The 114,134-nt window shown below is 36.4% G+C and overlaps 2 protein-coding genes and 1 pseudogene across 3 annotated transcripts; 1 reads left to right on the top strand and 2 right to left on the bottom strand.

The window, feature by feature from the left end:
• Positions 1-12,225: 12,225 nt before the first annotated feature.
• On the bottom strand, positions 12,226-13,236 carry LOC148108669 (cyclin-G2 pseudogene; annotated as a pseudogene).
• A 10,208-nt stretch (positions 13,237-23,444) lies between these two features.
• Positions 23,445-69,314, bottom strand: CAPS2 (calcyphosine 2). Its single transcript, XM_087868921.1, has 18 exons — positions 69,219-69,314; positions 65,437-65,539; positions 63,107-63,156; positions 60,988-61,033; positions 60,774-60,899; positions 58,668-58,841; positions 54,356-54,478; positions 51,245-51,312; positions 48,358-48,477; positions 44,695-44,769; positions 43,739-43,834; positions 43,559-43,652; positions 40,240-40,358; positions 38,611-38,684; positions 36,950-37,104; positions 33,390-33,509; positions 30,847-30,943; positions 23,445-25,508 (listed from the first exon to the last, which is right to left on the bottom strand). Exons 2-18 carry the CDS (start codon positions 65,515-65,517, stop codon positions 25,333-25,335), a joined length of 1,794 nt encoding a protein of 597 aa, XP_087725047.1. The 5' UTR covers positions 65,518-65,539; positions 69,219-69,314; the 3' UTR covers positions 23,445-25,332.
• A 6,227-nt stretch (positions 69,315-75,541) lies between these two features.
• Positions 75,542-110,939, top strand: GLIPR1L1 (GLIPR1 like 1). Of its 2 annotated transcripts, XM_087869111.1 has the most exons (6): positions 75,542-75,718; positions 93,973-94,218; positions 97,389-97,489; positions 106,546-106,634; positions 110,733-110,759; positions 110,848-110,939. In XM_087869111.1, exons 1-6 carry the CDS (start codon positions 75,542-75,544, stop codon positions 110,937-110,939), a joined length of 732 nt encoding a protein of 243 aa, XP_087725237.1. The 2 variants fall into 2 exon arrangements, with proteins under 2 accessions (XP_087725237.1, XP_045667094.1); XM_045811138.1 differs by lacking the exon at positions 110,733-110,759.
• The last annotated feature ends 3,195 nt before the right edge of the window (positions 110,940-114,134 follow it).

Here is a 114,134-nt window from a genome sequence, read left to right as displayed (position 1 = left end):
ATTTTGCATTTGTATTCTCCTGCAAGGTGAATTACTATAGAGTAAGCACACAGAAAAGAGGGAGTGGAAAGCCAGAGCAGAAGATATTTAAAGAGACACAGTTAACATCTCAAAATAAGGCCAGTTCTCTTAGACCAGGTGAATTATCCCAAGAATGGTAAAATAACTTGTCAATGAGTTTGCTGAAGATATATGATGGATGCTAATCTTCGAGAAATTTTAGTGAATACATGAGCTACTACAAGCCTGTAGAGAAACTAAGATCTCTAATATTCAAAAAGGCAGGGAAAAAAGTGAAAAATCCTAAAGACGGTCTTATCTGAACACTTCTACAAAAGATTGTAATGGTATAATTTTTGAACTTTATGAAATGAAGTTTTAAGAGACTTAATCCCAGTATATTTTTCCTTCTCTCCTTGCTGTCTGTGCTCCAACCACAGAGGGCTCCCTTTCATCCAAAAACCTGGCACATAATAGAAATCCAGCTTTTGTTGAACGAATAACCCAATTCTCATCTACTGATGTCTCTCATATGATAGCATCCGATGGATTTTCCCACACAGGGCTATTGTACATGCTATTCCTTCTGCCTGTAAGCCTCTCCTTCTCTTGATTGACACTTAAACTCCGCACTCCACAGCTTTAATCCAGCTAACTCAATTCATCCTTCATGTCTCAGATTCAATACCATTTCATTATGGGATCCTGTCCTGACACCCCTCCACACAGAAACACAAACATTGGACAGATTGTTCTGTCATATCCTTAGTCTTTCACAGCACTTACCACCTTTACAATTGATTAGTTGTCTGGATAATTATGTATTTAATATTTCTCTTTCTCACCAGACTGTAACTTCTATCAGGATGAGGAACATGTCTGTTTTGTTTATCTCTATACTCCAAACATTCAGGTCAGGGAAATTTACTGGTCATAAATTCTTTGTAAGACAGTTTGTGGGTATAGGCAAGGTCTTTTATAAACACCTCTAAGAAAAGATGGAGAAATATGAGCTGGTCATGGTTCAGTTAGATTGAACAGCAACCTTGGATTAAATGACTATTTCCCAGGGATGGAGATTAAAGAGAGTCTAGAGAGACAGTATATATTATGTGCCCAGTAGCACAGCACATGATAAAACAGTGATTCATTATCTTTAGTGTGAATAAGAATTACCTTTGTACTTGCCAAAAAGGATAAACTCAGAGCCCCACTCCCAGCTTTTTGGGTTCATGAGGTTCTCTATGCTCTCCCTATAGGAAATTTTTCCAAGGATTTTGTGATTTTCTGCGGGGTCTCTGACTGTAATATCACAAGGACATTCTTTCTCCCATTGATCTTTCCCTCTTGGGCATATTCAGTTACGAACTACATTAGTAAGAGTCTATCTTGGTGTTTTTTCTATTTTAGGCTACTATATAAATGACATGTAGGATAGAATTAAAAATCAAAGAAAACATTTTGCTGTGGGAGAAGAAAAGGAAAAAAATTACTCTGGGAACAGATTTTTTAAATAAACATTTAGTTTAGAATAGTTTTGGATATATAGAAAAATTGAAAGGTAGTAAGGAGAGTTTCCACATACCCATACCCATCTTCCATTATTAATAACATCATACATTATTATGGTAAATTTGTCACAATTAGTGAAGCAGTATTGATCATTGGGGTTTGGAGGTTTGTTTTGTTTTGCTTGCCTTTGAACACTTTGCTTTCTTACTTTTGTAGGACTTTCTAGTACTATAACATACTCCAAGCTCGGGGCACCTGGGTGGCGCAGTCGTTAAGCGTCTGCCTTCGGCTCAAGACGTGATCCCAGCATTCTGGGATCGAGTCCCACATCGGGCTCCTCTGCTGGGAGCCTGCTTCTTCTTCTCCCACTCCCCCTGCTTGTGTTCCCTCTCTCGTTGGCTGTCTCTATCTCTGTCAAATGAATAAATAGAAATCTTTAAAAAAAAAAAAAAGATACTCCAAGCTCATTTTTAATATTCCCTGACCTAATCCTGGAATCAGTCATTTCCTCCAAGAAGGCCTGGTTTCTTTTAATGGAGAATGGTATTTGAAACCAAGATCGAGGTGTGTTCATTGCCACTTGGGTGTCACGGCTTCTAAGCTCTCTCAGCTGACAGGAAAAGGAAATAGATGTATTAACCCATATATATGCACATATCTATAAACATTTCTATATGTAACCATCTGTACTATATTAAGCTAGATATGAGTTCACACTGAGGTCTCCGAGTCTAATCCATTACCATATGAATTATTTTAACCTTGATTATCTGAAACTTCCCAAACCATCAGTGAGAGACCTGGCTCCCACTATCCATCATTTATTTACTGAATTGTTCAACCCAGTATGCAGGTATAGTGGTTTCGGAACTGTTAACTCATACATGAGGGAAACAATGTTACCACTGGAGCAAATCACAATGCTTACCTAAAGGTTGCTTTGCCTTTAGTCCTTTAAATTCCACTCATTTACTTAGCTCAACAGGTTTACCCCCACCCTCTTTAGTGAGATTATTTCATACACTGGCAGCATACACAGATCTTTTGTGACATTCTGCATTCCATTCTAGGATCCCTCCATCTCTTGGCCTAAAAAGTTTCTGCAGAGAAATCACTGATAGCTTCCTGCCAGTTCCCTTGTATATGATGGCTCTTTTTCTTGACCCCCCAGTCTTGAATATTCTGGTCTCTTTTTGTCTTTCTTTTTCTGTGCATTTCAGTTTGGGAAGTTTCAATGTACCTATGATCACTAACATTATCTTAAAACATCACACTGCAGCAGACACATAGAAAAGAATTGGCAGTATAAATTTAGTCATCTGTGTTCTCATGTAATTTCATTGTCCCAATTATCATTACATTCTTTTCTGTTTAATTTGGGAAGATAAAAGTACTAACTCACTTTTCAGTATTCTGTACAATCCAATCAGTATTCTGTACTATTCAGTATTCTCTACAATTTTCCTTAACTCCATTTTCAAAATCCAGCAGTCATAATTTTAATCTCTAAGTATCTTTCTTGGATCTTTAATGACTCTCTATTCTGATTTTCTTGAACTTTAACACATTTACATTTAAAGTTTTTCTACTGTTTTGTAATAAGTTTATTTTACAGGTGGGCATTTGTTTTAATCCCTCAGAGTAGTCTCATTTAAAAGTATACCGTTTTCATACATTGGTCAACTTTTTGGTTTACTTATCCTTAGAGAGGAAAGCTTATATTTGAACAGTAGTGGGGTTAAGGCTTATTGTAAGAAATAGAATGAGGCCTGTGTAAGACACAAAAGCAAGACGAGAATTATGATTTTACTTTGGAAAGTTAATGGTCAAGGACACCGCACTTGAATGAAATCAAGGCATGGGTTTTCTCTTCTTTACTGAAGATTTTCTGGTCTGTAATTATGGAGTAGTCCCAATGCTTTCTACAAAATTATTCTCATTGGCTTGACAGCTCTCACCAGGAACTACCCTCAGCTGTCTCCCTGATTTAGCTAAATGTGTAATATGAGAATAATCTGTACAGCGGGCTCCCTCCACTGCATTAACCCTGGCATCCAGGAAATTTCTGGTGGTAAGACTTAATTACCAAATGCTGTGCAACCCACACTTTTATCCAGCTCTTGCCATTCAAAATTAGGGGCAATAATAGTTTTTTCCATTCTTTCTGACTTAGGCTAGTTTTATATGCAGTGAGTTAAAGGATAACATGGTTCCCCCAATATATCTCCCCTCTTCTAGAGCCTATAGACTCCTCAAATCTTTGAAACAAAATTGATATTCTTTCCTAATTTTCATTGTTAATACAGATTTTTCATTATTATTATATTGCTTTGGTAATTTAATGATGATTTTATGAAAGAGTAATGGTAAAGCCCTTCAAAAGTTAGGATTAACATTCTATAATTTTATTATAATCCATATTGAAAGTGTTAAGTCAACTAAATACTATTGATCACAAATATTATATTCATCTAAATTTTACCACAGTAAAGTCCTTTGTCTTTATCTCTGAATAGTTTTGAAATGTTCTCTTTACCCCTGGTTTTCAGCAATTTGATTAAGATGTACCTTGGTGTAGTTTTCATAAGGTTTACTTTTTTGGAAGTTTGTTGAGATTCTTGGGTCTGTAGATTTTCTTTCAAATGTTCAAAATTATTTGCTATTATTTCTTCAAATTTTTTTTCTCTCATCCCTTCTCTCTCTTCTTCCCTTTTGAGATGGTAATTGCATGCATGTTACACTGCCTGATATTATCCAATAGGTCACTAACACCCTGTTCATTTTTTCCATCATTTTTGTGTCTGTACATATTTTTTATAATTTCTACAGCTTGGGTTCAAGTTCATTGATCTTTTTTGCTTCTGGGTCTAATTTAATGTGAATGTTGCTTTAAATTGTACATTGCAGGTGAATTAATATTACAAAAGTCGTAGAAGAAATTGTAAGTTAATATCGGTAGGGATATTTCCTAAGTAAAACACAAAACCAAAGAAAAAGATTGACAGATTCTATTTCTTACAAACAAAAGACTCCCTAAAACAAAATAAATCATAAATAAAGTCAAAATTCAGCAAAGTTCTGGGAAAAATCTTGCACCATGTATTACTGGCCAAGACTAATATCCAAAATACACACACACACACAGACCCTAAAGTCAATTAAAAAAAAAAACAATGGAAATAATGGACAGGATATATGTAGACAAGTCTCAAAGGATAATCACAAATATCTACATAAATATATACAAAAAGATGTTCAACCTGACTAGTTATAAGAAAAAGGCAAATTAAAAGGAATTATTTTTCAGAAGTTTGACAAGAATTATAGTGATAACATTAAGCCTTGTCATAGAAGAATAGTACTTTTGTACACTCTTAGTGGGAGTACAAATTGTAGAAACCATTCTGGAGAATAAGTTGACAGTCTATCAAAATAAAATCATGCATCTCCATTGACTCAGCAGTTCTACTTCTAAAAAACAATTGAAAGGAACTATTCACAGATGAGCACCAAAATACCCATAGTAGAATGATTTCTTTGTTGTGGTAGTGAAAATTGGAAACCTAAATATCTATCAATAAATTATATATATTGGGGTGCCTGAGTGGCTCAGTCAGTTAAGTGTCTGACTCTTGATTTCTCCTCAGATCATGATCTCAGGGTCGTGAGATCAAGCTCCACATTGGGCTCCACACTGGGCATGGAGCCTGCTTAAGATTCTCTCTCCCTCCCCCTCTGTCCTTCCCCACCATACCCCCTCCCTCTCTAAAAAAAGAAGAAGAAGAAGAAGAAGAAGAAGAAGAAGAAGAAGAAGAAGAAGAAGAAGATTATTATTATTATTATTATTATTATTATTATTATTATTATAGTGTATTACATGGGTATTGAGATGAACAAGATAGACTTTTATGAACTTGTACAAACCCTAACCCTAACTCTATAAAAATGGAAGTTACAAGTTGCAAAAACTAAAGGTTGAAGTATCCATCTCCATCTGGTAGAAATCCCAAAAAGAGAAAAATAAATAAGAACACGGAAAGGGAAGAACTGAAGATACAGCTGTCATAAATTTTTGTAACTAAAGAAAGATGCATACCCTCAGTTGAGAAGCCCCATAAAGTACAGAGCAGGGCAGAAAAAGTAATACATATTTATATGTAGCACAGAAATATTTAAATCATTGAACACAAAGAGAAATTCTCAGCATCTCTTGAGTGAAAACAGTAAGCTTAAATTTGAATCCCTGACCTAAGGTTTCTAAACAGCAGATTAGAGGTAAAAAGATAAAAGACTAGCATAGCATACAGTGGATGAAATATGGACTCTGTTGTGAATAATGTTGAAATAATTGGTTTGCAATATGGAAAACACAATGAAATTCTGACTGAATGTCACAGAAATAAGCTCCATGGAATGAAGAGATATTGTGAAAAGAAAAACCACAGAATTAGTAGAAAGTGTATTCTAATATCTTTTCTCTCTCTATGGAGAATAATTTTTTAATAAGAACAAAAGGCATTAATGATATAAAAGAAAATCATCTGTAGTATTACATCAAATGTAAAGATTTTCTCAAGCAAGGGCCTCTCAGATGAAGTTAGCAGTAAGAAGGTATTTGCAATATCTGAAACTGACGAAGGATTAAGATCTGGGACATACTAAGAAGTCTTATAAGTTATCAGGGGAAACCAGAAAGAATTGGGAAATGATACGAATAGGCAATTTATACATGCCAACACCATGTATAGTGAGAGAAAAGCATTAACAGTAGTAATCACAGAAGTGCACATAAAAATAATGATATACACCGCGTGATCATCATATTGGGGAAAATTCAAATAATGTCAGGCTTTGGTGCAGATGCAGGGAAACAAAACCCCGATGCATTGTTGTTAGATGGAATCAGTGGCATTCATTTGGGAAATAAAATCTATTGGTTAGTTGAATAGGGGTATGCACATACCCTATAACCAGAAAAAAATTCTAGGGAAATCCATGCTCAGGTAGACAAAAAGGCATAGATAAAAGTGCTCACCGAAGAACAATAGTAGTAAAAGGCTGAAAGCATCCCAGATACCAGTCAACAGAAGACTTGGTAACTTAGCGGGGGGTACTGAAAGCCATAATTCCAATATATTTATCAAAATAAAATTTCCAGTTCTATATAGGTTGAGTGGAAAACGTAAGAAATACAACACATGTAGTTGTATGTGAATCTGATATTTATATGAGAGTTATGCAATTCAGACATATATACAAATATGTATGCATTATGTGAAATAATACTATATATTTAACACTGACATCTGTCAGAAATTTATGGAGGGTGTGGATTGGAAGGATATAAAGCAAGCATGAAATAGACAAAAAGCATATGAGAATGGGACCATATAGGGAGATAAAGGACATAAAACTATAAAAATGAATACTTGTCATACATTGACTGATAATGTACCAAGAAAAACACCTCAGTTTAATCAGTGCCCTTGAGATCCTCCCCAAATTATAACATTCAGCATGGGCGAGGCCGTAGTGAAACAAGCGTTCATGTATACGATTGTTAGACGATACTTTTCAGGACCTAAACTCCAATCTGTGTTCTTGGAATATATAATAACCTAGTCTGTTCCCAAGCTATACAATAATGATAGGAGCAGTTTTACCACTCTTGACTAGCAAGGCCACTTTAACCACCTCCGTCTTAGCCTTTGTCTAGTTTCTAAGACATTTCTGTTTTATTCATTCAGCAGATGTTTACTGAACTCTAATTACATACCACAAACTCTCTGAATTTATCCCTGTCCTGTATTGATTTCCCTTCCACTTCTCTGATTGCTCCATTATTTTATTTATTTTTAATTTAATCTACCCTAAACCTCAAAATCACCCAAACTAAACCATTATATTTTTGCCTAAAATACTCTTTAGATTAATCCTCTATTCTCATAGCTTCTTCATATTGTCAATTTCCAAATCCAAATCTATTTTTTCATCTGGACATTGATGCTTTCGTATCATTCTACTACCTCAAACTCAAATATAAATCAGTCGAATTTCATCATCTTCCCCCAAAAATCATCTCTGATTGCCAATTACTATTGTCTTCCCTGAACACTTAAGCTAAAAAAAAAAAAATTCATATATTTGTTCTGCTCTTCTCTTTCCTTCACCAATCATATCAATTCCCATAAATCCATATTAGTTTCCTATTGCAATTGTAACAAATCACTACTAACTGGCTTAAAACAATATAAATTTATTATCTTACAGTTCTGGAGGACAGAAGTCTGAAATGGGTCTCACTGGGCTAAAATCAAGGTGTCAGTGGGGCTTTATTCCTTACTTCTTCCAGGGAAGAATTCTTTCTTTCTTTTCTTTTCTTTCCTTCCTTTCCCTCCTTCCCTCCCTCCCCCCTTTCCTCCCTTCCTTCCTCCCTCCTTCACTTTTCTTTCTTTCTTTCTTTCTTTCTTTCTTTCTTTCTTTCTTTCTTTCTTTCTTTTCTTTTCTTTTCTTTTCTTTTCTTTTCTTTTCTTTTCTTTCTGCCTTTTCTATCTTCTAGAAACTGCTCACATTCCCAGGCTTATGGTCCCCTTCCATCTTCAAAGCCCACAGTGGTTGGTTGTCTTTTTATGGTGCCATTTCTCTGGTTCTCTTTTTTCTGTCTCCTTCTTCCTTGATGAGCCTTGTGCATATACTGGACCCACCTGGATAATCCAGAATAATTTCCTGGAATAGCTGATTAGTGACTTAATTCCATCCTCAACCCTAATTTCTCCTTGCCATGTAACATTCACAGGTTCTGGGGATTAGGATTTCAACATCTTTGTGGACCCATTATTCTACCCACCACAAAATTCAATTCATATCAATTCCAATATCACTCCCCCCCCCTTTTTTTTTTTTTTTGCTTTTCTCCATATTTCATAATTCAGGACAAATTCCCTGCAAAATCCTTTTCCTTCCAAACCCTTCTGTGGGTCCCCACTAGGTATCTTGCATGTACTCGAACCAAGTCATGTTTTTAGCATCTCCCTGTACTGTTATCCTAGTTCTTTCTTTCTTTTTTTTTAAGATTTATTTATTTATTTATTTAATAGAGAGAGACAGCCAGCGAGAGAGGGAACACAGGCAGGGGGAGTGGGAGAGGAAGAAGCAGGCTCCTCGCAGAGGAGCCTGATGCGGGACTCAATCCCAGAATGCCAGGATCAAGCCCTGAGCCAAAGGCAGATGCTTAACGACTGAGCCACCCAGGCGCCCCTGTTATCCTAGTTCTTATGTCACAAATGTTCTTTGTCAAACGAAGTGACATCATCATTAAGTATCCACCACAAACCCCCATCCCCTCTCAAAACAGTTGTGAAATTTTCTAAGACAATTTAATCCATCTTCTTAAAAATTCAGTAAATATTTGATGCTTAGATGGTTGAATAAATTCAGAGTTTGCTAAGTAGATATAGAGGCTTTATTGTACCTAGGAGAGAACAGTATCTCTTAAAAGTAAAAATTAAACAATTCATCCTAGGGTTAGTATTACTTTTTTTATTACCGCCACCTCCCCGTCCCAGCCCACACCAGCAAACCACGGAGAACAGCCGCAGGTGTTACTCTGTCCTTTCCTGCTTGATTTAAACTCAATAATTCCAGGTTAAGCCTCATCTTGATATCCTCAAAAACCCAATTTGGCAATTCCTATTATCATCTGCCTGTACCCAGTGCCTTTAGCAAACCTCCTTTCCTGAGGCCACTGTCTTTTTAGAAAAATTCCTTTTTCAATTGCTCCAAACTCAGTCCTTTCTAACTGGCTTGCATTCAGTTTCTTCTGGAAATGACTACAGGTCTTTCCAGGCTACGTCCAAAATATAATTCTTTAAATTCCAGAATTTTTTCATAAAAAGTTTCTATTATTTCACCATTCATGGCCATAACACGCCAAATTACTGCTACATGATAATTAATAAATCATGATATTAGTTTATCTGAAGATAACGTGATCACTTTCACCGACAGGCAAAGCAGGGACTGTAATTCAATATCCAATAACATTTGAAGAAGGAAGTATTTCTTCACAAACCTTTCTGGGTGAAAAGTGCTGTATAATTTCAAAATAACAGAATCATTTTGGCAACAGAGGAAACGAGCTTCAAGGATTCTGGGCTATGTCTTTCCTCTGATGCATTTTTAGAGATCTCCCTGAGGGAGGAAAGCCCTAAGTGGGGGGAAAACCAGTGTTGCTATAATTGTTGATAAAAAATGAATAGTTCTAAGAAAAGAATCAGGATCTAAGACACTGTGAGTGGAAGACCAACACGTTTGGGGACTTAAAAGTTAAGTGGGCTGAGGTGCCCAGTGCTGTTCAGCAGTTCACACATGTTTGCTGTTGTCAAGAGGTCGAAGAGACAAGCATTATGGAATCAGATAGAGAAAAAGTAAACTCCTCTTTTGGGGTCTTCATTGGTTGTCTCTGACCTGGAAGAATCACGGAGCCATAAAGTAAGTCATCTTATCGCTGTTTGAATTAATTATAAGCTACCTGGAAGGTTACGATTACAGGACCAACAACTCGTCACTGCTTCCGGCACCATGGAAAAGCCCTGAATTTATCAGAACAAGAGTTCTTGCTGAAAATCTCCTCACACGTGATCCTTACTGCTTCCTGAGACAGGCAGGGTACAGCACTTCCTGCACAAAAATGATGTGTGCGAAATTTAGACTAGGAAATATCTGAGGGCGATCACCTATGAACAATCTTCATTCCTGTTTCGATCATTGAAAAGCTTCAACATCCCACACTTCCTCCTCTTTTCTTTGCCAGGGCACCTGACCACTACTGTTGTCAGAATTCTCTTCCTGATCTTTTTCTGCATTGAACAATCCAACCAGCCCCCGCCCCCACCTTATCCATTGTCATGCAAGACTCTTTCCGATGGATAATGAACTGTTCTGTGTCCCTAAGCTTTCTCTCAGGACCTCTTCAAGGTTTTTCCTCACAGATGACAGTGGAAAGACAGTCTTCCAAAGGAGCCAGAGGACTAGCCCAAAGCAGCATTTCGTAAGTGTAAATTTTCTTTTACATTTGCTGTGTTATCATTAACATGTGCATAAATTTTGCTTCCTACTTCAACTGTCTCTGAGTTTGTATGAATCTGAGATGTATGAAATTGTTTACCAACCATTGAAAATTGATGCTACTGGAAGATAGGCCTTGATTAATTGTGGCTTTCAGTATTCCCATAAGCCTCTTTGCTGGAAGCTATTTCTTTTTCTCCTGTCCAGGGGAACGCACGTATACATATTGAGAGACTGTGGAGGTGGCATTCCCCTGATCCCCTAATTCTACTTCCTGACCTTTATTTTTTCATCTGCCTATAAAATTTGATCTTCATTTAAGACTGTTTATCTCATATCACGCTTGTTAAGCTCACTTTATTCAATGTAGACTTTCAGACCTGGCTCAGAGTTTTTTTCTATCATACTTCTACCAGGATTCTAGGAGATTTCAGTGTTTACATAAACAAACAAAGAAATCACATTCTAATTTCAAATTCCCCAGACCTCCTTCACCTTACCCTTTCTTCCTCTGCACTGTAGCCCTCTTCCAAGGGACATGCCTTGAAGAGGTCAGTCGAAACCTCAAAGCTCTATATTCCATCCATTGCAAACAAGTTCTTGGTTTCTCACCTCTCATGCTATCCTGCCCACCAGATATGCACAAGAATCACAGCAAACCCTCCAGTCCCTGTTCTCCCATTGTCTCTTGAATTTCTCAGTTTCATTCTAGTCTACCTTCCTTTCTCACTGACAAGGTCTTTCATCTGAAGTTCGTCATTACCAGCAACCTGCTAAACCCAAATCCTTGAGCAGTAAGAGCTACTCCTTTCTGTTTCTGCATTTGGGGAGTTGAGAATACTAGAGAAAAAGCCCTTGGTTCTTTGATCTTGCAGGACTATGAATTCATGGTTTCCAACCTTGGCTAAGACCTCAGCCTCATGTCAGTACTCTTACTTGTCCTGATCAGTTCCCTCCAACTTCCCCTCAAAACCCATTCAGCATCTGCTCCCCTCAAAGCTCTTCTCCTCTCAGACTGGACTCACTCTCAGCAGATTTCAGCCTCCTACTTCATACTTCAATAGAGAAAACAAATGTTCTCTCCTTCAACTTCCTACATCCTTTCTCATAAAACTTATTATCCATATTAACGAATAGCTCAAGATCATTTTTATTTAAAGTGAAAAACAAAGTTCCTATAGTTAAGTTCTTCTCAATCATTTGAGAGGGCTTAACCCATTTAATAGCTTAAAATATGAAAATAGACCAGATACGGTCTGAATAACTATAGACAAAGGGTGCTCTAGTCTCTGTATTCCTGCCTCAATGGGAGCTAGATGAAAAACTACCCGGTCCTCCACTTATTGCTTATAAACTATATACATACTTTAAATTCTGACACAGTACAATTAGACTTCTAAAATGGAAAGCTCAGAGACTGGCCACTTTCAAGTTGAAGAAGACAGGGCGTCTTTGATCACTGCAACGGAGAGAAAGCTGCTGAGACTTCATTCTTTAGAATTCACCTCTTCATAGTCCTCACTTTTCATCAAGGCTCTATCCGCTGGTATTGTTTACAACTCAGGAACACCACAGTTGCTATCTTGGAGGACTGGGCTCTGCACCCAGAAACAATCCAAACCAACTTCTTGCAACATTCGAGAGAAACTAGTCAGCTAGACATTTAGAAATTACCTCCCTCCAACAAAAGAACTCAGTGTCATTAATCTTCAAATGCTTTATCACAAGCAGGAGAACTTGTGATAATTTAATGAATTATGTTTGTGCTTCCGGATTGAGAAGGCACAAAGCTAATGCAGAGGGCTTTGCTTTTGAAAAGACTAGTTGAAAACTGCAAGCTTTCAGCTGAGCTTCCAGTTTACTAAGCCTCAATATTTCTTTCTTTCTGGAATATGAAGTACAACAGCCTTACATAAGTAGAAAGAAGTTTAAGACAGCATTATGTTCCATTTCATAGTTCTGAATTTTTTCCCAAAAGTATATTTTCCCTTCATTTTCTGTCAGAAGCAGTGCATTTACATTGACTAATCTGGACTACTTCATGAGTGGGAAATGCATCCTTCTTCAACTATTCTGGCAGCCAGCAAAAACAACAGACTCCAATGTGAGGCAAATGTTAGGCTTCACCTTCATAAAAATCAAGGATCTGTCCAAAACATTGGCAGTTAGGATAAAAGTTTATGGCAAGATCCCCCAAAATGTTGGTTAAATCTCATAAATCTTGACATTTTCCTGTCTTCAACACAAAATGTTATCATTCTCAAGGGTAACCTTCATCAAGCTTGGCCCTTTTTTCTTGTGGTTGGGATTTCCGTTCTTAATCCCGGTAGACTTTCAACAGATAGCTGGGCTCAGATAGCTGGACTCATTCCAGACTGCCAAGACCTGTGCCCCCAGGTCCTTCACTAGGTAGGAGATGCACCGTGTGGCCTCGAGATTGGTGAGCACAGAGGAGCCTGATGGACTCCACCCTGAGTCAGGTACCCACCAGTTTAGCAGTGCCCCCAGGAGGCATCCAACTCTCCCCTGACACTGACATTTCCCCCTCAATCTCATAGCCCCGGCTTCATGCCTCTCTGCCCATGCCTACCTTCCTGCTGGCAGCATCTCCTCCTGCAGACTCTGGACCTGCAGGTCACCTAGCCCCTCCGGGGCCATGCCATGCCGCCAGCAGATGGTGAAGCAAACCTCTTTTTGTTCAACATATTTTTAATATCTGAAGTTAAAAAATGTTCTCTAGGGGTGCCTGCCTGGGTGGCTCAGTCATTAAGCATCTGCCTTCTGCTCAGATCATGATCCCAGGGTCCTGGGATGGAGCCCCGCATCGGGCTCCCTGCTCAGTGGGAAGCCTGCTTCTCCCTCTCCCACTCCCTCTGCTTGTGTTCCCTCTCTCGCTGTCTCTCTCGCTGTCAAAATAAATAAATAAAATCTTTTAAAAAATTGTTCTTTACAGGACCCCATTTTTGTTTCATAGGCAGACTATCTTTTCTCATATCCTTTATATTAACTATACTTTTATTTCTTCTGTTCCACTGACGGTCTTTGTTTTCCTGTAAGTTTTTTTTTCCTGTTTTTGTCTCTTCTAAACTGACTTTTCTTAAATGTCTAGTGATTGTTGGCTGTCCTTTCCTTTGTATAAGTGAGAAGCTAACTGGAAGAAGCGCATTGGTGTGTGTTGGTAGGCGGAGAGTACAAACCTGGCTGTCTAGGATGCTAGGAGTTAGGCAGGAGAAGCAGCCTGCTGCTCTTGCATTTCATTATGCAGATTTTTGCATCCTACTACTTTCAGCTGCTACACATACCCCCACCTTATCCTGTGCCTGTTGTCTCTGAACCCAGAAGCTCCTTGGCTCAGTCTCTCCAGACTAAGCATGCTATTACCTATGACAGATGTGGGTGGGATAGTTTCCTGACTGTTCAGAAAGTGTAAGGGACCAGGGAAATTCAATCAATTGGTATATAGAATTTCAACCAATCATGTTGCCAATCATACTTCACCCCATGTTCTAAGCATTCTGCAAGGCAAATCTGATCAATTCTTATAGGTACTCCTTTTCCTGTAGGCATTTGGAACCCTATTTCTTCTAGTCTGCTAAGACCATTAAATCTCCTCCATCAGCTTGTTGACTAACTTAAAAAAAAAACAAAACTTTCATCCATTATTCTTCACTGATTATTTTAACGGAATTTTTAGAGGGAGAACTGATGCACAAGGATGGTTAACCTGCCAAGTCTAAGTGGAAGGGCTCAGTAGTCAACTGTTGATATTTCTAAAAGATTGGACAACAGGTTTTCAGTTTCCTCCCCAGATATAAAGCTGACTAACGTTCATATGTCATCTTAATGACAATTAAGGAATGGAGTTAAGCCTGATCCCCAGCCTCTTAACTCCCTTCCATGCCTGTTTTTGTAGAAGGAGCCCGACATGGGGCTCTATCCAAGGACCCTGAGATCATGACCTAAGCTGAAACCAAAAGTCTGTAGCTTTACGGACTGTGTCACCCAGGCACCCCTCCTCCTCATCCTTTAAGACCATCTCTGGCTTCAACTCGGAGAAGCATTTTGCTCTGATTAGCCACCAGCAAAAATTGCGGGGACTTCCATAGTTCCTTATATTTTATAATTTGGTTTACACTTTTATAATATGTTTTCCGCATTAGACAAATCGTCATGTGAGTATAATGCATCTATCATTCACGTTTGCGTTCTCTCAGTGCCTGGCACAGTGCCTGACATATAGTAAGTACTCGGTATGTAGTTGTTGAAGCAAAGAACAAAGGAGAACTATGGGCTTGCTTAAGGGTAAAAAGCAATTAGGCTAAATACTTTCAATTAAGATTAGTGTTTATCTCTAGCTTCAGAATTAGCCAACCATAAGGAACACCAGTGAGACTCTTAATGAAGGAAATAGAATTCAATCATCTAATCGGAAAATAATACTGAAACAGGGACTGTACAAAATAATTGTTTCCAGGGCGTGTGTGCACACACACATACACACACATCACATATTCTTTTTTCCATTTTTCTGTAAGATAACTTCTTCTTACTGAGTTCTGAGGAAAAGCTGCCTCAGGAAATGCAGTAGATAAGTCCTACCCTGAGGATGGGAGAGGGGAGCTTGCAAGGTAACAGAGGAAAATGGGGAAACATTAACCTGGCTCCACTGAGGAAAAAAAGATCTTTAATACAAGGAAAGGAAAGAATGACATATAAATATACCATTTATAAGAAAGAAGATCAAGACTCAAGAAAAATATGGAGAACAGCAATAACTTAAGAGAATATAGACATGGATATTACACCACTGAGATCAAACCTTAAAATATATGAAGAAAACACCTGAATCACAGAGCAAAATTGATAATCAACATGATATAGTGGTATCAAATGAACAAGCTGAAGTCAATACCGCGGTATGTCCTAATAAAAGCCTTAACTTTCAAGAAAAAAGAAAGAATTATCTAAACTTCAAAAGCAGAAGGAAAGTAAACAGATTACTATCAGGAAACCAAAGTCAAGAGTGCTTCAGACTACCAGACAATGGAGTGACATCTTCGAAAGTCCGAAAGAGATAGTATGTGACCCAAGACCGCTATACCCTTAAGCTGTCCCTGTTACGTGGTGGTTACAGGAGCTTCGAAGAGATGCCAATTTCCAACATCCTTCCACTCCTACGTCTTTCTGCAGAGAAAAACAGAGTGTGGTACTTAGGACACCAATAACTCAAGGATTACAGGAAAATTCGAAGTAACATCTTCAGATGCCTTATAAACTACTCAGTTTAGTGAGACATAAATAATGAGCAGATAAAAGAATGGTCATTTAAAGGGGTAAAATACAGGGGCGCCTGGGTGGTGCAGTCGGTTGTCTGACTCTTGGTTTCAGCTCAGGTCATGATCTCAGGTTCGTGAGATGTACCCCGCGTCAGACTCTGTGCTCAGGGTGGAATCTACTAAAGACTCTCTCTCCCTTTGCCTCTGCCCACGTGCTTGCTCTCGCGTTCACGCTCTCTCACGCACATGTTCTCTCTTTCTCTAAAATTAATAATCTTTAAAGGGGTGAAATACAAATGCCCAGAAGGAAAGAAGTTGGTGTGGATTTTAAATAACTCCATTAATTTTTGGAACAAAATCATACTTTAAAAAATGTCAGTCCTTCATATAGCAATCATAAAGAATGTGACAGGAGAGAAAGAGAAAATCAGACATCTGATATAATAATGATCCAAACGTACTGAGATTGCTGAGGCAGACACAGTTTTATGGATTATGTCAGTCGACAAATACTTATTGTGTATTTATGTGTCAGACACAAAGCCAGGACTGTACTAGATCATGAAATAGAGTGACAGTCAATTGGAAACGCCATTTGCCCTCTCAAGGCAGATATTAGTTGAAATAAATGAATACAAGTGTCAAAGTGATACAAAGCATAAACAGTGCTACGGAGAGTATAAGGAGTCCCAATATTCCCGGCATTACAGATGAAGCCTGAAAGTGTGTTTTATTTATTTTATTTTATTTTTTTTTAAAGATTTTATTTATTTATGTGACAGACAGCCAGCGAGAGAGGGAACACAAGCAGGGGGAGTGGGAGAGGAAGAAGCAGGCTCCCAGCCCAGGAGCCCGATGTGGGGCTCGATCCCGGAACGCCGGGATCACGCCCTGAGCCGAAGGCAGACGCTTAACGACTGCGCTACCCAGGCGCCCCTGAAAGTGTGTTTTAAATTGTTACGAGAAATCTCAGAAGCAGAAAAGCTACCTTCTGAATGGTACTGAAATAGAAAAGGGAAACATAAATAGGAAACGCATCAAAATCCTGCCCGCCCTCTGCCTTCCAGCCTTCACCGCCTTAGGTACCTAACCCCATTACAACTTAGTCAAATGCCATCTTCCCTGATTCTTCCCTAATCTTTATAGCACATGTACAAATACACACCTTTGGGCACATGCCCACGTGCGTGCGCGCACACACACACACCTAGCGTATTATTTCTGTATCTGTCCACGCTGCCAACCACTTCTCTTACTTAACAGTCATTTACTTCTTTGACTGCCGTTTCTGGGACCCATAAGGCTTCTTGAGGAAAGAAAGCACGTTTTTTTCTACTTTGGACAGTCAGGGCCACAGAAAACCCCTTTCTTCTCTGTCTCAGTAGAAACTCTCAAAAGTCCCCTTTTCCACTTAAGTAGTTTACGATCTACTTAAACTCCCTTTAACACACACACACACACACACACACACACATCCTACTCAAAGACAGGTGAGGTTCAGATCCTGAGTTAAGTTCTTGGCATTTCTGCTTCCAACCCTGGGATGGTAAAAACAAAAGCAAGCCTGTCTTCTTGGAATGAGGCTGGAGGGATCATTTATTCTTTTTTCTGAATCTTATAGCGATAAGAACCAAACGCAAATGATTATGTCTACAAATCATCTTGCCATATTCATCAGAGTCCTTGGTGAAACAGAGGGAATGGACAAATTCTTTCAGCAAGAAAATTATATGATACTTAATCTAAGACAGTGATAAACTCACCAACTGCCAGAACTAATACAATATAATCAGTAACTGTTGCAAGGGTAAAATATAAGTTCTGCAAAGCTTTGACTTTATATGACAGTTCAATTTCATTGTATAACTTTTGGATTCTGTGTATCACTCAGTCCGCTTTCTTCCACCCAACTCAGATCATACAGACTTATCGTGCCCACTTTCTTCTTCAATGTCTAAAAAGGATTTTATAAACTATGGGCCATATTAACTAAATCTCCTGAATTTTGACAAAATGTTTTTACTATCCTTGCTTTATCCAAATTCTAATTAAGAATGTGATGTACTTGCTATATTTATTTTTAAAAATAACCCCAAAACTTGAGCAGCCTAAAGCAACCATTTTATTTTGCTCACAAAGTTATGGGTGAATTAAGCCTCAATAAGCCTAAAGTTAAAAAAAAAAAAAAACAATATAGAAAAGCTCAACCGGTGGTTCTCACTTGGGGTCTGTCACGTGAATATAGTGAGATGTTAGCTGGGGCTGTAATCAGCTCAAGATGACCCACTCACATGGTAGACCACTGATACTAGCTATCAGCCGGGCGCGCAGATCTGGCTGTTGAGCAGAGCACCTCCCACAGCACCCCCAGTTTGGCAGTCTCATATAACCTGACTTCTTACTTGGTGGCTCAAGTCTTGCAACAAGCAATGAAGACACTTTGTGTTTTTTTCTTGCTTAGTCTGAGAAGTCACACAGCATCAGTGCAGCCACAGTCTATTGTTACAATCGAGTAACAAGTCACCTATATAGAACTAGAGAAGACATACACCTCACCTCTTGATGTAAGGTCAAGTTCACTGTGAAAAAACACTTCATGGGATGAGATACTGTGCCAGCCATCCTTGGAAAACACAATCTCTTACTGGATTCAAGGCAATCGAATGTCTTAGTGTAGACACCAAAGGTACTAGGAATGTTGCCTTACGTCTCTATAGTTATAAAATTGGTCTTCCACATGTATCATCTTCCAATTAATTCCAGTAACAATAAATTCTGTTACTAAACACTCTTTCAAACTGTCACCTTACTATATGCCTTGAAGGAAAAGAACTATTAGGCGCGCCTGGGTGGCTCAGTTGTTAAGCGTCTGCCTTTGGCTCAGCGCATGATCCCAGGGTCCTGGGATCGAGCCCTACATCAGGCTCCTCTGCTGGGAGCCTGCTTCTTCCTCTCCCACTCCTCCTGCTTGTGTTCCCTCTCTTGCTGGCTGTCTCTCTCTCTGTCAAATAAATAAATAAAATCTTAAAAAAAAAAAAAAGAACTGAGAGCGTTAATGTAAGATTTTGATTTTCCTGCATGGGCTCTGATGAAGGAAGAGAACTGATCTCTCTTTAAAATAATGGTTCTTATGATGGCCATTTGGGACTAATCAGAAAAAAAATAAACTCATTAATTTTTTATTTCATGCAAAAAACACAAAGGAAATAAATGTATACTGAGTTACATTTATCTGCTAGATTGTGCTAAGCACTATACCTAGATACATGTCTACAGCTACATCTCTGAGTACCTCCATACTTATACCTACAGTCAGTCCTTCGGTAGAGACTCAGTGACATTAAGCAGCTTCCCAAAGTCATACCTAATTTGTAGCGGAGTTCAACTTTTGAAATCAGTATTCAGTGACTTCAAAGCTTGTGCCTGTTCCACATCACTTACGTTAAAATACTATTAAAGCACACACTTTGTCTTGATGTAATGGTCATCTGAATATATCCTCAAAATTACCTTTCCTTGACAACATATATTTTCTTAAGTTCTTCTACACAAATCTCTTCGAAAGCATGCAGCTTTCATAAGTGACACATAATGATTTCCTTGAATTGCAGTCACCTGTTCCATACTGGCTTTCTCATCATCTGAAAATCCCAGGAAACTCAACAAACAGTTGCAAAGGTGACAATCTTTTCATTTATATCTAAACTTATTCAGCCATAGCTCAGAAATCCCACCCTAACTTGATAAAAGGAATACTTAAATACAAGAGACCTTGACTGTTTTCTCCTTGCATCGAATTTGTCACCAGATAGGTAATTTTTTATTGAAATGCTGCCAAATAACTTTGCCTTGCTTAGATACCCAAAAACTACACAGATGGGCTCACATAGGTTACTTAAGAAAGAAATCTGAAAATGTGTATCCGCTAATACATTTTTATAATCTACACAATCAAATCTCCAACATTTTTACCGTTTCAGCTGTTTTATAGAGCATTTAAAATGCCAGCTCAATATCTTAATAAATCATATGATTTCGGAGGGAGGAATTATTATTACCCCCTGAGATGACACAAAAAGTTCTTCCATGCTCCACTGTGCCTACTTTATACCTGTGTTATAATAATCATGAACTAGGGGTGTTTAAATTTTTAAGTCTATTACCCCAGGCACTGTGCCATGCCATATTTGGGTCTGCGACGTGGTGTCTGATAGAGAATTGTAGCTGTAAACCGACAACTGTATTAGGGATAGCTAATTTAGTTGTGCACAACAGGTTTTTTTATGGTAGTTAACTGTGATACCTCCCCCCACAGCCCCCAGCCAAAAATCTTTGAGGCCGGTCAGAATTAGCTACTCCTCCTAACCATGCTACCCAATTATAATGAAATAAATTTCAGACCAAATTCTGCCACACATACAGACATTTATTAAACAAGCATTTCTGAAGCACCTGGGTGGCTCAGTCGGTTCAGCTCCAACTCTTGATTTCAGCTCGGGTCACCATCTCAGGGTCATGGCATCCAGCCCTGCATTGGGCTCTATGCTCAGCGTGGAGTCTGCTTAGGATTCTCTCTCTCTCTCTCTGCCCCTACCCTACTCACATTCCCATGCATGCACGCTCGCTCTTCAAATAAATAAAATCTTTAACAAACAAGCATTTCTTAGCAAGAAGGCATAAGGAGATGACACAACCTAATCTGTAAAGTCAGTGAAGTCCCAGCAGTTTGTCCCACTGGGAGCTCCAACCATCACAGTGCACGGAAGCTCCCCAGAAGCAGCAGAAGCAACATGCAAGGGGAGGCATCCGGTTACTGTGTTGTTATAACTGGGCAACCAGAAGTTCTAATTCACCAGTGGGCACAAGACCATTTAGGGATTCAATGATACTCTGTTTTTATGGATCAAACCCATTGTGCTTAGGCTAGTTCTGTAGGCAACAAATACGGACCGAATTCCAGCTAGTTGAAGCGAACATGGTAGCCCCTGCAGTAGTGAGGTCTTGTTGATACAGTGCTGACTGAACCACCTCCAGTCCGTGCATCCTTTATTAGGGAAACTTACTGCTCCTGTAATTGAAGCTTGCACTGAAGTGCTCATTCGTACTATTCAGTAGTCTTTGCTACAGTGTTTTAAAGCAACAGTGTTAAAATCTAAGAACCATAACAACTGTTGCTCAAAATCACATTTATCCAGTTAGCAAATTTTGATTTAACACCTAACGCGTGTCAGACATCCTGCATTAGATACCAGGCTCATAAAGTGAAATAAGATACTGTTCTTCCCCTCAAGAAGCTTACAAATCAGTGGGAAAATGTAAGCAAAGTACAGTATGAAGTGATAAATGCTGGATGAATGGTTCATACAGGCTGCCTCTGAGATGCAAAGGGCAACCATATCAGACTCAGTGTCTCTGCTTTAGCTTTCTAGAAGAGACGGTTCTCGAGGTAGCATTAGAAAATCAGTATGAGTTCATTTAGATGCACTAATGGAGGAAACCGTTTTAGAAAAAAGCAGCAGAGCAGTTCTGAAGTCACAGCGGTTTGAAACCTCACAATCCAGTTCAAAAACTAGTAGTTCGGAATGGCTGGGGGGCAAGGAGAGTGAACTGTGGAGGAGATGAGCTTAGGGAGACCAGATTCTTTAGGTTTTATGCGTTAAGGTGAGGAGTTTGAACTTCTGTTAAACGTATGGGATACCATGGGAGGACTTAAATCATGGAAGCACATCTTAGATCATTCTAACAGCAATGTGTAGGATGGGTTGAAGTAGGATTGGGGAGGAGGCAGAGTCGATGTGGCGGTGATACACATGAAAGGCGGCGAAAGCTTGAGCAAAGGAATAGGCGTTGAGAACAGTGAAAGGGATGGACTCAAAAGTAAGAAACCAAAGGGCTTGAGACAAAGTGGATATACAGCATGTGAGAAAAATCTAGACTGTCCCGAGAGCCTTGGAAATTGCATGGAATAGTGCTACACAGTAAATACAGTTGACCCTTGAACAATACGGGTTTGCCCTGCGCAGGTCCACCTACACCTGGATTTTTTTTTTTATAAATACAGTTTTCTTTTCTCTAGCTTACTTTAAGAATGCGGTATATAATGTAACATGTAAAATATATGCTAGTAGACTATTTATGTTATTGCTAAGGGTTCTGGTCAACAGTAGGCTATTAGTACTTAAGTTTTGGAGGAGTCAAAAGTTATAGGTGGATTTTTGACCATACAGGGGATCGGCACCCCTACCCTCCATGTTGTTTAGTGGTCAACCATCTACATGACTGGCTGAATGAAATGATCAAATGAACAGTGGCTCCACTATGAAGCACTTATATAGGAAGATATCCAAAAAATAAGTTTTCCTTGGAAGTTTATAACCATAAAATAAAAGTGGAAGGCTGTGGGGCGCCTGGGTGGCACAGCGGTTAAGCGTCTGCCTTCGGCTCAGGGCGTGATCTTGGCGTTATGGGATCGAGCCCCACGTCAGGCTCCTCCACTGGGAGCCTGCTTCTTCCTCTCCCACTCCCCCTGCTTGTGTTCCCTCTCTCGCTGGCTGTCTCTATCTCTGTTGAATAAATAAAAAAAAACTTTAATAAAAAATAAAAGTGGAAGGCTGTAACAGGAGGTTTTCCTCATCATCAGATTCTGACATTTCCCTATCAACCCCCTGAATTCTCTTTGCTCTTCTCTTGCTCGGCTTGTTATGTAGGTTCAATTCCTTCTCCTTCTTTAAGCACTTTCACTATGAGTATTTGTCCTTGCTGGCCAACCTAGTATGACTACATTTTATCACAGTATATATTTTATTTATTCAAGCACTACAAACCATAATCTCACATATATATGCATGTTAAATAATCTGCAGTAAGCACAGCCTAGTAAACACAATTCTCTCCTGAAGTAACTCACAATTTTGACTGGAAATCCAAAGTAATTGATAAAATGTGTTTTACAGCTGTATCAAAATTATGGACTATTTTAAGTGACTCTACCTGTGTAGAGGTAGTCACTGGTTCCGTAAGTACATATGTTCATATACTATAAAATTTAAAATAGGAACATACACTTTTATCTATATTATGCTCCAGTTGCTCCATCATTCAAATGTATATTCTTTCCTAACTAAAATATAGCTCAAAATTCCTAAATAGTATCCCTTCTTTTCTAATACAGTGTGAGTTTTCCCAAAAATTCTGTAAAACATTATTTATAAGAATAGACACTAAAATTAATATGTAGAATTCAATAAACAGTATGGCTACTGGGAAACAACTCTATGCCACAAATAAAGACCTTTTAAAGACCTAGAGAATGATGAAATATACACTTAACTATAAAATTCATGTAACATCACTACAACATAAAATTCCATATTTAATATTTTAAAGTTAATCAAGAGATATTTTAGACTCTTGAAGACTGTTAAGTATAGAATTTCAAATGTCACTTATTATGTTGTGGGTGTTTGAAAATGTAACTACGTAATTAAATGCTCTTCTATTAAACTAGATATTAAATAACAGATTTTATTATACCAAAATCAAAGAATGCAGACAGTAAAGCAAATGCAGAACGATTTATTGTGCCACCAATTAAAATTTAACAAAATACACAAACAACACATTGAATATGTGTTTTCTAACTCTACACTGAAATATAACAGTGTAAAATAATAAGAAATTAACTACTTCTAAGCTCCAAAATAGAGAAACTTTTTGCAAACACATATGAATATTTATATTAAGAGGGTGGAGGCTTATTTAAGAGTATAATGTGACTTTCACATGTTAAATCCCAGAAGAATCCCCTTTTTTCACGATATGACAGCCTATACGTTTTCTGATTATATTCACAAAAAAAATGACCTAACAATAAAGGAATAGATTTGTTATGAATAAATAAAAATTTATCAATGAAAAATAGTACATGCATATTGAGCACCCACAGACTTAGTCATTTCAATATGAGGACAATTTGTAAGGTTTAAAATGACTATCATTGGATAATTTTCTCCAAGAAAAAGAATGTGATACAGAAATGGTATTACAGACTTATTTCTACCAAAATGTCTCCCAGCATATTGTTTTAATTACAATAACCTAATTGGAAAAAAAAATCCAAGGGATAAAGAATTTAGCTAGCAAAAATAGCAGTAAAATGTTCATACATATGTTCCTTCTGGTATTTTAGTAGTGAGTTTTAGTATCTCCTCAAATCTTGAAAAAGTACTACTTTGAAGTTATTGTGTTCACACACATCTCTGATAATGTTGCCAAGGGTATGGATGAATAAAGTTATGTGCCAAAAGTCACATTCTACAAAGTATATGTTTTCATTTTTTAACAACTTACTTTACTCAACACCATTCTTTTCTAATTTATGTTATCTTAACATGTAACATTTAAAATTATAAACTTGGAAACAACTCTATGAAGTTATCTCTTCTCTCTGTATTTCCAAGGAGAAGTGAGAAATGAAGAAGAATTTAGAAAAGATAATAACAATACATCTAACCATTAAATAATATCTATTTAGAAGAAAATGTTTTAGTTGCTTAGTATAACAAAAAGAGATGTTTAGAATAACATACATTGATTTTAGGACACAAACATCCTTTTACATTTTGTGAAGAATTACTAAATTATCCCTTAGTCCATACATGGGATAATGCACTTTTTGAGATCTTTATTTAAAAATCTAAGAAAATATTCTCCCTCCTATTTTGTATTGTCTCTAGCTAAACAGTAATTCTGTGTAGGTAAAAAGGATTGCAGTTAAAAACAGAATAAAAGAAAGAACAGAGGTGATCACTAGAATAATTACATTGTGCTCTACTGGACAAACAACAGCACATAATTTAGAAGAATCCACAAGACAAATCAGTGTTTAAATAAGCATTTTGAGGGTAAGCCTCCATCATTCTAAATATTTATGTTACAGAAAACATCTACACCACATGGAAAATTTCTCTTGAATATCCTTTAATTCCTTTAACATTTTAATATGTTTGAAACAAGCTGAACTATTAGAAGTCTTACAGGCTTTGGGCCCAACTCCAGTCCATCAAATTGAGAATGGTGGCAATCATATTTTGGGGAATGGGTAGCCAAAAACCAATGGACGAGTAACTTCGTTACTATATACAAACCCTCATATAGTTTGATTCAGATGTAACTTTCCTATGAAGTCTAATTTAAAAAATGACCTTTTAAATATTTTCAAGATAAGTAATGAATCAAAAGATACAGCTTTACACACTTAGAGACAGGCAAGCACTCAGACATGCACATGACCAGACACATACCCCTCCAGCTCTCTTTCTGATTTCTCCTTCTAGACTCAACCTGTTTGAGAAAAACAAAAAACAATACAAAAAAAGAAGTCCTACACAAATATATTCCAGGGTTTGACCATATTTTACATTCAATTTATCTCTCCTTTAAAATGCTTAGTGTTGAAGACACACTTGTTCTAAAAACACTAAATCCCCCATGGAGTACGTACGATAGTAACAAAATCTTCATCATTTACCATCTCTATACTTAGACCTTCATAGTAATCTTCAAATTCACCGTAGGACACTTCCTCAGACTTGCTGCAGGCATCTTTTAATGTTTCTAGAAAAGATAATTTGATTTCTTCCTCTGTGGAATGGCCTGTAAGATAGTACCGACGGTGAAACAATCTCCTTAAAACACTAGTAAAATGACTGATGACGATAAAGAAATACTTAATCACCTTACGAAATCTTTTCGACTGTTTCAAATCTTATGCCAAACTACCCTCCAATTTATTTAAACATTTTCTTGCATGAATCAGAATTTAATGGTGATGACTTTAATACACTTTTGAGGGATCTTTTAAGCTTCTGATCAGATGTGTCCTATAAGTATAAACAAAATAACAGTCGCTACAGTAGATATTCTTATATATCTTAATGTTTGGACTCGGCTTTATTCTCATTAGAAATGAGGAAAAAAGAAAACAAGTAAATTGAGATTTACTGTTTATAGTAAACAGAGATTTATAGGCTGTTAACGCAGTAATGCAATGTGTGAAAAACATCCCCAGATTCACACATTAGTTATTTTATGAATCAGTTACTTGTAACTGCAGCTCGAAAATATTACCACAAACAGGATTCAGAGGCCTACGAAAATCTTAGCTGGAAGAATTTTCACTGGATTAAATCACTCTATTTTAATCTCTGACATTAAGTAGGCTATTTCCACTACGTCATACTAAATATGATTAATTTCATTCTATTGGAAGATGCTATTGAGAATCACATTTGTAAAAAAATTATAATTCTTCAGTTACTTAAAGAGAGAACATAACTGCTAAGCAAAGTGAGTCAGAGACAAATACCATATGATTTCATTCATATGTGGAAGTTAAGAAACAAAACAGATGACTATAGGGGAAGGGAAGGGAAAATGAAATAAGAGGAAAACAGAGAGGGAGGCAAACTGTAAAAGACTCAAGCTATAGGGAACAAACTGAGGGCTGCTGGGGGGGAGGTGGGTGGGGGGAGGTGGTAACTGGGTGATGGGCATTAAGGAGGCCACCTGAAGTAATGAGCACTGGGTATTGTATGCAGCTGATGAATCACTAAAATCTATCCTGAAACTAATAATACACTGTATGTTAACTAACTTGAATTTAAATAAATAAATAAATAAATAAATAAATAAATAAATAAATAAATAAATAAAATCGAAAGAAATAAAGAGAAAGAAAATTATTCATTTGACCATGCTATACCCATTAAGATTCCTAACCTGGTGTATTAACTGAGATGACTAAAACATTGTAATCTCCACCCATGGATTGTGACTGAAAAGTACTTCTAAAAAGAATAATCTGCTGAGTTTAACTGGGGAGAAGCAGGTCAATTTTAGCAAACCAGGAAGAATGCATTAACTCTGGAAATTTTATATCTCTAGAATCCCCCTTTCACAGCTGTTTACATTCAATTAAAATACTGTAAAAGTTCTAAAACAAAACAAAATAAAACAAACAAACAAAAAACACAGGGACTGAGTGGGTGGCTCAGTGGGTTAAGCATCTGCCTTCAGCTCAGGTCATGATCCTGGACCTGATCCCAAAGCGGGCTTCTTACTCAGCGGGGAACCTGCCTCTCCCTCTCCCTCTGCTGCTCCCCCTGCTTGTGCGCTCGCAAGAGCTCTCTCTCTGACAGATAAATAAATAAAATCTTTAAAAAAACAAAAAACAAAACAAAGAGGGAACATAAAATATCTGGTTCAGTCATTTCATTCATTTGATTTTTTTTTTTTTTATTCAGAAAGAGAACAACAAGCTATTTCGATAAGTAGCTTGGGTTATACTGTGGTCAGTTAAGAGGAAGGAGCAATGTCAGGGGCTACCCAACTCACATGCACCCAGATATACTCCCAGGATCCCAGCACAGAACAGGAAAAAAGATGTTCCTGGAGTTCTTCATAAAAGGAATTGAAAGATGAATGGAAGCTACGAATACGGCCAGATGGTACTCAGAGGAAATAGAGACGCATCTAGAAAGGCAAAAAGCGTCCGAAAACTCTAAATGACCCTCTGGATCATTGTGAAGTCATGCTGCATCTTAAAACAACACACTTAAGTGGGGAATACTACCTTGATTATCTAACGAGGTGGGCAAAATTAGGGTAAGAGCTGGACCTTTTTCAAAAACCAGAGGTTCTCTAATGGACTTGTAATTCATTGTTAAGTGCCTTTCAAACTAACGAAATGCTTCAGACGTTTGCTGTCTTGTAAAAATGTGTGCAGAATAGAGAACAAGTGATTATTTTATTTAAAAAAAAAGGCTGAATGAACAAGGACTGAATAATTATGTTCTGCAGAAATGGTAATATAAAACAATAGAGTGAATTTGTGACTGTTAGTCAAGGATTAAAATTAACCAAGATCTAATCTATACAAAAATATATACCTGTTGGCAGAAGAGAATTCCTCCTCTGTTTACCATCCACATTTCTGAACAAATGAGTTTTAATACTATCTTTAATGAAAACATTTTAATTTAAATTTGTGTTTCAAATACTCAAGAATTTTATACTGCCTCTGTATCACCACCAAAGAAATACATACCTTTTATCATTTGTAACTAACCTTTCTTTATCTACTCCTAGAGGTATTTTATTAAACAATGATAAATTTCTACTATCTTTACACAGAAACATATTTGGGACACCTCATTTCTAGTAAAGCTGAAAACACTTTTTTCTAATAAATTATTTAAGTAAAAAGAAAGTATTTTCTATAGTTAAATTATGCTACAAAAACCTTAATTTGAAATTAATTATAAATTATAAATAATCTAGGGGCACCTGGGTGGCTTAGTCAGTTGAGCATCTGACTCTAGATGTGGCTCAGTTAATGATCTTGGGGTCATGAGATCAAGCCCCGCATTGGGCTCCAGGTTCAGTGGGTAGTCTGCTTCTCTCCCTATCTCTCTGCCCCTCCCCCTGCTCTCGCTCTCTCTCTTTCTCAAATAAATAAATCTTTTTTAAAAAATTATAAATAATTTATATTCCAGAGATGGGCATGTGAGTAGATTATGATTTGTAATGATAAATAATAATATTTAAATTTTAAAAAACTGTAGTATGTGTTCCTCTTTTTAAGACTGTGTGTACCTACCAGCTTATCTTTCTTAATGTGAATGCAAAGATGAGGTATGGAATTTCTTAAACTAATGAAGGCTTATCCAACAATAAGAACAAAACCCTCACCAACAATTCAGTGACATCTAACAAAACTAAAGCTACTTTAGCAACTCAATTAAGCTAAAGAGAAAAACAAACAGGATGTTGAAATCACCTTTTTGAAATAAGTAAACTATCTTGTTCTTATATTTAGCAAGACAAATTAAAGGAGAAAAGCAGAGAATGACATAGATTTAAAGGAAAAGATATGCTAACTCCAATTCAATAATGCTAGAAATTTTCTTATGGCAACTGCAGTTCATTTGAAGTCATTGATAAGCAAATTAAACTATTCTGAACTGAAATAGATTATTAGAAATTGGGAAGCCAGTGATGATTAGCTTAAATCTTTATAACAAACTGTTGGTTTTTTCACTTCATAATTAAAAGTAATAAATAAACCATTTACAAGGGTTAATGATGATACACCAAAGTAATTACAGTGTATCTTCTTTTAATAATAAAAATATTAAAGGAAAATTCTGGAATAATAGTATTCTATAGTATTTAACAGTATATGATCGAAATCATAAATTAGAAAGAAACTTCATAAAATATAAATTACAAACGGTCAAAAAATATACAATAATATGTTTAACCTTCCAAATAACTCAGGAAATGCAAATAAAAAATTTTTTAGTCTATCAGATTGGCAAAATTCTATGGTGTTGGCATGATAGTCGGGGAAATGAATTCTCCAACTAATGACAGTATAATCTGGTATAACCATCTTACAATGCAATTTGTAAGTATTAATTAAAATTTGAAATTTAGATATTCTAGGTATTGAAATTACCCCCCCCCACACACGGAAACAGCGGAAAATGAGCCTAAGGAGTCACAAATAAGCCTATTCATTGTTCATTACTTAGAAATTTAAAGTCTGCCAGTAGGAAACGAACTAGGTAAATTGTAGTGTATTAATTTTTAAAAAGAATAATCTGCGGCAGATAAAAATAATGTGGCTCAATATGGATTGATATGGTAAGAGCTCCAAAACATATTTTTGAGTGTAAAAAGTAAACTACATAGCAGTGTATTTAGTGTACCTGTCATGTAAAAAAAAAACAACTTCAAGAAGTATTTGATATTTATAGTACCTATACAGCTATGAAAATTCATAGAGTAAGGACTGAAAATTATATACATTAAATGATAATTAAGTGTTACCTCTGCAGAGGAAAATGTGATGAAAAGAGGAGAGCTACTGTGGCCAAACACTTTCTTTATAATAATTTATTTATAAATCAATTATGTAAAAATTAAAATCAGAAGAAATATAGTAGGTAATGAATCTCTAAAATTACAGATCTTCTCTGACTTCCAATACAGTCATGTCTGATAAACCCATCATAAACTGAAACTATCGTAAGCTGAAAATGTATTTAATTCACTTCATCAACTAGATACCATAGCTTCGCCTAGCCTACCTTACCTGTGCTCAGAACACTTACAATTAGCCTACAGTTGGGCAAAAATCACCAAACACAAAGCCTATTTTATACTATAGTGTTGGATATCTCACGTAACTTATTGAATACGGTACTGAAAGTGAACAACAGAACAGCTGTATGGGTATAGAACGGTTATAGAAGCGTTGGGTTGTTGAGCCTCCTGGTCGCATGGCTGACTGGGAGTTGCAGCTTGCTACCGCTGCCCAGCGCGACAGTAGAGTGTTATACCGCACATCATTAGCCAGGCAAAGATCAAAATCCAAAATTCAAAGTGCAGTTTCTACTAAATGCACATTGATTTCGCACTACTGTAAAGTCAGAAAATTGTTAAGTCAAACTGTCCTAAATTGCCTGTATGTATTTAGGATATTGTCTAGATCCTCAAATTTTGATAGACATATGTACGCTTGTTAAATGTATACCACCATTCCCAGAGAAAGACGTTTGCTTTCTGCCTTAAATCTTCAAGTATACGAAGATATAGTAAAATTAACTCAGAGAACTTGCACATGTAATTATCTGTCCTCTAAATCCATTTTGTCCTAACTCAAATTCCTCACAATCTCCTTAGCAAGAAATAAAAGTTCGATCTCAGTTTATAAACATCAAAGAAAAAAAATAAGCAGAGACAATAGACCTCACAATTTTTAAATGAAGAAGGTCAAATGGCTCTTACGTTTCTAGTTTAAAAAATAACTGTTTATTTTCTCTCTTAATGGCCTCAAGTCCACACTGTAAGTTAATATAATTTAAAGATATTACTTTTATTAACTAACATTTTAGAAATCTAATGCATTTTGACTCATAATAATTACCTGAAATTACTTGAGGGTGCTTCTTTGCACAGTAACATTTTCTTATGTCTATAATAGGCACATAGCCAGTTTTGTTGAAATCCAATTTCATGAAGGCCTAAATAAAGAGAGAAATGTTATTTTTTTCTATGAAATCATTAGACATGAGAACCTAATTCTCTATTCTGTAGAAGGTCATCCTTGAACTCTAAACAAGCCAGTTTAAAAGTACGAAACTGGTATATGAAGGAAGCATCATGAATAAGGAAGATATTGGAGCAAGATGTTAGGTAACCTACACTTTCTGGCACCTGACCTTGAGACGGTAAGCTAACCTCCGTTGCCCTGGCTTTCCTCTTCTCACACTGAAGAGGTGGGTAAAAGACCTTTCTGGTAAATTACAGCTCTAGGATTTATAAGAAACTGATAAATGGCCAAGACAAATTGCCGGGACCATTTTGATTCAAAAAGTGAACATGCAAATATTCATCACCAAAATCAATAAGAAAGTGTACTATTTTTTAAATGGCTTGTGTTTCTCTATTTCCTGAAATTTAACACCACCTTTTGATATGCCAGTTGTTTTACTGCTCCTCTAATTCAATGCAATTTTTAGTATCATAAAATAAAAAATATTTTATGGGGAAAAGAAATGGGTATATAGAAACATACAACCAACCCAAAGCAACAGCCCACATCTGCAAAAGAGTCAAAACTAGAATCAAGTTTGGTTATTCACAATAATGTGTTCACAGAAATATGGTACCTATTATGGGCTGCATCCCCCCCCCCCATTATACTTTGAAGCCCTAACCCCTCCCCCGTTCCAGTACCTCAGAATGTGACTGTTATTTTGGAGATAGGGCCTCTAAGGAGGTAATTCATTTAAAATGGAATTGCTAGGGTGGACTCTAATTCAATATGACCAGTGTCCTTATAAGAAGAGGAGATTAGGACCCAGACAACCAGACTGAGGGATGACCATGTGAGCACAGAGGGAAAAGACAGCCAATCACAAGCCAAGGAGAAAGACCTCAGGAGAAACCAAACCTGCTAAAATCTTGATCTTGGACTTCTAGCCTCCAGAACGGTGAGACAATAAATTTCTGTTACTTAAACCACCCAGTCTGTAGTATTTGTTAAGGCAGCCCTGGTGAACTAATGCAGTACTTTATAACTATACTTTTGTCCTCTATTCCTAGTATCAAGATTTATGAAAGAGATAACCCTCCAGTTTCTACTCCTGATATTCAAATCTGTCACCAGGACATGTAAAGCACAAAAAAATGCAAATTTAGAAATTATTATGTGGTAAATTCATTTAACACAGTTTTTATTGTGTTTTTTGGCCAGTAAAGATAAAGATTTTGATATTTTCTATTTGAGATTTATACCTCATGTAATTGTTTATACTTTTCTATACACAAAAGCTTTGTTTCAATATTAGATGCATATACATTTTTTTTATCAGGTACATATACAAAAGAGAAAGAAACTACATTGCTCAGAAGTATGGTCTAAAAACGGCCAGCAGAACCTGAGTAATATGTACTTTCCTATAAAAATCAGGGCCCCCTGCAGGTGCCTGCGTGGCTCAGTTGGTTAAGCCCAACTCTTGATTTGGGCTCAGGTCACGATCTCAGGGTTGTGAAATCGAGCCTGTGTTGGGCTCCAAGCTGAGGGTGGAGCTTGCTTGAGATTGTCTCTCCTTCTCCCTCTGCCCCTTCCCCCACTCACGCATGCCTGAGCATGCTTCTCTTTCTCTCTCTCCCTAAAATAAATAAATAAATCTTTTTTAAAAATCAGGACTCCTGTGTTTAATTCCAATTTAATAGTCATTTTAATCTTCATTTGAATAGCTAGCTAATATGCATATTATAAAAACCAGAGAAACATCTCTTAGTCATAATCCTAAGATAACATGTATTGAGCCTTGACACTGGAACAGCCACAATGCTAAGAATTTTACAAGTTTAATCCTTATACCAACTCTATGAGACAAGAAACTAAAGCTCAGAGATATTTAATAATAGATAATCATATAACTAGTCATTTATGGAGCCAGTAATTTATGGAACTAGTAATTTATGAACCAAAATTTGATTTCAGATTTTTTTCCTTTTAAAATCTGTTCCTAAAACATATGCATAAATTATTTTGCTTTATCCTGGTAGATTTGTATATATATGTGTTTGCCTGTATTTTACTAATCACAAAATAAATTACAGGTAAGGGGATTTAAAACATGTTCAATGGTAATTCAATAAAGTTTTAAAATAATGAACCCAACACTCTATTAAAAGTAACTATTTCAGGGGCACCTGGGTGGCTCAGTTGGTTAAGCGTCTGCCTTCAGCTCGGGTCATGATCCCTGAGTCCCATATCGGGCTCTCTGCTCAGCGGGGAGCCTGCTTCTCCCTCTGCCGCCCCCCCCGCCCCCCCGCCCCCCCCCCCGCTCCTGCTCTCTCTTTCTTGCTCTCTCTCACTCTGTCTCGAATAAATACAAAAATTTTTTTTAAATCTTAAAAAAAGTAACTCTTTCAAAAATTACTTAACAAAGTTACCTTTCGAACAAATGATTTCCTGTATTCATTCATTTCACCAATAATGGCACGTTTGAATTCTCCATAATCAACCTTGCCACTGCCATCGCCATTCAGAATTTGCCACGCAGACTCAAAATCCTAGAAATATTCACGGAGACCACTGTTCCACCTTAAAGTTATATATGACCACAACAAAACTCATCTTATAGTATTTTGTTACTACTTTTGTAGTCCCAGACAAGGTAGCAGACTCAGCAAGACAATTCCAAAAAGTTACATATAAACCCAAACAAACACTAAGAAAACTATTTAAAGGAACTCTGTGATGGACAGTTCTGTAAAGTTCAGGGTCATTTAGGAGTGCCAGTGTCACAAATTCTTATTTTCTATATAAAATGCTCACCACCTACTTGAATTTGAACATTTAATTATTTTTGATGTATTATATATGTAAAATTAAAAATTCACTTCAGGTTCTACAGTGCCTCCAATAGCATCAGGGCCATTAACAGTATTTCTGCTAGTCGTCATGTTTCAAAAATACAGATCTTATTATTATTATTATTCCACAATTCACACTGAAAGGTGTTATTTTGAGTAAATCCTTACTTCAGTTTGTTCATTTTACCACTGCTACTTATTTCTTTGCAAATGTGCAATTTAATAGAATGTTCTATCCACAGACTGCCTAATAACAGAAAAAATTACAGAAGAGGTTTTCTTAAACTCAGGTAAATAAATATATTTTCAAAGTTTCAGTCAAGTTGTTAGCTTTAAGTGAGATTGTAAATAAGATACCTAGCAAGTGACTGACAAACAATGGGACTCAAGTTCTCTTCTACTTCCTCCTACTTCCTTCAATTAAAATTCTTTTTTTTTTTTAAAGATTATTTATTTATTTATTTATTTATTTGACAGAGATAGAGACAGCCAGCGAGAGAGGGAACACAAGCAGGGGGAGTGGGAGAGGAAGAAGCAGGCTCATAGTGGAGGAGCCCGACGTGGGGCTCGATCCCGTAACGCCGGGATCACGCCCTGAGCCGAAGGCAGACGCTTAACCGCTGTGCCACCCAGGCGCCCCTCAATTAAAATTCTAATAAGAAAAACTCAATCTTAAGATGCCCTGCTTCCCCCCAATTTTCAATAACCCCTGATTTGTCTGTCATAATGCCCAGTACATGACTGACTTCAAAGTGTCTGTACAACGTGCTCTTAAATTTAAAAATGAGCTTGACCTCTAAAATCATACATAATACAGATACAAGGTGAATTTGCATGCCCAACTCGTGGAATACTAGAATTAAAAGATACTGCTTGAAGCTTAAAAGAAATAATTTTCAAAAATGGAATAATTAACCAAAAGTGGCAACAAATTCATGTAAGTCTTTCTAAGATATGGCACAGAATGGAAAATGGCAATTCAGTTGAAAAAAAACTGCGCTTAAATTTATTGATAGTATCTCTAATAAATTAGGCTACTTAGGGTGCATATCAATTTTTCAAATTTCAAATCAAGGAGAATGACTATGCCTTCCCCAGACTAGTTTCACAACTAGACCCAGATTGGTGATTCTTGAGTTCTTATTTTTGTTTATGATTGCATGGGCAGTGTCTAGTGATACTACAAGGGCAAAAGGACAGAATATTATTTTAAAATGTAAAAAAGGGAAGCTTACTCATATTTTTATAACATATGTTCTATGTTAGAAGTCTTATATAATTATTTTAGTTTTTATTTCTGACTCCAGTGACAAAGATTTAGCAAATCAGCCAAGAAGAGAAGTACTGGTTTTATGCAAAAGAATACTAGACTGACCTGGACTATCTGGCCTCTAGGTCTAACTCAGTTATTAATTACCTGTGTGACTGTGGATAAAGACACCAAGGCTTTCTAACTCTCTATTACTATTTTTACTATCATCATTATTATTATTATTGCAAAAAAGAGATAAATTTACAGGATCCCTAAGTGGCCACAAGGTTAAACTTGGTAAAACACACAAAGGACAGGTATGTCACAATAATGATAAACAACATCACACTGGCACAGAATTTGAGTTGAAAAGGCATGCTCCCATCTAATTTTCTCGTCTGAGGTTCAAAGCAACTCTGACTGTAGGTATTATCTGTGGATCACCTGGAAGAGCCTGTCAATCAGAAAGGTTAAAAGACCTACGCAAGATCCCACAGGTGAAGTAGTAAGTCTAGAACTTGAATCTATATCTCGTAAGTTCAGTCTCAGTGTTCCTCCCACAAAATACACTATGCCTTGTGACAAGACCATCTGAAGCAAGAGAGAACAATGCAAGAGAATCTCTGCTCTGAAACCCTTGAGGTAGACGTGTTTCAAATCTACTTTTAGACTAAAACCCAAACTTCTTAGCATAGCATGCAAGGCATTAAGGTAATGGACCCCACAGGGCTTATTTCTCTCCGTTCTTCTCTTTTCCTTCCTTCCATACATCTATCCATGTAAAATCCATGAAAACGCTGTTTCTTCAGTTGCCGTACGCCAGGTTCCATTTGAGGTTTAGACACAGCAGGAAACCAGAATCATCTTGGTCCCTGCCCGGATAGAACTTATACTCTACTTGCCAGAAAAGCCAGAAAATACTTGCAAAGTGGTATGAAGAAAACAAAATGGTAAATGGCATAAAGAGGACCAGGGATCATATGGGGGCACTCCTCTAGACAGAGGCATCAGTGTAGTGCTCCCCACAGAGAAAGCTAAATGATGGAAAATCCAGTCATGCAAAGGTCTAGTGGAAGACTGCTCCCAGCACAGGGAACAGGACGTGTAAAAGCTCTGGTTGCTTCTTGGGGGAGGAGACGGTTTTGACCTTTTGCAATTCTTAGAACAGGCTACACGCCCCCCGCCCTTTCGTGCCTTCACATGTGCTTCTCCTTTGTGTGAAGTATTCACTGTCTGACCCACGTTCTTTCTCCCCTCTTGCCCGTTTAACTCCTCCTCATCCTTCAGAACTCAGCTCAGCTACACTCTCCACCAGGAGATCTATGATCTTTTCTCTTCTTCCCCATAACCTGGCATGGAATTGATCACATGTGTTCTGAAAGCATTCTCTATTTAACACATACAGTCTTTTGTAACCCTTCATCTTTCTTTTCCTCCGATTATGAAGACCTTGAGAGTATAGAGTATGCATTCTTAAAGCTTAGAACACTGCCTACTTATTAGGTTCTTATTAAATACATGAGGGAGGAATGAATATTGAAATTTTAAAGACTGACAGGACTCGTCGCCTGATGGCTCTGATTATGAAGCATAAAGAAAGGGACACGGGGGGACACCTCGATGGCTCACTCGGTTAAGCATCCAACTCTTGATTGGGCTCAGGTCATGATCTTGGGGGCTCAGCAGTCAGCGCGGACTCTGCTTGAAATTCTTTCTCCCTCTCCCTCTGCCCCTTCCCCCACTCACGCTATAAATAAATAAATAAATACATAAATAAATAAATAAATAAAATCTTTTTTTAAAAAGACACGTGACCTGCTAAAATCTCAGCAGAAAAGTGAATAGTACCACTTAAGAATACTAGGTCATTCATCGCAATACCTACATTTTCAGACACTTCTAAGTGAAATACTTGCAGAGTTTGCTTAAAATCTGCCTTATTTAAAAGTCCAGTTCCTTCCTGGTCCAATTGTTGAAGATATCTTCCCAGTCCGGTCAAAATGCGAACACCTCTTTTGTGCAGCTGTTCTTTTAACGCATCTGTTGAGGAAGAAGAAAAATGGAAACCAATTGTTCCTACACACAAATGCATCGATTCTCTCGTAGGAAAATTAAAGTTGATGTAAGTGGTACAAGGGATGTGAAGACACAACTAGATGGCAGGTAGGACTGACAAAAGACTTAGAAAAATAGCATGCTTTGAGCCGAGCATTCGTACAAAATCACACGTAAAGATACTAGAACTATAGCGCCACTGTGTGGTGAAAGTGTTACACAGACAAATAAGGGATCACTTCAACAGCATGAAAATAACCTACACGTTATAAATAAAACCTTAGTTTTTACTTTCCAGGCTTCTTCTTCATCTAATGATCTCACATCTTTAATCTCTTCCCTCTTTGCTATAATTATAAAATTGATGCCAGGCAAGTCACTCAAAACTAACAAGTTCAAAATTTCTAAAATATTCGAAATCTTCAAACTGTAACTTACATATTGAACAGCATCAAGGCTTTGGAGAGCTATCTTATACTTACACATTCTCGAGCTTCTAGCATTCTCTTTGCAGGTCGGTAATTACACTTAACACAGTTTGTGCCATCTTTACTTAAGAAAATATAGTTAACTTTACTAAAGCAGTTATTAAATATAATAAAGAACAAATGTCACCGGATTTGTAAATACTGGGCTGACCATGACAGAACAGAGACAATGACATCAAGGATACTGGGAGAGTTCAAACCCCAATCCCAGACCACTTTTAAATCTGTTTCTAGCCTTCTTACTCTCATATCATTTTTAAATGACAAATCAGGATGTATCAAACTTTATAAATGAGAGGTTGGTTTCTATGATTACTTGTTTAATGTCTTCCTTCCTCTTGACCATGAGAGTCATCAAAGGACTGTCTAATTGAGCCTAGTATACCGCAGTGGTCATAAGACTGGACTCTAGGAACAAAATCTGTAACATGTTTTCGTATCCGAAGCCTGCATATATTTCATTTATTACCACAATAACTCTGGAAAGTTAATAAAACAGGTTATCCCCATTTTAGAGATGAAGAAAGAGGTGCAAGGGATTTACACAGTGTAATATGTCTTATACTAAATGGCAGACTCCAAACATCAACCTGGCTCCCAGGCTAGCATTTTTTTCTTTTACAAGAGGCTGCCATAAATCGCTTTGGGATATCATCTCATGCATAAGACAAGTATTATGTTACAAAAATCACTTATATTTTATTCATTTCATGGAGAAAACCCATACTATCTAATACTTTCTAAAATTCTTAAATTCATAATTCCTACAATACTAGTTAAACAAGACCACTAAAGTGGAAAAAATCCTAAAAATATTTTTTTTCAAATCCACCTGCTTTATAAAAGTATTTTTAAATATACAAATTCATAAAAAGAAGCAAATAAGAAATATAAATCAAGTGCCTTTTATAAAACTAAGAAATATCTGGAAAATACTGTTTTACTGCTTGCAAAAAAATTGTTGAAAGTTAAAACTACTTGAGACAATAGTAATGATACATACCTTGAATGGCCTTTAAGACAAGCCTATCATTGGCTTCTTGACTGGTTATATCATCATGTTCCACAGAATCAGTTCTGCAATTGATATGTTCACAGTGATAAAAATATATTGTTTTGCAATCTTAGTACAGAAATTCTTAAGCTCTTCCCTGTTCTGGACTCAAAGAAACTCTCAAAGTTGGAAGAGTGCTTACAGATTCCTCAAGTCCCAGCCTCGCTTACTGCTGTAATTCCCAGAAAAATTAAATATGCTAAGTCAAGAGCTAAAATCCTTAAACTTTCCAAGAACTACCTTTAAACATTACATTCATTTTGCAGCTATTTCAATGTTCTTTTAGAATAATTAAAACTATCAAATTTAAAGGCAGTTTTAACTTTGAAAGTACAAAATGTAAAAACATTATTTTAAGAAGCCAAAAAAACTGCATTCATTTGAGCAATACAGTAAATGACAAAGAAACAGACTTCCTTTAGCCAGTTTATGGGATATGGCCCTCTAATGCACATACAGTACACCGATTATTGTCATTTTGAAATGCATACAGCACCAAGAAACACTCAGCAAGAATAGCATATATACCCATCTGTTGTGATTAAAAATATATATATATTTTATTGATTATATATGATTACATATTTTTTACATTTTACTTATATAATTTATATATAAATATATTAATATATAAATATATAATTCATCTAGAAATACATAGATGGATTATAAAATATATATTATTTATATATAATGCTGTGAATGCTATGAATCAAAGCATCTTTAAATGAATTTGAATTTTTTAAATCACAGAATATATATATTATAAAATATATACAAATATACATATTGCAACTGACATGTTCATACATGTAATATATATTATATATAATAAAATATATATAAATAATACATGTTTTATATAATATCTATTCTGTGACTTAAAAACTCAAAATCATTTTAAAAAGCATTTTTTGAGGGGCACCTGGATGGCTCAGCCAGTTAAGCATCCAATTCTTGAATTCAGTGCAGGTCATGATCTCCGGGTCCTGAGATCAAGCCCCACATCGGGCTCCTTGCTGGTGGGTGTAAAGCCTGCTTAAGATTCTCTCACTTCCTCTTTCTCTGACCCTCTCTCCCCCAGCCCCTGCTTGCTCTAAGAAATAAAAAATGAATAAAAATTTAAAAATAAAAGCACTTTTTGATTCATAGCATTATTTTTTCATTATGCTTATCATCAATCAATGAATACTATAATCACGTGAAACCCAAGACATTTTTTAGTGCTAAAGAAAGAAAAAGCATTACACTGAAAATGTGGGAAATATTATATAGCCTACCTTTTAAAATTGACTGCTTTGGTGGCATTTGGTAAAATAAAGGTGTTATAGCACAGGCAGATTAATAAACAAATTAACATAAAATGGAACACTTCTGAGCTTTATTTAACTATTCCTACATATAAAGTGTATTTGAGTACAGTCTAGCACATGACATAGACGGATGTAGCTATGCTTTGTTTTTCAAAAATGTAAAACTTAACTAAAGTCAAATGCTTTAGGATAGAGTATCATTTTATGATAATAAAAAATAGTGTTTTCACTTACTTCCAAAATGACAAATGCATATTTGACTTACTTGAGAGAATCCAAAGCTATCTGATCAATATTAGTGATCCGAAGTATAAGTAATGTGTTTTCTTTTATGCTTTCTGGAAGTCTGGGATGATCAGAACTCAAAAATGTCAAGTTTGCACCCTAAAGAAATTAACAGACGAATTCTTTAAAGCTAGAAAGCACATAAGAAGTAAAATACAACTAACACTAATTTTAAATATTCAATTCTGATTATATTTGACATGGTATACTTTTATACTGATAAAAAAAATTACACTTAGAGAATATATAGAAACCACACAGGCTTCAGTTAATAATATTGGAAAATAAAGGAAATAATTTCCCAATTAATCTCTCAATTAAAACAATCTTAGATTTAACAAGTGATGTGAAAAAATAAGAACTCCAATTTTTTATGAGTCAGAGGAAGAAAGGACAAGTAATTTTAACTGAAATTATGACATCCCTAAATTCAGAAATAGAACCATTGACTCACAGAAGGATGTACTGCAAATTGATGACCTAATAGATTCATCACCCTCTTTCATCTGGTCTTTAGACGACAAACATCACATAAATGTAAAACTAACTGTAACCTAATTGGAGCAGCAAGGTTTTGGTGAAAACATTCCTAGCAAAAATCCCCAATCCAAACTTAGAAAATTATTATTTTTATTTCTGCGTTGCTCAAATAAGTATGGTCAGATATGGACAAGCACAAATTTAAAATAAGGGGCTTAATTATTTCTCTCGAAAATAAGGGGAGAGGTGTCTTTCCTATTTCCTGGAGCATTTACTTAAAATACTTGTAACTATAGTACTCTCTCTATTCTTTAAAACGCACATAAATTCTCTTGAAATGACTGTATTAAGCAATTAAAGAGCCTATGTGACAGGGAAATGCATATGAGCCTATGTACGTATGGCTCTGTGTGCGTAAGGTCCATCTAGGAGTTCTGAGGCAGGGCGCCCAAAGCAACAGAGGACGCTTGTGAGTGAACATGTGGGTGCACTTTCATGCATGTGCATCTGTGAGCAAGAGAGCATGTTTATAGGAGCATTGTATTAACAGCTGGCACTAAAATTTCTTTTAGGGAGTGTCTGGGAAAAGACCTTGGTGGGGCATACAGAAGTGAAAAGATAAGTTCCAGAGTTACACCTGGAAGGCAGACAAGACCTGCCCCCGCCTCCACAAAAAAGAAAAATAAGCCGAATATTTCTGCATAAAAAAATGGAAGATTCTGGGAAGAGTAAGTGATGGAAGGATCAGAAAATGGAGAGGAGGACCACACCATGGGAAATGTTTAAGGGCAATATTTTTAAGAAGAAGACTGTCTAATAATAAATTATAAGTTGCTTACACTGCTGCAATATAAGCCTCCCTCTATATTCCCTTCGAACTGTCTGCCACACAAAGGATATGGTTTGTGTGTGGGTTCCCTCCCTTCTTTCTTTCCTACTTTCCTTCCTTCATCCCTCCGTTTCACTCTCTCTCCCTCCCTCCCTTCCTTTTTCTTTCTCCCGTCTCCCCTCTGCCCCATTCTTTCTTGGAAATCATAAAAGGGAGCAGAGTTCCACATCGGGTTCAAGTAATACAGACCAGGAGAGTAAGAGTAAGTCATAAACTATACTAAAGTTCTGGAGCAGCAGTTCAGAGATAGAAGTAACTTTCATGTTGGGACAGACATTAAAAATTCCGTTTCCAGGTTGTGAAATGGGATTTGGAGCTGATTTTCTCTAGCTCTTTTTTTTTTTTTTTTTAAGATTTTATTTATTTATTCGACAGAGAGAGAGACAGCCAGCGAGAGAGGGAACACAAGCAGGGGGAGTGGGAGAGGAAGAAGCAGGCTCATAGCAGAAGAGCCTGATGTGGGACTCGATCTCGCAACGCTGGGATCACGCCCTGAGCTGAAGGCAGACGCTTAACCGCTGTGCCACCCAGGCGCCCCGATTTTCTCTAGCTCTTGAGAGGCAGGCTAGAGTGACATATGTCTAGTGTATTTAATCCAAGTTGAAGATGTAAAATTCTTCCTTACCCCCAACTCTTCACATAACCAGTCACAACATCCTATTGATTCTGCCTCCTAAACACGTTAAAATTTTTTTCTAATTAGCTTCATAGCCACAGCCACTTGCCTACTTTAGGTTGCTATACCCACCTTCCTAATTAATACAATTCAGTCCAATCTGGTTCTTTCTACTAGTCTTCGATCCATTCCCCATATTGTAACCAGAGAGATTTTTCTTTCTAAATCGTAAATCTGATAATGTCAACTCCCTCATTCCATCCACCTCTCATCTTTCAATGACTGCCCAATACACTTTAGATAACTCTTTAATATAAGGCTACAGTAAATGAGCTCTGACTTATCTCTTCCCAACTCTTACCTGGAATGAGAGTTCAGCCAGACTGAACAACTTCCAGTTCTCCAAATAAGCCATGCTGTTTCACGCTTTTGTTCTTTGCACGAGCTGTCTCCTTCACCTGGAAGCCTTTTCCTATCCTCTCCTGTCCATCTATCCCAGCCTAGCTAACTCCTTTTCTAGATAAATGTCAGATGGCACTCTCTCCAGGAAGCCTTCTTTGACCCAACAAAACTGAGTCACTGCCCCTCCGATCTGGCCCTCCTATTTGACTGTATTTCCCGTTACACTGTAAGTTCCACGCAAGTAGGGAATTGATTTAACTTATGCACTGTTCTATCTCCAGTGTTTAGCCTATCAGTAGATATTTGTTATATGGGTGGTCAATGTGAATAGTGCTCAATTTTACTCATGAGATAATGTGAACATAATAATTTAAAATTTAAGAGCACTATACAAATTGTAGTATTACGTATCATTGACCCATTCTAGAGAATCCTTCTTATACACCGTAAGTCAGGAGCTGTGTGAGGTGGGGAAATCACAAGGCAGAGAAGCTAACTATCAGATATGTGACAGCTCCAGAGGCCAAGTATCCCTCTGTATAGAGAAGAACATGCGTCTACGGGAGATAAGCCTGCATGATGTGGACCATGACTCCCGGGACTACTGAACAGCCACCTACCCAGGGCCTTCAAAAGTACCAAGAGACAAGCTCTTCCAAACTTAGACTGCAGATTTGTAAGGGAGGGGTAGAGTGTTACAAGCAATAAATGCTATATGCTTACATTCAGACCACGGGGATCTGGACCTGTGAGGCAGAACCTCCTGGGGAAAGATCAACCCTTAGCCCCTGCTCTATAGGAAGTAGAGATGATAAATTGAAAACTAAAACCCTGTTCCTTCTACCCCCACAGGATCCCACAAAATTCAGCATCTGGCATTAAAACATTTACATACACATACACTTCACTTACAATATAAAAATCGCCAAGCTGGTATTGTTTTCCTTTTCTTCGTCCACACTGATGACTATAAATATTTTTTTGAATAAAAGGAAGCACATTTGTTCTAGAATTAAATGACAAAAATGTGAAGTTATTCAGCTTCTGTCAGAAGTAATCATCTTGAGAGCTGTAACATGTTTTATGGTATACCTGTTTTTCCCAAATTGCCGATATTCATAAATTGTTAGGGACTGGTCATGAGCAAAAAAGAACCCAACCAGCTCTCTGCAAGCATCACGTCCATTTCTAGAAAAACAGAATGATGTTAAAGATTTTCAAACAGGGTAATTTTCAAAGTACATGACAAACCAGAATTGTGTACGTCAAAGAATAGCATAACTCTCTTCAATGTGCAGCAATGAGCAAGAGTTATGGGAAGCTATGGGGAAACGTGGCATGACTTGCTGAAGTGCCAATTTAAGTAATATTTGGATGGAGAATAAGGCTTTACCTTACACTAATAGGATCCAGATATATTACAATGTAGACTACTATTCTGACATAGACTTTTAAGATAAAGTGAAAGACCTTAAAAAATGCTGGCCTTGCAAGAAGCCACTCAAGGTTAGACACCATCTTTGTCACAGAAAGTTTAAAATCACTGAACAAACTTGGTTATTTTTAAAAACACACTTCACCTTTAATATATACAAAGAACATCAGTATTATGTATGACTGGAAGTTTGTAAGACAGAGATAACAGATTGGAGAATCATCTTCCTTCTCATTGTCCTGCATCTATCAATAATCTACTATTAATTTAAGCCATTAAAAGAAAATCAAAGAAAGCAGCTTACACAAAGGCTAATTTTTAAATGTTTTACTATCTTCTAGTAGTAGTATATGTCTTTAAAAAATTCACTTCTAAGTTTCTTTTTGAAAGTCATTTTAAAATCACTTTTTCAATAGCTTCTAATTAAAATGTCTTATTTCTAGGATAGCTCCTGTAATTTTTGTAACATATTAATATTACCTAAAAATGTTCATTCTAAATTCACATTTTGCATTTAAATGTGACAAACTTAACTAATCTCATTGTTATTTCTATTTGAAGAGAATATTGTTTTATGATCATAGGATTAAAAGTTTAATAAAATCACAATTACCTTGATATGATCCTACCATCAAATTGTACTTTATGAGAAAGCATATTTTCAGTTAATGTAGAATGGGTTCTTATCCTGTTAAGAAACACATTATTCAAAAATCAGTTTAAAGTTTCCTATACTTGATGTTGATGCAAATGATAAAGTACAAAAAAGGTTATGTTGCTATTTTGAAATGAACAGAATGAAGATGATGTTATAAACCTTTTTTTTTTTTTTTTTTGAGAGTACTAGCTAACTGAAGCAGCCTTGGAGGAAATAACCCTGAAATACCGTGTATAATACACTCATAACTTCTGTGTTAGAATGTATAGTAACAAAGTGCTATCCAAGTAAACAGCACATTTGTAACCGGTCCTGTCACAATGCTCCCTGGCAGCCATTTTAACCCTGCCTGTTCTCCTTTGCCTCCCACCAACCATCTAATTTGCTTTTCTAGCCTCTTTCCATTAGAGGTGACTTAAGAGACAAAGTTCTGCCAATAATCTTTGAGGAAAGACTTTCTTTTCCTGATAAGAGAGTGGCATGGGAACAGTTCCTGCCTGTGAACGTGGCAGGGATATGATGCTAGGAGCCACTGGAGCCATCAGGCAACCATGTCAGAAAGGCCAATAAGATTTTGAGGAAGCCAGCCCAGAGCTGTGTCATCGCTGAACCACGGAACTAAAACCAACACTACCTCCAGGCAGCTGGTTTTACAGGAAAATAAATCCTGACTTTTTAAAGTCACTATCAGTTAAGTTTTCAGTCATGGGTACCGAAAATATTCCTTACCAAAATAACGGAATGGTGGGAAAAGTGCTAGATGAGGTTCCAGCCTTGAATAGGTGTAGCTATGACCTGAGATCAGCTGTGTAATCTTTATGGCCTTCAGATGGCACTGAATAATCTCACATAGATTGCTAGTCTGAAAATTCTGTTTACTACTATGAAGCAAAACCCAAATGTCCGCACTTTAACATGCTAATACTAGTAAACTCCTTTATAATAAGACATCTGAAGATCTGGTGACGTATCTTTACTCTCCTTCCTAAATAATTTTATGGCACTCCAATAAAGCTGCGGTGTCATGAAACTGCAATACTGCAAATAGTAAGCAAGTGTATGGGTCATTGGGATCCTGAAAAGCAATACCTCTCTAAAATCAAGGTCTCTGAAAAATAAGCAGCATACAGACAACAAGAGCCTGTGAACCAAAGGAGTCTGTGAACACAGAGTGGAGCCATGAAAGACTGATCTTCTCAATTCAGTTTAATCCGTCAGTATTAATGTGTTTATTAAATGCTCACTACATGCCTGAAAAAACTCTAAATGCCAAGAAAATAACAGCAATAATAAAAGTAACTATTTATCGAGAACTCCCTAGACACCAGTCATTATTAAAATCACTTAAATGCACATTGGTTCATTCAATGCTTGCAATAACTCCATAAAGTAAGTACTATTATCCCATCTTACAAATAAGTTTTATGGAGTCATACAATTAGTGCATGACAGAGCCCAACCTTGCTCATAACCATTATGTTATATTGCTTCTCCAAGGTGAACAGAACTCAATTTAACAGTGATAGGTTGAAGTAATAGCTTCAAGGAGTCCAGTCTCCTTGAAAAGATAAAAGAAGTAAATAAGACATTTATATTATAAACGGGAAGTTCTGTGTTAGCGTTTTAGGTATCCAGTAAGTAGTACTTCTCTCTACCCAAGTTCTTAACCAATACGGGAATAAGAGTCAGGCAGATAAAGACCAAAATACAAATTTTACTGCTCCTGGTGGGAATGCTAATTGCAGCAACCACTTTGAAAAACTATTCGGCAGTATTTTTTAAAGCTGAATACATGTGGACTAAATGGTCCAGTGACTCCACTTCTAAGTATGTACTGAGCAGAAATGAGTACATACGTTCACCAGAAAACGTGCACCGAAATTCATAGAAGCACCATTCTCAAACGGCCAAATGTCCATCAACATCTGTGAATGAACTGTGATATATTTATGCCATGAAATACTGTACAGCAATGAGAATAAAAGACAACAACAAATAAAAACACAGATAAACTCACAAACATGTTGAGTAAAAAGAAGACAGATACCTAGAGTCCAAATTTTGTGCTTTCAGCAAGTTTACGACAAGGCAGTGACCCTCCACGCTATCAGGACAGGGAGGTTAAGCTGCTGTGGCAGAGGAAGGGGACAGTAACTGGGACGCAGCACAGGGGAGGTGCTGAGGTACAAGGAACGCTCTATTTCTTCATCTAGGAACTTGGCACATGAGTATTGTGCAGTCTGTGGAAATTCCTATGCTGTACACTTAAAATGTGTACACTTTGTGGACATATATTTTATTTCAATAAAAGCTTACTTTAAAAAAGAGAACTTTAGATGTGTTAGCTAAATCATGACCCTCCAGAGTTGTTCATACCCTACACCTCAGAACATGTAATTACATTACGGTTACACGATATGATAAAAGGGACTTTGCATATGTGATTCAAGGCCTGGAGATGAGGAGATTACCTGGAATTATCCAGCTGGATTCAATGCACTCTTACGTGTCTTTATGAGAAGAAAGTAGAGGGATATGTTGACTACAGAAGGTGTCAGAGGGGCACTTGTGTGGCTCAGTCGGTTAAGCACCTGCCTTTGGCTCAGCTCATGATCCCAGGGTCCTGGGATAGACCCTGTGACGGTACCCCTGCTCAGTAGAGAGTTTGCCCCTCCCCTGCTCATGCTCTTGCTCTCTGTCTCTCTCTCTCACAAATAAATAAATAAAATCTTTTAAAAAAAGAAGAAGAAGAGTGTCAGAGCGATAAAACACAGCTGTACTGGCTTTGAACATGGAGGAAGGGGTCATGAGCCAAGGAATAAAGGAAGCCTCTAGAAGCTCAAAGAGGCAAGGAAATGGATTCTCCCCTGAAGCCTCCAGAAGGAATGCGGCCCCATCGACACCTTGATTTTAGGCTCTGACCTCCGGAACTGTAAGAGAATACATTTGTGTTGTTTCAAGGTACTGTTTGTGGTGATTTGTTAGAGCAACCATAGGAAATTGATACATGATACCTTTGAATATTTAAAGGTATGGAAACAGAATCTTCCAGAAAACAAGAATGAGACAAAAAATAACAGCTCTAAGAACTTTTCGGCATTTACAGCAGTCTGAAAATATGAAAGAACTGCTGCGGGAACTGGTGGGTTTTCTATGTCTCTTAATGCTGAGGCTAGCCGTCAACTGCCAGTGAAGTGTGGAGAAATTTAAGTGGACTACACCCGAAAACTGTGAAAGTCCAAAAATTTTATAAGCTACAAAGTAAAAGGCAAAATAATAATAATAACTTGTAAGCAATACCAATTTTGAATATATTGGATCAGTGAGATTCAGCAAATATAAATGTCTCAGTTACTATACTCTGTATTTTCACATATATTATCTCCTAGGTTGTAACTGTTTTTCCCGAATTACTAATAAAAAACCTGGAGGGCAAAGTTTACCCCTATATCTTAAAGTGGCAGAACTGGGATCCGAACTCCAAAAACTCCACTTCCCTTTATACAGAAAAAAGCAAAAAAAGAGCCAAAAAAACCTTTTCAGTTAGACACAAAGTACATTTTTTTAAAATTCATTTATAACATACTATATCATTTGATATAAGTAAAATTTTCTTACTTAGTTTCATGTAGTGTTCTTCTCCTAAATCGAAGAGGTGCTACCTCTGAACCTGGAAAGATACGAGCGCTTTCTTGTCTCTCCGTGGTTAGGTTTTGTTCTGGATCACTGATTACAGCCCTATATAGGACAACACAGTCTGACTCAATATGATAATGCACTACTCTAGCATTCACATGCTTACAAGCAGCTGGAAAAGCTCATCTACAAATGCAAATTTACACTATTGTCAGAATTATACATTTTCCAGATACTGAATGAACAAATTTAATAATTAAAAAATTCTGGCCATAAAAAAGTGAATACTCCTATCAATCTCTTCTTCCATAAGTGTTATCTAAATATAAATAGAAATTTTTGAGAGAACTCTGAGCCCCATGTCTCTCTCTTATTATTCTTTAAACAAACAGACACTGTGCTGGTGATCTCTGAATAAAGACATGAAGAAAAGTAGCTAAGGAAGCATATGGATTTCTGGAGGAAAAACATTCCAAGAAGTGAGGGAAATAAATGCAAAACACCTGACACAGAAGTGAACCTGGTATGTTTCAGAACAAGAAGGAAGCTGAATGGCTGGAGCAGAATAGATAAGAGGGAGAGAAGTTGGAAAAGTGTTCCAAGGTCTAATGGTGGACAGATGATGTAGGGCTTGGGTAAAATATATTATTGACCATAATTTTTTAGCACTCCTGATCCACATCCTTGCCATGGCCTCATTACAGGTGTACTATACTAATTTCTCACCCTTTAGCTTTGAACTTAGCCATGTGACTTGCTTTGGCCAATGATATATAGCTGGATGGCTCTGCTGATCTCAATGAAGCTAACTCACGAAAGTCTGGGTTGGCTGGGGATCTGCTCACCTAGCAGAATCTCGGCTGAGTGGCCCAGCTACTTTTGCAGAGTCATATTCTTCTTGAGATCAGTGGGTTAGCCAAGCTGTGTTCTTCTCACAAATATGGCAAAAGCTCAAAAAGGCAAGTGGAAATACATAAGGCTTCTTAAGGCCTAAGCTCAGAACTGAGACCACTGCTTTTGTTCATATATAACTGGCCAAAGTAAGTAAAAAGCAAGAGCCACTTGGCCAAGCCTAGCCTGGACAGTTATCTGAAGATACGCGAGTTCTAATTAATCACTGTAGTTTTAAGCTACTAGGTTTTGTGGTAATACATAACCAATAAATAGATTTTACTCTGACTGAGATGGGAAATTACTGGAGGGTCTGATGTAGCTTACTTCTTAATAGGCGTACTCTGAGGGGCAAATGCAAACACAATGAGTCCAGTTAGAAAGTGACCGAAATAATCCAGGAGAAAGAAGATGATATTGTGAACAGGGATGCCAGCAGCAGAAGGAGTAAATTTATTTTGACGGTAGAACTGAGAGTGATTGCTGACAAACTGAATATAGGATTTGAGAAAAACAGAGGCATCAAAAGCATCACCAAGATTTTAGGTCTAAATAACCTAAAGAATGGAGCTGTCTTGGAGGAAAATTAAAGAGGATTTGGTCATGGGGGAAGGAGGGAAAGAACTTTCAGGAACCCAGGCTGGCCAATGTTACATTGGAACCTTCGATTAGGGAAGCATCAGCGTATAAATGCTTTTAAAGGCATGATACTGGATGAGATCAGTTAGGAAGTCAATGTAGAAAAAAATCTAAGAAGAGAGCCCAGTGTACTCCCATGTATAAGGACAACGGTGTTGAAAAGGAACCAGGGCAAGAAACTGAGAAGGAGCAGAGGGAAGGAGGAAAACCAGCTAAGTGTTGTGTGTAGGAAGCCAAATGGGAAAAAGTATTTCAAAGAGGAGAAGATGCTGCTGGTGGGTCAAGTAAATGAGAACCGAGAAATCACCATTAGTTGAGCAACACGGATGCCACGAGGTATCTTATGAGGACATGTGCGGTGGCAGGTGCGGGTGAAAACATCAACAAAGTGAGCTCAAGAGATAACGGAAGGACAAACATTGAAGACTGTAAGTATAATTATTTCAAGATATTTTTCAAGTTACTGAAAAACATGCATGTAGAATACCTTTCTGCCACCTAAATAATTTTTTTCAAAGCTAACCATAAGTCTTGCTTTTTCCTTGAAGACTTTCTAGACTATTCCAGCCCTTTCTGAAATCCTACAATATTTACATATTATCATGCAATTTTTAGCACAGCACGTACTTAAGCTTTACACAGAGTTAGGAAACTTAAGATTAAGTTTTAAATTTTTAACAGTCCCACAGTTCCCAAACTGTGTACCATGTCACTCCAGGGTGCCACAGGGAACTGACAGGGACTATGTGGGATATTTGTAATTTTTGAGGGAAACGTAGTGATACTTGATATTTGTTGGAGATTATGTGAGCTATTTTGCTCAAGGTAGTTCACAGTTTCAACAAGATATCCTGCTACACTCTTTCAGTGAGGTCAAACTTCTGCAAAGCTGGATTTTCTCCAGTTGCTGTGACAACTAGCAAGGGCCATGTGGAACTGAAAGTGAAGGTGACAGCATCCTCACCAATTCTAAGGTTTGAGAGATTGTGCTGTGCACTAGAAGGTACATACAAGTAATTGTGGCTATTTAAGAATGAAATAAAAATATTTTTTCTTTTAATTTATGTGTATTATTTTTTGAAATGGCCATTAAGTTGTCATAAAGTAAATACTGAAGTTATTTAGAGAAAAATACTTAACAAATAGAACTGTTGGACATTTCTACTGGCCCAGGAATGCTGCAAAAAACTACAACACTACACTACAACATTATGAGCGCAGTGAGCACAGAACGTGTGGGAACCTGTGAGTTAGCCACTTGTTGATTAACTAAGGATAAAAAAAATGTAATGAAAACTTTCTGAATGGATTGCTATCCCTCATTACTACTAACCCTCACCTAGATAAGTGGTCTATCATCACTTGCTCTGCAACAGTCTGTTTCTTCCTCTCTGCAGCCACAATTTCCTGAGAAGAAAACATTTTTTAAATTTCATTATCCATAAAACAGAACAACACTATAGTTAACACAAGAACCCTAAAATATATGTTAAATTTCCAACTTTCTTAATATAGATTACTGTATCCATCATTAATAAAAACAAATTCCAATTACTTAATCTGAAAATACCATTTTTTTCCTAAAAACTAATGCACTTCCATTTGGTAGAAATCATCAGAGATTTCCATGCGCAGCCTCTGAATTTCATGGAGGCAGAATAAAGAAGGAGGAGACTATGATGTCCCTCTCCTTGACACATACCCTGTTAAAAGGCACTTTAACCTGCTCCAAGAAAAATACCAACATTGACACAAAAAGTTTCTAAAACTAATCATAGTACATGAAGCTAAAATTGAATTGGAATCCTTCAACCCTTTATCAAAAATCTAAAAATCAAAATCTTTCAAAAGCCTCCCATCATTAAAAGGATATTTTCTATGCATAATAATATCCATTAATACTTTATCAACCTTTCTCAATTATGGTTTGATTAAATTATCTTCGCACTGGTTTTTGCTTTTCCAACTCATCTGAAAATATTTTTACTATATACTACATTTTAGGTTATATCAAAATGAAAGATTAGTAATCATTCAATTCCAATCAGATTATAATGTAACTATATTTACTAAAATGTTTCTTTAGAAGAGTAAATAAAAAAGGTTAAAAAATTAAGGAGACAAAATAAAGCTTGTTCTATTTTTACACTGTAAATTACTGTCATCTCCACTCATCACTCCAGTAAATGAAATCAAGTACAATAATGTAGCTTATGATAGGGGCTTTGTAACCTTAGGAGAGCGCTCTATTCAAAATGGACACAAAATTCAAATAAGAATGACTAAAGACATATCATAGAAACTCCTCTAAGAAACCTGGAAATTTGGGCACAATTACTTAAATGTTAGTCTATAATTGAATTTGGCCTTTTTGGGGGGGGTTGGTTTGGTAGAAATTAAGATACATATCCAAATATGCCCCATATAAATATAGTTCATGTCATTTAACATATAACTGCATCTGATGTTCTCTAAGCCCATGACACTTTATAATGATTTTTGTTTAGTAACAAATTTAAAACAGCAATTAAAAAGTTAGAAAATATATGGTAACTTAAAGGCACAGCAAAGTGTGTTTTATGTCTAAGGGTGATGAAGGTGAACGCTGACTAAATATGAAATTATATACAGAAAAGGTCAGCCAGAAAATAGGTGTAAAACCCAGAAGCGAGCAAAGAGGGGAGATTAATGAACAGAGAGCCCATGCAGAAAGCCCACCTTGAGTGTTGACATTTATGGTGGCTTACTGCAGGAAAGGTTAGAACCACCCTCAGGCACATTGATTTTGCGGTCTGTGTAAACATAAAGCAGATTAGAAGCAGGAGTCACACCGATGCAAAGGATCTAATAATGTTGAAAAATGACAAGCAAACTAGAAGAGATGGACATAAAAACCACAGGTTCACTGCTTCTGGTGTTCAATTAAGTAGTGAAAAATTAAATTAAAAAGTTTCCCCCTAGAATTTAAAAATAAATCAGTACTAATTTCAAATGCATTCAAAGTTTACTCACGCAAACATGTCCTTGAAAAAAAACAGATAAATATGTGCTACGACAATAAAGGAAAATACTCGATGCCGAATTTAGTGAATTAAAGTGATGGTAAGTAAAAGAAATCCACTAACACCCAGATGGCTTTGGATGACACCAAGAACAATACCCAATGGGCCTTAAGCATCAGCAACACCCATTTCAAGTATAACTTCAGGAACATATCAAAATAAGCCTTATTTGGGAGACTATTTTGCCTTATAAAATAGCTTTTTAAATTGTAGGATAATCCTGGTAATATTCCTTATTCTATTAAACATAAACATCTAAATAATAACAGGAACAGAAAATAATGTTTGTGTTGTTTTAGTGCAAGAACTACAACAAATTAGCAACTTGAGACAGTAACAGAAAATCAGTCCATGATCCAGACACTGATTACACATTGCTGTCAACTGAGAACATTAAACCTGGATGATTGTAGACCAAATAAAATATATATTGACTTTCCTCTCAGTGATAATGATAATATAACCATCTAAAACCATGATGCTTTATTCTTATTTAGGCTATCTAAACCAGAGTTTTCCCAGCTCTTGAACCACCACACACGGGTATGTCATCAATCCACTACACATATGTCTAAGATCTTAATCACCTGGGGGTGTCTGGGGTGACCCGTGGACTCCAGCTTGAAGCAGCTTGGTCTGATTACCCCAAGACACTACAGAAATGTAATTATCTGTTTGTCCCAGATCTGGCCTAAGCAATACTCATCCAACAATCTAATTGATTTCGTAAAAGACACAATTTAAAGTTAATATTGAGAATCTAGAGTTGTGCTTCCCTTTTTCTGAAAAAAATTACTTTATTCTTGCCCTTTTCCTTAACTTGCTAGAATTTCTCTAGTCTTATTAGCTTATCATTTTCAAAAAATAACTAGGTTACTTTGGAGTCAGGGGTGATGCTAAATAAACCCACTGACCGAAATAGCAGCCAATTAACATTTTTTTTAAAGATTTTTTATTTTATTTATTCGACAGAGAGAGAGACAGCCAGCGAGAGAGGGAACACAAGCAGGGGGAGTGGGAGAGGAAGAAGCAGGCTCCCAGCCAGCAGGGAGCCTGATGCGGGGCTTGATCCCATAACGCCGGGATCACGCCCTGAGCTGAGGGCAGGCGCTTAACAACTGAGCCACCCAGGCGTCCCCCAATTAACATTTTTAATAGTATAAACTAAATTTTTACAAACTCTCAAAGATTCAAGACTATTTCTCCACAGTAAATATACCAAACATCAACCATTTGTAAAAATGAGGACTCAATTTGCACATTAGTGAACATGCACTGCAGTCCAGATTCAATTGTTGCAATTATTTATTCAATGTTAAGTCTGCAAAATCTTGAAGGGCAAATTATCTTAATGGCTTAATAAGTAAGTAAAGATCCCGATAACTTACGGCATCAGATTTTCTCATACTCCTTTGTGCATTGTAAGGGATGTCTGCATAACCCTGCTGTAAGAGGGCTTTCCTATCCAGAGTGGTAAGACCACCCACGATGGCTTCTTCACCTTGTATACACTGTACGTGAAAGCAATAAATGAATTCTTGAGAGTTTATACTTAGTTCACATACTTAGCATATTTGTTTTTAACAAAATAGTGTATTAAATAACCTCTAAACACATCAATAGTTATTTGCGTACAACTATGTATACACAACAACACGTAACACGTAACAATGGTTATTTGTGTATAACAGCTCAGACTGATAATCAGATTGCCTATTTGAATGCAGTTCTTCCACCTTCTAGCTAGATGACCTCTCTGTGCCTCAGTTTACCCATGGTAACAGGAACTGGTAATGGGAATTAAGAGGGAAATTAATAATAGTAACTACTTCACACATACAAAGATGAAATGTTGCACACTTATAAAAGTATCTGATATACAGTAAGCATCAGATAAAAGGTAGCAACTATTTTAACTATTATTGCCCACTTGAGTCTTTGTAAAGTTAATAAAAATGGGCATGTTCACTCCTTTGTAAAATGAGATTCAGAAGTACTAAGAGATGGGCTGTATCCTTTGAGGTAAAGGATCCTCTGGGATCCTAAAGATAAACACTAAATTTTCCTCTGAATATAAGGTATACTTATATTCTTTTAACAACAACAACAAAAATGTCCCAGTAGGATAGCAACTGCCAAAAACTTAGTAGATTTCAAGAGTTTTTCCTCCAGGGTTTGTTCTCACTGTAGACCTTTCTTAAAAGGTCACATTCCATATTCGTACTCTACTCTGTCTTCACGACCTTTGATTGCTACATGAAATCTTATTATACATTTGCTTATGAATTGCTGCCTGCCTCTTCTGCTATAAGCTCCATGAGGGCGGGAACCTTGTCTGTCATTTTTATTTCAATATCCCTGATGCCAGAACAGGACCACACGTAGTGAGCGCTCGATAAATACTTATTCGACAATGAATGATGCGTCCTGTATAAGTATTAACTATTGAGGGGCGCCTGAGTGGCTCATCAGTTAAGCATCCAGCTCTTTAGTTCAAGATAGTTCCTACATGGATTAGATAAAATAGCTGATACGACATGCCTACTTATAACTTAATCGATTCTTTTTATCTATAAAAAATGTTAAGCAAATACAACCAGCAAACTTCCCTGCAAATACATTATTCTTATAAAAAATTCACTGAATTAAGAATTATATTCAACCATTCTCTCCTTCAAGGCCAGTAGTATCATAAACTATGTTTCCAAACCATTCTTTCCACAATTCAAGATCGACCTTTCCTATATGCTTATGAAAAGCCATTAAATTTAATATGGTTTGTTTGCTCTTATATTCATTATTGATGAATTTACACCTAATTAACATTAAATAAAAGCATAACTTTAAAAAGTCATGATGTTAAAAAAATATCTCGCAACAAGAGCCAGAAGACAATCATGGAGTGATGACAGTTTTGGAATAAAACAGGATAACTGCAACATCTGAAATCACTTTTCAACTTTAAAATTTAGACTGTGAGCAAACAGAATTCAAGATAGCTACATCGAAAACAACTTTTTAATACTGCCTTATTTTCAATCCCAAGTCAAATGGAAAAAATCCTTACACAGAAAAGATGACTAGGTCATATGGCTAGAGTTTTCACATTTGAAAAAGATAATAATAAACTTTTAGAGTTGTTGTTAAGAATAAACTAGTTAATGGAAGCAGAATACTTAAGATAGTCCCTAGCACACAGAAATAAATGCTAGCTACTATACTTACTATGATTAACAGCAAAACATACCAGACAAAAAGATTTCCATAATGCATGTAATTTTTTAAAAATTTCATCAGAACTTTATTTTTATTTTTTTTTAAATGATTTTTTATTATATTATGTTAGTCACCATACAGTACATCCCCGGTTTCCGATGTAAGGCTCGATGATTCATTAGTTGTGTATAACACCCAGTGCACCATGCAATACGTGCCCTCCTTACTACCCATCACCGGTCTATCCCATTCCCCCACCCCCCTCCCCTCTGAAGTCCTCAGTTTGTTTCTCATAGTCCATAGTCTCTCATGTTTCATTCCCCCTTCTGATTACCCCCCCTTTCTTTATCCCTTTCTTCCCCTACCGATCATCCTAGTTCTTATGTTCCATAGATGAGAGAAATCATATGATAGTTGTCTTTCTCTGCTTGACTTATTTCACTTAGCATTATCTCCTCCAGTGCTGTCCATGTTGTAGCAAATGTTGAGAACTCGTTCTTTCTGATAGCTGAGTAATATTCCATTGTATATATGGACCACAACTTCTTAATCCAGTCATCTGTTCAAGGGCATCTCGGCTCCTTCCACAATTTAGCTATTGTGGACATTGCTGCTATGAACATTGGGGTGCATATGGCCCTTCTCTTCACTACGTCTGTATCTTTGGGGTAAATACCCAGTAGTGCAATGGCTGGATCATAGGGTAGCTCAATTTTTAACTTTTTAAGGGACCTCCACACTGTTTTCCAGAGTGGCTGTACCAACTTGCATTCCCACCAACAATGTAGGAGGGATCCCCTTTCTCCACATCCTCTCCAACAATTGTTGTTTCTTGCCTTGTCTATTTTTGCCATTCTAACTGGCGTAAGGTGGTATCTCAGTGTGGTTTTGATTTGAATTTCCCTCACGGCTAATGATTTTGAACATTTTTTCATGTGTCTGTTAGCCATTTGTATGTCTTCATTGGAAAAGTGTCTGTTCATATCTTCTGCCCATTTTTTGATTTGTTTATTTGTTTCTCGTGTATTGAGTTTGAGAAGTTCTTTGTAGATCTTGGATACCAGTCCTTTATCTGTAGTGTCATTTGCAAATATATTCTCCCATTCTGTGGGCTGCCTCTTAGTTTTTCTGACTGTTTCCTTGGATGTGCAGAAACTTTTAATCTTGATGAAGTCCCATAAATTCATTTTATCTTTTGTTTCTCTTGCCTTTGGGGATGTGTCATGAAAAAGGTTGCTTTGGCCGATGTCGTAGAGGTTGTTGCCTATGTTCTCCTCTAGAATTTTGATGGATTCCTGTCTCACATCGAGGTCTTTCATCCATTTGGAGTTTATTTTTGCGTGATACATCATATCAACAAGAAAAGACTCAGGAACCATATGATCCTCTCAATCGATGCCGAAAAAGCATTTGACAAAATACAGCATCCTTTCCTGATTAAAACCCTTCAGAGTGTAGGAATAGAAGGTACATTTCTCAATCTCATAAAAGCCATCTATGAAAAGCCTACTGCAAATATTATTCTCAATGGGGAAAAGCTGGAAGCCTTTCCCTTAAGATCAGGAACTCGACAAGGATGCCCACTCTCGCCACTATTATTCAACATAGTACTAGAAGTCCTTGCAACAGCAATCAGACGACAAAAAGGGATCAAAGGTATTCAAATTGGCAAAGAAGAAGTCAAAATGTCTCTCTTTGCAGATGACATGATACTCTATATGGAAAACCCAAAAGAAGCCACTCCCAAACTATTAGAAGTTATAGAGCAATTCAGTAACGTGGCAGGATACAAAATAAATGCTCAGAAATCAGTTGCATTTCTATACACGAATAACGAGACCAAAGAAAGAGAAATTAGGGAATCCATCCCATTTACAATAGCACCAAAAACCATACGTTACCTTGGAATTAACTTAACCAGAGACGTAAAGGACCTATATTCTAGAAACTATAAATCACTCTTAAAAGACATTGAGGAAGACATAAAAAGATGGAAAGATATTCCATGCTCATGGATCGGAAGAATTAACATAGTTAAAATGTCCATGCTACCCAGAGTATTCTACACTTTCAATGCTATCCCGATCAAAATACCAAGGACATTTTTCAAAGAACTGGAACAAACAGTCCTTAAATTTGTATGGAAACAGAAAAGGCCCCGAATCTCCAAGGAACTGTTGAAAAGGAAAAACAAAGCTGGGGGCATCACAATGCCGGATTTCGAGCTGTACTACAAAGCTGTGATCACAAAGACAGCATGGTACTGGCACAAAAACAGACACATAGACCAATGGAACAGAATAGAGAGCCCAGAAATGGACCCTCGGCTCTTTGGGCAACTAATATTTGATAAAGCAGGAAAAAACATCCGGTGGGAAAAAGACAGTCTCTTCAATAAATGGTGCTGGGAAAATTGGACAGCTACATGCAAGAGAATGAAACTTGACCACTATCATCAGAACTTTATAAAGTCTCATTCATTACCTTGTCATCTATCTTGTTTCTTGGAGACTGTTGTGTGATCTTTGATTTTGTCTTTTCTGCATTTCTCTGACTATACTGTCGATATCCCTCTTTCATTTCAGTTTTATACTGCTGATATTTTAGCTTATATTTGCTTGTTGGTGCTGGCAAGTTTTCAGGTATTATGTCTTGCTCCTAGATATAAAAATAAGAAGTATGCTATCTGTCAGAAAAAATCAAAATAATTATAACTTTTCCTTATTAACATTAACAGGTTTATCATTTATCTTAACATTTATGCCTAACAGATCATTATGATCTATGTGCTAAACAGAGGTGATATTTATTTATTATTATTTTTTAAATTTATTTGACAGAGAGAGAGTGCATAAACGGGAGAGCAGCAGGGTGAGAGGGAGAAGCAGGCTCCTCACTGAGCAGGGAAATATCTGTACTGTCCACTCCATTTTGCTATGAACCTAAAACTGTTCTAAAAAATGATCTATTAAAAAAAAAAGACAGGATACAAAGATATGTAGCTTTAAAATAAAAAAAAAGATTTTATTTACTTATTTGAGAGTACGAGCATATGCACACAAGTGGGGTGAGGGGCAGAGGGAGAGAGAGAAGCAGACTCCCGGCTGAGCTGGAAGCACTAGGCAAGGCTCAATCCCAGGACCCTGGGATCATGACCTGAGCCGAAGGCAGATGCTTAACCGACTGAGCCACCCAGGTGCCTCCAGAGGTGGTATTTAAAATGTTTAGCTGGTATAGAATCACTGAGCAATTAAGCAGATGGAATTGCTCAGAATGGGCACTGGCCTTAAATACCAGGAAGCCTGTACCTGATTTCCCTGCTGAAGATCAGTCCTGGTTCTAAAATAATTTGAGAAGACAAAAATTAAGTTTTCTTTCAAGAGTTTTAGAGAGACCTTGTATTCCTGCCCCAGAAAAATTCCACTGACAAGCATTTCTTCCAGAACAGTTACAGGAATTAGAGATCACGAACACTAAGAAGCGCTGGTTATCATTTGTAGAATTTCAGATATATCTCTGGTATTACTTGGTTCCGTACCACATTCCCATGGGAGTAAGAAATAACAGAGCCAGTGGATAAGTGAAATCTAAAAGGAGTACTAAGCAAACACAATGGCATATATATTGGCTCAAAGAGGGATAGATACTCCAAAAGGAGGATAAATCCAGCACAACGCTTGAAAATTGTTGATAATACCCAAGTCTAACCTAGAGAAGGAAAAAACAAAGTTTCAGGGTGAAAACTATAGCATGATACAGACTAAGGTACTACTGGTGCCATTTATCCAAAATGAGACTAAGGAGAACATGAATAGAACCAGCTAAGGGCGCATGGGTGGTTCAGTTGGTTAAGCCTCTGACTCTTGATTTCCACTCAGGTCATGATCTCTGGGTCTTGAGATCAAGCCCATGTCGGGCTCTATGCTTGGCGTGAAGCCTGCTTAGGATTCTCTCTGTCCCTCTCCCTCTGCCCCACCCCTGCCTCCTGCGTACACACTCTCTCTAAAAAAATGTGTGTGTGTGTGTGTGTGTGTGTGTGTGTGTGTGTGTGTGTGTGTTTAAAAAAATAGAACCAGCTACAGGAGAAAGACTAACAAAGACAGAAAAGCAAGCCCTCCTCATAGAATACTGGTCAGAACTTGTGTTCATAACACAAAACACTAAATACTGTTTGAAGTATAAATACTGTCCCAAGGAGATAGCTTGGAACAAGTACAGTTACTTACAGTTACTCCATAGCATACTAGTAGTCCGAAGTATAAGTTAATTTCCAAGAGACAAATCACATTGTTAAACTCACAAGATCTGATCTAATACTCTACCACAGTTTTTTAAATTCCTGGATTTCCTATTAGGATAAACCTGTACTTTACTAATCGTATTAAGACATTTTTAAAATACTATTCCTATGTGAAAAAAACGTAAAACAAAGTAGAATTATTTCACCAACATGATCGTTTGGGATATTAATATATAAAATACTTAAACTGGACAAAACATAGACTGAACATAATGAAATTTCTGGACTAAATACTGTGCTTAAATGCACATTATAATTCTGAAAGTTGGTAATAAGAAATAAATACTAACCAGTTCATTTAGATGATGCTGTGTATGTGATATTTGATGTGGTGTGACCCAACTAGGAGCAGAAGATGAATTTGGTGGGTTAAAATGAATATGCGTAGTACTAAGTGGGATGTATGAAAAATCATCCTAAAATAAAATTAAATAATACTTGTTATACATTATATGCAATATTGTGTTCAAATATTTATTATAGTAAATACCAAATAAAAATTACCTCCTCATCAGAGTCAACGAGGCTTCCCAAATCAAGTCGTGGAACCCTGAAAGAAATAATCTATGCATCCCATAAATTTTTAAAATGAGACTTTAATAGTTGCAAATCATATATGCTATATCTTACATAAAAAGATATACTAGGGTTGCCTGGGTGGCTCAGTAGGTTAAATGTCTGCCTTCGGCTCAGGTTACGATCCCAGGGTCGTGGGATCAAGTCCCACATCGGGCTCCTTGCTCAGCAGGAAGCCTGCTTCTCCCTTTCCCTTTGCCTGCACTCCCCCTGCTTGCACTCTCTCTCTCTCTCTCTGTGACAAATAAATAAAATCTTAAAATAAATAAAAAGGTACACTAAAGCCAAAGGTGTGCTGCACCAACCAGCTGTGAAAGGCTTTTGTTAAATGCCCAGCAGTTGTTGAGCTGGTTGTTACCAAAGCCCAATTAAAAATAAAATTATATGGGGCGCCTGGGTGGCACAGCAGTTAAGCGTCTGCCTTTGGCTCAGGGCATGATCCTGGCGTTGTGGGATCGAGCCCCACATCAGGCTCCTCCACTATGAGCCTGCTTCTTCCTCTCCCACTCCCCCTGCTTGTGTTCCCTCTCTCGCTGGCTGTCTCTATCTCTGTCAAATAAATAAATAAAATCTTTAAAAAAAAAAAAAAAGAAAGAAAAAATAAATAAATAAATAAAATTATATGAACTTATAAATAAGTTATATTAAAAACAAAGGTAATAAATACCCAAAGTCATCACTTCTTAATGACTTTACTGTACTTCACTATTGTCTATGTTCTAGAAGTTATTTACATCTATGGTATTTGTCTGGTAATATTGTAGTGTGTATCTCTTTCCAAGTCTGTGTTCAGTGATACTATACACAGCTTGAAATCAGCCACAGCGGGATCATTTACACAAAAACTGGCAAATGCTATGAATTAGGACTTGATTTATTATTTTGTTAATTTCTGAGACTTAAAACAGTCATGGAGAAAACATTAATGGCGCAGATTAAACTTGGAAGTGTACATATCTATAACTGTCACATTGTGAATAACAAAAAACTGACAAAATATTGTCCCATATCCAAAACTATTACGTAAGTCAACAAATAGATCACTCACATCACTTTACAATAAATGAAAATATCAACCAACATTCACATTGGAACTACACTGGTTCATGGACTGCAACCATAGGATGGCTACAAATACCAGAATTCAGCAAGAAACTAAGAAAGCATTCAGTGAGAATCAACTGGCTATGTGGAATTTATAAAAAAGAGTTTAAACATTTTATTAGTATTTGTAAATTGCTTACTATGTATCCTCTTTACCAGTAAAATTTATAACTACCTTAAAATATACTTAAGTTATTTATAATTAACAAGTAAAATTTAAAATAAACTTAATCAGACCCTGTCAGGAAACCAGCTGGTACACATTTACCAGCACACGACTATCAACGCATACTGAGTATCTTGTATCAAGCGCTTGCACGTACTTCGTACCCCGATTCTTTGTCTAGATGAGCATACGGGTATCTGTTATGTAGAACCACATGAAATTGCTGATACTTGCCCATTTTTCATCGATAAAAATGTCAAATTCATATGGTTCAGCCTAATAAAGTACTAGGTTTTTAACTTCTATTTTCTAATAAGCCCTGTAGTCTAAAATACTTGAAAGAATATAAAAGTCATATCCTTTCAAACATTAAAAGGCAAAAATGTATAATATAAAACATAAATTAATGTAGTCTAGTCCACAAATAAAGTCATTTAAAGAAGATTGATAAAATCGTCATTTTGTCAAGATAAAACCACAGATACTTCCCATTAAATTCATTTTGACTATCCCAGTTATAAAATTCAAAATTTTACGTATTTCTTTAAATTCATTTAGCTGACTTTTCTAAATAAAACAATAAACGTTTTCAGGAAAATGTAAGTATATTAAAGAAAATAAAAAAAATAAAAATCTTACTATCCTACTTTAATTTTAGCATAGCAATTTTCAGGCCATGCACATTAATTTTTCATAACCACATATAAAATTTGGCTTTCTTTTTTTACTTATTATAAATATTTGCCCATTACTCAAGTGTGAAGAAATGTGACTTACACAGGTAGGCTAGGATTCTGGATTGCCCATGATCTGGAAGTTTGTCCTTGCTTTAATTAAAAAAAGAAAAAATCAGTATGTATACCCTTTTTTATACTTTAAAAGATAAGAAATGAGTTGATGCAATAAAGCTGATGATAATTTTCTCAGTAAACCGCATATAAGAAATACTTATGAAGCCTCTCCTTACTGGAGACAACAGAGATCGGATGATAAGCAACACAGATAATCCTTCACCTCGTGGTGCTCTGTCTGCTGGGGAAGACATTCACTCAAACAAACAATAATGTGAAAAAAAACACATGCTCTGCCAGAGTAGCTACATAGAGCATTTTACCGCACAAGTCTAGAAAACTGAGGAAGCATTTTCAAAAACAAACAAACAAAAGGAACCTTTAAACGGAACTCTGAAGGATGGGTAGGAGTCAGCCAGATAAAGAGGGAGGGGAGAAAACTGCTCTAGCCGGGAGGAGCAGCTCACCCTGCACTAGCCCACCGGCAAGAGTTAAGAGTTAGCAGTTAGAGAGGGCTGAAATCCAGAGAGTGAGGAGGCAGAGGTGGCCAGAGCTGTTACATAATAATACAAGTCAAAGAACTTGGACCTTGTCCTAAAGGTAATGGGAAAACTGCAGTACTTAAGCAAAGAAGTGACCAATACATGCATGTATACATTTGTAGATGTTCAATCTTACTTCCAAAAAATTGTGCAAAGATATGAAAATTAGAGTGAGCTCAGACACCATACAATAAGAATATATATGAGTCATAGAAAAAATTCAAGTTAATAAGGGCAGGAAGCAATTCAAGCATCAACACTTCTGGTTTACTTCTGAAATGTTGTCTAACTGGTCATTTTTGTGGTACTGATAGCAAGAACAGAAATTATATTCAAGACTGAGCTTCATCACTCTAACTGACCATAAAAGAGAAAACAAATTCAATTCAGTATAAGTTTTAATATGGCATTATTTTAAATACTATCTTAATAAGTTAAAAATGTAGAAATGTAAAAATCACAAAATGATCAGCTAATTGGAATACATATATACTAAGTTGACCCTTGAGCAATGCTGGGGATAAGGATGCCAGCTACCTCCCCCCATACAGTCAAAAATCCACATATAACTTTTGGCTCCCCAAAAACTTAAACTACTACTAGCCTACTGTTGACTGGTAACATAAACAGACACATATTTTGTATGTTATTACATACTGACACATATGTGTATGTATTATATACTGCATTCTTGCAGTAAAGTAAGCTAGAGAAAGTAAATGTTAAGAAAATCGTAAGGAAGAGAAAATACATTTGCAGTACTGTACTGTATTTATTGAGCAAAATCTGCACATAAGTGGACCCGTGCAGCTCAAACCGGAGTTGTTTAAGGGTCAACTGTATATAAATGACATACATATCATAGCCTAAAGCAGCAGCACACTTCTATCACATATTAAAGATTTTCCTTTTTTTTAAGATTTTATTTATTATTTGAGAGAGATAGGGAGAGCATGAGCACAAGTTGGGGGAGGCCAAGGGAGCTGAGACTCCCCGCTGAGCAGGGAGCCCTACGCCCCGCTGTATCTCAGGACCCTGGGATCATGACCTGAGTTGAAGGCAGAGGCTTATCTGACTCGACAGGCTCCCTGCTTAGTGGGGAGTCTGCTTCTCCCTCTCCCTCTGCTCCTCCTCTCTGCTCCCCCCCTCTGCTCCTGCCCTCTCTCTCTTTTGAATGAATGAATGAATGAATGAATGAATGAATGAATAAATAAATAAATAAATAAATAAATAAATAAATAAATAAATAAAAGAATAGCAAGGAGATATATATCACTTCTACGTATTTCTAAACTAAAATTTATATATACCCAATTCTGTGGTGGAAACAAGGACAAAGCAGCTATAACCTTGTACTCAATCAGTGATAAATATACACAGTGGTGATATTATGAAGGTTATGAAGAATAAAAGTCCTAATAATAGGAGCTCTGATTTTCTTTCTACCTAGCTAATACAAAATGTATACTGATATTCTCTTCTTCTTCCTACTATCCTTATTTCTTCTATTTTCTGCAGATACACACAGATAATTTTTTAAATAAGAATATGAAAACAATAAGAATACGCTTGATTTTTTAAAATAACACTAATTCAAGGAATGACCCACTTTCAAATAATGATTATCTTCAATTTTGGCCACTCAATTCTTCAATCTAGGAAATATGGATCCTAAATATTTGTGAGTACAAGTTGTCATAAAAACATGGAGAAAAGAGTCAGAAAATTATTTCCTGAATCATCCTACAAGAGGAAAATTATATAGCACACATACTTGCAGCAGCTTCTTTCTTCCAGCGAACGGCTGAGTTTGATTCGTAGCAGAAGCAGCAATTCCTTTAACCTCTAAATCCATTCAAGTTCACGTCTGCAGTATGCTTTGAAAAAGGTAAAAACACACAAAATGATAACTCTTACTCTAATTTTAAACAAGCCATACAAACTACATAACACTACTTCATGGAAAGAAATCATGTGGTTAATCATTCTTGTGTCTTTACCAAAATCAACTTTCTGTGGGTCAATTACATTATGTGGGGCAACATTTATGGGGCAAATGCTAGTCTGAATAGGGTTCCTCTGAAGATGTCCATGTCCTAATCACTGGACCCTGTGAATATGTTTACCTTACATGACAAAAAAAGACTTCAGATGTGATTATGTAAAGGATTTTGAGGTGTGGAAATTATCCTGGATTATCTGGAGGGCCCAATGTAATCACCAGGGTCCTTATAAAAGGGGGGCAGGATGATCAGAGTAAGAAAGAGAAGATGTAAGAAGGAAAGCACAGGTCAGAAAGGAGTGAAGGTACTAGATAGCTAGCTTTGAAAGTGGAGGAAGAGGTCATGAGCAGTCTCTGCAAGCTAGAAGACGCAAGGAATGAATTTTCCTCTGGAGCCTCCAGAAGGAATCAGCCTTGCTGACATGTTGATTTTAGCCCTAGAAGACTCATCTTGTGCTTCTGACCTCCAGAACTGTAAAATGATGAGTTTAGGTTGTTTCAGACCACTACATTTGTGGTAATTTTTTACAGTAGTAATACGAAACAAATGCCTGTACTTCTCTACCACAAAGTGGTGTAAATTTATTTTCCTTACTCTTTTCCTAAACCTTTATGAGTTTTGATTTTGCTGGAGTAAGTGGATAAAAAAATGTGTTACGTAAACAGTATTTTCTGATACAAAGAATAAAATACAGTGGATGGTCCAATTAGCAATTATGAGGCAACTGGTAAAAATGCATGTGAGAGAATGTTGAAAATAATCAACTTGAACAAAAATGTACAAAACAAAAATCAGATGAATATCTCAGTCATGCAAATTTTGAAGATTTTACTTTACACTTCAACCTTATATTACTGAGGATATGTTGTTTAACAAGTCATACTTTCTTTTTCTATTATTACACTTGGATTTAATAGTAAACTCTTTTCTTTTTAATTTTTTAGGGAAAGATAGCATGGGATAGTGTCAGCATAGAGTTAGACAGACTCACATTAAAATCCTCATTTTTGACACTTCCCTGTAATGTATGCTTGGATAAGAACTTAATCTTTCAGAGGCAATATTTCTAATATGTAAAATGAGTTTAATGTTAGCACCTTTCTCATCTTTCTGTATTAGGTAGACTATGGTCATTCAACACATGGTAGACATCATTGTTATTATTAAAATGTAGTTTTACTGCAGGCCCAGTGAAATCCTGAAAGATATTCCAGTTCTTCGCTAATTTACCTGTATGGCTCCCTTTACCCCATTTCCATAGCCCCCTCCCCTAAAACCCCATACCCCAAGGCTAGATTTCTACTCTAAGAGTAATGTCAGTAAGACTTACCAACCAACAGTAGACATATTCTGAAAACATCACAAATCATTGGATTTAAAAATAATTCGACTTTTTTTTCTGAGTTATCTTTCACAAAGAAGCAAGTTTTTAAAGTTGTTATTGCTTTGGGGGGTGGGGGAGAAGGTTGTTGTTTGCTCTTAGTCACATCACAGAAGCTGTTGTATTTGCCGTGATAATTAGCAGCCAACAAACCCAAGTTGAAACAGGGACACTGAGGAATCAGCTAAGTGATCTTCTCCACACAGCAAACACACAATTATTTATACCTTAGGAACTCTTGTAGCCATTTCAAATCACTACAGGTCACTTTAAATAACCCTCATTCATTTGCAAATAACAAAAACAACAAAATTTAAATCCTCTTTCCAGGGCCTTCTAGTCCCTGTACTTCCCCAAGCTTGATGGTCATTACTCTTCACTTGTAATGAACTCTTTTCATGTCCCTAATAAACTGTCAAGTCCATGAAGGTTGGTATCTCATGCCCTTAATACAGCAGATACTTAATAAATATTTATTTAGTCAATAAAGAAATTAATGCATAGTCAAATACCTGTACACATTTTAAAGACATCCTTCATTTCCTTTCTCTGAACCTAAATATGACAGGATCACCATGTCACACATAAATTCTGTCTTCAAACAATAGATAAGGCATCCAAAGCATGAATGGTAGCTATTATTCTTCACACTCTACTGTAAGCTTTAAAAAGGACTATGGTTTTGCTCATCTTGTATCTCAGCACTTAGCAGAAAGCCTAGAAAACAGTAGGAACTTAATAAATATTTGCTAAATAAGTGAATTCAGTCAACTCAGATATGAGTTGTTTCAGAACTATTAGCACACAGATGGTTCACTCAGCTATAACAGGAGTATTCAAAAGGCAACTACCATATGTGGAACACTCCAGGACCTGTAGAATTAGAGCCGTCAGGCTACTGACACCTTACGTCAAAAAATCTTAAGATTTGGACAGGACTGCAGATATAAAACAGCTCAACCTTCTGGTTTTCAAACTGAGGAATCAGACCCAAAACGGGGACATTCATTTTGCCAAATTATTCGCCAGTTATTACTGAGTGTGAACTTCCACCAGTTTCAGACCTCTTTCTAATACTACACCCTTGCTTGTACGGGTCAGAAGAAAGAGGAGAGTGAGCTGCAGGGACTCTAGAACACCAGAAACTTAAACTTGGTGGCAAAAGAATCAGAATTTCAAATAAATGGCATGTGAGCAGATCTTGGGAATGCATACCAAAGTTCGTCCTGGTCCTATAGCACGGAATATATAGTTGGGCTATGCCGGGGACAAGAGAGGTGGTAGGAGCAGGGAAAAGCACTTCTGAATGGCTCTGTCTCCATCCAAACTGCTGCCAGGTCATGAGATACTACAGCTAGCATGTAATGAATATTGCTGACTAACAGATTCAAATCTTACCACATTATCTTTATTGCTACCATAAAAACTGCACTTACTCCCACTCCTCTCATTTTTTAAGGATGATTATTTCCAATTGCAATTATCACCACTTCTTTCTTGGTTAGTGACATTAATGGCTATTATTTGCTTACACCAAATCAGAACATAAAGGAAAGCGAAGACTAAATCGATCAAATCCATTCCATAATCAAGGAAAGAGGAAAAGTTTTAGTATTTAACCTCCGCAGGTGAGGACCAAGTTTATCCTGGGGCCCAGGTGATAACAGACCCAAGTATCTAAATGAACCTAGCATCATTCTTAATTTCATAGTAATTGTACATCCACTCCCCACAAAGTTAAGATTACGCATCAATACACCTGCAAAGTACAACTAACGCTCCGCCCTCGTCCTATCTTAGATTCCAGGGACTGGGGTGGGACACACGGGACAGCCAACCTGACTTGACCCAATAAGCTGGGTAAACAGCAGCTCCACGGTGGGAAGGATGAAAAAGGTACCAACTGGGGCAATTCCACCGAGACCCTCCTGAGACTGCTGGAAAGGCACAGCTCCTGGTAGACTCCAGCAAGCCCAAGCCCGCGGCTGCACGTTGCCTAGCAACAGGCGTCCCCACGCTGGGCTTCCAAACACTTTCCCACTTCCACGGAAGAGAAGATCATCGGCCCAAATCTCTCATTCCCTCCACGCTACCTCCTGCCCCACGCTGTGTAGGGTCGTACCTCCGCCAACCCCCGCTACGCACTGCGAGCTACTCCGCAGGTCTACTCACCCGAGGGCGGTGCTGAAATCCTTGCAGCGGCCTCTGAGCCTCATCCGGGGACTAGTTCCGGGGCGCCTCTAAATCCTGGCGGGGATCTGGAAGAAGACTCACTCATCTGGGCTGCTTCTGCTCAGAGAGAGAGAGCCAAAGCCTGGCCCGGATCCAGACGGCTGTTGTATAATTCTCCACTTAAGTGAGCTCTAGTTAACATATTTTATAGAACATCTACCAGGAATTCAAATCCCAGAGAGATATTTTGAGGGGAAAAAATTACGCTGTAATGTCCACTCTCAAGGAGCTTGCAATTATTTAAAAAGACAAGACTACATTATAGTATTATAGAGAGATATATAATTATAGATACATAGATATATAGATGTATAGAGATTTTATAAATGAAAATATCAATACAATGGAAAGGGAATAAGCCTAGGAATCTGGAAATTTCCATTTTATTCTTGGCTCTGCATACAATGTCTTTGGTCATCCATTCCTCATCAATAAAAGGAAAAGTCTGGTGTGAGATATTTCTTGGGTTCCATTCCACTGTAATATGCCTGTAACTTTCCTGAATTACACAGCCAAGCGTCAGACACTCAAAGTCTGAAGCCTAATCCAGTTCTCCAACCAAAGGATCAAGGTTTTTTTCTAATCTAGAGTGTCTTTTCAAAGTTAGCTTCCCTAAAATGTATATATCTAAATTTGCAGGTTGGAGTCAGTTTTGGAGTAAAACTACAAATATGTTTGCAATGCATATAGAGTAATCACTCCTTCTATTTCTTCCCTACATAAAATTCATCCACCCATTCTCCCCACACAGAAAGAAAAGCAAAACTGGAAAAAGAAAGTAAAAATGGGGGCGCCTGGGTGGCACAGCGGTTAAGCGTCTGCCTTCGGCTCAGGGCGTGATCCCGGCGTTCTGGGATCGAGCCCCACATCAGGCTCCTCGGCTGTGAGCCTGCTTCTTCCTCTCCCACTCCCCCTGCTTGTGTTCCCTCTCTCGCTGGCTATCTCTATCTCTGTCGAATAAATAAATAAAATCTTTAAAAAAAAAAAAAAAAAAAAAAAAAAGAAAGTAAAAATGAAACAAAAGACTCAACTTCAACTTTTAAAAAGCTTTTAAAGAACTTAAATAATTCTAGTGCCCACTAACTTTGCCCATTCCATAAATAAATATTCAAGAAAATAACATGAGGACATATCCTTGTCTGTTCCTGGCACTTAGGCTTAGTACACCTAAATTGTTTCAGTATTTCTGAATATAGTCCTCTAAGCCATTAGGAATATAGTCCAAAAAACACATTTATACAATCCAGACATTGTGTAAAAACACGTATTACAAAAGCAGTAATATTGGATTATTACTGATTATATGTAGAGAGGAGAAAAACATTTTCCTTCTACCCTTTGACGTCTTCCAGCTGGTTTAAGAATTAAACTGACACAAGATAAACTCAAGGGGAAAAGACAAGGTATGTGCACACAGAGTCCCAATAATGAAATTGAGACCTAAAGAAATGACCAAAGTAGGCAGTTTTTATACTTTTTGGACAAAGAGACAATACATCTGTGAGGAATTGATGAAACAAAGAAAACTTAACTTTGGGACTTTAGTAAATTATTCTAAACAGAATTTGGGCTGGGATAATATATTAGTAAAAAGTAGCAAGGGTTGTTTATACAGCCTTCTGGGCTCTAAATTTCCTCCCTGATGATAAGGATGTCTCTTACCTCCTGATATAGGAAAGGTACTTTCACATGGAAGATTTATTTCTTGCTTTCTGGAGACAAAGCAGGGAGCAGGTCAGAGTGTTCTTTTGCATTGGCTGTTCCTTAAGTAACTTTTGTTCAAAATAATCATAACAAAGCGGCACATTTTGGGGTGGCCTGCCTTTGGCCTGTACATATAAATTGTACTTTTTTGCCAATTTTCAAAACAATTAATCACGAAAGTTCTGTTGTTATTACAGCCAATTAATTTCTTCATACACCAAACAATACTAAATTAGCCATGTGTTAACCTAGATTATTTGCAGATCTAAAATAATCTGCATTTGAAGGTCAGCAAATATCCATTGATCACCTACTATCTGCAAATATATCCAGTGTTAGAAAAAGTAAAGTATATAAGCCAACTTAGTATTTATTGCCTTTCAAACTGAGTCTAAAATATCTATTGAGCCTCTAGTATGTATATGATGCATAAAATAGTTTCTAAAGAAGCTTACAATTGTATATGATATTATTAGAGAGTTAGGAGTGCTCATTCCCTCATTAATAAATATTCATTGAGGGCATAAGTGTTCAGTAGCTGTTCCAGGGGCTATAGATATAGCAATAAAGCCAATAAAACCATGGTTTCACTGAAAGTTAAAATCTGAGGCGACAAACATTAGATAAATAAATAATATCATCTCAGGTAGCAATTAATGTGAAGGAAAATACAACCAGTTACTGGGTAGACACTGACAGAAGGGATACGCTGTAGGACCACGTATGGCTTTGCTGAGGGGAATTCTGCCGACAAAGGGAATAGCGAGTGCAAAAGGCTTGGGGATAGAGCATTCTTGTCAAGCAGGGGGATGTGGCTGAGGCCTGTGCGCCAGTGGAGAATGTAGACTAGGGGGCAGAGATTAGCCATGATGAGATTAAATCATGCCTGGTGGACCAAACCTAGGATTTTGGATCTTTTAGGTATGACAGGAAGTCATCAGAAGGTTCTGAAAAGAGGGAAGGCTGTTATATTGTGATTTATCATAAGAAATATATATTTGATCTTCGTCCTTGTTTCTGGCATGGAGCTCCTAAAACCCTTCAAATTTTCCTAAACGCTTAAAGCAAGGAAACTTCTTTTGTTATCTTAATGAGGTGACTCTTAGAAAGCACCTGAGGATGGAGGCCCAACCCTGTGATTAGAGTCGGAAGTTGGAAGGCCTCGGAGGAGGTGACAGGGGCTAGAGGTTGAATTCATCAACCATGGTCAAGGAGTTAATCAATCACACCTTTGTGGTGAACTCTCTAAAAGTACTCCCAAAGGACAGGGTTCCCAGAGCATTCTGTTTCCAGAGTGCAACATAGAAATTCTGCCTGAGTTTCTAGCCTTCAGACTCAAGACTACAACATCAACTCTTAAGCCAATCTTTAGCCTGTCACCTTGCCCTACAGATTTTAGGCTTGCCAGTTCCTACAATAGTGGGAGTCAGTTTCTTCAGAATCTGTATGTATGTACCTGTGTGTGTACAAGGGAGTGGGGTGGGAGTATATGTCTATTAGTTCTGTTTTTCTGGATAACTCTGACTACTACAGAAAGAAAAAGAGAAATAAAGTAATAATATATAGGACCATGAGGTGATGATTTAATGATTAGATTTAATGATTAGATTCCTTCTAATTGGAGGACTTCATGAAAGGAACTCATGATTGGAGTCTTAGAAGATTCATTTATTAGTTTGTTCGTCAAATACTGAACTCTTTTGAGATGCTGGGGATACAGGAGTAAAAATAATAATAAGCAACCCCTGCCTCATGGGGCTTACATTCATTTGAAGGGAGATATGAAAATGTAAATAAATTGTATATGATATGAGGATAAGGGTTAGGGGAAAATAGAAGGCAGAAAAAGGACAATAGGAAGTGATAGGTGTAGGATGGGTAATGTAAAATACCACTGTGAGGTATTTTGAAAAGATGACATTTGAGCAAATATTTGAAAGATAGAAACTAGCCATGTAGCTTTCTGGGAGAAAGAGTTCTAGGCAAAAGAAGTGAGCAATGCCCTGAGATAGCAGCACTGTCACTTTTTTAAGGAACATTAAAGGGGCCAGAGTATCTGAAGGAGAGAAAAGGAAGGGAAGAGAAGTACGTGAGATCAGAAAAGGGCCTTCTTGGTTAGGGCCTTGAAGATAATAGTGAGGATAGCCTTGGGATTTTGTTTTAACTGCCATGGGAAGCCATCGATTGGAAGGTTTTAAGCAGAGGAGTGACGTGACTTACATTTAATAGGATCATTTTGGATGCTGTGTTGAGAATTAGTATTTAAATATTTGAATATGAACATAAATATACATAGAGACAATAGAATGAGGTTCTAGAAATGCTCAAAAAGTTGTTTTCCCTCTACTGGTTTGGTATTCCTATTTTTTAGTAGTGATTCTTAAATGTTTAACACGTATGCATCACTTAACAAAGTCAAAATTACTCCATATTTCTACTCTTCCCCAGGAATACAAGGACATTAGAATAGTTCAACTATAATCACTAAGCTCTCCCATCTTCCATGTGATTTTTGCCAAGTATTATAGTTCCATCCTGTATTGAAACTCCTTCTTCCTTGAACACTCTTCCTCCAACAACCACATACTTTCCTCTTGCATCCCCTTCAAGTATTTGCTCAAAAGTCGCCTTCTCAAAGACATCCACACTGATCACCCTATTTGAAATCACAACCTGCCACCCTCACCTCCACACCCACCCCAGTGCTCCCAATCTCCTTAGCCTGATTTATTTTTTCCATACATATTATCGGGTTTATCAGGCTATAAAATTTATTTATTATGTTTATCATTTATTCTCTGTCTCCCTTCACTAGAATTCCAGAAAGGCAGATTGCTTTATTTCTTATGGTTGTAATCCCATGCATCAGGAATAACGCCTAGAACATAACAGACACTCCAAGTATTTAAGTATGCTAAAGATTATATACAATCACTCTGACTGCTGTCCTGAGAATAAACTATAGAAGGTTAGGAGCAGGAGCAGGGACCTCCACCAGGAAGCCATTGCAATTATCCATGAAATCAAGGAGTGTCATTTCAAATGCTGAGCAGTGATCAAGTTCTGAAAATATAAAGACAAAGACAACAGAATTTGCTAAGGGACCAAAGCCTCCAAAGTTTGGGGCCTGAGCAATCAAAAAGATGAAGCTGTCATTAACTGAGATAGGGAAATTGTGGAAGGATCCAGATTGGGGTTGGGCTATGAAAAGCTCAGTTTGGACTGTGTTAAGTAATGCTCAAGTCACATACATTGCAGTTCTCCATCAGCAGAGGCAGACAAATATTTTCTCCACTACTCAATAGAATTTCCATTAGGATCCTTGTATTTTTCCCCCATTTTATAATTTAATTTTCTGCTTTCTTTTTTTTTTCAAGATTTTATTTTAAGTAATCTCTATACCCAACATGGGGCTTGAACTCATGACCCCAAGATCAAGAGTCATATGCTCCACCGACTGAGCCAGCGAGGCACCCCCTAATTTTCTATTTTCTATTTAAAAATGGTAACCAGTTGCATCAAAGTTTTTTTTTAGTGAAAAGATTTATTGACTAGAATATTCAGTAGCTATAAATATAAATTTACTTGAATTAAATGGCATTGTAAACAACCTCAGATCATCAAATAAAGATATTTATTTGAAACACAGAAATACTGGAAAATGTCTTTTAATGTCACACACACAAAAATGCTGGTTTATTATTAAATAACAACTGATGTAATGTATTTAAGACATTAAGCCAAATGAAGTTGGTTGATATTGCAATGTAGATAAAATAAGATCAAATGTACTCTGCCCTAGTCTTTAGAATGCCCACTAAAGCAATCCTTTCTCAGAAGTTTACTAGTAACCAAACCATAGGTTTGTTCCAAACTCAAGTATCAAGCATGTGAGATTTCGTCCAGAGGAACCACTTAGCTACACCTCTCTGTTTTTATCTTTCTAGGCAGTCTGTCTCCAAATGAGAAAACAAATGCAAATTACTAAATTATTATATGTTTGGCAAAGTAATAATCACACTATATGGAGTATAGAAAATGCCTATTCTTGCTTTATTACCAGTTTCTGGAGATACGGGCAGTATGATGCTGCAGTTTATTTAAAACAATAAAACTATATATGAAAGCTGAGTCTGTGTTACTAATATAAAGGGTTTTGTACAGGCCCCGTCCGTTTTCAGCATCTAATACATGTTGCCTTTTTACATGACGCTGTGCCGCCTCCATGTGGCGATCTGGATTGCAATTCAGGGGCCCTCCGCAGTGGTTCTGGATTGGATTCGCAGAAAGGCTGCTGGACGGCTGAAACTCTCCACCAGAGGGCGACTCAAACTTTTCTCCTGTAGCCCAGGGCTTTGTGATGGGCTAATCCTGCTGTTTGTGCTGCCTCGGTTCTGGCCCTGCCCTCTGGCAGCCAGCCCGCTGAGCATCCCCGTGCTGAGCTCGAGCTTGTGCAGGAGGAGGGAGCCGGCAGAGAGCGTGGTCCCCAGGGGCCAAGGAAGACTGGCTGGCCGAGCCGTTACTGGTCCACGCAGTCAGAGCATCCTCTGCATCCCGCCATGGTTCTGAGGAAAAAATTGAGTTGCTTATGGACGTTAGGTCTCTGTCTGGTAGCCAGTAAATCGTCTGTTAAAGTCCCCTCTATCACAGACCGGAGTTTTAAAGACCAGTGCGTCAAGGCTCATAACGAAATGCGTGGCAAAGTGTGGCCCCCCGCGGCTGACATGAAACACATGGTGAGAAAGGACGGGGCTGGGATCTTATTTCTCTAGTTCATCCTGAAGTATCTGGGCGGTAAATTTGATGTACTCATTTGTATGAATTCAATCCAGATCTTCAGCATGCAGTTAGGAATCACGCCTTAGTCGGTCTATATTCCAGGGTAGTGATAGGAGTGGACGAAAAAGGAAAACTTGAAGCTGTATCTTGCCAAGGCTTAGCTCCCTTTAAGGGGGTAGGGGTAGAAAGATGGCGATGGGGATGGAGGTGGGGGGAAGGAGAGGGGTGGGGGTGGAGGGTGGCGGGCCGGAAGGGCAGTGTTTGGGAGTTGTTTGGTCTTCACCACTAAGGCTTAATAAATGTACTTCGCAACTTCTCAAAGCTTTCCCCACCCCTCTCCCACTAGCACTTCCCAAATCGCACAACCAAGATATTTCATATAAAAGAAATAGCACAGGGATGGAGATTCTCTTTGTCCTCTCACCTGATTTTACATTTTATGAACTCTAGGTTGGAACAGTACTACATGTGTAATATTCATTTTTAAGAAATGTTCTACAAGGATGTAAATAATGAAATCAACACTTGAATAATATCAGATTGTCATTTCCATGAAAAATAATAAATATGTGAAGTTTAATTCCAAAAACATTGAACTGATGGTGTCTTTTGCAGACTTCCATCATATAGACATTAAGGCAAAAAGAGTACTCTACTGAAGAATGACCATAAAAAATATTGGATTATTAAAACAAACCATAGAATTTATAATTTTTAAATAAATGCTGGACTATAAATTTTATCACTAGAAATTTCCCTTGCGTTTTTCTTGCATGTAGATTTATCATTACGAAATTATGAGCATACATGTTGACAGCATCGTTTTGCTTGTGTGCTATGCAGTTGTAGCTACATTGTAAAGCATCTGTTCCAGCGTTCTCCCTTTCTAGCCAACAGAAAATGAAATGGAAGTATTATAAAATCACTATTCAGGCACTAAAATTCAAAACTGCACTATTCTGCTACATGGGAAAACATTCTTTTTGAGGGGGAAGAGGTTTCAACAATGTTTGGGAAACACTGGATTAAACAAAAATAAACTGATCTCTTTAATGCAGAATTGTTAAAATATTTTAATATGTAATATATACTTTAATCTCCAGTAAGTTAGGGTGGTCAATGACATGGATTTGCTATACATCATTGCCTCCATACTTATTTGAATATCTTTTTTAAGGATTATCTTATGTCATTAAAATGCTATTTAAATATATATACATATATATTTGTGTGTGTATATGTAAATATATACATCCTACATATATATGTAAATGCATATGTAAATTTATGTGCAAATATATGTAAACACATACACATTTTATATAAGCACCTGTGTATGCTAATGTTCTCCAAAGGAAGCAATAAAGGGATATACATATTAATTTAAATTTAAATACCTAGCTGCTGGAGACTGAAGAAAAGACTAGGGTGGAGAAGACATGAATGGAAACAAGCCTTCTTTGCATTTACCTTGTTTTATAGTTTTGAGTTTGTAAACGTGTAGAAGCTTTTGTTATTTTTGCCCTTTACATTTTCTGGTGCTCTTCATTTCTTTGTGCAGATCCATATTTCCACCTGGTATCATTTTCCTTCTGCCTAAATGGCATTAACATTTCTTATACTTTAGTCTGTTGATTTTCATCCTATCAATTTTTATATTATAAAAGTCTTTGTTTCTCCTTAATCTTTTTTCTATCATGCAATTTTATTAACTGTATATTTTTCCCAGTCGAACTGAGAAATAAGTGACAAACATCACGGTATAATTTTAAGGCATACAGCATGAGGGCTTGTTTACATATATTGTGAAATGATTGCCACAATAGGTTCGGTAATGTCCATCTTCTCATATAGATACAATTACCCCCCCAAAAAAAAGAATGAAAAAAAGGATAAAAATTCCTCCTTGTAATGAGAACTCCTAGGATTTACTCTCTTTTCCTATATATCATACAGCAGTGTTAGCCATAATCATCATTGATGTGATGTGGGCCAGGAGGGAATGATCAAGAAAGAAATCTTGAAACGTTTTCGGCGCAAAAAGGGATTTTTAGTAAAGCACAGGGCCAGGAGCCATGGGCAGAAAAAGCTGCACTGGGATTGTTAGGAGCAACTGATTATAGACTTTTAAATTGGGGAGGGGGCTAAAGACAAAAAAAAGTTTCCAAAAGGATTTGCATATGTCGAAGAGGACATACAGGATCCTGGAGGTCTGGTTATTGTCAAGCTAAGGTTACTTTTTGCCGCTATCAAAGCATTAACATTAAAACAGTTGCAAATGGGGCACCTGGGTGGCTCAGTGGGTTAAGTGTCTGCTTTCCTGATCCTGTCATGATCTCAGAGTCCTGGGATTGAGCCCCGGGTAGTGGCTTCCTGCTCGGTGGGGAGCCTGCTTCTGCCTCAGCCTCTGCTCCTCCCCCAGCTTGTGCTCTCTCTCAAACAAAATCTTTAAAAAAAAATGAAAATAAATAAAACAGTGTGATTGTGAGTTTTTTGAGGAATGTCATACTCTGCGTGTCTCAAGTATTTGTCAATGGGCTGCAGGTTGTAAGGAAATTTAATTTTATCCACATTTCTTTTGCTTTCATTCTCCTCATCAATCATGTTGTACATTATATGGATAGTACTTATTTATCTTATAATGGGAAATTTGTATCTTTGGACACCTTTCCATCTCCTTAATTTTTACTAGATATTAGCACCGTGTGTAGAATTCTAAATTGAACTTTAAAGATGTTGCTGCACTGTCTTCTTTCTTCTCATACGTTATTTGTGATGAGAAACTGGCTGGATCATTTTATTGGTTTCCATGTATATCATATGCATTTTTCCTTTGGCGGCTTTTAAGAATTTCTCTTTATCCTTGGTGTTGAGTAATCTGATATGCCCTGGTATTACAATGTTCATGTTTCCTGGAGTTCACTGAACTTTTTGGATCTGCCAGTTTTAATCAAAAGAGAAAAATTTGAGTCATTGTCTACTAAAATATTAGAGACTCCAATTATATCTACATTATACCACTTGAAGTTTCCCACAGTTCACTGATGCTCTTTTATTCTTTTTCTCAGTCTTGCTTTGTCTACTAATTTTAACATCTGTGTCAGTCCTGGTTTGATTTTCATTGATTGATTTTTCTTCTCATTTGGAATTGTATTTTCTTGCATCTCTGTATGCAGATAATTTCTTATCAGATGCCAGATACTGCTAATTTTACTTTGTTGGGTGATGGTTATTTTTGGATTTCTATAAATATTCTGGACTTTTTTTCCTGTCATACATTCATGTTACCTGGCATTTTGACCCATTTGAGTCTTGTTTTTAAGATTTGTTGGGCAGGAAAAAAAACGGTGGTTTAGGCTAGGGATAAATATCTCCCACAATTAAGCCAAGATTCTTCTGAGTACTCTACACAGTTCCCAAGATTATGAGGTTTTTCCAGTCTGGCTAGAGAGAAGAGGCACTATTCCCAGGACTGAGTGAGCATTAGGTAATATTTCTCTTACCTTTTTGAGTGATTCATTCCCTGACCTTGGGTAGGTTCCTCACATACATGTGCTAATCAGTACTTTGCTAAATACTCCAGCAGGACCCTCTGAACATCTTCAGAATTCTCTCTCCATGCCGATCTCTCTTTCCTGGGAATTCTTTATGGTCTGAAAATTCTCATTCTCTCAAGGGAGTAAGCTGAGGATTACCTTATTAGTTTCCCTACTCTCAGGGAGCACTGGCCTCTTTCGCCTGATGTTATGTGTGCTGACACCTGCTTTTCCACATATTCTGTTTTTTCAAGTGGGAAGGTAAATCTGGTCCTGCTACTCCATCTTGGCCAGAAGCAGAAGTGCTAACTAATGGAAGCGGAAGTGCTAACTGTTGGCTGAGTCTTCAACAGGAGATTCTCCTGTCTTCCACTACTGATCATCCAGGAAAACTAAGCACCTCATTTCTCATGTCAATTTCTATATTTATCAGGGGCACCTGGCTGGCCAAGAGCATGTGGCTCTTGATCTTGGGGTCATGAGTTCAAGCCTCACATTGGGTATAGAGATTATTACTTAAACTTAAAAAAATGTTTTTTCTATATATATCAAAAAACGGTGGACTATGATGTTAACAAATAAATCCTGAAAGCTTGGAGGCCTTTTTTTCCCACTTTTTTATTGATATATACTATTATATTAAAATGTACATGATTCGATATATGTATATATGGTGAAATGATTACCACAAGTTTAGTTAACGTCCATCACCTCACATAGTTAACAATTTCTTTTTCGTATGATGAGAATGTTTAAGATCTAATTGCTTAGCAACTTTCAAATATACAATACAGTATGGTTAGGTATAATCACATCATCATGCTTTATTGTACATCCCCAGAATTTATTTGCCTTAAACCTGGAAGTTTGCACCTTTTGACCTCCTTCACAATTTCACCCACCCCCGTCTCCAGGAACCACCAATCTGTTCTCTATGAGTTGTTTTTTTAGATTCCACATATAAGTGAGATCATACAGTATTTGTCTTTCACTATCTGACTCATTTCACTTAGCATAATTCTTTTGACAATATAGGTTTAGTATCTCCCTCACACAAAGTCCAATACTGGTTGGACCATTCTCTGTATCACCTCTTCTTCGTACAATGCCATAGGCTGCTTATATCTTGGATCCATCAGGCCAACAAATGTTTTATCAGAGTCACCACTGAGAAAGCTAGAAGATTGTATAGGTATTTGTAAAATCAGACCTGAAGGTGCTATATGTCACTCCCACTCATATCCCTCTGGCCAGAATTAGTCTGATAATCCTAACATGCTTGCATTAAATGTCTCAAGCCCAGACTGTTTTTATGATCATCAGGTATGTATGTATGTACGTACATATTTATTTATTCTTTATTCCTTCCCTCCCATAAATAGAACAATTCAAGGCCTCCTCTAAGAGATAAAGCCCAATATCTTATTCAGTTATTGACACAGTCTTAAATCTCTGAGTTGTATGCAACAACCCAACAAGGTTGGTTGTGGATACTCTTGGCCTAGTGACTGTGTCTGTCCTCCACACAAACAATATTCAATGGCAGTGCAAGACAAGACAACCATAACAAACACTTCTATTCAGAAGGTGGAAGAATGGGAGCCACACAGTAATCATTGGTTCAGAATGATTCTGCAATCTTTAGATAGGAGATAGTACGAAGACCTACTATACTGGGGGCCAGAAAATTTTTTTTTGATTAGAGGAGGTAGGAGTTCCCTTGTCTATTATTTTCTGTGGTACCTATCTTCTCCCTCTAAAATGTTCTTCCTTATCCATCATCCTCCTAGGCTAACTTGAATTGGGCATTGGGAAATACGCCATCTTTGAGCCATAGCCTTCTCAGACTGCTTTCTGCCCATGGAAGGTTAAGGTCAATGGTCATTTAAAGTATCCAACATTCACAGGCTTTTTTCATAACAGGTTTCCAATATCTTTGGAAATACATTTGTCTCAAAAACTCTTAAGGTCTTTCAGCTGTATGCCTCCAATCAGTTCCAAATACCAATACCCACACTTAAAGTACCAGTTAGAGAAATTTTCAAGTCTTGTCTTTGTTTTCTCACTGTGATGCTTTTCCTGTTCGTCTTAATACCAGTTTTCTTGAAATGTGAGTTTTGGGGAAATGGATATACCCTAATCTGTTCATTTGCTGAGGCACTTTTTAATCAATTAAGAGGATTTCCTTGGTGTCATATACTTCATCTCTTTGTCCTGAGCTTTTCTAATCACATGAAAGTCTTAGAACATGTCTCTCAATGACTTTTTAACATCTCATATCTTATTATATGCTATATAGAAGCAGTTTCTTTCCTATGTCTCAAAAGCCCCACATTTTTTTTTTTTAAGATTTTATTTATTTATTCGAGAGGGAGAGGGAGGTAGAGAGCACAAGCAGGGGGAACAGCAGAGGCAGAGGAAGAAGCAGGCTCCCCACTGAGCAAGGAGCCCATTGCAGGGCTTGATTCCAGGACCCTGGTATCATGACCTGAGCCAAAAGCAGACGCTTAACTGACTGAGCCACCCAGGCATCCCAAAAGCCCTACATTTCTTGATTCTACCTTTTATTTCTGCTTCCAAGCTGGCCAGTTCTTTTACTCCTAAAATAATCTTGCTGAACACACACTACAACCAACAAACACTATTTCTTTGTTTTCCAATCTCTGCTTAGAGCTTCAAGTTCAATGGGCTCATGGTCTCCCTTCTGAGTTACAGATCACATTTTTTCAGATGTTCTGGCCCTGAATCACATGGATTCCTGCCCCTTGTGTAAGTTTCCTCGCTGTTTGCCAGCTAACTATTAAATTCCCCAAATGATTCAGGCAAGCTTACCATCATTTTTGGGCTAGAGGAAGCATAAAAATGGAAGCCTACAGTCTCATTGTTTGCTCAGTAATTAAATCTTTATTTAGTAAAGATTGTGTGGTTTCAGGGATTTCACCTAACTTGTCCAGATCTGGATTCGATCAGAATAATTTTGCTCATTTTCATTGATGTTATCAGTAACTAAATTTGCATTTCTTCTGAAATAATTGAAATGCTCTTAAAATTAAAAGGCAAAGTTATAATGGATGAATAACAATTTAAGTATTTAAAAAACTTTTTTGAAAATTTAAGTCTTTTTGTATATTTTTATCAACATAAAATTATTCATCATTCTAGTGTTCATGTCCATCTAGTGGTCATTTTATAATACACTGTGTCTGGGGGGGTGTAATATGTGACGTCCTATAAAATCTGGGCCCAGAGCTGGGATCCTTCCTACCTAGGTCTCAGGGTGGTTTGATTAGATTTTTATTGTGGCTTCACTCCACTTCTAGAAGTAAGTTTTATGAGGCTAGACTAGGCTATGGTATAAAATAAACCCTGAAATGTCAGTGGCTTAACGAAGTTTAATTCTTTACTGGCACAAGTTGTAGAGAAGGTGAGTTAGGATTCAACCTCTCTTGGGGGCAGAAGGGCGAGCCCCCTACCCCAGCTAGCTCATTAACAGGCAGTATGACAAGAGTTCCCAAAGTCGTTCATTAAATAATTGCTTTACCAATGTAAAGAATAAATATCTACTGATGCTATTCTAAAGTAAGAGGTTTAGCACCATCTTATTTTCTTCTCATTTCTTCCCCATATATTTGTTGAATTAATATGACTTTTATATTCAGATTGCTGTTCTTCTTAATTGCAAATGTTTGTTATGCTAGAAGTGATTAATAATAACACAAATAAATTTTAATATAGCAAGTGTTGGTGAGGTTGTAGAGAAATTGGAACCATTGTACACTGTTGGTGGGTATGTAAAATTGCGCTGCAGCTATGGAAAACAATATGGAGATTATTCAAAAAATTACACTAGAACTACCATAAGATCCAGAAATCCCACTTCTGGGTATATATCCAAAAAAACTGAAATCAGGATCATGAAGAGATATCTACACTTCCATGTTCACTGCAGCACTATTCACAATAGCCAAGATATAGAAGCAATCCAAGGGTCCATCAGCAGATGAATGGGAAAGGAAAATGTGGTATATACATGCTATGGGACATTATTCAGCCTTAAGAAAAGAAGGAAATCCTGCCATCTGTGAGATAAGTCTGTCACAGAAGGACAGATGCTGCTGCATGGTTCCACATTTGAGGTATCTAAAATAGTCAAACTCATAGAAGCAGAAAATACAATAGTAGTTGTCAGGGGCTGGGAGGTGAGGTGGTTGGGGAATTGGGGAATTATTTTTCAAAGGGTATACAGTTTTGGTTATGTTAGATGAGTAAGTTCTAGAGATCTGCTATATAGCATAGTGCCTATAGTTAACAATATGTTATGGGGCACTCCAAAATTTGTGAAGAAGGTAGGTCTCATGTTAAATATTCTTACCACAAAAACAAACAACACCAAAGGGACATAAGAAACTCTAGGAGATTTCTAGACATGATGTCTATTATCTGGATTACAGTGATGGTATCATAGGTGTTTGCATAAGTCCAAACTCATCAAATTGGACACATTAAATATGTAAAATTATTTCTATATCAATGATAACTCAATAAATCTGATTTTTTCAGTATTATTTTTGTTATTTGCATCATTTTTCATAATCCTTTCAAGAACTTTGAACATTGACTGTTATACTATTTTTATTACTCAACATCATTCTTTTTATATTACCCATATATAGCAAAAATTCTGCAGTAGCCTACTGACATATCCCAGCATCCTCCTGCCCTCAACCCTATGCACAATATACTGTTTCTTGCCATAGCACAAGTAGAAGCATTATGATTATATAAGCATATTTTTTAAAAGGTAGTGTGGAAACTCTCCATCACATGAAACTATTACAATTCTCTTTTTTAGTTTATATTTTGAAGACTTTCTTAGATTTTCTTATTCCTCTTTATGTAGAGGAGCTTCAGTGATATGGATGTAATTCATAATACAAGGACTTCTGATCAGAAGAGCTTGCAGCGTGTACTGGAGTATAGGTTAGGCAGAAGGCAGGTGATTGGGCTTTTTAAAATTTATGTCTGTAAGCATGTCAAATTCTTCTATTTACATGTTAAGGCAGGATATTACTCAATAAAACTTTTCCTGAACAGCTAGAGACTTAACAGCAACTAAAGTTAGGTGGAAGTATTGACAGATCTAAGAGGACATTAAAATATTTTTTTCTAGAAAGATGTTTAATTACATTATTCAATCAAGGGAAAGAATGAGTCCCTCGGATTACAGAGTCCCTGGGATTCTAAAATGCAAATAGATTTTTTTAGTTACACATACACCAAGATCATTATAATTTATATATATTATGTGTGTTTGAACTGGCTTGAAATACATGTTTTAAATGCATGTAATTCCTTAGTCATCAGATTTTAATTCCTACTCTTTCAAAGCCATTGTTTGCCATATTATGTGTGTTTGAACTGGCTTGAAATACATGTTTTAAATGCATGTAATTCCTTAGTCATCAGATATTAATTCCTACTCTTTCAAAGCCATTGTTTGCCATTTGTATATTAAGACTAGGTCTTAATTAGAATGAGAGAATAATTTTCTCTTATACCATACTTTGGATAGGGGATGATTTGGTACAAGCTATTCTACATTAGAACTATGTTTTAACTAACATATATATTTTAAATATATACCAGATTTAGGGGCGCCTGGGTGACTCAGTTGGTTAAGCAACTGACTCTTGGTTTCAGCTGAGGTCATGATCTCAGGGTCGTGTGATGGAGCCCTGCATTGGGCTTCACCCTGAGCATGGAGTCAGCTTGAGACTCTCTCCCTCTCCCCCCTGCCCCTTCCCCCACTCGAGTGTTCTCTTTCTCTCTCTCTCAAATAAATAAATAAAATATATAGCATATTTAAAGCTGGGTTTTTGGGTTTTTTTGTTGGGTTTTTTTTTTTTTTTTGTTAGTTGTTTTGTTTTGTTTTCCTGCTTTTAAAATGGAGAAAACGTCCAATGATTCAGACAAAAGACTGGGATTCTCACAGGTGTTAAGAGGAGGTAAAGCTTTCCAGAGTCTATAGCTAAACTGAAATATTTTGGAAAAGGAATGAATTGCATAAAAGCTATAGCTAGGAATATATATATTAAGTGAAAAGGCCTGTCTTGAAAATATTTGTTTGCTATTGCTGATTTCTTGTTTGGTTCTGCAATTATATCTGTCTTACAGTAACTGTGAAAAAAATGGAGGTTCTATATTTGTGGTATCTTATCTCTTCCAAGTATGCATAATTTTTGTGAGTGGGGTATATGAGAACCCATCACTCAGTCTATTCATTTTTTCAGAAGGGTAAATTATGAATCATCCCGTAGGACCTCTAGGACCTGCTGAAGTCTCTCTTGGCTACTGTAAACAAACTTTTCATGTAACTCTTTTTTGTAGTTTGAAGGAATATGAGTGATTAAAGTGTCAAAAAATATAGGAAGTTAACCAATGAAATTAGTAGTATGAATTTAAATCTACGATCTTAAAATGGAAATGAAATGTCATTTATTTTCTCCATTAAATCACCCTAATTGTAATTTTTAGTCCTCACACTGATAAGGGTATTAAAAATGCAATCTTGGGGCGCCTGGGTGGCACAGCGGTTAAGTGTCTGCCTTCGGCTCAGGGCATGATCCCGGCGTTCTGGGATCAAGCCCCACATCAGGCTCCTCTGCTATAAGCCTGCTTCTTCCTCTCCCACTCCCCCTGCTTGTGTTCCCTCTCTCGCTGGCTGTCTCTATCTCTGTCAAATAAATAAATAAAATCTTTAAAATATATATATAAAAAAATAAAAACACAATCTTAAACATTGTAGGGACTCCTTTCCCCCCATTATTATACAAAAAAAACCTTGGGTCTTTGTTCCAAAAGATAGGAGAATCATCTGAATAGTCAAGTCAATAATCATTATTATCCTTCCAAACTAGTCACCACTGGGATGCCAGTATCACTATCCTTCCAGGTTTGGACATGATTCCAGGATAGTTCTATGACACAGAACTCTTGATGGAGGCTGGGAGAACGACGTTAGATATTCTACCTTCCTAGGCTACCAGGCTACCATTCTCTCTGAAATCTTGCTGTATGTTCAAGGCTATGTTCTAATACTGGTAGTAGCCTTTATTTTTAGCTACTTAAGCTTTCTGCCATGCCCACAATTCTTGAGGCAAGGAATTACAGAGAATCTACTACCTGCTGGTAATGTCTTTTTTGGAGCTATGGAGATAGAAATGGGACATATAATGAGCTTAAAAAACTTAAGAAATCATCTTCCTGCCAAGATGAGTAGATTCATTTGTACCATTCCTCCCATTAGGTATAGATTAAAAACCTCAGATATTATATATAAGACAAATATTAGAAGACTCTTAAAGTTGGAAAGAAAAAAAGCAGACAAAGTAGCTAGAGATTCCAAGACTCAAGGAATGACAGGGTGAGTTCCATGTCTTTCCTTTTTGACTCCTGTATATCCTAGACTAGGTATGAAAGAAGCCCAAAACCCAGAAATGCCAACAGATACAGAAAATAAACCTCAAGAAAAGACTGCTCTCTCAGCAAAGAAAAAGAGCAGTCTAGTAAGGAAGAAACTTTTTTTTTTTTAAAGATTTTATTTATTCATTCGACAGAGAGAGAGACAGCCAGCGAGAGAGGGAACACAAGCAGGGAGAGTGGGAGAGGAAGAAGCAGACTCCCAGCGGAAGAGCCTGACGTGGGGCTCGATCCTGCAACACCAGGATCATGCCCTGAGCCGAAGGCAGACGCTTAATGACTGAGCCACCTAGGCGCCCCAAAACTTTTTTTTTTTTTAAACAATAACCATCCTATTCTGGACAAATAACTGGAGGTGAGGAAGGGAAGCAACAACCCTCCTCCTACCTTTTTTTAGCAAAGGCTAAGTGGAGAGCCTAAACTATCATCGTGATGCTAGTAAAGCACCTCTCTCACCTCCTCTCTACAAATATTGTGCCAGAGGAGGCTAAGCGAGGAGGCTTCTAGCCTTCATGAGGCAATAATATGGTGTCCTTTCCCTTCCCAGCCAGGGCAGTATCAGAAGAGGCCAATCATGGAACCTAGATTTTTACTACCACCCAGCAGTAATGAAGTGGCCCTCATAACAACCTCCCCATGGCATCAGTGGAGGCCATGTCAGGACTTCCAGTCGCATAAGATATTGAGGTACCCCTTCCTCTCCTGTGGTATTGGTAGAAGACAAGTAGGGAGCTTAGATTTTCATCCCACCTAGTGGGTGATAAAAAGGGAACCCTTACTCTCCTGGTGGGCTGATGATGTCAGCAAATACAAAAGGGTGGGAAGCCTAGACTTTCATCCACCAATCAAGTGATAAAGAGGTGGTATCCCTTTCCCCCATTGGAAGAGTATTAGTGAAACCCCCTAAAACAGGAGGATTAAATAAAATCTAGAGTCTCATAACATGAAACTCAAAATATCAAGCATGCAATGAAAAACCACTCATCCTACCAAGAACCAGAAAAATCTCCACATGAATGAGAAAACACAACAGATGCCAACACCCAGACAACACAGATATTAGAATTATCTGACAAAAGTTTTAAAGGACTCATCATAAAAATGCTTCAAAGAGCAATTATAAAAATGTTTAAAACAAATGAAAAAATAGAAAAGTCTCAGCAAAGAAATCGAAGTTATAGAGAAGATTTAAATGGGCATTTTACACCTGAAAAATATAATAACCAAAAATAAAAAATTCACTGGATGGAGGTGCCTGACTGGCTCAGTCAGTAGAGCACAAAACTCTTAATCTTGGGGTCATGAGCTTGAGCCCCAAATTGGGTGTGAGATTACTTAAAAAAAAAGAAAACCTAACTCACTGGATGGGCTCAATAGCTGAATGAATATGACAAAAGAAAAAATTAGTAAACTTGAAAATAGAACAATAGAAATTACCAAATCTGAACAACAGAGAGAAAATGGACCGAAGAAAAAAATGCACAGATCATCAGGGATCTATACAGCAAGAACAAAATATGTATTTATGTCATTGGAGTCCCAGAAGGAATGGAGAAAGATGGGGAGGAGCAGAAAAAATATCCTAAGAAACAGTGGCTGAGAACTTCCAAAATTTGGGTCAAGACATGAACAATAAGTCTGAGTGAAGCCCAACTATGATGAGCCCAGAGAAATTCATGCCAAGATACATCATATAATCAAACTTCAGAAAATTTAAGCCAAAGAAAAAAAATTTAAAAGCAGTGGGGAAAAAAACCAATGCATTACCTAAAGAAACACAACAATCTCAATGTCATCAAATTTCTCATCCAAATCCATAGAAGCCCAAAGGAAGGGGCACAATATTTTCTATTTCAAAGAATAGTCAATCAAGAATCCTACCCAAAGAAAATATAGTTCAGGAATTAAGGTGAAATTAAACACTCTCAGATTCAGGAGAGCTAAGATAATTTGTCATAAGCAGACCCACTCTAAAAGCATAGCTAAGAAAATTTCTTCAAACACTAAGACAATGATGAAACAAGACTCTTAGAATATCAGGGATGAAGAAAGAACAAGGCAAAATGTAAAAATATGGGTAAATATAACAAAGTATTCTTCCATTATGTTTTCTAAATTATGTTAGACAGTTGAAGTAAGTTTTATAATGCTGTTTGATATGGTTCTTAATGTATGTAGAAGAAGTATTTAAAACAATTATATTATTGGTGGAGTGAGTGGTAAAGGAACATAAATGAAAGCAATATTTCTATACTTTAGTCAAACAGGTAAAATGCTGACACCAGTAGTTTGTGACAAGTTACAAAAATTATGTAATATCTATAGCAACCATTAAAACATATATATTAAAAAACACTATGGATAAATCAAAGTAGAATTCTAAATAACATTTGAGTAGCTCAAAGAAAGGCAGGAAAAGTGAAACAGGAATGAAAAACAAAGGGATAATAAAAAATAAACAATAAAATGGTAGGATTATGCTTTAACTTATCAATAAGTACATTTAATGTAAATGGTATAAATACATCAATTAAAGACCAGGGAGTATCAGAATGGATTAAAAAAATGTGAGCCAACAATATGCTATAACCAAGAAACTCACTTCAAATATAATGATATAGGTAGATTGAAAGTAAAAGGCTGGAGAAAGACATGGAAAGCAGGAGTGGCTTTATTAATATCAGATACAATAGATTTCAAAGCAAAGAAAAACACCAGAGAACAACATTATATAATGATACAACAATCAATCCATCAAAGAAATTTTAATTAAAAATTTGTATGCCTCAAACAACAGACCTTTAGAATACAGAAAGGAAAAACCAAAAGAACTGAGAGAAGAAACAGAAAAGTTCTCAATTCCATTTGGAAATTTCAACACCCAGCTCAACAAGCAGACAGAAAATCAGCAAGGATGTGGAAGAATTTAATACCATTGACCAACTAGGCTCTAACTACATTTATAGAAAACTCCACTCCATGACTAAGTAATACACATTCTTACAAAGTGGCTGTGGAACATTAACCAAGATTGACCATATCCTGAACCATAAAATGAAAACAACTGAAGACAACTGAAATTTATCTACAGTATATTCTCAGAACACAATGAAATCAAACCAGAAATCTATGGCACAAAGAAAATAAGAAATTCCCTAAACACTTGGAAATTAAACACACATAAATAATCCATGGGTCAAAGAGGAAATCTCAAGGAAAATTTCAAAATACATACTGAAAATACAATATATCAAAACCTAAGCAATACAGCTGTAGCAGTGCTACAGAGGGAAACGTATAGCACTAAATGGCTACATTACAAAGGGGAAAGCTCTTAAATAAATAATCTAGATTCTATCTAAACAAACAAGAAAAAAGCAAAATAAACATGCAGAAGGAAGAAAATAACGGAAGAGGAGAAATCAATGAAGTTGCAAATTAAAATGATAGAAAAAAAATCCATGGAATATATATCTGATTCTTTGAAAAGATTAATAAAAAAGACAATGGCATGAGAGACTATGGACTCTGGGAAACAAACTGAGGGCTTCAGAGGGGAGGGGGTGGGGGAATGGGATAGGCTGGTGATGGGTATTAAGGAGGGCACGTATATGGTGCACTGGGTGTTATACGCAAGTAATGGATCATGGAACTTTACATCAAAAACTAGGGATGTACTGTATGGTGACTAACATAATAAAAAATTATTATAAAAAAAAGACAATGGCACAAATAATCAATATCAGGAATGAATCACGAATATTATTACAGATCCTTCAAAGTGTATACTATGAACAACTCTACAGATTTTTGACATTCATAAGCAAAACAAAAAACAAACAATAAAAAAATTTTTGACCTAAACTTTACACATTATATAAAAATTAGCTCAAAATAAATCACATATTTAAATATAAAACACAAAACTATAAAACTTTTAGAAGGAAAAGTAGAGAAAATCCTCAGGATCTACAGCTATTGAGGCTTCCTAATATGGCAGATTACTTTGATTATACATGACACCAAAACCGCAAGTTATTAAAAAATAGCAAGTTAAACCTCATCAAAATTAAAAACTTTTGCTCTTTAAAATACCTTAATACATATAAAGACAAGCTACAGAACAGCAGAAAATACACACAAACCAGTTATCTCACAAAGAACTGCTCTCTAGAATATATAAGGAACCCTCAAAACTCAATATTAAAAAAAAAAAAAGAAAACGAACAAAAGACTGAAGAGACATTTCACTACAAGGACGCACAAATGGAAAATAAGTGCATGAAAATATGTTCACCACATTAGCCATCGGGAAATACAAATTAAAAGCACAATGTAGTATTACTACACACAGATTAGAAAAACTAAAATAAAAAAGTGACAACCTCAAATACTCAAGAGGATGTAGAAAAATTATATCTGCCGTACTTTGCTGGTGGGAATGTAAAATGTAAAATGTTGCAGCCATTCTAGAAAATAGTTTGGTCCTCTTATTCTAAAAAACCACATGTACACTTACCATATGACCCAACAATTGCCCTCTTAGGGTGCTTTTTCCTTTTCCTTTTTTCCCAGAGAAAGGAAAACTGTTACACAAAAACCTGTTCACACATGTTCATTGCAGCTTTATTTGTAATAACCCAAACTGGTAAACATCAAAATTTCCATCAACAGGTGAAGGTTAAACAAACTGTGGTATATCCGTACTGTGGAACACCACTCAGCAGCAAGAAGGAATAAACTATGAACACATGGAACATTATGGACGGATCTCAAGGGAACGATGCTGAGTGAAAAAAAAAAAAAAGCCAATCTCAAAATGGTTACATATTGTGACTGTTTATGTAACATTCTTGAAATGACAAAATTACAGAGATGGTGAACACATTAGTGATTACCAGGAATTAGGGATAAGATGGGGAAGTGAGTGAGTATGACTTTAAAGCATTAGTATGAGGGGTCATTGTGATGATAGTGAAGAGAGAAAATTGACCAGAGCAGGCCCAGGCCCAGGAGGCCCCAGAAGATGGAAAGTTACTAACAATAAGCTAGAGATAACCAGAGGCCCTACTGGGAGCAAGAGATAACCAGACCTTTCTTTTTTTTTTTTTTTTTTTTTTAAGATTTTATTTATTTATTTGACAGAGATAGAGACAGCCAGAGAGAAAGGGAACACAAGCAGGGGGAGTGGGAGAGGAAGAAGCAGGCTCATAGTGGAGGAGCCTGATGTGGGGCTCGATCCCATAACGCCGGGATCACGCCCTGAGCCGAAGGCAGACACTTAACGACTGCGCCACCCAGGCGCCCCTAACCAGCCCTTTCTGCTTCTGACAACAGGCTTCCCGCCACAGGCTCCCTGCACTACTGTTTCCGCCTAAAATAGCCCCCACTCCTCCAGTTTAAACCCACCTACCAGCAGTCAGCATAGCCCTTGGAACCTGACTGCCTACAATCCGCTATAAAAGTCCCGTAACCCCATGGCCCTGGGCCCAGAATTTGTAGCACGAGCTCATCTGGGTCCACTGGCGTAAAATAAATCCAAGTTCTCCTACTTCTCCAAGTATCACCTGATCTCTCACCGTCTGATTCTTATTTTTCTGCAACATTTCAACAGTTTGTTACGCATCTTGATTGTGGGGGTGATTACTTCAATTTACACATGTGATAAGATTGCATTGAACTACACACACACACACAATGAATGCATGTAAAACTACTGAAATCTTAAGGTCTGTTGATTGTACCAATGTCAATTTCTTCATTTTGATATTGTTTTATAGTCACATAAAACATTATCAATAGGGAAACCAAAGTTTGCACAGGACCTCTGTGTACTATTTTTGTAACCTCTTGTGAATCTACAATTAATTTAAAATAAAAATATTTTTTAAAAATTATCTTGCCAGGGGCTGCCTCAGTGGGCAGAGCATGCGACTCTTGATCCTGGGGTTGTAAGTTCAAGCCCCTCATTGGGCAAAAAGTTTACTTAAATTAAAAAAATCATCTTGCCAATATACCTACGTTAAGATGTCACCACTCTTGTCAAAAATTGATTCTGGACTCTATTCTGTTTCATTGGGATATTTGTCTATCCATATTTTGTACCAATACCACAATGTCTTTATGTATATTTATGATGTCTTGATATCTGTTACAGTAAGTCCTCTAGCCTTGTTTTACTTTTTAAAGATCGTCTTACCTATTGTGGGTTCTTTGAATTTTCACACAAATTTTGAAATCAATTTCCACCAAAAAAAAAACCTAGATTTTTTTCTAGAAATGGATTAAATATCAATATCCAATTCTTTACCTATATTAAATCTTCCAGTTCATAAACATTTTACATCTATCCATTGAAGCCTTTACAAATTAACCTGAGTGATGTTTTGTAGCTTTTTAGTGTAGGAATTTTTTATATCATTTATTGGATTTATTTTTATATATTTGTTCTCTTTAAAATTGTTTCTGAAGTATATATGGAAATACAATTTTGTATATTTTTCTGATATTTGGAAACTGAAAATTTCATTTTTTCCCATACTTTTGTTTGTGTATTCATTTGAATTTTCTATGTACCCGGTCTTATCCATGAGTAATGACAGATTCCAGTCTTTATACATTTTATTTCTTTTTTCTTATGTATTTATAGCTCACATATTTTATTATACCACCTAACTTCCTGTATTATTTTAAATAGAAATAATGAGACCTCTTGTTTCATTCCCAATCTTGGGGGAAGCTTTCAATATTTCACTGGTATATTGATGTTGTTTGTAGCATTTTTTGGTTTTGATAGATATTCTTGATCAAATTAAGGAAATTCTGTTCCTGGTATGCTAAGAGGCATTTTCCTTTTTTACTTATAAATGGGTACTCATCTTTCACTTATAATATATTTGCATGACCTGAATTACTAGACTGTGAACTCTTGGCTTACTTAAATCACATTTGAATATATTTGTTGGGTGCCTCTACTGTACTAGGCCATCTGCGAGGTATTGGAAATTCAAAGATAAACTGTCATAGAGTGGGTACTAAATGTTTCTGAAGTGTAACTAGAAAAAATGACTAACTGTAAACATAATACCAAAAAAATCTATATTTTATTAAAACAAACAAAATTGGATTACAATCATTAGAATGGCTTTAATCCAAGCAAATATGCACAATTCAATTTAAATTATTTTATCTTTCAGACTTGGGATGATGGTTTAGCGAAGATTGCTAAAGCGTGGGCAAACAAGTGCACATTCAAACACAACTCCTGCTTATCAAAATCATACGGATGCCACCCAACTTTTCAGTTTGTTGGAGAAAATATCTGGTTAGGTGGATTAAGCATATTTTCACCACACTTTGCTGTTGTTGCCTGGTTTAATGAAACTGAATTTTATGATTATGATACCCTATCATGTTCCAAAGCTTGTGGCCATTATACGCAGGTAAACATTTGACATTTTGTTGATTAGTTCTTATTTATACACATTGCAATCAAAAGACTTTTTTAGCATTTTCTTTTGAGCTTCTCTTGAGTATCTAAAAAAACACTCCTTCATTTGGAAGATATTTATACTGGGAATAGAATTCTACGTCCTGGAATTTTTGTTTGTTTGTTTCTTTTGTTTGTTTGTCTTGTTTTTCCAGACTTTGAAAATCTTACTCCACTGTCATCTCACTTGCATTGTTTCCAATGAAAAATCTACTATAATCTTTTCTTTATTCCTTTGTACTTTATGTGTCTTTTTGCTCTGACTTTTACAATTCTTCCTTTATTACACGTCGTGAGCAATTTCATAATAACGCACTGCAGTTTTCTTCATGTTTTTTTCTGCTGCAGTTTAGGAACTTCTTGGAACTGTAGGTCTGTGGTTTAAATCAAATTTTGAAAAACGTTTGTCATTATTTTTTCAACTATTTCTGTCATTCTTTCTTGCTACTCCCTTCCCAGAGTTGTTACTCATGTAGAAGGCCACCTGAAGTTTTCCACAGTTGACTGATGTTCTCTTCTCTTTTCCTAATTTTTTTCTTCTGTGATTAATTTCAGATAGTCTTATTGCTTTATCTTTAAGTTCACTAATCAGTCAATGACTGTATCTAGTATTTAATCTTTCACCTAGCTTTTTAATCATATGGGATATAGCTACAATCATTATTTTAATGTTTTCCCTCCTAATTCTATCATCTAGGTTAGTTCTGGGTTAGTTTCAATGGACTGATTTTCCCTCTTCATTATGGGTCAAATTTTCCTGCTTCTTATCATGCTGCTGGATAAATTTATTATATTGCCAAATTTATAAATTTTGCCTTGTTGAATGCTGGGTTTATTTATATATCTCTAAATATTCTTGAACTGTCTTCTGGGATACAATTACATTATCTGAAAATTTTTAAATTTTTTTGATTCTTGCAAAGCAAGACCCTTGTGTGTACTCCACCAATGCCCCAGAAATTGGTATTTTCCATTGTGGCTAGCAGGAACAGGCTCTATTCCTGGCCCTGTTTAAGTCTTAGCATCCTTTCCTCTATTTTTTTTAGGTGGTTCTTTCCCAGGCCTCAGGCAGTTTCTTCATATACATGCTGATTAATGAGCTGCTGAATTGATGATGAGGACTCTCTGTAGATCTTTACAGCTGTATCACTGTGAGACTTTCACCTCCCTCCTCTATATTCTCTAAACTCCTTCCTCCTTGGTCTCCCCAGACTCTCAGCTCTGCCTCTCAACTGTGTGAATCCATCAAGCTTCTGCTGGTTTCCCAGCTCTCAACCCCCCAGCCATGGACTGGAAAATCTGTCAAAGCAATAATCTGGGACAATTGTACAGCCTGAATCCTTTCCCCTCAACTCACAGAGGGCATTATCCTTTTCAAGATACTAATGTCCAGTATCTCAAAAAACTTAATTTCTCATTATTTTCCCAAGTATTCTGGTTATTTCAGTGGGAATTTTTGTTGAGGAGTGGAAGTCACTTTTAAGCTAAACCAATTCTAAAAATGGCACTGAACTCCTAGGAAGCTCCATTTAAGCAATAAAAAGGGCTAACTTTCTTCTCCAAACTTCGTCATCTGTATAAGATGCATTAATATATAGTGACTTAAAGCAAGTCATTTTTATCAGAGAAGCACTGAACAAGGAGATTAGCAGCTTCCATGCTCCCCTTCTATTCACTCTTTGTCCAACAAAAGGACACTATAAGTCTCAGGATAGATGTCTGCAAAGAATATGGTTTGGCTACCGCTGAGAAAATCAAAAGAATGGAATCCAAATGTTAGGCATACTGATAACAAGCAGAATGTAATATCCCTAATACGGCATCAAGACTAACTCACAGCCTTTATATAATCCTTTGTCTCTCTCTTTTGTTTCAAGTCAAAAGGAATCTGTTCCCAAATACTCCTTCTCCGCTATCATTGCTACATCAGAATTGGAAGCTCACTCCCCACTGGCTAATTTACATATATGCTTAAATAATTAGGAATGGGTGCATTTTTTCTACTTGTTCAGCAACTATATCTTGCTTAATGTTCTAAACAAAATGAGCTAAAAATTTCCTGCATTTACTATTTGCAGATATTCATATTGAAGTTACAACCAATGTTCATATTGTCACATCTAGTCCCTTTAATGAAAGCAGTACATTTTAAACCTACACATAGTTGATATTTACTTTTATCATTCTCAAAGCCAAAACAGAATCATAACTTAGATCCATTAAGCAAAGAGAATTTCATGGAGTAGCCACATACACATGAACCAAATTTTTGAATGTGATTTCTTGGAAAAAATACAGCTTGCAGCTGTAATGGCTTATTAACTTTTTGAGACATTCAAAAAGAAAAGGATCTTTTAAGGATCAAGCTTAATCTCGCTTTATTAATTAGGAAACTAGCTCAGAATTCATGTCAGTGTTTAAAGCCACTCACATGGTTAGAAGCAAAACTCATCTCTTCTCTCTTATTCTTCTTTCATCTCTTATTATTACTAAAGAAATAGTAATCTTCTTCACTTTTTTCTCTCTCTTCCCATGTCAGTTTTCCATAGGCATCATCTTTCATTTGAATAACTTTGCTATTCTTTGCAACTAGACAAAAATAAGGATTCACCACCTCTGTGGCAGGCATCTTTTGCGGAAGACTCATTATGTTCTTAATCTCTATCCTTATCTGTCTCTTGTTTGCTTAACAAAGGTAAGAATATGGTTAAGACCACAAAATTTAAAATGTGATCATTAATGAAGTAGAATTTTTCTGAGAAAAAGAAATAAAAGTTTATTATTGTTCTTATTTATAGTCTGATTTTAACACAATATGCCCACGGAGAAAATTAAAATATATTTCATAAGTCACCTAGAAAAAATATAATTTTGTCTTTTTGTTATACTCTCCTTTAGAATTTATGAGAATTAAGTGAGGAAAAACTAGATAGGCCTCAGGAAAGTAGCCTTAACAAAATAATTGTTTTGAAGTTAATATTAAAAATTAAGAAAATAAACAGAGAGTAAATATCTATGTACATTCATTTTTGGTACCATGACAAAGATTATACCTGTTCCCATAATGCATTGTTTGCATAAAGTTGTTTCACATATTTTATTTTAAAATTCCTTTCCTTATAGGTAGTTTGGGCCAGTTCCTATAAAGTTGGTTGTGCCATGACAATGTGTCCTGAACTTGGGGGATTTCAAACTGCAATATTTGTATGCAACTATGGACCTGCGTAAGTTATTTTGCTATTAAAAATATTTTAAATTAAAATACATGTTAAGAATTGTTCCCAAAATAGAACCTTATAATAAAGAGACAAGTGTATTTTTAATAAGTTGAAGTCTCCCTCTGTAGAACTACTCAAGAAATACATTAAAATAGAAGGTGGTGAGAGAACATTACCTTACATAAAAAATTATACCTGCCACGAAATACTTAAACTTGAGAATGAAAATTACGGAAACTGTTTAAATTTAAAAAAAGGGAATATCAAATACTTTGCCACCGTAATATCTAAGTATTTAGAACATAAAATAGGTTGGCAGATGCTTCTCTAATATGACATAACCAGGATGAGTAAATGATTGAGAATGACAGTGAAATGCACATTCTTCTAAGAAAGAATATCATAATTTTTAATTGTCTTGATGATAATTGCATATCTAAATGGAAATATAACATTAGCCTAATGGGAGTCCCCAGAAGTGAAATTCTGGAACTCTAATCCCAATAGATCTGTAAAAGGAAGAAGATAAAAATCAGTTAGTAGCCCAACTCTTCTAAAGACCATTTTTTTAAATGTACAAAAAATGAAAACACAAGCAAAGAATTAATATACATAATTTGCGAAAAGGATCTAAGATATGCCAAAATTGCTATGGAGAGGTACAAATGTGTATAACTCTGTATTTTCTTTGGTTGCCTCTCAATCAGAAACAAAAACAAAAATGACAAATACATAGCCTTAAAACTTTAGGCAAAGTACAGTTTTTATAAATACCAGAGAAACTGCAGAACTACTGAACACTTATTTATTACCATCCAAAATAGAATATATAGGGGAAAAGAATCCAAAAAAGATAAAAAGAGCATCAGTTATCTGTGAGATAAGTTTAGGGAGAATCGATTTCCTGAAAGAGGCAGGGCCAGAAAAATATTTTAAGAAATATGGCCCAAGACTTTCCAAACTTAAGGAAAATTATAAATTCACAGAACCAAGAAGGTTAACAAATCCCAAGTCACAAGAAACATGAAGAAAACTACACCAACTCACCTTATAATAAAACATTTCCGAAACCAGTAATAAAGAGAAAATCTTAAAAGCAGTCAGAGAACTAAGACATGTTACATACAGAAGGACAAAGATAAGGATGACAGCAGATTTCTCAGTGAAAATAATGTGAGAGAGAAAACAGCAATATCTTTAAATACTGGAAGGAAAAAAAAAACTGTCCACTGAGAATTCTATATCTTTTGAAAATATATTTCAAAATTAAAAGAAAAGATTTTTTCAAACCACTGGAAATGGTAACTACATGAGTAATACATAGGATGTTTTTCTTATTATTTAATTCTTTTCCAAGGATAATTGTTTAATCAAAGATAACAGCAATGCTTCGTTAGAGTTACAACCACATAAAATTAAAATATGTGATAACTACAGCATAAAGGCTAAAAGAGAAAAATCTAAGTATATTAAGGTTCTTCTACTCTGTTAAGTACAATAATTTAAATTGACTGTGATAAGTAAAAGATGCATACTATAAACTCCAACTACTGAAATAATAAACCACTTATAGCAAAGGCATCAACAAAGCAGGTAAAATTAGATTTTAAAAAATATTCGATTAATCCAAAGAAAAGCAGAAAAAGAGGAAAAGGGGAACAAAGAACAGATGAGATGAACAGAATAAATAAGATGATAGCCTCAAACCTAACTATATCAATAATCACATCACAGGTGCCTGGGTGGCTCAGTCAGTTAAGCGTCTGACTCTTGATTTCAGCTCAGGTCATGATCTCATGTCCATGAGATCAAGCCCTGTTCTGGGCTCCACACTCAGCATGAAGTCTGCTTGAAATTCTTTCTCTCCCTCTCCTTCTGCCTCTCCCCCCCCCACACACACACACTCTCTCTCTCTCTCTCTCAAAATAAATAAATAAAATCTTTAAAAAAAAAAACTAATCACATCAAATTTAAATGATATAAACACCCAAAAGAAAAGGCAGAGATTCCAAGATTGGATAAGAAATCAAGAACGAATTATATGCTGCCTACAAAAGCATACTTTTTTTTTGAGATTTTATTTTTAAGTAATCTATACACCCAATGTGGGGCTCAAACTCACAACCCTGAGATCAAGAGTCACAAACTCCACTGACTGAGCCAGCTATGTGCCCCTACACAAACACACTTTAAATATAAAGACAAAAATAATTTAAAAAATCAACCACAAGAAAAAAATCTGTAAAGAACATAAACACATGGAGGTTAAGTAACATGCTACCAAACAATGAATGGGTCAACCAAGAAATCAAAGGGGAAATATAAAAAATACATGGAGACAAATGAAAATGAAAACACATTAGTCCAAAATCTCTGGGATACAGCAAAAGCTGCTGTAAGAGGGAAGTTTATAGCAATACAGGCCTACTCTGAGAAGCAAGAAAAATCTCAAATAAACAACCTAACCTTACACCTAAAGGAGCTCAAGAAAGAAAATACAACTCAAAATCAGCAAAAAGAAGGAAATAATAAAGATTAGAACATAAATAAATGACATAAAAACTAAAAAAACAAAACAACAACAACAAAAAACCCAACAGAACAAATCAATGAAACCAGAAGCTGGTTCTTTGAAAAGATAAACAAAATTGATAAACCTTTAACCAGCCTTACCAAAAAAGGGGGGGAGACTCAAATAACTAAAATCACAAATGAAAGAGGAGAAATAACTGATACCACAGAAATTCAAAGGATTATAAGAGAATATTATGAAAAATTATATGCCAACAAATTGGACAACCTAGAAGAAATGGATAAATTCCACCAAAGCTGAAGCAGGAAGAAATAGAAAATGTGAACAGACTGACTACCAGCCATGAAATTCAATCAGTAATCAAAAACTCCCAACAAACAAAAGTTCAGAACCAGATGGCTTCACAGGCAAATTCTACCAAACATTTAAAGAAGAGTTAATACCTAGTCTTCTCAAACTATTCCAAAAAATAGAAGGAAAACTTCCAAATTCATTCTATGAGACTATTACCTTGATACCAAAACCAGATAAAGAAACCACAAAAAAAGAGAACTATAGGCCAATAACTCTGACAAACATACATGCAAAAATCCTCAACAAAACATTAGCAAACCGAATCCAACAATACATTTAAAAAATCATTCACCACAATCAAGTGGGATTTATTCCTGGGATACAAATGTGATTCAATATTCACAAATTAATTAACATGATATGTCATATGAGTAAAAGAAAGGATTAAAAACATGATTGTTTCAATAGATACAGAAAAAGTATTAAAAAAAAAAGTTCAACAAAGTAAGCTTAGAGGAAACATACCTCAACATAATAAAGACCATATATGAAAAACCCACAGCTAACATTATACTCAATAGTAAAAAAAAAAAAAAAGAGAGAGAGAGAGAGCGCTTTTCTCCTAAAATCAGGAACAAGACAAGATGTCCACTCTCACCACTTTATTCAACATAATACTGAAAGTCCTAGACACAGCAATCAGATAAGAAAAAGAAATAAAAGGGATCCAAATAGATAAGGAAAAAGTAAAACTTTCACTAATTGCAGATGACATGACCCTATATATAGAAAATTCTAAACTTCACAAAAAAACTACTACAACTGATAAATGAATTCAGTAAGGATGCAGGATACAAAATCAATGTACAGAAATCCATTGCATTTCTATATATTAATAATGAAGTTGCAGAAAGAGAAATTAACATTTACAACAATCCTATTTCCAGTCGCACCAAAAATAATAAGGGGCACCTTGGTGGCTCAGTCAGTTAAGCATCCAGCTCTTTTTTTCTTTTTAAAGATTTTTATTGTATTTATTTATTTATTTGACAGAGAGACAGCCAGTGAGAGAGGGAACACAAGCAGGGGGAGTGGGAGAGGAGGAAGCAGGCTCCCAGCGGAAGAGCCTGATGTGGGGCTCGATCCCAGATCTCCGGGATCACGCCCTAAGCCTAAGGCAGATGCTTAACGACTGCGCTACCCAGGCAACCCAGCATCCAACTCTTGATCTCAGCTCCAGATTTGTTCTGAGGGTCGTTGGTTCAACCCTGTGTTGAGCTTAAAAATAATATAATAATAGTAAAAACATCCAGGAACAAACTTAACCAAGGAGGTGAAAGACTATAAAACATTGATGAAAGAAACTGAAGACAACACAAAGAAATGGAAATATATTCCATTTCTTGGGTTGGAAGAACAAATATTGCTAAAATGTCTATGCTACCTAAATCAATCTACAGATTTGATGTAGTCACTATCAAAATACCAACAGCATTTTTTATAGAACTAGAACAAATAGCCCTAAAGTTTGTACAAAATGACAAAAGACCTCAAATAGCCAAAGCAATCTTGAAAAAGAAGAACAAAACTGGAAGTATCACAATCCCAGATTTTAAGATCTACCAAGCTGTGGTAATCCATACAGTATGGTACTGGCACAAAAAGACACAGGTCAATAGAACAGAAAAGGGAGCCCCAAAATAAACGCATGATTATACAGACAACCTTTGACAAAAAAGCAAGAATACGCAATGGGAAAAAGACAGTGTCTTCAATAAATGGTACTGGGAAAACTGAACAGCTACGTGTAAATGAATGAAACTGGACCACTTTCTTACACCATATACAAAAATAAACTCAAAATGGATTAAGGACCTAAATGTGAGACCCAAAACCATAAAAATTGTAGAAGGGAGCATCGGCAGTAATTTTTCTGACATTGGCCATAGCAACATTTTTCTAGATATGTCTCCTAAGGCAAGGGAAACAAAAGTAAAAATAAACTACTGGGACTATATCAAAAGAAAAAGCTGCTACCCAGCAAAGGAAACAATCAATAAAAGTAAAAGGCAGCCTATGGAATAGGAGAAGATATTTGCAAATGATATATCTAGTAAAGGGTTAGTATCCAAAATGTATAAAGAACTTATACAACTCAACACACACACAAAAACCAAATAACCCAATTAAAAATGGGTCAGATATAGGAACAGACATTTCTCCAAAGCAGACATACATGTGGCCAACAGATACATGAAAAGATGCTCAACATCACTTATCACCAGGGAAATGCAAATCAAAACCACAATGAGCTATCACCTCACACTTGTTAGAATGGCTAAAATCAAAAACTCATGAAACAACCAGTGTTGGTTAGGATATGGAGAAAAAGGAACCCTCATATGCTATTGGGGGGAATGTATACTGGTGTAGTCACTGTGGAAAATAGTATGGAGTTTCTTCAAAAAATTAAAAATAGAATTACCATACGATCCAGTAATTTCACTACTGGGTATTTACCCAAAAAATATATAAACACTAATTGGAAAAGATATATGCACCCCTATGTTTATCACAGCTTTATTTATAATAGCCAAATTATGGAAGCAACCCAAGTGTCCATCAATTGATGAATGGATAAAGAAGTGGTATGTATATACAATGGAATATTACTCAGTCATAAAAAAGAATGAAATCTTGCCATTTGCAAGAGCATGGATGGATCTAGAGAGTACAATGCCAAGTGAAATAAGTCAGAGAAAGACAAATATCATATAATTTCAGTCATATGTGGACTTTAAGAAACAAAACAAACAAATTAACGAAGAGACAAATAAAAAAATGGATAGTCAACTATAGAGAACAAACTGCTGGTTACCAGAGGGGAGGTAGATGGAGGAATCAGTGAAATAGGTGACAGAGATTTAAGAGCACACTTATTATGATGAACACTGAGTAATGTACAAAATTATTCAATCACTACACTGTACACCTGAAGCTAATATAACATTATATGTTAACTATACTGGAATTTAAATAATTAAATAAAGAAACACACAGAAATAGATTAAAAGTACAAGAATGGAAAAAGGTTTACTATGGTAACATTAGTCAAAAGAAAGCAGCAGGGTCTGTATTAATAACAGATAATGTGGATTTTTGAGTAAAGAATAATAACTAGGGATAAAGAAGGTCATTTCAAATGACAGTGAGGTTGGGGCATCTGGGTAGCTCAGTCAGTTAAGACTCTGACTCTTGATTTTGGCTCAGGTGATGATCTCAAGGTTGTGAGACAGAGACCTGCATCAGGTTCTGCACTGAGTATGGAATCTGCTTAAGATTCTCTCTCTCCCTCTCTCTGCCCCTCCTCCACTACTCGCACATGTGGTCTCATGTGGGTTCTCTCTCTCTTTCAAAAAAAAAAAAAATGACAGTGGGGTTAATCAATCAAGAGGCAACTTGGATGAAATGGAAAAATTCCTTCAAGGACATAAACTGCAAAGTATAAATGAAATAAAGGAAAACCACAGAGCAGCATCTCCTGTGAATATAGGTACAAAAATTCTAAACAAAATTTAGCATTTGAATCCATCAATAGAGTAAAAACCTTGTCCTAGTGGAGTTTATTCCAGTAATATAGAGGTGGTTTAACATTCTAAATACATCAATCAATGTAATACACCATATTAATCAACCTGAAAATAAAGATCCCATGATCATCTCAATAGATTGAGAAAAAGTTAAACATTCATTTCTGATAGAAGCTCTCAGTAAACTGGAAATAGAAGGGAACTTCTTAAACCTAATGAAGGACAGCTGTGAAAAACCTATATGTAATATTATATCAATAGTAAAAAAATTTTTCTGTGAAGTACCAGAGAGTAAATATATTAAGCTTTGCATGCCATATATATTATTACCCTCATCTTTGTTTTTTTGTTGCTGTTGTTTTAAAGAACCCATTAAAAATATTTAAAAAAAATTTTTTTTTTTTTTTGCTTGCAGACTGCACAAAAACAGGCCAGACTTGGCCTATGGATCATACTTTTCTGACTTCTGGTCTATAGGTCTATATAAAAAAAAATCCAATGAAATCTATGAAAATTCTTCTAAAACTAGTAAGTGAACTTAGTAATTTTTCAGGACACAAGATCAATATACAAAACTTGGTTTCATGTCCACTAGCAATAAATAATCATAAATTAAATTAAAATAATACCATTAAAACAGCATCAAAAAATATAAATTATCTAGAAATGATCCTGGCAGAAGACACGAAAGATCTCTACACTGAAAACTACACAATATTCATGACAGAAATTAACAAAGATACAAATAATTGGAGAGATTATAACTTGTTAATGGATTAAAAGACTCAAAATTGTTAAGACATAATTTTCACTGAATTGATCTATAGAGTCAATATTATCCCAATGAAAATTCCAGATTTTTACTGTAGAAATTGACAAACTGACCATAAAATTCATATGGAAATGAAAAGAACTTTTAATAGCCAAATCAACCTTGAAAAAAAAAATTTGAAGGGCTAACACTATTTTTTTTTAAGATTTTTTTTTTTTTTTTTTTTTGAGAGAGAGGGAGCAAGAGCAGGGAGGAGGAGCAAAGGGAGAAAGAGAAGCAGACTCCCTGCTGAGCAGGGAGCCTGACTAAGGGCTGGATCCCAGGACCCTGAGATCATGACCTGAGCAGACACTTAACTGACTGAGCCACCCAGGCACCCCAGAAGGGCTAACACTATTGCTTTCAAGAATTATTAAAGCTTGAATAATCACAATTGATGTAAAGTTAAACAAATAGATCAGTGGAACAGAAAGTGGAGTCCAGAAATAAACCTATATGTGGTGGTCCACATATGTTCAACTAATTTTCCAAAAATGCACAAAAGCAATGCATTGGAAAAAAGATTTTTCAATAAATGATGCTGGTACTTTTTGTTTTTCATATATAAAAAACAAAAGTTAACTTAGGTCTATACAACACACAACCTATAATAATTAACTCAAAATGGATCACAAACATAAATGTAAACCCAAAATTGTAAAACTGTTGGAATTCACACAGATGAAATCTTTGGGACCTTAAAATAGCTACCACATCAAAACCATGATCCATAAAAGAACAAATTGATAAGATGGATTTCATTAAAATTTAAAATTAATGCTATTCAAAGGCACTGGTACGAGAATAAAAAGATATGCCATGGACAGGAAGAAAGTCTCTGGAAAGCTTACCTAATAAAGGGCTTATATCAAGAATATAGGATGAACTCTCACAATTCAATATTAGAAAAACTTCTCAATTTTTTTAAATGGACAAAAGATTAACAAAGAAGACATGCAAATGGAAAATAAGCACATGAAAAAATGCTGAACATCATTAATCATTAGGTAAACACAAATTAAAACCACAGTGAATACCACCACACAATTAGAATGGCTAAAGACTGGCCAATTCAAGTCCTGACAAGGAAGTGAAGCAACTAGAATTCTCAACACTGCTGTTAGAAATATAAAGTGTTACAACAACTTCGTAAAAACTGTGTGGAAGTTACTTAAAAAGTTAAATATGCATCTACCATATGATCTAGTCATTCCTTTTATCCAAGGAAATGTAGATCCCTGTAAAGACTTATATATGAATGTTCAAAACGTGCATAGTAACTTTATTTGGAATAACCCAAATGTCCATCAACAAATGAACAGATAAATAAACAATGTACTCTAGGTAACACTTTTTTAAGTGTTCCACGGATACAGAGACAGGGGGGAAAGGGGTTTGTTAAAATGTATCAACTTATTTTACTGAAAAGCAGGCACAACAGCTGCAAAGTCTTACTGACACACCACCAAAAGAACTAGATAAGAACTATGGTATTGAACACAAAGCATGTGTTTCCACTTGCAATTTAAATTTTGTTTATTGTATTTACAAAAAACTTTGTGGCTGTCAACATGTATAATTATACTGGGTTCACATCTAAACTGTATTTTACAGAATATTCAAGAATATAACTGCCATGTGGATTAGGGACATCCTGTAAACAGTTTTAATGGCCTCTTTTTACAAAAGAAAGGAGCATAAAATTGGGACAAAAGTTGTTATTTTTCCTTTTAAACATTCATGAGTGAGTGACCAAAACAACTTGCATAAATTCATGCACAAAATTAGAGAAATTAATAGCCATTTGGCTAATCAATTATTCTCTTTTTTACAGAGGAAATTTTCCAAATAAGCCCCCTTACACTAAAGGAGTATCCTGCTCTTTGTGTGCAGAAGAAGAAACTTGCAGAAAGAACCTCTGCCGTAAGCAAAAAGGAAAAAAAATAATTGTAACATTCTATTTGGAAAGCAGTTTCCATAAATTAATTGTATTTTAAAATTTGGATCTTCAAGTATATAAGGAATTATTGACAATATTTGATTTATTTTATATGATGATATAAATCATTCATCATAAATTATCATATTTAAATCCAGATGATCCCTCCCTTCTTTACTGATTATTTTTCCTCTCAAGCTAAAGAACAGAAAGGAGTAAGGTATAACTAACCAGTTGCTATGATACTCAAAATAACTGTTCATTGAAATGTTTCTTATTTGTATTTGCTTCCAATCACCTCTACTATCAAAATAGTGCAGAAGTAATACATTCATCAATGTGCAATTTAATTATGATTTAAAGCTAATGTGTTTGTCTTCCATTATCAGTCTTTTGGTTCTCAGAACAAAGATTTTTTTTTTTAAGATAAGTGCATAAATTCTTGATTGAAAAAGAATTTTCAGTGAAACAGGAGAGGAGATGATCTGAAAACTGTAAAAAAAAGAAGCAGCAGCAGCAGGAGGAAGAGGAGAAGAGGAAGAAGAAGAAGGAGAAGGGGACGAAGAAGAAGGAGGAAAAGGGGAAGAAGAAGGAGGAGGAGGAGAAGGGGAAGAAGGAGGAGGAGAACGGGAAGAAGTAGTATGAGAGGAAGGGGAAGAGGAAGGAGGAGGAGGAGGAGAAGGAGAAGAAGGAGAAAAAGAAGAAAAGGAGGGAGGAGAAGGAAAAGGAGAAGGAGAAGGAGAAGGAGAAGGAGAAGAAGAAGGAGGAGGAGGAGGAGGAGGAGGAGGGGGGGGAAGGGGAAGGAGAAGGAGAAGGAGAAGATGATGATTTGGTGCCATGAAAGAAGACAGACACAAAAATAATGTATATTAAATGATTTCATTTATATAAAGTTCAAATATCGGACAAAACTAATCTACATTTGGAGTCAGGATAGTGGTTACCTTTAGAGAGCAAAGAGGAGTTAATTAAATAGAAGATGATATCAGAAGGACTTTCTAGACCTATGCTATGTTCATTTTGTAACAATTCATCAATCTTTCCATTTATAAGGCATGCATACTTTCATATTTATATTATACTTGAGTTAAACAATGAATCAGAAGTATGGTCCCTCTAATTTTAAATTTCATCCAAAACAGTTTAAAAAATAAATTAGTTGTATATCTATTTGCAAACTAATAATTTCTAGTTAAAGGGACATAAAAATAACAATGATAGACTTTTTTTTAAACTTCCCCTTCCTGCCCAGTATTCAAGCCACTGTCATTTCTTGCCTGAGCTAGTAATTTCCCACTTCTCCTCCTTCTCCAAATTGTTTTACAGAAAGAAAATCCAGGTCAAATCCTTGTCTTAAAATTCTTCAATTGCTTCTTACTCCGATGACTCTATTCCAAGGCCAATAAGTCAATTATGATCAATCTGGCTCTTGCTTTTGTCCCCTACCATTTGTTGTTGTTCTTATTGTTATCTTCCCTTTGACACACTAAGCTCCATGATTGCCAGCCTCAAATACTCCAACTTCTTTCTGAAATCTCCAGCATCTGGATCACCTGTGGGTCTATTTCTAGTTTCAAGATTGTTTTGTTTTGTCTTGGTTTTGGTAACATGCTCTGTTTCTTGGTGTGGTGAATTATCTTTAAAGATAGCCACTAATGATTCCTCCCCTCCTTCACACATATGCCATTCCTTCCAAAAAAGTGGAAACGATTTCTCCTCCTCTTGAATGAGGCCTTGATATTGTGCCATTTCTGGGCCTACCCTTTAGAAGAGACTTGGCAGCTTCTGCTTTTGCTCTGTTGGAAGCCCCCCAGAATTTCAATTCCACACTGTAGAGCTAGAGAGGTCAGATGGAGAAAGGCCTTGGAACCATTTCAACCCCAACTGAGCTCCAGATAAATGCAACTATGTCATTGAGTCCTGATAACACTACATAGAGCAGAGTAATTGTCTTGTAGAGCCAGCCAATCCAGATAGTTATAAGAAATAATAATAAATTGTTATTGTTGTAAGCCTTTTTTCTGGAAGTTTGTGTCACAGAAGTACATGGTAAAAACACTTGGTGCATGCCGATATAAGTTTCTATTAAACATCTAACAACATGTGTAAAACAAAAATGTAGAGAGTTCTACCTTTTCCTCTGCTGAACAGTTAGAGTCAAGGTTGTTCACCTTAATCTAAACACAGCTTAGTCAACACCGGGTTAGAATTTATGTAAGGCTTGGTCTACCTCTGTTTGTCTCTGTTCGAAGGGCATAGACTTCCAGGGCTTTCTGCTGAGAGATTGGTGTGTTCACTGTTGCCTTTCCCTAAGAGGTTCTAAATTCTAATCCTTATAATTCTAGCATTCTCAAATTACCAACAAATCTACTTTGCTTTTCAGAGGCTTTTAGCTTAGGATTTTAGCCTCCTATTCCTCATAGCTTCAAAATTAAACAAATACTTTGAGTACAAAATGGCCATCTCTTGGGCTCATTCCTCCACCTTTACCTTTCACCAGGATCTTGAACTGCTCAATTCTCCAATTTTCTCTCTCTAGTCCTACAAGGTCAACAAAAGCTCTGATGGTTTCTGTTTCCCCAAAATCAGCCTCTGCCTGGGCAAAGCCCAGATTTTCAGCCCTAGACCTGGGCCCAAGATGAACAAATGGCTCCAGGGGGGAGGGGGGGAAGCTTTCATAACATCAGTCCATTCTCTGGATCTCCAGCTCTGAAATCTTGACCCTCCAGTCTTTGTTGCTTTAGCAAATCTCTGAGGTTCTTAAACATTGTTTTGTTGTACTTTACCTGGATTTTCTAGTTTTACCTAATGAGGACTTTTTCTGTCATGAGCTTCTCCATCCCAAGATTCAAGTAGTTATCGACAATGGGTTTCCAAGACAGCACCACACAAGCTGCAAAGGCTACAATAAGCTTTGTTCCCTCGTAGGAGGTATTCTCCCAATTTGTTTCTTTTCTAAATTGTTCAGAAATCACTTGGCTCTTCCTCAAACTTTGCTCTTGCAAATTAACCTTAGGATAAGCTTATCAATTCCACAGAAGACTTTGAAATTCTGGTTGGAATTACATTGAACTTATAAATAAATTTGGAAAGAATTAACATCTTTGGGGCCCTGGGTGGTTCAGTCAGTTAAGTGTCTGCCTTTGGCTCAGGTCATGATTTCAGGGTCCTGGGATTAAGCCCCACACCAGGCTCCCTGCTCAGTGGTGAGTCTGCTTCTCCCTCTCCTCCCTGATCCTGCTCTCTCTCATCATCTCTGTTTCTCTCTTACTCTCCAATAAATAAATAAATAAATAAATAAATAAATAAATAAATAAATAAATAAATAAAAACAACTTTGCTCTGGTATGTTCCGCTTATTGAAGTCCTATGACTTTTGATCTGTGCCTTTTCTCTTTTATGTTGATCAGTGTTTATATAAAGCCAAGTTTTAGTTTTGTTGACTTTCGTTTTGAGAGATGGGAGCAAATAAATGATAGACTTTCTCTCCTTATTTTTCTGTAAGGAAACTTCATTTTTTTCCTGAGAACTATTATATCTAAAGCCTAGAATTATGTTCAACACGTAGTACACACTCAAAAAGTGAATAAATGAATGAAAGAAATCAAACAAATGAATTCCTAACAAACTGCAGGATCTTGTTAAATAGAGGGAAAAAATTTGATGAGGGAAAGACAGAGCAAAATCTGGAGCAAGAGCCACACCAGAAATGAATGAGACATTTAATGGAGGGCTCTGGGTACCAAAAAGTCAACATGAAGGAATTACATTCTCTTTCAGGGAATTTAAATGGACATGGCAGAGTACAAGTAAAGTCAACTACTTTATATAGTTTTGTCAATTTTAGTCTTTTTTGCCTTCAACATGAAAGCTGCTATAGAAATATCTGTTGACATGACTTTGTTGGCACAGGGCTTCATACAGATTTTTAGGCACTGTGGGATTTAGGGGAGGAAGTTTTCATTTCTGAAGTTGAACTAAGTTTAAAGCCAAACTAAGTTCCTTAAGTTTGTCATCTTATTTAAAAAACCAGAAAAGCAAGTGAATGCCTTTAATTCTATATATTTTTTTGTCTACCTTAGGTAATAAAGAACTTGATAAACCTGAAAGTACGTATCAAACTATTTCTATATTGATTCAATTACTTCCTCCCCTTGAAACTAAATGGAGCTTTTAACTGTTGTATTTTATTGACAGAATATCCTGATTGGAATCCACAGGGGAAGGCGCCTCAGCAGATATCATGTAATCCATTGTGCCTGGTTTCTATTCTTCTGAGACTATTTTAATTATCATTTACATACAAGAAAAGTTTTCAAACATGACAATAAACAAACAGTTTATGGCTAAACGTAATTCTCATCAGTTTAATTCTTAAAACTTTTACACTCTTGTCTGTTATCTAAATTTAATGTCTGATTTTAACAAAAGATGTATTGAGTATAGAAGGGTAGCAGTAAAAAGAAAAAAATTAAGGTGTGTGTGGTTTTTTTTCAAGATTTTATTTATTTGTCAGAGAGAGAGGGAAGAAGAATTTCCTTTCTTCATGGTCCTTCTGGCTGGACTAAGAATCAAATTGGCATGAGACAGATTAACGAAAGAGAATCAAACTTAATTTTTTATGTATGGGGAATCCAAACAGACATGGAAATTCCAAACACAGGCAAAATAAGGTATATATGTCATTCTGAACTAAGGAGAAGGGGACAGAGATCTAGGATGTCAAAGAGAAGGAATGCAATTCACAGGTAGATGAAAAAGAGTAAATGTTTAATAAACGTTTGCTGGGCCTTTCAGAAACAACAGGACATAGGAGACTTTGATCAAACAGACCTTGCTAGGTTCCTCCCTGTCTATCAAAACTAGTTCATAGTATGATGTAGTAATCTACAGCAATAACTCTCCTCCTGGAGCAGTCCTCCACCTAAATTCTTTTTAGATAACTCCCAGTTGTGGGGAGATAAAGAACTTTTCCTGAATCTGCTGAGTTTAGATTGCTTTTGAACTCAAAATAATCTTCATGCCAAAGTGGTCCATCTTGGGGCAGCCTGCCCTTGGCCCCTACAGTACTGATATAGAATCTGTGATTTTAATCCATAAAATATTAAACAGTGATTAAATAATCCTGAAATATTACATGCCTCTTCGAAATTTTTGAAAAAACATATTTTAGAATGTAATGCATTACATTCTAAAAACATTTCTTACATGAAGTACATGATGTGGACCAATTCATTGACATATCTGAAAGACTGAATATTTACAAAACGTTCTCAGCAAACCCAACCTCTTTCTACACAAACCAAACTAGATGCCTTCGTGTGCACCCATTTTAGTCACCTGGGTTTGAAAACTAGCTCTACCACATACTGGCTGGTGACTTTAGACAAATTACGTTATCTCTTTTCCTGAGTTTTCCATCTGAAAAACAGATGATCATAGTGCCTGTTTCTTAAGGCTTTTATGACTTAAATAAGATGATATTTTCAAAGCATTTAAAATAGCGCCAGATAGTTCTGGAAATAGTGGTGACAATTACACAACACTGTGACTGTAAATGCCACTGAATTTTACACTAAAAATGGTTAAAATGGTAAATTTTCTGTGAATGTGTATTTTACCACAATAAAAAAATTTAAAAATAAAATAAAATAATGCCTATCACATAGTAAGAATTTTTTAAATAAACTGAAAATAGCATTTACTGGGACGCCTAGGTGGCTTAGTTGGTTTAGCATCTTACTTCAGCTGGAGTCATGATCTCAGGGTCCTGAGATGGAGCTCAGTGGGGAGTCTGCTTCTCCCTCCCCCTCTCCCTCTCCCTTTGCCCCTTCCCCTGCTCACTCTCTCTCAAATAAGCAAAATCTTTTTTAAAATAGCATTTAATACTCCGCATTATAATTATTTGCTGACTTGTCTATATCACCTGTAACTGAAAGCTTTATGTGGACAAACTACATATTAGCTTGCTCAGCATTTGTAGCTCTAATACCTATCATGGACTCAGACATAGAGGAGGTCCTAAAGAAATACTTACGACTGAGTGTGGTGTCCAGCAATGGAATGGGTTACCTAAAAGACAGTAACTTCCTTCTCAGTATAATTATTTAAGGAGAGGTATAATGATCTCCTATTAGTGATGTGTCAAAGCGTATGTTCAATACATGGGACTAGTAAAATTGCCTAAAATTTCTTCCTAATCTAAGATTGCATTATACTATTTACCTTGTGCTTTGATATAGCAATTTTTATAATCTTACAACCATATCAACGTAATAAAGGAATTCCATCTTTTACCACATGCCACCTTCATCCCTATAATATGCTCTGCTGGTACTAAAACACTTTTAGTCTTTTCGGATCTCCTGGCGTATTTACACGCTTTTTTCCCCTTTGTTTAGGAAGTGCTCTGTTACCCATATGCTTCACCTTCTTGAGGTCACAGTCTCTAGAAAGCTTTTGATGGTCCTCCAAAGGTGTGTTAATTGTCCCATACATGCTGCAAGAGCATTTTGGTTTTGTTTTTATCACATAGTATAAGAAGTACCAATTTGCTAGTTCTCTAAACTATAGGCTACTTGGAAGCAGAGTCTGGGTCTTTCTCAAATAACACATTGCCTGGTAATAAATATTTATTAAAAAGCATAACGGCATGAATGAAACCATCTTGTGAGGTCTACTGCTTTCAATTGTGTACATCACAATTTTTTTTTAAGATTTATTTATTTATTTATTTATTTTAGAGAGAAAGACAGAGAGAGACAGAGCAAGAGCAAGCCAGGAGGGGCAGGGGGAGAGGGAGAGGAAAAGAATCTCAAGCAGACTCCCCACTGAGCAGGAAGCCCAAGGTGAGGCTTGATCTTACCACCAAAGATCATGACCTGAGCGGAAACCAAGAGTCAGAAGCTTAACTCACTGAGCCACCCAGGTGCCCCTGTACCTCATAATTTTTAAAGCACATTTTTAAAGATATTTTGACCAACCAGTTACCAATGCTTTCTTTGTGGCAAAATTCTGTCCCAGTGTCAGTGATTTCAAATACCCCTTTAATGCTATTGAGCACAGTATGTTATTTGCAAACGTGTACCCCAAAACAATATGTGCTTTTATTTTGTGCCTAGAACTTCTATTCCTCAAAGCAAGTTTTCTTTAGCAAAATGTTTGAAGGCAAAGAGACCAAGCCAAAATCTGCTAAGGCCCTCGCCGTTTTGTCTGAAAGAAAGAAACGAAAACAAAAAAGGAGTTCTTACCAACTATGAACAAGACAGTTTGTCAGAGATGATGAATTCTGATATTCCAGGTTGTCTTTGCAGTGCTGGTGAGATGAAATGAAAATACTTTAACCTTATGAGAACTTGATGATTCTTACTCTACCCCCTAAAAGCTCAGATTTCCAGTCTTCCATTTATTCTGTGGTTCCTCACAAAAGATTATTAAAACACTGAGAGAAAATCTCAATGAGGAAGTCCGACTTAAAGAGGAAA

Source organism: Ursus americanus, chromosome 17, assembly GCF_024610735.1.
Source record: "Ursus americanus isolate L20-20 chromosome 17, mUrsAme1.1.p, whole genome shotgun sequence".
Classification (NCBI taxonomy): Eukaryota; Metazoa; Chordata; class Mammalia; order Carnivora; family Ursidae; genus Ursus; species Ursus americanus.
Note: the sequence above shows the minus strand (reverse complement) of the source record. Positions and strands in the feature narration are given on the sequence as shown.

Coding starts and splice junctions, on each gene's coding strand:
- CAPS2 (XM_087868921.1), bottom strand. CDS start 65,517: ATGGATTTAGAGGTTAAAGGAATTGCTGCTTCTGCTACGAATCAAACT. Junction 58,842..60,773: donor AGCATCATCTAAATGAACTG/GTTAGTATTTAT, acceptor TTTTATATCTAG/GAGCAAGACATAATACCTGA. Junction 33,510..36,949: donor ACTTAGAAGTGTCTGAAAAT/GTAGGTATTGCG, acceptor GAATATTTCTAG/GATTTTGAGTCTGCGTGGCA.
- GLIPR1L1 (XM_087869111.1), top strand. CDS start 75,542: ATGGTTCTGAGGAAAAAATTGAGTTGCTTATGGACGTTAGGTCTCTGT. Junction 75,719..93,972: donor CGGCTGACATGAAACACATG/GTGAGAAAGGAC, acceptor TTTATCTTTCAG/ACTTGGGATGATGGTTTAGC. Junction 106,635..110,732: donor TTGCAGAAAGAACCTCTGCC/GTAAGCAAAAAG, acceptor TGTCTACCTTAG/GTAATAAAGAACTTGATAAA.